Source organism: Thamnophis sirtalis, unplaced genomic scaffold (genome assembly GCF_051295495.1).
Source record: "Thamnophis sirtalis isolate CommonGarterSnake01/CBP01778 unplaced genomic scaffold, rThaSir2_p1.2 scaffold_10, whole genome shotgun sequence".
Taxonomy (NCBI): domain Eukaryota; kingdom Metazoa; phylum Chordata; class Lepidosauria; order Squamata; family Natricidae; genus Thamnophis; species Thamnophis sirtalis.
Genome location: NW_028261390.1, coordinates 53,498,363 through 53,620,141, shown reverse-complemented (window position 1 = coordinate 53,620,141; position 121,779 = coordinate 53,498,363). Strand labels below are relative to the sequence as shown.

General features: G+C 41.5%; 5 protein-coding genes and 1 long non-coding RNA gene across 9 annotated transcripts; 4 read left to right on the top strand and 2 right to left on the bottom strand.

Moving 5' to 3' along the window:
• Nucleotides 1–3,997: 3,997 nt before the first annotated feature.
• QDPR (quinoid dihydropteridine reductase) lies at nucleotides 3,998–20,498 on the bottom strand. Its single transcript, XM_087724624.1, has 7 exons — nucleotides 20,345–20,498; nucleotides 19,885–19,977; nucleotides 17,771–17,867; nucleotides 16,465–16,605; nucleotides 13,749–13,857; nucleotides 13,281–13,364; nucleotides 3,998–8,767 (listed from the first exon to the last, which is right to left on the bottom strand). The coding sequence occupies exons 1-7, from the start codon at nucleotides 20,435–20,437 to the stop codon at nucleotides 8,662–8,664; spliced, it is 723 nt and encodes a 240-aa protein (XP_087580750.1). The 5' UTR covers nucleotides 20,438–20,498; the 3' UTR covers nucleotides 3,998–8,661.
• A 3,429-nt stretch (nucleotides 20,499–23,927) lies between these two features.
• On the top strand, nucleotides 23,928–34,830 carry CLRN2 (clarin 2). 2 transcript variants are annotated; one of them, XM_087724623.1, is made up of 4 exons: nucleotides 23,928–24,196; nucleotides 24,328–24,727; nucleotides 28,090–28,269; nucleotides 34,215–34,830. In XM_087724623.1, the coding sequence occupies exons 2-4, from the start codon at nucleotides 24,475–24,477 to the stop codon at nucleotides 34,478–34,480; spliced, it is 699 nt and encodes a 232-aa protein (XP_087580749.1). In that variant the 5' UTR covers nucleotides 23,928–24,196; nucleotides 24,328–24,474; the 3' UTR covers nucleotides 34,481–34,830. The 2 variants fall into 2 exon arrangements, with proteins under 2 accessions (XP_087580749.1, XP_087580748.1); XM_087724622.1 differs by having other exon boundaries at nucleotides 23,928–24,727.
• LOC148043891 (uncharacterized) lies at nucleotides 29,198–37,524 on the bottom strand. Its single transcript, XR_015697906.1, has 3 exons — nucleotides 37,386–37,524; nucleotides 33,776–34,426; nucleotides 29,198–29,632 (listed from the first exon to the last, which is right to left on the bottom strand). It is a non-coding gene; the product is annotated as an uncharacterized LOC148043891 (long non-coding RNA).
• Nucleotides 37,525–43,746: 6,222 nt separating this feature from the next.
• LAP3 (leucine aminopeptidase 3) lies at nucleotides 43,747–77,357 on the top strand. Of its 2 annotated transcripts, XM_087724621.1 has the most exons (14): nucleotides 43,773–43,899; nucleotides 48,866–48,999; nucleotides 49,389–49,504; nucleotides 50,987–51,041; nucleotides 55,585–55,690; nucleotides 58,912–59,071; nucleotides 62,117–62,281; nucleotides 65,004–65,162; nucleotides 66,447–66,571; nucleotides 69,036–69,124; nucleotides 69,863–69,965; nucleotides 71,268–71,347; nucleotides 72,569–72,678; nucleotides 76,841–77,357. In XM_087724621.1, the coding sequence occupies exons 2-14, from the start codon at nucleotides 48,961–48,963 to the stop codon at nucleotides 77,034–77,036; spliced, it is 1,503 nt and encodes a 500-aa protein (XP_087580747.1). In that variant the 5' UTR covers nucleotides 43,773–43,899; nucleotides 48,866–48,960; the 3' UTR covers nucleotides 77,037–77,357. The 2 variants fall into 2 exon arrangements, with proteins under 2 accessions (XP_087580746.1, XP_087580747.1); XM_087724620.1 differs by lacking the exon at nucleotides 48,866–48,999 and having other exon boundaries at nucleotides 43,747–43,899.
• Nucleotides 77,358–79,615: 2,258 nt separating this feature from the next.
• MED28 (mediator complex subunit 28) lies at nucleotides 79,616–86,692 on the top strand. Its single transcript, XM_014069352.2, has 4 exons — nucleotides 79,616–79,829; nucleotides 80,754–80,820; nucleotides 83,153–83,265; nucleotides 85,349–86,692. Exons 1-4 carry the CDS (start codon nucleotides 79,659–79,661, stop codon nucleotides 85,544–85,546), a joined length of 549 nt encoding a protein of 182 aa, XP_013924827.2. The 5' UTR covers nucleotides 79,616–79,658; the 3' UTR covers nucleotides 85,547–86,692.
• A 3,102-nt stretch (nucleotides 86,693–89,794) lies between these two features.
• NCAPG (non-SMC condensin I complex subunit G) lies at nucleotides 89,795–121,484 on the top strand. Of its 2 annotated transcripts, none has more exons than XM_014069351.2 (22): nucleotides 89,795–90,548; nucleotides 91,119–91,228; nucleotides 92,029–92,235; nucleotides 92,822–93,050; nucleotides 93,808–93,953; nucleotides 95,188–95,272; nucleotides 97,580–97,772; nucleotides 98,754–98,894; nucleotides 99,368–99,508; nucleotides 100,427–100,550; nucleotides 105,840–105,929; nucleotides 107,168–107,347; nucleotides 108,050–108,160; nucleotides 108,746–108,865; nucleotides 110,374–110,583; nucleotides 111,286–111,467; nucleotides 113,004–113,169; nucleotides 113,326–113,487; nucleotides 116,344–116,485; nucleotides 117,751–117,831; nucleotides 119,348–119,420; nucleotides 121,084–121,484. In XM_014069351.2, exons 2-22 carry the CDS (start codon nucleotides 91,121–91,123, stop codon nucleotides 121,181–121,183), a joined length of 2,991 nt encoding a protein of 996 aa, XP_013924826.2. In that variant the 5' UTR covers nucleotides 89,795–90,548; nucleotides 91,119–91,120; the 3' UTR covers nucleotides 121,184–121,484. The 2 variants fall into 2 exon arrangements, with proteins under 2 accessions (XP_013924826.2, XP_013924825.2); XM_014069350.2 differs by having other exon boundaries at nucleotides 89,797–90,548; nucleotides 116,344–116,512.
• Nucleotides 121,485–121,779: the final 295 nt, after the last annotated feature.

Below are 121,779 nucleotides of genomic sequence, written 5' to 3'. Positions count from 1 at the left end.
TGGGAGTCAATAAAGCACTGGTTCCCATGGCTATCTCTAGTTAGACATCAAAGTAATATATCCCACATGGCTATCATAAACATCCCGCCAGAAATGTTGGGACATTCAGTTTTCCGGTGACAGGAAACCCCAGTTGTAAAGTTGTAAAACTCAGTTGTTACAGATGTAGCTAATGATTTAACTCCGAGGCTCCCCTCCTCCCAATTGAATGGCAGTATCACTTTTAGGGATCTGACAGGAACAGAAAAGAGAAGGTGGAAGAGTGAAAGGAGGAGACCCCTGGAAGCTGAGTTTCAGAAGAATTCAATATTCAGAGATTGTGAAATATCAGTAAATTCTAGATCTTGGCGCCATCTGTACACAGTAGCATATACAACAATTGCACACATGAAGGGCTCAGCTCATGTCAATAGGACTAATCAGTAACTGTTGGGGCACAATTGATTGAGTTTAACTGAACAAAACAAGGAAGATCTTGAAAATATATCTCAGGGTGGGGAGAAGTAGAAAATAAAATAAAATCATTATGCTATAATATGAAACTCTCACCTCGATTTACTGTTTAATTTAGAAAGTCTAGGTTGATTGGATTAGCCCATGACTAGGCGATTCTACTATGACCAATCAGACTATTTTAGAATTCATATTACACAGATCCAATCAAGGTTTGCTTTTTTCCTCTCAGCATAAAAGCACATTTTAACATTGCTCTAAGAATCAGAAGAGCAAGGTTAGACTTTTTAAAAATGCATAAGAAAAACCAGTATCAACAGCCTGTTAAATTTTTGTGGTGTTGTCTTCCAGAATCAAATGAAGGGAAAATTACTATTCTGATGGAGACTTCACACATTGATGAAGCCAGGTACTTCTGCATACCTACAGAATACATCTTAAAATCAGGGTAGGATGTGCAGGGAGAGATGTTATTTTTGACAGCGACGCACAAAAACCCAATTTTTCAGAACCAAAAATATTCAAGGTAGCAGAGTATACCTCAACTGCAAAATGTTGCTCTTTCCTTGTTCACTTTGTGGTAAAATAAAGTTTGGTAAAACCTTCTGGAGAACTTGAAAGTCTGTGATTTTGTGACCTGGATATGACTTAAGACCATGATGGCGAACCTGTTGCATGGGGAGCCATTTGTCAGAGCATGCAAGGTGTTGCCCTGTTATCTGGCCAGCATGCCGCTGACCGAAATGGCCTTTTTTTGAGGCCATTTTTCACCTTCCAGAGGGTTCAGGAGCTTCCCTGAAGCCTCTGGAGCCCAAAAAACCAGCCCTACGGGCAAACCAGAAGTTCGGGAACGTACTTCCGGTTTGCTCGTAGGGCTGGTTTTAGCCCTCCGGAGCCTTCAGGGAAGCTTCCTGAAGGCCACTGAACGTTCCAGAGGGCTAAGAGGAAACCGGAAGTCGGTTCCCAAACTTCCAGTTTGCCCTTAGGGCCTGTTTTTCACGCTCCGGGGGCTTCAGGGAAGCTCCTGAAGCCTCCGGAAGGCCTCTGGGGGGGGGGGCGGAGAGGCTGTTTTCGCTCTCCCCAGGCTCCTATAAAGCCTCTGGAGCCTGGGGAAGGCAAAAAAAAGCACACCAAAAATGCGGGGGGGAGCGCTGATCGTGCATGCATGCGTGCTGTGGTCATGCGCATAGCATTATGGGTATGGCGCTCCTGTGTACGACCCCCTTGTGCTCCCTCTACTTTTGGAACATTAGCCATAAAAGGTTCGCCATCCCTGACCTAAGATCTTGATTTAGTATTGATTTCAAAATACAATTGTTATTTAAAATGTGATATTTTACATTCCATAGGAAGAATTTTCTTTAATAACTAGGACAAAGCAAAACCATTTACTATGCATTGCTATGCATGTTTGTATTATACATTATAGTGTTAATATTTTGTGTACTTTCCAGCAACGGTGTTTAATGATTGATCATTGGTAAAAATGAAAAAGTGCTTTGTTCTTGATCCGGAGAAGGAAAAGAAAGAAAAACTAAAACTCTAGTTATGCAAAATAGGTCATAATAAATACAAACAAAGGAGCATTATGGAAGTGCATTGGATGCAGAGAAAAAGCTAAAATAGGGATTAAAATCTGCTTCAAATCAAGCTTGATTTAAGTACATGGATTCATCTGTAAACATTGGTAAAAAATGAAAAAGTGTTCCTTTTCTTCTGGATTGTTTTTCAATCTCTCTAATAGCTCTGAAATTTTGTATATAGTGCCGTTGCCATAACAGCCTATTAGGGTACCCAGAAGAATACTGTTGCAATTTGCAACTTTCTCCTAGAATGGTAGAATGTTGTTAGCATAGGGAGAAGATAACTCTTGAAGCACATTTGATTAAAGACAAGGATTATTTTGAAAAAAATCTCAGTATGGAAAGAAGATCAGTTGAAAAGTCTGTAGAGATTCTCAATCATCCAGATCATGGTTGTCCCAAAGGTGTTTTTTTAGGAGGCAACTGGACTTTCTTGTTTTTTCTTTGAGGATGTTTCACTTCTCATCCAAGAAGCTTCTTCAGTTCTGACAGGATACTAGGGGAGTAGGAATGGATTTCCAGAGGAAAAAATTGCAGACGTCAGGAACCAGAAGCATTACTCAGGTGACCCTGAGGACACAGATAAACCTTCAAGTGCTTCAACAACCCTCTAAAAGGATGCAAATGATCTCCTGTCTGCAAGGAATATAAATCCTTCCATTCCCCCACTATCCTGGCAGAGCGGAAGAAGCTTTTTGGATGAGAAGCGAAATATCCTCAGAGTTGCTTCCTTAATAAAGCACCTTTGGGATGATCAGTTGAAAAGAAAATTAGTATTTAAAAGTATTCTATGAGATCTTTTTTAAATTGACCACTGGGCTTGGAAACTAGTGCTAGTCTCCATTCTTCCTGGAGCCTACACGATTGCCTAATATCCCATTCCTCCTATCTTTATTTTGCAAGCTCCAAGTTTATCCAGAAGATAGCTGGGCCTGGCCTGCTCCCCGCATGAGGGGTTGCCCCCCACCTGCTCGCCAGCGGCGTCCACCTCTTGCTCCACTTCTTCGCCAGCTGGAAGTGCCGCCGCAGCCGAGTCTCCATCCTCTGGAGCGCAAGATTGTACGAGCTGAGCTCCCGGAGTAGCACCAGCGGTCAGACGGGCTGATCTGCAAAGAGAGCAGGCAGGTGGCCAGGTGGGAAGCCAGTGGGCTGCTTCAGAGCCCAAAGCCCTGCAAAGCCGGCACAAGAGGCACACGGGCCAGATGGAAGGCAGCCTTTTCTGCAGCATCCCCTTCCCCTCTTTGGATCACTCTGCAGCAGGGGGGGCTCTGCCTTCCCAAAATGGAGCAGGCGCATGTGCAGCAGTCCCAGGATATCTGCTTGCCCTCCTGCAGCATCGCTGCCGCCACCGCCACCACTTTCAGCCCCAGCAGTGTCTGCATTTCCACCAAGGGTTGCCCACCCACCCACTGGACACCAATCTCAGAAGGCAAGCGGGGATGGGGGACCACCAGGAGGCCACATAAAAGGCAGGGAAGCATGGCAGGGCCGCGGGGAAGGAGGCAGGGGCAGCTAGCTAAGCTGTGACTCTCAGGCTTACCTGGCAGACAGATCAGGGGCGCAGCGTGCTTCAGGCAGGTAAGCTGCAGAGCGGAGACTGGGCAGGACAAGCAGCAACCAGGGGACCGATTCAGGGGTGTGGCCAGCCAGCAGTCACTATTGGTTCTGCAACCCAGGCCAACATATCACTACCGATTTGGCCGAACCGGTCCAAACGCATAGGAACCAACCTCTGCCCATAGTGATTTACAGCACTTTCTAGGCAGTTTACAATGTCAGTGTATTTCACCCAGCAATCTGGGTCCTCATCCTCGGAAGGCTGAGTCAATCTCAAGCCCCATCAGGATCGAACTTCAGACTGTGGACACAATTAGCCTGCAATTATGCATTCTAACAACTGCCCCATTAAGGCTCATAAAAGATCACAAAAGACCAAAAAAAATCACAAAAGGCCACTTAGATTTTCTCCTGTTAAATATATTTATTCCATACACATTGTACATGGAGATAACAATATTTTGACTATTTCACTCTTTTAAGGCTCAATGAGCAGCTAAAAGTAGAAACTACTGAATCTACAAGACACTTTAGGCTTGTCAATGTTGGAGGTTTACAATGCCAAGATACCATATGCTTGGATGGAAGCAAACTTCACTTTAATAACAAAATAAGATTCAGACTTAACACAGATAAAAAATTATAGGCCAATATCATTATTAAATGTAGACTATAAAATATGTGTTTCTAACATGAATTATGTTTGTTGACTGTGGAAGAGATGCGCAAAAGTCTATTTGTAACCAACTGATAAACTTTCTATAGCATGTAAAGAAGGATGTTGTATTTGTTTTAAATTAAAATTTAAAAAATTTAATTAAAAAAAAAATGTGTTTCAATAGTAGCAGAGAGACTAAAAATATTCTTGAATGAATTTATACTCAGACCTGAATGGATTTTTACCTAAAAGACAAATTAAAAATACTGCATTTTTGGAGTATAAGACGCATCTTAGTTTTGGGGGAGGAAAATAACACGAAAAAATGCTGTCATTGCCTACCAGCATCCATGGTTTTCAGCTGACACATGGTAACAAGGTCAGCCAATGAATAGGCATAGCAAGTAAGTCAGCCAATGAGGGCTATTTGGACTCTGAAATTTGCTGTGTGAGCAAGAAGACAGGACGGAGCCTGGCATAGCCAAAAACTGAAAGTGAATCTGCTTGTGTTTTGCTTATATTTACTGCTACCTTGAAAACCTGATTTTGGTAATGTATTGTATATTATTATTATTTTGAATCCTGCTGAATCAGTTACTGTGATTTCTGAATGTGATTGCTGCTGCAAACTCTGATCAGCCAGGTCAGCTTCAGCACTTATTGCAGCCTGATTCAGCACAGCTGATTGGCGAGTGGATTGGACTGCTGGAATACACCCACTGCTACAATAGATGTATAAGACGCACTCAATTTTTCATCCTCTTTTAGGGGGAAAAGGTGAGTCTTATACTCTGAAAAATATGGTAATATGAGAATTATCTTGAATACGTTGGAGTATTAGGAGTACATTCCTAAAATCAAATGGTGTTTATTTTGTTAGATGCACAGAAAACATCTGACAATGTGATTTGGCAATTTTGGTTACTACAATTAAAGTATATGGACTTTGGTGAAAAATGTACTAATATGATTAAGGCAATATATTCTAAACAAACTGTAAAGGTGATGGTTAATGGGGACATGACAGAGAACTTTAATATAAGAAAAGGCAAAGACAAGGATGCCCTTTGTCCCCTTTACTATTTACAGGTAAACTCGAAAAATTAGCCATAATCATCACACTTATGACAAATCACAGCTTGAACTATCTTGCTTTGCATGTAATGAGTCTATCTCATATATTAATTTCACCTTTTAAGTTGCATTACTGAAATAAATGAACTTTTGCATGATGTTCTAATTTTTCGAATTTCACCTGTATATTTAACACTGAAAGTGTGAAACAGAAACATTAGATAAGATCCAGAAATAAAAGGTATGGAAATTACAAAAGAAAAATACAAATTACAGGCATTTGCAGATGCTCTGGTATTTATTCTAGAAAGACTGCAAGAAACTGGACCCAAATTAATAAAAAATAGAAGAATATGGTGAAGTTGCAGGATTGAAAATAAATGAAGAAAAAAACCAAGATATTAGTAAAAATTCTTTAGAGATAAACAAAAAAAAAATTGAGAAGACAGATATTCAAATGGTTAGGAAAGTAAAATACTTAGCAATTTAATTAACAGCAAGATGTGCAACCATTAAAGAAGATACTTATATTAAGCTGTTACAACAAATTAAACTAAATCCGGAGAAATGGAGAAACTTGCAATTATCGATGATAGTAAGAATAGCTACAATAAAACCGAATATCTTGGCGAGGTTATTTTTGTTCCGAACAATTCCGATAAAGTTAGAAAATAAACAATTTGAGGAGCTAAATAAAATCTCAAAATACATTTGGCAAGGGAAAAGAGCAAGATTAAGACTGAAAATGTTACAAGACTCTAAAAACAGGGGGTTTGGGGCTGCCAGATTGGGAGTTATATTACCAGGCCTCTGCACTTACATGGGTGAAAGGCTGTGTTTTAGGCCCAGTACGCTTCAACATCTTCACCAATTATTTGGACGAGGGGATAGATGGAGAACTCATCGAATTTGCAGATGACACCAAGCTAGCATGAATAGCCAATACTCCAGAAGATAGGTTTTAGATACAGAAGGATCTTGACAGACTAGAACATTGAGTACTATCTAAGAAAATGAAATTCAATGATGAAAAAAGTAAGGTTCTATATTTAGGCAAGAAAAACAAAATGCACAAGGACACTATATGTCAGTGATGGCAAACCATTTTGTAAATGCGTGCCAAAATTGTGCATGCGTGATAGCGCACGCCCCACACCTACAATGCAATGGGCTGCGCCTATCTGCACATCCATGCATGACACCACCACCACCCCGGTGCAGGAGGGGGGAGTTTTCACCCACCTCAGGCTTCAGGAAAGCCTCCGGAGCCTGGGGAGGGCGAAAAAAGGGGCCCCATGGTCCAACCAGAAGATCGGAAACAATCCATTTCCAGCTTCTGGAGGGCCTCCAGGGGGCTGGGGGACCCCCGTTTTGTCCTCCCCAGGCTTCAAGAAAGCCTCTGGAGCTTGGGGAAGGCGAAAAACGGGCCCAACTTGAAGTTCGGAAACCAACTTCTGTTGGGCCCGTTTTTTGCCCTCCCCAAGCTCCGGAGGCTTTCCTGAAGCCTGGGGAGGGAAAAAATGGCCTCCCCTGGCACTCCAAAAGGCTGGAATGTGCATGCATGTTAAGAGTTGATTGCTTGCGTGCCAGCAGATATGGCTCTGCGTGCCACCTGTGGCACGCGTGCCATAGGTTCATCATCATGGGTATATGTGGTACCTAGCTCAATAGTAGTAACTGTGAGAGGGAGTCCTAGTGGACAATCATTTAAATATGAGCCAGCAATCTGCTGCAGCTATCAAAAAAGTCAATACAGTTCTAGGCTGCATAAACAGAGGGATAGAATCAAGATCACATGAAGTGTCAATACTATTTTATAATGCCTTGCTAAGGCCACACTTGGAATACTGCATCCTTTTTGGTTGCTACGATGTAAAAAAGATGTTGAGACTCTAGAAAGAGTGCAGAGAAGAGCATCAAAAATAATTAGGGGACTAGAGAATGGTTGCCGGAACTGTGTATGTCTAGTTTGATGAAAAGAAGGGCTAAGGGTGACAATATCTCAGGGGCTTTCAAAAAGAAGATGGAGTCAAGTTATTCTCCAAAACACCTGAGGATAGGACAAAGAAGCAATGCATGGAAACTAGACAAGGAGAGAAGCAATTTAGAACTAAGGAGAAATTTCCTGACAGAATAATTAATGAGTGGAACAACTTGCCTCCAGAAGTTGTAAATGCTCCAACACTGGAAGTTTTTAAGAAGAGATTGGATAACCATTTGTCTGAAATGGTATAGGGTTTCCTGCCTAAGCAGGGGGTTGGACTAGAAGACCTCCAAGGTCCTTCGAACTCTATTATTCTATTCTGTTTTCTATTCTATTTTCTATTCTATTCTATATTCTATTCTATATTCTTCTCCCCTGAATCAAGAATGGTAGGGAACATGTAGACTTAAAAACTCTTAGCTACAACTTAGCAACATCACTAGTGTGGGTTGAAGAATTCATCTCAAGGATTACTCTCTCTCTCTCTCTAGAGAAAAAATAAAGTCAACAGCCTTCTTTATGCACATAATAGCAGGAATATGCCAGATATACCACCCCTGAAAACTGGCACGCTGCACTGACAATTTTTCATTGCTTTTAAGGCAAATGACAGCAACTATAATGTCCATGTTAAATGGACTCTTCTAAATATTCCCTTCTTTCTGCATTTGTAAAGAAACTTCAGAAAATACTTGGGAATGATGAATTCAGTGGCAGCACTCACATTCTCTAGGTTTTATTTAGGGCATTTTTTGTGAACTGGGAAGGTAGAATACATACTCTTGTTTTGTTCTTGGTCTTTGTGGAACCTCTTGACGTAGTCATATTTAGTCAAAGGCAGTGGCAGTATTGCATCTTTGGTCAGAATTAATATATGACAACTAAGCACAACATCTACCTGGGTAACATTCAAAATGGCCATTCACAGAAATACAAGTATTCTACAAGATGACGATTTTCCATTCACAACAGCATCCTCACCTATAAATGAGGGCAGGGATGTCCCAATGCAAGCCTCATTCTTATGTACTTGCACACCAAGATCAGATGCAAATACATAAGCTGTGGGATTTGCCACATGAACCATGTTTTATTATTTGCTTCCTATTTGTTCTGCCTCCCTAGTTTTCACTCTGCAAAATTAACCTACTAATCCATTTTGAAACTCATTTCTTCTATTAAATGCAAGATGCCTTGCACCTTTGGATAATTAAATGTCACTGGGTCACATTTAGCAGATCTGGTTCCAAATAAAGCCAGATAGTGAGCAGAAACAGAAGATGATTAAATACACTAGACAGATTTTATATCTTTATGACTTTAGCCCTATTTGCACAAATGTCATTCTTGGGTCAGAGGTGGGCTGGTGAAAGTTCAGATTTTCCTCCAGTTGTTACTACTTCAATCAAACTTCCAGAGTCTGGCCGGTTTTTACCGATGATCCAGTCATGAAAAATTCTGGCAGAACAGATGGAAACAAGTGCATGAGTTAGTTTCATTGGAAGTTTCACATTCAATGAGAAAGTTTCACACTCAATGAGCATTCACTCAATGCTCATTGAGTTTCCATAGTTATTCCATAATTCCCCTATTAATAAAGTTCTGAGATAACAAGCTGAAAAGCAATTTGAGTCCCCCATTCAGAGGACCTTGTAAAAGATTGCAGTGCAGAAGTTTCTATTTTAATGGGCTTGAGATGCATCTCTTTATTTTCCTGGAAAGACAAATCTACTAAATACAAGGACTTGTTAAGATGTAACATTATTTTTGTCATCTACAAGAACAACTGTTCTTAGCTTCAACAGGGCTGCTACTAAAAGAAGCTAAACCACCTCCTACATACAAGCAGATAAACTATCATTATCCCCAATCTACAATTTAAAAGAGGTACCATGAAGTTGAGATTGGTTTAAGACATCTCAGCTAAGGGAGATCTCTTTTCTGTAGTTCAGTTTATCCTGCTTGCACAAGACAGAAAATATAAATAAATAGATCAGATAAACTGAAGGAACTGGTGCAAGACACTTTTCTTTTCAAGAAAAGAAATTAATCTATGTACAGTATCTGTCTGCCTATCAGCCCATCTGTCCATTTATCCATAAACATTCCATAGTATAAGAGTTTGAGAACATGCTAAAGGTTCATACATAATACGATACCTGGAGGACCGTTAATCAATTATCCATACCCATTTACCAGATCACCACCCATTACCCCACTGCAGCCTCCAAGATACAAGACTTTCCACCTATTCTTACTTAGATTACACCTTTTCCAGAGCTGATGGGTCAATGCAACAATGCACAAAGCTTAGCCAAACACCAGTTATTTTACCATAAAGTTTTTGGGGACCTGGGTGGTCTTTGATGCCACTGGAGACAATGTAAATAAGGTAATACTTGAGGCTGGTGTTTTGCTTCTCATTCTTTTAAATTATTGATATTTAACCAAATATAAAAAACCACATGAGGAAGGGAGCCGAGCAACACCTGAGGCATACTTGAACCACAATAGAACTCCAGTTACGAAAACAATATCACATTTCCTTATATTTATGTGTCTAAAAGAATGCTCTGGCTGGCAGCTTGGGGTTGCATTGGGATTTACTGGTCAGCCCACAGCCTAGAGCACTTTTGAGTCTTCTGAATAGCAATGATGCAGGCATGTTGAACAAAATTTCAAGACGGTGGCCTTGACTACAAAATATAAGCTTTTTTTTATTTATTAAATTTGTATGCTGCCCATCTCTTTACCAAGCATCTCTGGCAATCGATTTCACAGCTTCCCCCTGGAAGAAAGCATGCAGACACATAGAAAAGCTGCATCATCAAGTGCCCCTGAGAAAGGGAGAAAAATAGCTTAGACTTTCCTAGGGGGGGAAAAAGGCAAGTGTTGGTTATAGGAGATTCAGTTCTCAGGGGAACAGAACCAGCCATCTGTAAACCAGACATTCAATCTATGGAGGTATTTGTCTCCCTGGAGCAAAAAATCAAAGATGTGGCCTAGAACCTTACTAAAATAATCAAACTCATAGATTACTAGCCCCTTCTCCTTCACATAGGGAGAAATGACATGACAATGAACCTGAAAATAATATTGTGAAATTATGAGCAGTTAGGCAAGAAAGTTAAGGGGTTAGAGCCGTGGTGGCGCAGTGGTTAGGGTGCAGTACTGCAGGCCACTTTAGCTGACTGTGATCTGCAGCTCAGCAGTTCAAATCTCACCGGCTCAAGGTCGACTCAGCCTTCCATCCTTCCGAGGTGGGTGAAATGAGGACCCAGACTGTGGGGGCAAGTTGCTGACTCAATTTGCTAAAAAATTTGTAAACCGCTTAGAGAGGGCTGAAAGCCCTATGAAGCGGTATATAAGTCTAATAAATAGATAGATAGATAGATAGATAGATAGATAGATAGATAGATAGATAGATAGATAGATAGATAGGAGCACAAGTGGCATTTTTTCATCTCGACTTCCAATAATAGGTCACTATCCAATGAGGGAACAAAGAATTTTAAAAATGAACCATTGGTTTAAGAGTTGATGCAGCCAAGAGAACTTCGAATTCCTAGAGCATGGTCTGCATTACCTATATCACTGTTGGTGAACCTTTTCGGTACTGAATGCTAAAACGGGAGTGCACATGTGGGGGAGCACCAGAAACTGGAAGAGCAGCTCCCTGGCATGCATGAATGCACCGGAACATTAAGCTTCTGGTTTTGGGCATGCGCACTGGTCACCTGGTCTTCCAGTTTCTGGCACACATGTGCACGTAAAGACGAGCATGCATGCCAGGAAGCTGCTCTTCCTGTTTCTGGCACCCCCACATGCATAAAGACCAGGTGGCTGGTGTGCATGTGTGCACCGGACTCCAGAAGAAAAAAGGGCAATGGCTGGCATGCCCAGAGATGGCTCTATGTGCCACTTCCAGCATGCATGTCATAGGTTCACCATCATGGGCCTACATGAAGGGCTTCTGGCAAGGGATGAGCTGCACCTCACAAGAATCAGGAAGAATGTATTTGGAAAACGACTGGCTAAATTTATCAGAAAAGCTTTAAACTAAAATTGAGGGGGGAATGAAACCAATCCTTAGGATCTTTAGGAACTAATCCCTACCATAAGTCCCAAGGCAACTAATAAAACAATGAGGCAAGGAGTAACGGGAAGGAAGAAAATCTCACAAATAAAGTAGGAGATGTAGGAAGCATACCCAGGATCAGACATACAGGATTCAAATACCTGTGCACAAACACTCAAAAGTTTGGGGAACAAACAAGGTGAAGTCTTAGTACAAAAGGACAAGTATGATATACAGTAGTTGTCATTACCAAAACTTGGTGGGATGAAACTCAGCACGGGAATGTACTGATGGAAAAATACAAATTGTTCAAAAGAAACAAACCTAAAAAAGAGGAGGTGGAGTTGCATTATATGTAAAACATGATTACATCTCTATAGAAATGCATAAAATCAATAAGCTTTCCAGAATGAATATGGGTCAATATAAAAAGAAAAAAGAATGCCATTGCCATAGGTGTATAATACACCCACAACATAACCAAGAAGAAGAAATAGGTTGTTTTAGGCCCAGTACTCTGCAATGTCTTCATAAGAGAGTTAAATGAGAAGGGGAACTCATCAAATTTGCAGATGACACTAAACTGGCAGGAATAGCCAACAGCCCAGAAGACTAAAAATCCAGATGGATCTCAACAAACTTGAACACTGGGCCCTATTTAATAAAATGAAATTCAATGTGGTCAAACTATTCTCCAAGGCACCTGAGGGTAGAACAAGAAGCAATAAGTGGAAGCTAATCAAGGAGAGAAGCAACTTAGAATTGAGGAGAAATTTCCTGACAGTTAGAACAATTAATCAGTGGAACAGCTTGCCTCCAGAAGTTGTGAATGCCCAAACATTGGAAGTCTTTAAGAAGATGTTGGATAGCCATTTGTCTGAAATGATATAGGGTTTCCTGCCTAGGCATGGGGTTGGACTAGAAGACCTCCAAAGTCCCTTCCAACTCTGCTATTGTATTGCATTGTATTGCATTGTATTTGTAAGGTAAAGAAAAGTAAGGTTTTATACTTAGGCAAGAAAAATCAAATGTGTATGTACAGTTTAGATTAAACCAAGCTCAATAGCAGTAATTGTGAAATAATCTTGCAGTCCTAGTGGAAGCACTTAAATATGAGCCAGCAATGTGCGGTGGCAGCCAAAAAAAGCCAACGCAATCCTAGATTGCATAAATAGCAGAATAAAATCAGAATGATGTGAAGTATTAGTACCGTTTTATAAAGCCTTAGTAAGACCACATTTAAAATACTCCAGTTTTGGTTACTGTATTATAAAAAAGATGTAGAGACCCTGGAAAGAGTGTAAAAAAGAGGATCAGGGATGATTAGGGAACTGGAACTAAAACATATGAAGAACAGTTATAGGAATATGGGTATGTCTAGTCTAGTGAAAAGAAGAACCAAGAATGACATGATAGCAGTGTTTCAATGTTTGAGGCACTGCCATAAAGAAGAGCACCAAAAATCAAGACAAGAAACAATATAGGGAAACTAATCAAGGAGAGAACCAACCTAGAACTAAGGAGAAATTTCCTGACAGTGAGAACAATAAACAGTGGAATAGTTGTAGGGGCTTCATCACTAAAGGCTTTTAAGAAGAGACTGGACAGCTACTTGTCTGGAATGGTATAAGAGTTCCCTGTTTGAGCAGGGGATTGGATTGCAAGATTTCCAAGATCCCATCCAACTCTGTTTTTCTTCTGCAATCATGGCCACCATAATAACTTCCTACCCACCCACCTGTCACTGTGGACATCCAAGACTCCAAGCGTCAATTTGCAGGACACAGATTTGTGCAGAACACAGATTTTGTTATCCCACAAATCTCTGAACCAAAAATTATGGAACAGATGTTCAAGGCTTCAAACGACTGGAAAACAGTTTTGTTTGCTCACCCTGCAATAAAATCTAGTGGTGTCCAGGAGCTGAAGTCAGCCTCTGGCATGGATTTCCTGTTCATCGGAGTATCCAAGGTAACCCTGGAACAGAGAGAGAGAGAGAGAAACTCATTTGCTCGCTGTCTGGTTCCTCTGATAAATCCTGCCTGCGCTTCTTCTGTGCTTTAACAAAAGCAGCAGGCTCAACCCAGAATAAGAACATATTATTTTTTCAATCCAGTCTCCAGGAAAATGCACTTTCATTCATTACAATCTTCTTGATCGAAGCAGACATGCTACCCAAAATAAAATATTACGTCCAAACTTCATCAAAGGTCCAATAGTCGTGTGTCGTACCCCCCACCCCCGAGATATGGAAATTACAATTTTACAAAGAGTCATAGGGCTAGAAGGAGATCTAACCCTAAAGCCACCCAAGGCAGTAAACCTTGTACCATATAGGTGAGTGATTCCAGAATGACTCACGGGAGGATCGCAACAGCTGCAGCGCCAGCAGGGAGTCCACTGTTTGAACCAGAGAGACTCTGGCAGAGTTGATGGACAGCTCCTTTGGCCATGCCATATGCAATCATTCCTAGAATACAGAATAAAAGAGCTGGAAGGGACCTTGGAGGACCTACCCAAACCTCATGTTGGGGGGGGGGGGGAACCTGTGGTGGCCAAGTGCTAAGGCAGGACTTCCCTGAGACCCCCCTCATCTCTCTCATTATAATCTCCTTCCTCCCTTCCCTTTATCCACCCCACTTCCAGCCCTCACTTTCTAAGTACTTGATAGGCTGGTGGTAAAAATAAAGTTTGACTTCCAGCTGAAGCCTGTTATGAAATGCACCTTACTGAATATAAGGCACTTCCTGGAATCCAACCACATCAGATGGCCCCTGGAAGCCTTCCTGTCATTGCATCAGTGTGGGAATATAAGAGCAAAGTCAAGAAATGACTTGCAAATATGTTAATTTTAACAATCATTTTAATATATTATGGACTGTTTCATGTTGCTGTTTTAGTGGGTTTTTGTAACCCATTAAAAAGTAGTATTTAGCATTAAATACCAATGCTTCAAATTTTGTTTTAAAAATAGTCCTTAACTTACAGCCATATTTGTTGTTAAGTAATCCAGTTGCTAAGTAAGGAATCACTTGACCCATTTTTATAACCTTTTTTTGCTATAGTTGTTAAGCAAGACATCATGTTACTGCAACTTGTGATCTCTCCTGCCAGCTTCCCCATTGTTGGAAGGGAAGGTTGGGAAGGTCACAAATGTGATCACATGACTGCAGGATGCTGTAACTGTCATAGGTTTGCCAAGTGCCCAGTTGCAATCACATGCCTGCTGGGATGCTGCAGCAGTTAGTATGAGGATCGATCAAAAGTCATTTTTTTTCAGTGCCATTGTAACTTCAAATGGTCACTAAGTGAATGGATGTAAGTTGAGGACTATCTGTATTACAAAATGAACCAATGAATTTATTAAACTATTCCATATTTATTAATTTAGATTGGAATTGCCTCCCTCCTACCTATCTACCTACAACAAAACTGGTTTAGGTATTCTGCTACTGAACCTGGATACTTTTTTTCTTAAATGAAAGGAACAATGTAAATTGTAACCCCAAAAGACATCTAAATTCATTTAGTATCAAAAACCTTATTCGATTGTGGATATCCCAATTATGATGTCCTACAATATACTTCAGACACTACTCTGTTAAGGAAATAGGAATCCTTAATCCTCTGCCATCCTCTGCTACCAAATGTGATGTTCCCGTGGTTCGCTCATGAGGCCAATGTTGAGAAAAGACACGGACACGAGCTTTCTCGGGATGAGGCGACCCAGACTGGGGGTCTGGGAGCCCCTTTTATTGAGATAGGACAAAGGCAGGAGGAGCAATCAGCATGTGATTTAAGACAGCCTGTCAAACTACAATTGCTAATCTACTGCTCAGGGAAGTTCTGTCTATATATGGTCAAATCCTGGGCGTCATTGGTAAGGCACATCTAGAGTGAACTATCAGGATGTTATGTTACGAACTATCAGGATGTTATGTTCTTTAGGAGTTTGTTTTTTCCTATGTGGTTCAGCGTGGCTGCGCATGCCCTGTTATGCACTAGGCCATGGGTGACCCACACCTACACAAGGAGTTATATGACAACATCCTCTACCTTTTATTTGAGCTGGAGGTCTGTATACAAAAGCAGATTCCCTGGTATGAATTAGAATCTGCCAATTCAGCAAGATGGTGAAAACTAAAATTTCAATGGTCAAAGTCTGAACTTTTTTAATTTGCTATGTTTAAAATGTTATTAACATTTATTTGATTACAGAACTCACTGTTTTCAATATGGATTCCCATAGCAGGATGGGAATTTTACTTTTTAGCAGAAAGCACAGCATTTCTGTAGACTTTATACAGACACAAAACTAGTAATAGGGCCAGGTCTATTATGTAAGGATTGAGTCAGAGGATTGAAGGTCATTTGTCTTTGAAGCAAGAAGATACAAAGGTTTAATCCAAAGTAAATAAGCAGAATCAGCATTAGTACTTAGGGAATAAAATATAAGCTTGGGTCTTAGTCTTTTTGCAGCTTAAGTAAAGGTAAATGTTCCCCTCACACATATGTGCTAGTCACTCCTGACTCTAGGGGGCGCTGCTCATTTCTGTTTCAAAGCCGAAGAGCCAGTGCCATCTGAAGACGTCTTTGTGGTCATGTGGCCGGCATGACTAAACACCGAAGGCACATGGAATGCTGTTACCTTCCCACCAAATGTGGTTCCTATTTTTCTACTCGCATTTTTTACATGCTTTCGAACTGCTAGGTTGGCAGAAGCTGGGACGAGTAACAGGAACTCACTCCGTTACATGGCGCTAGGGATTCGAACTGTCGAACTGCCAACCTTTCTAATCAACAAGTTCAGCATCTTAGCCACTGAGCAACTGCGTCCCTTTTGCTGCTTATATTCAAGCTAAAGCACTTTTTGTGCAAGCTAAAAAAAGCTTTCATAAACATATGTACAATCTTTTCCCAAATATTTTCTTAATCTATGCACTCAACCCTAACAGAATATTTAAGTTGTCATTGGAGGACAGAATTTATACTACTGAAATTTACAATCTGAACACTAAAGGCTAAGGGAAATGTTGACCAAAACAACATGCACACCCCAGGAACATTTCCATTTTACCTGGAGTTCCAGCTAATGCTGCTTTTGCACCTGTTAGAGTCAATAGCCCCCCTTCCTTCAGGTATTTGGTAGCCAAATGACTAGAGATGGTTGATGTCCAAACACTTTGCTTCCACATCAGGTCACTGTTTTTGTATAAAGCTAAGGGATGGACAGGAAAATATGAAAAACATTAGACATCATGAAACATATACACTTTCTGGAGAGAGCATCACCGACTGTTCCCTCTTAGCCTGATAGTTTAGTTTTATAGTTTAGTTTATAGTTTATTGAACACTTATAGGCCGCCCTTTTCCCTGAGGGGACTCAGGGCGGCTTACAATAATGAGGGAAGGGAGTGCAAGACAAGACATAAAAGAAAACGTGAGTAAAAAAATAATTAACCATAAAAGCACAACATTCACTCAGCATTCGGGCGGGGAGAGAGTAAAGTCCTATCCCCAGGCCTGACGGGATAGCCAGATCTTGAGGGCCGTGCGGAAGGCCTGGACGGTGGTGATAAGGTCTTGTTCTGCAGAAGACACCTAAGAACAGCTCCTTAGCTTAGCTGCCAGGTATGAAATAGGAATTTAATTCCAACCTGCCCAGTCAGATATCTGTGAGTTTAACAATGAGATGGGCATACATTAAAAAAACAACTGGTAGCATTCAGATACCTGTAGCATTTAAAACAAGTCTCAAAACATCTAGATCACTATCCCAGTTCAAAAATAAATTGTCAAATGCAATTATTATTGCACTTATTGTGCTCATTTCTCAACACTTCTTTTTAATCTGGTTTAAATCTAATGAGATATCGATGACTCAATCCTACTTCAAGTTTAGACACTTCCCTATTAACCATCTGGCTTCCAGATACGGACAGGAGTGAAGAACAGAAATACTTTCCGAATGCACTGTACAGAGTAATAAGAGTGGGATAAAAATCAAATAAGTAAAACAAAAATCCCAAAGTCGCTATCTTTGCAATTGTAGACAGCTTCAGGACAGGCTCAACTGCGCAACAAAGTCTTACTGAAATGCATTTAAATTTAGAAATCTGTTATGAGGGCTTCTATTTTTCCTCAACATGTTTTTTTTCCAATGCCAGCCAGTTCAGGACACCACTGGAAGAGAGGAAGCAGATGTTATCCCACAGCTTCTATTGCATCAATTGAATTTCAGGGCTGGAGAAATCAGGAAGACATTAAATGGGGGAGCTATAGCATTGTTTGCTGAGCAGCTCCATCACAGACCAGAAATAGGCCATTCTGAAAGACCACGGGAAAGAGAAAGAAGAGAGCATTGTGTGAATTGCCATCCTTACATTTTGCCTTGGCACTGCCTCCAGCCCATCCACCAGCCACACAGAGGATAGCATCCACTTTCTTTTCACCCAGGACTTTTCCGACGTCTTCTGTCACCTTTCAAAAGGCAGAATTAGAAGAGCTGAGTTACAGAACAAGTACCAGCAACTTTGATTTATAACCAGTCCTTACCGAAGTAGTACACTGACTCTCTAAAACAAGACAGATAAATATTTCTGCATATGGAATTATTAGAAGCCTGGCTGTGTAGGTGGTTAAGCTTCCAGCAAATCTTAACCTGTAATCTGAAGTCATCTGGTTTTGGCACAGATTTTATTAAACTAAAGTAGCTGGGCTGCTGTTTTCTCTCTCTTTCTTCTCTTATTCGGATATAAAGGAGTAGAAAGAGTTCTAGTTGCCTGATTAACAGGGAGAATTTTCCAAACCCTTTCCTTACCCGCAACAGAGCAATCTTCATGCTTTTTTCACCATTTTGCTGTTATTAACAACTTTGGGAATTAGTAAAATTACAGATATGAAAATAACAGAAAACGGCATTCTAAGGAGGGAAACATGGTTTCTTTTCCTGGGGAGGATTGTGGGGAAAGACAGAGGTGTCACTTTGGTATGAAAAAGATGCCTCAAAACTTTTTTGGATGAGCAAGACTGAGCAAGTTACAAAACAGGTTTTGGAAAGCTACTAGGAAAAATAAGACTGACATTTTCGGGAGTGAAATATGACAGAAAGCTGCAGAGCAGATGCTAATGTAACTAATGGAATTGGGAATTTTGCAAAACTTTTCAGGGTCCCTTTTCCTGAATTTTCATCTTGTTAACATGCATGAACCATACTTCCCTACCTCTAAATAGGAGCAAGAATGCAAAGCATAAGGCTTAATATAAGCATGTGTTTTGTAAAGATGGCCTGGCCCTCTTTTTCCATTCTCAGTTTTGGATCTCTCACAAGCAGTGGCTGAGCATGCACCAAAAATATTACTCCCAAGAGGACTTTCAAAAAAGTCAGGACAGTAACTTTGATGGCATCACGGGAAATCCTTTACATTTTAATAGGCACTGAAAATACAGGTAGTCCTCGACTCAGACCACAATCGAACCCAAAATTTCTATTGCTAAGCTTACAGTTAAGTAAGTTTTGCTCCACTTTACAATCTTTCTTGCCACAGTTGTTAAGTTATGATTGCCACAGCTGTTAAGTAACATGATTGTTAAGTGAATCTGGCTTCCCCTTTGACTTTGCTTGTCAGAAAGTCACAAAAGGGATCACATGACCCCAAGACACTGTAACCGTCATAAATATGAACTAATTGCCAAGTGCCATGGGAATGCTGCAATGGTCACACGTACGAGAAACTTCCCCAGTTTTTCATTGCCATTGTAATTGAACAGTCACTAAACAAATGGCCATAACTCGAGAATGACCTGTATATCACATCTAAGGGAGGCCTACGTGACACAAGTTGGACTTTGGCATGTGATATTATGTTTTCCCTTTTCTCCAACATACCAATCAGTGCAAAGTTCGCAGGTTACAAAAGGTCTAACTCCTGTAATGGAGCAAACAGTTGTGAAATGTTTCTGCAGGGTTTCCAACATCAGCACTGTTGTTTTAGCAGCCACACGACTGGCAAAACTTCAATTAGAATAGTGTCCACGAATCAATGCCTTCTAATTCTTATGGATATTCTGGGAGAACAGGGATATTTATGGTAATCAAAAACGAGGAGTCTCGTAATGTCCTTTCAGAAGAATTATTTTTCATTTCAATGCTTTTATATTTGTTCCTCTGAAAAGATGCTACCAGACTCCCCCTGAATTTGGAAAGGTTTAGGACAGGGTTCCCCAACCTTGGCAATTTAAAGATGCACGGATTTCAATTCCCAGACAGAATGAGATTTAGGACAATTAGGAGCAGTGATTGATTGTCTGCTGTCAAGTTTGTGTCTTAACACCTACAAAGATTTTTGTTCCTTATCTGCCAGAGATGGAACACATTTGTTCACCAATCCCGAATTTTTCAAGCTTTAGGTAAGAAACTGAAGTCAACATTTCCGCAGTTTTCCCTGCGCTCTTTTCCAATTACAAAGCGCCTAAAAACTTGTGCTCGTTTTTTTACCTGCTCTGCTTGTTCCACAAACGAATCGCCCATTTGCACAACGACGTTGGTGCTTGCCTCTTGGTTTTCTGCTAAATCAATGCTGAGCACCCACTGCGGGGAGAGGGGGGGGGGAAACACAGAGAGACACCAAGATTTTGTTTTGTTTTGATGTTTTCAAACGGGGCTGCATTTACCCCAAAGCTACGCGGCAACAGGCGAAGAGCTTCGTTGCAACCGCCTCTCCGCGCCCGGCCGCTCTTTTGCTAAGGGCAGCGCGGCTTATTTCCCGACCAGAAGTGTGCAACACCTTTGCGTGTGCGTTCCTTCCTTTGCACAGCGGCCTCCCCCCCCCTCCGACCCCCCCCCTCCTTTGCATGCGAAGGTGCAGGAAAGCCGCCTTCTCCAAGGTTTCCTCCACCGAGCTCCACAGACAGGCTTTTGCCAACCTTTCCGCACCGCACCCCCGCCAGCCCTTTACCCAGTTCTTCGCCCGCAGGTGCCGCACGCAGGCAGAGCCCAGTGCCCCTCCACCGCCGTATACCACCACCCGGGATGCCTCTCCCGCTGCCATGACTGCTGCTCCGACAAGCAGGAACGTCCGTGGTGAAAAGGAAGCGGAAGGCGGGCACCCGAGCTCTCCGCCCCCACTAGGTGGGTTAAGTGGCGGAAAAGGAGGCACGGCCCCGGCTAGGCGATCCTGGGTTTTCTCTCCCGTATAGGGAGGGTGGTTTGTCCAGAGCTGTGCTTGTCAATCTCGGCAACTTTAAACCAGAATCCCCCAACCGACTGCTCCAGAGAATCTGGCAGGAAGCTGTGCACAAATCTTCCAAAGGTGTAGGGTTAATCCTGGCAAGAGGTTGCATCTGAGGGTAGGGCAAGAAGCAATGGATGGAACATAATTAAAGAGAGATCCAGTCTAGGACGAATGAGAACAATTAAACAATGAAAACAATTAAATAGAATAGCTTGCATTACAGAGTTGTGGGTTGGTTGTTTTTTTTTTGAAAAGTTTTTTTTATTTTAATTGAACAAAAACACACAAAAAGAATCATCCTTCATTACATCTTGTAGAAAGTGTGTCGATTGGTTACAGATAACTTTCCTGCCTTTCTTCTACAGTCATTACTTATAGTTCATATTAGATTATACACTTTAAATCAAAAATCTTTGTATATTTTACTATCAATATATATATACTATATCAATATACCACAATTCTCATTTGACTACAATTATTTGAACATGCTTTTACCTCAAATCATTCATACTTGAATCATACAATTCAAGGTGCTGGTTATCACCTTTAAAGCCCTACATGGCCTAGGACCTGGATATCTACGAGACCGTCTTCTGCCGCATACCTCCCTAAGACCGATAAGATCGCACAGGATGGGCCTTCTCCTGGTGTCATCAGCTGGACAATGCCGGCTGGCGACGCCTCGGAGTAGGGCCTTCTCTGTTGCCGCTCCGGCGCTATGGAACGAGCTACCCCCAGAGATCCGGACCCTACCCACTCTCATGACCTTCCATAAAGCTATTAAAACCTGGCTTTTCCGGCAGGCCTGGGGCTATTGACCTCTTGATTGAGGTCCAGCCCCGCTTAGACTGGGTGTATGTTGTGTTTCTTTTAATTTGTTGTGTCTTATTTGTTTTAATCCTTTTTAATATTTCTTATTCCTTATTTCTGTAAGCCACCCGGAGTCCTCCGGGATTGGGCAGCCTATAAATTCAATAAATGGAATGGAAATGGAACTTAAAGACACAACCACATAATGGCATTCATTAGCTATTTCAAAAAAATCTTCCAATAACATTACACCTTTATGACATCTTTTAAGTAAAAGTCAATTAATAAAGTTTCTAAACCTTTCCCCCCTCTTTTCCCCCCAACTCACTGTTTAGAATTTATATCCAAGTTACTTTTGCCAATACCATAGCATGTATATGTTGTTAAACAATGTCCATTGACATTTTCTTGTTGTTATTATAGTTGGCTAAAAATAATTTACTATTTATGTCCCATCTCCTCTCATCACCCCCCCCCAAAAAAAACCTTACACCTTTATAACAAGATCTAAATGAAAATTTGTTAATAAAATTTATAGGTTTTTTTCCCAAGTCACAATTTGCAATTTATATCCAATTTTTTTTACTAGTTTGCCAGTACATGTATATATCATTATCATTTCATTATTGTTATTATAGTTAATTATTTGTTAACAAATAAACATTTAATAACAATCTAAAACAATCTAAGAATTACTAAATTCCTACTTATTGATTACCAGAATCAACTAATTTTTTATTATCAACTTTCATTGTCAACCTGTATCTTTCCAGTCTTCTTTTATCTCCTTTATAAGGTTTTTATAGACTTCTCTCTGCACTTTGTTGCCTGAAGGATCTCTCAGGTAATCTCGTTGCCCACCAGCTGCTACTAAAATTACCTTGTCTTTGGTTGTCAATCTTGCTTCTGAAAAAATTTCTCTTCTTAAGTCCATCATCATTACCATTTCTTTTTCTTCTGTATCCTAGAATCTGAGGTAGAGCTGCAATTCGTCGAATTCCCTTTTCCATATTCCCTTCTTTCCACTTTCACCCACATTTGTTCCATTAATAAATTCATCTATTGTCTTATCTTTATCTTCTATATCTTCATTCTCCCCTTTAATTTTTGGGGCTCCAACCCCATCATCTTTTGCTGTGAGGACGATTAGTCTTTCCAACTTCTCCTCAATTCTCCCATATCCTTCCAATAGATTTTGAATTGGAATTTTAAGGATTGACAGCGATAAGGAGAGAAATCTTGACAGAAGCACCAGTGATAACCAAAGATAAGCTGATGGAAAGAGCAGATGCTGGGTTTCGAGCTTTTATGAGATATGAAAGGAACAACATGTTGCAAAGAGAAGTTTATACAAGATTATTAAGAAATTAACTAGAATATTAATGCTACAAATGGCAAGAGATATGAGACTGCACTATTACTGGAAAGATACAGGTTGATGCAATGAAAATGTATAATAAAAACTAAGCTAAATTTAGTTTACTAGTAGTATGTATAGTATGAAGTGACAATAGCTATAGTTAAATAATTGTTGTGGCCCAGCAGGAGCCGTTGGAGCTGCCACCAGACTCCAACAGCGAGGGGCCCTATGAGTCGGTTCTGGAGATATGGAGGACCTGGACAGGGTTCCAACTCTGAGCAGGGCGCAGAGAGGCTGGTTGGCCACCAGGAGGCACCTGAGCCTTGGACCAGTGGGGAGGAGACAAGGGAGAGTGAACCGGATGCCAGTAGTGAGTTGTTCCTGGATGCACAGCATCCAAGAGCTAATAGGAACAGTTGCACAGTTACAGGAGGTAATTGCACTCATCTGGTGGTCATTAGGCTCCTCTCCAAACTGTAAAAAGACTCCTTGTGCACACGCCCCTCTTTGCAGAAGTCAACGCAGGATTGAATGTCGGAGGATATTACTGTGAGCTTGGCAGGCTGGATTGCTGCCAAGCCTTATCTGTGTTTATTGCTGCCCAATATTGCCGGTTTGCTGCCAAGGACCTGTCTGTCTGTTAATTAAATGCCATAACTCATCTTTGGCTTGGAGTGTACTTTGGTGTGGAACGAGGAGAGTCAGAACAAATAATGATTAATAATGATAACAATACATATAGATTTATTAGTTTGAAAATATGAAATTTTATATAAACAACACATGGAGAATATGAGGGGAGGTTTAAAAGCTTTATCTAGAATATGTTATAAAGATGTATTGCGATTGGACAATTTTAGGATGATTTAATAGAATGTTATCATATAATCCTATTCTAGATTTTGAATATTATATATAAAAGGATGTAAAAACAATTATAGTCAAATTAAGGTTGAGATATACATGAATATATGTGAATTTAAAATATGTGATTTGATATGAAAAGCAGGTGATGACTATGGAAGAGATGCATGGAAATACTGTAACCACTTTCTACAATTTGTAATGGAAGATGTTTTTTTATGTTTGTTTGTCTTTGTTCAAAAATAAATAAAAATTGTTTTTTTTTTAATAAAAAGAAAAGTATGTGTTCCTTCATGCTCCAATCAATTTGTATCTTTTTTTTTCATGGCCTGAAAATTGTGCTCGTGGTGTGCCTATTCATCTGGAAATATTATTTAGTCTTGGAAAGCAGAGTATCATCTGAGCAAGATGGCCAGGATGACATTTAAGAAACAGAAATTCTAAATGACAGCAATTTGATGTCCCAAAATCTAATAAATTCATCTGTCTTTGGCCAGAAGAGACTTACAAGCAGACTGTGAAGCTAAAACACCTTCCAGGTCAGACATTTGTGTCACTTCAATATTTAAAACCAGGGAGAAATTTGAACCTTTCAATGAAACATTAGTCATGTAATAGATCCTGGATTGTCCTTTTAACAACAAGCATCCTCTTCCTGCATAATTACGAGGCTTCTGTTGGCTGTCTCTGGATTATTGCAGATAAAAATAATCTTTCGGAGGTGCTTTAAAGAAAAAGGAAAGAGTATGCTTTTACCATGGATTGGAAAGAGACTTTGTGGGTAGGCCTCACCATATGATTCCCACAACTGTTAGGAATGACCAGCTGCTTTCAAAAGGCTTTATTTGCTCTCAGTGCTGTGTTGAGCTTTGCCTCTTTCATCCTGATCCTCGTCGCCATGGGCAGCCAGAAATGGATGATGGGGAAAATCCTTTGCAAAACTGGTGCTGAGCTGGTCAATGCCACAGACCCCGAGTTAGTCAAATTCACGGGGAAAATTTACTATGGGCTCTTTGGCGGCCACAAAATGCGACAGTGTGGACTTGGAGGTCGCCCTTCCAGATTCAGAAGTAAGTACCTCTTTTGTTTCCATTTTTCCTGCATTTGCAAATAAACATATTCAAGTAAGGTTCTTTGATTATTAGTGATTATTCAGGTCATTTATTTGCCCTACAATTTTGTTTACCGGAAGTTCTGCTTGGACTGGGAGTTGGACTAGAAGACCTCCACAGTCCTTTCCAACTCTGTTATTCTGTATTCTCTTCTTCTGAGGTTTGGATTGAAAAAGGATTTTTATTTATCAATATAATTTGGCCAAAGTGGCAGCCCTGGGAACCAATAAGCTGGAAAATGATGTATTTTATTACAGAGAAGATGGCTAATTCACTTGCTGTGTTGACTAAGCAAAGGGACCACTAGAGGGCAACCAAGAGACACAAAAAACATGTCTGCTATTGTCTAGTTGTTGTCTATATCTTTGTTAATTGTACTTAAAATGATTATTCCCACCAAAGAACAGAACACAGCTAGTCCTTGACATGATGATAATTGGGACCAGAATTTCAATTGTTTGGAAAGACAAAGCAGTTGTTAAGTGAGTCATGTCTAGTTTTAAGATCTTTTTTGCCATGGTTATTAAGTGAATCATTGCAGTTGTTAAAGTAAAATGTGGGCATCAAGCAAATCCAGCTGCCCCCATTGACTTTGCTTGTTGGAAACCAGCTGGGAAAGTGAAAAGACCCATTACTTGACCTCAGGTTGCAAACATTGTAAATACACGCTCATTGCCAAACACCCAAAGTTTGATCACATGACCGTGGGGTTGCTGCATTGGTTACAAGTGTCAGGACCAGTCATAAATCTTTTTTTTTTCAGTGCTGCTGTAATTTTGAAAAATTGCTAAATGAATGGTTGCAAATATCCTTAATGCAACTAGAATTGTTAGTGGGAAAGGCAGTCCTCTCTGTTATGACTAAGGCCAAAATGTCACCACATCTCCGCGAGCTGCACTGGCTACCTATTGGTCTCCAGATACGCTTCAGGGTGCTAGTTATTACTTATAAAGCCCTACATGGTATTGGACCTGGGTACTTGAGAGACCGCCTTCTGACGATTACCTCCCACAGATCCATTCGATCCCACAGATTAGGCCTTCTCCGTATTCCATCTGCCGGCCAATGTCGGCTGGCGACTACTCGGAGGAGGGCCTTCTCTGTGGCTGCCCCGGCCCTTTGGAACGAGCTCCCTGTGGAGATTCGGACCCTCTCCACCCTTCGGGCCTTCCGGACGGCCATGAAGATCTGGCTGTCCCAGCAAGCCTGGGGTTGAGTTCCCCCCCCTACTCGAATTTGCTGTATCAGTTGTGCTTTTAAATTGTTCGTATTGTCCGATTGTTTTTGTCTTACTTTTTGTAATTTCCCCTCCCTTGGCTTTTGTTCAGCCGCCCTGAGTCCCTTCGGGGAATAGGGCAGCCTACAAATTGAATAAACTCCAAACTCCAAACATCTTTTGCATAATTTGATTTAGAGTTGGGTTGCTGCTGCAGCTGCCACAAAAGCTGATGCAGTCCTGGGGTACATCAACATAGGGATAATTTCAAGATCATGTACAGCAGTGGTCTCCAACCTTGGCAGCTTTAAGACCTGTGGACTTCAACTCCCAGAGCTGGCTGAGGAACTCTGGGAGTTGAAGTCCACAAGTCTTAAAGTTGCCAAGGTTGGAGACCACTGATGTACAGTGTTAGTATTGCTTTATACTGTACTAGTGAGGCCACATTTGGAGTACTGCGTCATCATGATAAAAAAAAAGTTTTGGTCACCACAATACAAAAAGATGTTGTGACACTAAAAAGAGTGCAGAGAAGAGCAACAAAGATGATTAGGGGGCTGTAGAATGAATCATATGGTGAATGGTTGCAGGAACTGGGTATGTCTAGTCTAACGAAGAAAAGGCTAAGGGTGACATGATAGCAGTCTTCCAAGTTTTGAGACACTGTCACAAGAGGTGGACAACCTATTCTCCAAAGCATCTGAGGGCAAGTAAAGGATAGAAGCTTATCAAAGAGAGATCAACCTGGAACTAAGGAGAAATTTACCGAGAGAACAATTAATGGAATGACTTGCCTCCAGAAGTTGTGGGTGCTACATCACTGGAGGTTTTCAAGAAGAGACAGGACAACCATTTGTCCAGCACGGTATAGGATCTCCTGCTTGAACAAAGAGTAGAAGACCTAAGGTCCCTTCCAACACTGTTATTTTATGTTCTATGTTCCCTGATACCAAACATGTATTGGTATCAGAGGTGGGTTCCAGTGGTGGGTTTCAAAAAATTTTCGAATCTACTCTGTGGGTGTGGCCTCCTTTGTGGGAGTGGCTTGCCAGCTATGTGACCTGGTGGGAGTGGCTTGCCGGCCATGTGTTTTCTTTCTTTCTTTCTTTCTTTCTTTCTTTCTTTCTTTCTTTCTTTCCTTCTTTCTTTGTTTCTTTCTTTCTTTCTCTCTCTTTCCTTCCTTTTGTCTCTCTGTCCCTTTTTCCTTTTTTTCTTTCATCTCTCTCTCACTTTTTCTTTCTTTTTTTCTTTTTTCTTTCTTCCTTTCTTTCTCTTTCTCTTTCCCTTTCTCTTTCTCTTTCTCTCTCTGTGTGAGTCTGTATGTGTGTGTATGTGTGTGTGTGAGTGGTAGGTTTCAAAATTTTTTGGAACCTCTTCTGTAGGTGTGGCCTGCTTTCCGGGTCCAGTGGTGGAACCTCTTCTAACCGGTTCGGTAGATTTGATGAACCGGTTCTACCGAACTGGTGCAAACTGGCAGGAACGTGGGTTCCTACCGGTTTGCACCAGTTCGGTAGAACCAGTTCGTCAAATCTACCGAATCGGTTAGAAGAGGTTCCACCAGTGGACCCGGAAAGCAGGCCACACCTGGTCCTTGGATATGATTATTCTACACTATCATGCTCATATTTATAAAACTCAGTGCCTCTGTGAAAGGTAAGGATGACTACTGTGTTTGTGGTGCAATCAGAACATTGCGTGTGTTGAAGTTGTTTTAACGCAAACCAAAGATGCCTTTTAAAAAACAAGTTTACATCATATTCTTATGCATGCCAGTGCTGTGTGTGAGGTAATTTAAGGTGGTTCTGACAAGTGTCGTCGGCATCTTCATATCCGGTCACATGGGCGGCAAGCCACTCCCATCCAGTCACATGGGTGGCAAGCCACTCCCACAAAGGAGGCCACACCCACAGAGTAGGTTCGAACAATTTTTGAAACCCACCACTGATTGGTATGCACATGACTTCAAGGCAAAAGTAATACAAATCTGCACTGAATCCTAACGGAAAGTCTGACAATCTCTGCCCCATTTTCTGTGATACTGTTTATTTATGGGATCTGTTTACCTCCTCAATCTTTCTGGAGTTTGCTTTTTCTTCCTTTTCAGTGTTTCCACACCTGGTGAAAAAGGTGAACGCGATGCTCCATGTGACAATTATCCTCTCCTTGTCGGTGGCATTTTCCTTTGCTCTGGTCAGCTGCGGATTCTGCTTCTTGAACCTCCTAAAAGTCCCTTTTCGGGCCATTCAAGGACCTGCAGGAATAGCTTTGTGGAACTTGGTGGCAGGTATAATGAACTTTTCTTTCTTCACATCAGAGGTGGGTTCCTACCAGTTCGCACCTATTCGGTAGAACCGGTTCGTCAAATCTACCGAACCAGTTAGAAGAGGTTCCACCAGTGGACCCGGAAAGCAGGCTACACCTACAGAAGAGGTTCCAAAACACACACACAGACTGACAGAGAGAGAGAGAGAGAGAGAGAAAGAAAGGAAGAAAGAAAGAAAGAAAGAAAAAGAGTGAGAGAGAGATGAAAGAAAAAAAGAAAAAAGGGACAGAGAGACAAAAGGAAGGAGAGAGAGAGAGGGAGGGAGGGAGGGAAAGAGAGAGAGAGAGAGAAAATACATGGCCGGCAAGCCACTCCCACCAGGTCACATGGCTGGCAAGCCACTCCCACAAAGGAGGCCACACCCACAGAGTAGGTTCCAAAAGTTTTTGAAACCCACCACTGCTTCACAGCAACAATCCTGAAATTGTGGGAAGGTGTAATGTTAGAGTCTGAGGTTTCCTTCTACAGTTCACAAATTCTGGCCATCAAGGCTATCCACAAGGTGTGGTCCAAAAAAGGGCAGCCACAACACTGTAATTGGAACATGACTTTTTATATATATATATATATATCAATCACACTGCTGTGCTGCCATCTTGACATTTTCTGATCACACCCTGCAATTACCTCTCCTAACCATGCAGATCTCATTATTTGAGGGTGAATTTCAGCCACCCATTTCCCCCCCATCTCACCCTTGTATATCTGGACATTAGAAACATTGCAAAAAATATTTTTAATTTTTTGTTGTGGTAATTTTCCTAATAAAAATAACTCTGGGGTTTGGTTTGAGGACTTTAATAATGAATGCCTTTGGTGAACAAAGACAAGTCCAATAGAAGCTTCTCTCACTGTGAACCATATATTTACAAGCTGTGCTAACCATGAATTTAAGTGTACATTTTAAAGTGTAAACATGCTTTTACAGATTTAGGGCTTTCATTGTAAATGGCTGGGAGGTTTGGTGATGCAAAAAATGCTACCAAATAAACTGCTGAAAAATAATCACAAAGAATTTGATGTGGTGACACTGGATCCTCAGTAAAACCCACATGATGCAATTCACAAACTAACATCAGTTTCTAAAGTGTAATTTGAGGTGGTGAACTTCAAACTTCAACAGTTATAACGTATTAAAACATTTCATGCTAATAAGTGATAAATGGAATATAATTTGATTACATTTGCCCTTTGAAATTACAGAGTCCGCTAATCAATGGTCTAGGAGGTCTGTAAAAAGATAAAGGCAATCTTGAGTCATGCTGAACTTCTGATGGTTTCATGGTTATCTCTGTTCCTGTTCTTTTCTTGACCACAGCATAATCTTTGGAAAAAAAATAACTAAAGCCACAATATTTTATTAAAGTTTTTTTTAATTTTCCAAATATTTTTCAATTATATATTTTAATTTTAAATGAAACCTAAAATCTGGGAAGCCTTAACCAGCCCCAGCTCCATGCGGCTTTGGGAGGATCAGCCAAGCTTAGCATAATACTTTAGTGCAATCAAAAAGCCCAGCTCCATTCAGCTTTTTTAAGAGTGATATGGAATCGGTTTGTTTTTTTCAGCTGAAATTTCTATATAATTCAATGAGCTTAAATTGGCTTTCAATTTAGGTAAGGGATGAATAGGCAAGTAGAAGCAAAGCATACTGCTGGTCCTCACATTTATGACCATCAGAGCTTCCCCAAAGTCATGTGATCAAAATTCAAGCACTTGCAACTGGCATGTATTTACAGTGGTTGCAATGTCCCGGGATCACAATTGCCCTGTCAAGGGACTTTGACAAGTCAATGAGGGCAGCTGTATTTGCGTAACAACCATAATGACTTCCTTAACAACTATGGAGAAAGGTCTTAAAATCAGGTGTGACTTATTTAATCACTGCATTGCTTAGCAATGGAAGTTTTGATTACAATTGTACATTCCGTGCTTCTCCAAAAATAAGACCTACCCCCAAAATATCCCTAGCATGATTTTTCATGCTGCTTGAAATATAAGCCCTCCCCCCCCAAAAAATAATAATCCTTAGTTCAGAGCCTCAACAACGAGGGGTGGGCACAGCTACCATCATGTCAAGCAAGTGGCGAGAGCACATGTGGGGGCCGATGGTGTCCAGAAGCTGCTGCAGCCTGCACAGTGCAGTCCCTCCAAGCAGCAGGCAGAGGGGGGGAGGCACACGATCTGTCCCACTGTATTTGCTTGCAGAGTGTGTGGCGGATCTGGAGGACAAGTTTGGATTGTGGGGGCTGAGAGTACAGGGGAGGGGCCATGGCAGGGGTGGGTTTCTCACCCCGTTCCAACCGGTTCGGTTGGAACGGGGCCGGTGGTGTCCTCGTGCATGCGCGCGGCCCACGCATGCGTACTAGCGTCTGTGCGATGCTCCAGCTGCTCCTGGAGGATCGCGCAGGCGCTGTATGCGTCCTGCGCATGCGTGGAAGCGCAGAACTCGTCAAGACCGGGTAAGGAGCGCGGGCGGGCGGGTGCGCCCTTCGCCGTTCCCGGAAGTTACTTACTTCCGGGTTCGCCGACCAACCGGTTCGCAGGGACCGCCGCGAACCGGTTGAATAATAGCAGTTAGACTTAGACTTAGACTTACATACCGCTTCATAGGGCTTTCAGCCCTCTCTAAGCGGTTTACAGAGTCAGCATATCGCCCCCAACAACAATCCGGGTCCTCATTTTACCCACCTCGGAAGGATGGAAGGCTGAGTCAACCCTGAGCCGGTGAGATTTGAACCGCCGAACTGCAGAACTGCAGTCAGCTGAAGTAGCCTGCAGTGCTGCATTTAACCACTGCGCCACCTCAGCTTCCTTGAAACCCACCCCTGGGCCACGGCATGGTGTCATCCTCACTCCACCACTTGCCTTGCCTCACAGTGGGGGCACTGGCAGAGGCGCAGGTGAAGGCACATGATCTGGCCTGCCGGACACGCCGCATGGCCACCCACCAATTGTGTCCATCTTTGCCTGCAGCTGCAATGGGGGAGGTGGCCACACAGTGTGTCCGGAGGGCTGTATCGCATTGCTCCTTGATCCCCATGTGCCTTTCCCTCCGCCTGTTGTTGGTGCTGCCACAGTGAGGTGAGGTGGGGCAGGAGAGGTGGCACACTACGGCTCCCGTGCACTCAGCCCCCACTATCCAACCTGGTCCTCCAGCTCCACCACACCACTCTGCAAAGATAGATGAGATGGCAGCTGGGAGTGATGGTGCTTTTCAACCTTCTCCTCAGAAGCAAGGGGAAGGAGAAGGATGGAAAGGGAGAGCAGTCACTAGAGTGTTTCCTCTAGGCCGCTGCTCCCGGCTTGCTTGAGGGAACCCAGCATGGAAGGAAGGGCCTGTTTCTTACAGATTGATCCTGACCCTTCCATTCCCTTTGAACCTGGCCTCTCTCCTCAGAGGGAGATGAAGGGCTAGGCTGGGCTGAAGCAGAAAAGAAAGAGAGGGAGAAAAGCCACACAGCTAAGGACGAGGGGCTCGCACACCTCTCCACAAGACCTCTCAGGAGACATGGCAGTGGTGGGATTCAAATAATTTAACAACCGGTTCTCTGCCCTAATGATCACCTGAGTAGGCGTGGCTCATTGGTCATGTGACTGGGTGGGCATGGCCAATTCAACATCACTCACGTCAATGGACGCTTCACCTTAGCTGTTACAATGGAATAAAGGTTAATGGGAGAGGCAGTTTTTGTAAGCAGGGCAATAAAGATTAGGCTAGAAACAAGACCAGAATGTTTCCTCCCTGCCTTCCTTATAGGATTAGCCCTGTGAAGTGGGGAAAAAAACAAAAGGAGATTTCTTCCAACAACCTGTTCTCCGAACTGCTTAGAAAGTTAACAACCGGTTCTCCCGAATAGGTGCGAACCGGCTGAATCTCACCACTGAGACATGGTGTGCAAATGTAAAAGCCACCCTTTCCAAGTCAGCAGCAGCAACTAAATCAAAAGAAAGCACCCCGAATCCGGGTGCCTTTCCCATTTGTTCCCCCTTTTTCAGGAAGTGTTTCAATATTTAATAGCAGGTAAGTTGGATGTTATTCAGATCATTTCCTGGACAATACAGTAACTGATGTGCATCCTCCCTTTCAAAACACGTCCGGGTGTGATCTGAATAAGACCCAGTTTGACCTGCTACCAGTATTGAAATGCTTCCCAACTCTTTCCCAAAAGGTGCTTGCAGCAGCTGCTGGGCGTAGAGAGGGCAACCCTGTGCCTCTGCCGGTGCCACCCGGCAGTGGGTACATTGAAAATGAAAAGTGGGACTCGCCCATTGCACCTTGCATTGCTGAAGGCGGCCCTAATGTAGAGAAGAGCCACCATCCCTTCAGGAAAGATCCAGGAGGCATTTCAATAGCAGGTCAAGCTGGGTCTAATTCAGATCACATCCCACTATGTTTTGGATATGAGAAGGTGCAGAGAAGAAGGTGCAGCTGTTATTGCCCATTCTGAGCTTTGTACGGTGGTGGCAAGAGACTGCAGGATTTATTTTATCTCCCTTCCAAAACATGCCATCTGAATAAGCTTGACCTGCTATTGAAACACCTCCAGGCTCTTTCCCGAAGGGAAGGTGACTCCTCTACATTTTGCCACCTTCCACAATGCAGGAGGCGCGGGGAGGGTAAGTCCTGCTTTTCGCTTTCAATGCACTTGCCGCTTCCTTGCAGCAACTGGTACAAGAAACTTGCCTGTGCTGCTGGCCCCGCGGGGACTCTTCATCCTCCTGGCAGCGCTGCTCTCGGTTGCCCTGCTAAGGATCAGATCTATGACCTCTGGAGTGCCCCCGCCCACTGCAGCCTGCTAGGTCTCCTTCACCAGCAGCCACCGGTGAAGCCACGCCACCTTGCTAGCCACTGCCTTCAGGTTGCTGAGTGCCAACCTGCAAGTCTACTTGATGCTGCAGGAGCTGGGCTACAGGCTGAGTCTGGCCCTCTTTGAGCCCTGACCCTAGTGGGTGCTGCAGCTCGTAGGCCGGCTGTGCAAGGCAGCGCAGGCAGCACAGCTCCACCCGTGGCAGAGGAGCACTCTGGAGGTCATACTGTAGATCTGGGCTGACTTGCGTCATGCCAGGCAGAAGCAGCCCAGCAGGGCGGCTGAGAACATTGTTTCCAGGAGGGTAAAGAGCACCGCAAGGCCAGCAGCAGCACAGGCAGTTGCTCAGTGGCCAGCAGCCAAGAAGTGTCCCAGCAACAGCAGAGCCAGCAGGCAAGGTGGGCGGAGGCCAGGGCATGCCGAAAGCCTGTGGCTGCAAACAAGCAGACAGTTGGATAGAAAGGGCGGGATCGGCAGTAGCAGTGCTCCCACTCCCATCAGCCCCCATGCTTGCCGCCTCTACATGAAAAAAAGACACTCCCTCCCCCGAATAAGCCCTAATGCCTAGGGCTTTATGTGACTGGGTCTTATTTTTGGAGGAAACACAGTTAATTGTACATTGAGGACTATCTCTAAGGAAAACAGAAACAACTTACAGCTCAATATCTGCAGCTAAGGTTGGTTTGTGCCTCTCCAGTGAGATAAAATCTGTGAGTTTCATGTTTTTTTGGAAGGAAACTTTTGTGCTACAGGAGATATTTGCAAGCCTTTTGGGGGGGGGGGTATTAAAAGCAAAATGAACCTCTGGCCTCAGACATTTATGATCATTGAACCCCACCCCCCCTTGCTCAAAAGGGATAGTTTAATTTTTCCAAAATCCAAGGGAAAAATGGAAAGCTCAACTCTGCTTATGGGATATGGGGGTCCTCCTTCATTTTTCATCAGCATCTTGCTTTCTGTAGCTTTGGCATCTCTTGCAATCTTTGGCTAGTCAACAACTCAAACAAGAACAACTCCAGGGTTATCTTAGAAATGAGTGTCATCTGCTCTGTAGGTCATGTGCACAAATGAATTTTTAAAAATATTTATTTCTAGGCGGATGTACCGTGTTGGCTGTGACCGCTTTTGTGGCAGCTGTCAAACTGCATCGGCTTACAGAAAGAATCGCCAATTTTCGGGAAAACGGCTTCCAGTTTCTCATCCTGGAAGAAGAGTACATGCCTTCTTTCTGGCTTTGTGTAGCAAGTGCAACAATCCATGGGCTGAATTTGGTCATCATTGCCCTCAGCGCAATTCACTTCCCGACTCTGAAAATGAAGACAGAAGAAGCAAATGTTACAGCAGAAGACATCATGTACTAAGTTCTTTCTTTGCCATTTGCCTCTTCTGTATTTCCATGAGCCTTTGATCATCTGCCTACTTTAAAGCCACTGACATCAAGTAAAGTTTCTGGGTCTTAAAGGGGGAAAATTACAAACGATTGATTTCAGCAAATGCTGAGGTCCACTGACTGCTGTGCTCGTACTCTGGAAGAGGATTGTGTCTCCCTTACAGCGTTCAAAATTTTAGGAGCCTTTTCCTGCTGGTTCTAAGGTGTCATCCATAGATCTTTCAAAAGAGAAGTTTACACTACCTTTGCCCCAACCGTGACCCGTCAAAACCGCGGTCCACTAAAGCGCGCCCGATCAAAGCGCGTACGTGACATCATCAGCAGTGCGACAAATAAAATTAAAAATAAATTAAATTAAAATTAAAATAAAATTAAAGCAAGCCAATTCACATAAAGGTAAGGGTTAGGTTTAGGGTTAGGGTTAGGGTTAGGTTAAGGGTTAGGGTTAGGTTTAGGGTTACGTTAAGCGTTAGGGTTAGGGTTAGGGTTAGGTTAAGGGTTAGCGTTAGGTTTAGCGTTAGGTTAAGGGTTAGGTTAAGGGTTAGGTTTAGGGTTAGGTTTAGGGTTAGGTTTGGGGGGTTAGGGTAAGGTTTTCGCGTTAATTTTAAATTTACCGCTCACAGCGTGCCGTTTTCATCGCGCTGTGATGACGTCACGTACGCGCTTTCGTCGAGCGCGCTTTAGTCTACCGCGGATTTGTGGTGGAACCTGCCCCAACATTGTATATTGGAAAATGGATTCCTTTGCTTCATGAAAACTAATTCAGCATATCATTAGCCTTTGTTCAGTACCTCAGAAGCTAAACAAGTCTGTATCACTGTTTCTTTAAAGATGAACGGACTAAAGGAGAACTTTTCCTCCTGCCACATGATTATTTTTGAAGTGAATTAATTCATACTCTCTATTTTACTCTTGGCAAGATACCATAAGCCTTTGCTAAAGATTTAAAAGAACTTTGCCTTTTTTGAGGAGCAACAAAAAATTAGATGAAAACTAATTTCCTATTACAGTTTTTGGCTCTCTCTTGGGTGGCCTACAGTATTTGCTTTTCCAGCCAAGCATCACAAAAACTTTGGTCTAACATGCATTCAGTTCATAGCTGAGATTACAAGAATTGCTGTAGTGTTTTGTTGGAAAACTTGTCAGATGGCATTCCCTATCCTATTGTGCAAGGAAATGGAATCATGGAACTATTGTGAGTTGTCAAGTCATGGGAGTCCATGGGAATTTGTGGATTGAAGGTCCAAATCTTCAAAATGGAAAGTGTGGCATTGTGATCTTGCTTGCCATCTTACAGATTTTGACCATCTCTCAAATGCTGCTGTTGAGTTATTTCAATGATGTCACCCATAAGGCAATAACAGTGACGTGCGGTGAGGTTTATGGCTGGTGAGGCACTGACACAGGGGTTTCAATTTTTTTTAGACTTGTGGACTTCAACTCCCAGAATTCCACAGCCAGGCATGCTCAGTTCCGATTTAAAGCGACAGCATTTTTTCTCCTTTGCGAAATAAGTTTTCCTTCATTCTTTTTCTTCTCCCTCCCCTTCCTTCCTCCCTCTCTTCCTCCCTCTCCCCTCTCTCAAACAGACACAGAGAAGTTGGATCCCTCTCTCACTCACTCTCAAACAAACACAAACACAGAAGTTGGATTGGATATATTTTCCAATGGCTTGAAAGCAGCTCCTCTGCCTTACCCCCCCCCCCCATTCCCCTGCTGCCTTCTGATCCGAGCCTTTGATTGCAGGTGGAGCCACGTTGCCTTTTCAAACTTGTAATCAGTGAAGCTGGGCTTATATACTTTTATCCAGCTGTGTGTGAACGTGGTTCTGCATGCAATCAAACTTTGAATTCCTCCCCCTCCCGCCACACACACCTTTTCCAGCTGTTTCAGAGAGGATTTCAACTCTGCTCTTGCCTGCCATCATGAAAAGAAAAAAAATGTAAAAGGAAAAAGGCATGAGCTCTGAGGTCAGACTGAGCTAGCTGCTCCCAGAGCCTCTAAAAAGCCTCTAAAAAACGCCCTCTACAGGAGGCAGGAGAACCACGTGCCTCATCTACATAAGGAATTTTTCGGCTTTTAACCTTTGCTTAGCTCTGCTCGAGTGATCATAAAGTCAGACTAAATGAGGCACCTTGTTCTCCCGCCTCCTCCTATGGAGGGCACTTTCTTAGAGGCTTTTTTAAACAGTTAAGCACTAAGCAGACTCATCCACTGTGACTCTGGCAGCAACTAGATAAGCCTTTTTCCTTTTACATTTTTTTTTCTTTTCATGATGACAGTGATGGGGCCCTGCCTCCCCTGACTGCACATCCCTGGGCACTAAACATGTCATCCTTCTCTTCAGAATGAAAGGAAAATGGGGCTCATGAGCTGGTGGCACAAATGGGGCTGATGAGCTGGTGGCACACGTCCTCTATGTCTCCTTTTATTTTTATTTATTCATTTATTATTGTATTCAATTTTATTTTGCATCATTAGCTCATTTTTACTATTTTTACTGAGCATTTTGGAATTTAATTCAAACTTCTCAGATAAACGGAATGCCAAAAAGGAAAAAGCATAATACAAAAAAGTCTAGGTTCTCTTTCTGTGCTTATCAAAGCCACCTAAAACTGACAAATATACACCAGATGAGACATGCATAAATAAAACTAGTGACAAAACAAAATTGATTTTTATTTCTCTCCTGAATGATATGTTGTGGAAAGAATAAGATAGGACTATATGTGTCCAAAGGAAAAGCCTCCAACCTCTGCAAAATGCAATGGATGAGGCAGGGAAATACTTTAATTAAGGCACTGCTTTGGATAATTCTGAACTGGGAAATTAGATATTTGTAAGTAACATATTCAGATGGTGCAATTTGTCTGTACCTGCAAGTATCAGAATTGTGCAAGCCATATTTTTCACTATCATGCTCTTTGGAAGTGGTCTTTGAAGCAGCAGGAAAGGAAGAGCATTGATGCTTTTGAACTTCATTTTGGAGAAGACTCCTGAGAATACAATGGATAATCAAGAAAACAAATAAATGGATTATTAAACAAACCAACTCAAGACAAAAAAATGACCAGGCTCAAATCATTCTACTTAGGAGACCTTCTGGGAAAATCTACCATAGTTTCTGGGAAAGGTGGAAGGAAAGAGAATACAACATTCAACAGCAACTATGGATATATCATTGGAAGATCTGAAAGACCAGGTTTCAGACAATCCAACTAGGTTGGAGATTGTCCTGGAAAAGATCTATCTAAGTTGTCCCTAAGAGTGGACACCAATTTGATGGCACATAATCAGATAACAACATTCTCACCAAGGCATTCTGTTGCCCCAAGTGTGAGAATGACAAAGCTGCTGTTACCGTTGATTGTACTGGGAGACTAGTTTTAAGGAATTGAAGAAAATCCAGGAGCCACAAGACTGAGTTTGGCAGATATTCCAGTCCATGAAGATCTGGCCTGCCCTCATCAAATTATAACATCTCAAATCACAAAACAAAGCTGTGCTGTAATGAAAAAAAAGAAGACAATAAAACATTCTGAGAGAGGCTGAGAGGTTGATTGAATCCTCTTTCCAAAACATTTGTAATTCTATCAATCCAGACAGTCATTTGCAATTGTCCTCTGACCTGGAACTGGCTGTGATTAAGGACAACACATCAAAGGAAAGCTGCTCATCTTTCTCAGAACAACATCTGTTAGTTTCTGCAGCTGTAGACTTCTCGGTTCCACCACAAAACCGCGGACAACAAAATCGCGGTCGACGAAAGCGCATACGTGACGTCATCACAGCGCGACGAAAAAGATCGAAAAATGTAAAAATAAAGCAAAAACCTTACCCTAACCCCACCAAACCTAACCCTAACCCTTAACCTAACGAAAAACCTAACGCTAACCCTTAACCTAACGCTAACCCTAACCCTTAACCTAACGCTTACCTTTATGTGAATCAGCTTGCTGTAATTTAATTTTTATTTCAATTTTTCGATCTTTTTCGTCGCGCTGTGATGACGTCACATACGCGATTTCGTCGACCGCACTTTTGTGGAACGCGGTTTCGACGGGTCACGGACTTCTCAAGCCTTCAAGGGGCAACTCTTGATATCTGCTAAAGATTGTGCAGCCAATGAAATGTTGGCATCCCAACCAAAAGAAATCTCTTTGTATATGAACATGACCAGGGATAGCTGGTCTTTTGAGACATTAATGGAACCAGTAATTTATATGTAATTTATTATAAATTTGTTGTTTGGAACTCACTGGAATAAATTGCTGGAAGGAACACCAGATGGTTTGGAGTCGTAAGCAAAATCACCAATTGGGAAGGAGAAACACTTCAAAATGCTACTATAGGGAGGTCCCCCTTCCCAGAATAAAATATTCTTTATTCTTAATATTAAAAAGAGGCAGAATAGAATATTTCCTCTGAAGAAAAGGAGAAAAATCTTAAGAGGCAGAAAGCACCCCCAGTCTTCCTGCTATAGAAAAACAGCCTCAAGCAGAAACCTGAAGAGGCTAGTCATTAGGAATGGATATTTTGTATCCATTCAGAAAGCTGGGCCAGTCCATTCATAAGCAAAGAGCAGCCAGAAACTCCAAATAGACAGTAGGCAAAGAGCCGAAGCTGACAAGATTAGCTCAAACAAAACTCCTAGGATTTGCATTTCCCCTTTTGCTTGTAGAACCAGCTATGACCCTTACATGACCCCATAGGAATCTGGCATTACCTCTAGTATAGTGTTTCTCAACGTTGGCAACTTGAAGATGTCCGGACTTCAACTCCCAGAATTCCCCAGCCAGCATTCGCTGGCTGGGGAATTCTGGGAGTTGAAGTCCGGACATCTTCAAGTTGCCAATGTTGAGAAACACTGCTCTAGTATGAATGAAGAAAACTTTTTTGGGGGTGGGGAAAATAAAGGGTATTAATGAATAGCATCACAAAATTTCTTTAGTGTTGTGACATTTTTACACCATCATCTGTTAATATAAAAAAATTCTTCCTCCCTTCTTGTTTCTGCAATTCTGTCTGCTCCTTGAATCTGAAATCCTGGGATTTGCAAGCAGTTATCACTTAACTTAGCCAAGTTTCTGTGAAGCAGAGGGCTGCCGAGTTGGAAAAGTCTGGTTTAATCCTATTTAAAAGGAGCACTTCATCTTATTTAAAAGTGAGCGAAGATTAGTTAAATGGAGCAAGGGAAGAAGAGTTTTTTTTTTTACCCAATGCTTTCTGAGCCTGTGGAGGATTCCAGCTTGTTTTCCCCTCTTCCTTCTTCTTTTTTTGTTTTTGTCCTGTGGTGCTTCTCCCTCAATCAAAATTTCCTCTGCATTTATAAAGTCAGGAGCAACAGTCCCAGAAATTGTCAAGCATTGTGACTGTCTTTCTTGCCCCTTATGTTGATGAACCTCCTTACAGTGTTTCCTTGGGTCTCAAGATACTCTCCAAAAAAAGCAACAAAACACTCCATGATAGGATGTGCTTTGAAGCTGCCCTTTGACAGTGCTGGAAGGAGATCAAATCTGTGTGCGTGTGTGATGAAAGAAATGTCCTTCTGGGTTCGGCTCCAAGTGGGGAAAAAGACACTGGAGACATGGAGGCTGCTCGGAAAGATGGTTTATTGTTGGACAGGACCACATGGCTTGAGCCCTGAACAGAAAAGGTGATCACATCCTTCAATGTTGGTGGAGAAGAAGAGAAGGAAGGACTGAGATGCTGAGTCCCTGGTTTTATCCCCTCTCTGGCCTTTGATCTTGATCTTGTATTCTGATTGGTTGTCAGACTCCCATGGGGCCATGCAGGGACAACTCTCTAGACTGCGTTTTGAATCCAGGTTTGGTTGAGTTCTCAGATGCCATGTGGTCAGTTGAGTAAAGGGCCAATATTATCATGTTTTAATCCCATCCCCTGGAGATAAAGTGGAGAAGTCTTTATTATGTAAAGTGGACTAGCTTGGCTTTCTTAATGGCCCATTGACAAAGTGGGGATGGGCAGGAAGCTACAGAGAGCTATTCTGTCTTTTAAAACATGTTTCTTTCTTTTCACATCCAGAGAAATATTCTGCCTTTTCAATATTTCCTAGGATATTTCATTTTTCTGGGAGAGGGCTGGATGATAACTTCCTACATGTGTCTGTCTGTCTGTGTCTGTCTGTCGCAGGGTTTAATATTATTTTCATTATTAGAGAGGACAACTAGAGGTTACCTTCTGTCTGACTTCTCAGACAAGCTAAAGTTTCATTGTCAGTGTACGAACAGCCTAATTTGGTTTGTTTGCTGCAGGCAAGTGTTTTGGCAACTTTTAAGATGTGTGGACCTGAGTAGGACATGAGGTTCAACAGGGCACAGCTTTGGAAGCCAAACATGAGAAAAGTGAAAATAAGATCAAAATAGAAGGAGAATTGGAGAAGGAGAATCAAGGCACAGAGTTTTAGAAATTGTCACTCACAGGATAAAACAGGCTCAAAATATGCATTAAAGAACAAGAGACATTCTGAAAGTGAGATGGGTGATCTCTAAATTTGATTAAACAAATAAACAAGCAAGCAATCAGAGTTCAGGAGAAGAAAAGAGAAACTCAGCTTTTTGACGAAAGGGAATTTTTATTTTCCCATTCAAAAGGAAGTACGTGGCTCCATGTCTCTTGAGTAGTGCCATCTGCTACCTACCACACCACAGGTTACAAAAGAGCAGAAGAGCCGAGGTGGCGCAGTGGTTAGAGTGCAGTACTGCAGGCCACTTCAGCTGACTGTTATCTGCAGTTCGGCGGTTCAAATCTCACCGGCTCAAGGTTGACTCAGCCTTCCATCCTTCTGAGGTGGGTGAAATGAGGACCCAGACTGTGGGGGCGATATGCTGACTCTGTAAACCACTTAGAGAGGGCTGAAAGTCCTATGAAGTGGTATATAAGTCTAACTGCTATTGCTATTGCTAGGTAGGAAAGGTTGCAAGTCAAACTTGAGATTGTTAGTGCTTTACCTGAGGGGTGAAGAAATGCCTTTGCTCTTATTAATAGAAGTCAGTCCTGTCCAGGTCAAAGAAGGTCATGACTCTTATCTTGTTCTGCATCAACTAAGCCATTTTAAGTCCAGGCCTGTGTTAGGAGTTACATACTGGAGAGGGACGCAGAAGAAGCCAGAAGAGGCAAACAAGCTGGACTCAAGTCCCAAAAAGCAGGTGAGCCTGTTTGTCTCAAAGAAATTGAGGGGAGATTTGATGTCAAATTTGTAATAACAGCAAGGCTATTGCTTGACAAGAGGAGGGAAGGACTGTAAATGCAAAGAAGCAGAGACTAGTTGGACTTTTGTATGTGGGTCTGCTTTTGACAGGTAATTTTGCAGACAAGGCTCTGCTGTTTTCTTGATGCGTTTTAAAAAAAACAGGGCCCTTGACTGCTGCTTCTTCCTGGGCTGAGCAAAGGAGTTGTCACAGCTCCTTCACTTAATAACCAAGAAAGAAACCACTCAACTCCATTTTGCAGAATTAAGAGTACTTTTACTGATTATAAGTAATGAGAAGCTAAGCAAAGCTGGATCTGAGCAAAAGGGCGCGAAAGCATTAGATATCAATACATGATTCAATCCCCTCCCCTTGGTACCCCAGTCCATAGTCCAATCGTATATCTCCACAGCTGTCAGGTGGGAGACATCTTCAAAAACCATCATCAGGTTGGTATGCCGGACAGTTGGCCTTGGTGGGAAACTCTCCTCCTTCCACATGCGTAAATGAATAGTGAGAACAACTCTCAATTAACAGTCCTCCTGTACAGATTATTTCCCTCACCCAAATACCATGCCCTCCCTCCCCGTTTCAATGGCAGCCGAAAAGCAAGCAGCAAAACAGAGGCTGACAGGGGTCTTGTTTAAAGTTGCCCTGCTGGCTAAGCGCCTAGGATAGGACTAGAACTCGGGGTCTCCTGGTTGGTAGAGCACTTCCCCAACTTGGCTCTGAAGTGGAATTGGTTTTAGAGAAGAAACCCAAATAAATCCCCATTCACACTGTTGCAGAAAATGACAGGCTTTAGACTTCTCAGGATACAGGAAAAGTTTATTTGGCAGCCAGGTTCAGAAAGTTAGCGAAATAGCTAACATTGCAAATTCTGAACAACCTTCATTGCTTGTTCGTATATATTCTCAAAAGCATTGCAACACGGAAATACTTAACACATTTCTTAGTGGTTACCTTGAGGAGAAAACCTTATAAGGAGATGAGGGTCTTACTTCTCCTTTTGTTTCAGGTATGGCTTACGTGTTATTAACGAACTTTATCTGAACCTTGTGGTTTGGACTGTTGACATAGGTTTTGACATAGGGACGTTGGCTTAGAACATCTTGTGGTTAGTGAATGGTGACACTTCCTTTAAGCAACTTCTAACTGTCCCTGATATTCTATGTCTTAATTCTTATATTTTTTAATCCATATTTTATTCTACTTTATCAGGCTTTAGACTTCTCAGGATTTAGGAAAAGTTTATTTGGCAGCCAGGTTCAGAAAGCTAGCCCATGGCTAGCATTGCAAGTTATGAACAACCTTCATCATCAAAGCACGCATTCTTATACATTCTCAAAGGCAGTGTAACACCGGAACACTTAACTCATTTCTTAGTGGTTACCTTGAGGAGAAAGCCTTATAAGGAGATGGGGTCTTACTTCTCCTTTAGTCATAGGTACTGAGTACATGTCTCTACGCGAACTTTAGCTGACCCTTGTGATCTTGTGACACTATTTAACTCTGCCGTTAGGCACTTGCTTCCAGTTCTTTTGCAAGCTGCAACTCTGCCTATGTGGCTTTTTAATATAGAACTAAAAGGGCTCCCGAGAGGCTGTCCAGCCTGACCCAGTAGGTTTCACACTTAATGTTCAAATCTCACTTTACGTCCTACTTTAACAGAATTTGCCTCCAGGGTCGGGATATCCAGTACTCTTTCCATTCCACGAGGGCCGGAATCTTAAATCCAGCAGGCTTGTCTTCCGTGCAAGAGGCGAGGGGGAGGAGCGGCACCCTGGGGACCCCCTCCCTCACAAGGGAGAGAAACGGAAACTTTGCTCGGGGATCTGAGATCTGCCCAGCCGCCTGGGATTATTACTTTGTTCACGCATTGGTCAGCAAGCGTAGACCCTTGAAAGCAGCGCAGAGAAAGCAAGGTTGTTGCATAAAAGATGTCCGCTGCCCTTCCCACGAGGGCTCCCCCCACCCTTCACAGGGAGCCTCGCCTCCCGCCCGGCCCCTCTGGTCTCCCCCCGCCCCGTTCCCGTCGTCCCCCTGGCCTTGGGCGGCGAGCATGCTTCCGCGGCTGCTGTTGGCGAGAGTTCGGTGCCCGCTGATCGCCCGTCCCCCGCGCGCCCTCCTCCTCCTCGCCGCCTCCATGGCTGCCGGCACGCGCGCCGCCGCTCGGCAGGTAGGGCTCGAGCGCGCCTCTCGGGCTCTGGGAATCGGAGCGGAAGGGAGAGGCAGGCAGGCAGGCGTCAAGCCCTCGCCGCGCTCTGCGGAGCCTCCGGGCAGCAGATGCTCCGGGGCGCTGCGTCGCGGGAAGCCTGTCCCCGTCTTTTCCAGGCTCCTCTTGTTCTTCGCAGTTGAGCTGGAGGTTCGGCCGCCCCAGCGCTTGGAGTGCTGGCTGGCCTGCTGCGGAACTAGCGAGGGAAGGTGGTCGGGGTGGTTTGCGTTTGCCGGTGATACTGTCCCAAGATCAAGCCCTCTGTGTGACACTGTCCCCAGGCAGACCCCCTGCTGCATCAATGGCCCGAGTCTGATTTATTTTATTTTATTTTTTTTCGGGGGGAAAAGACGCCTCTAAGTGGAGCTTGGTTGGCCACGATCATGACACGGGTTGGTGTGTTCCGAAAGGGCTCAGAAGCACTTTTCAGGTGCTTAGTAATTTCCTGCTTTCAAGTTTTTTGTGGAAATAGAACAGCACAGTAGGAATGTTTTATTTGTAATATTATATTTTTATCTGTAACGCTGTTCCCATTGGAAGGAAAGGCTTAAAGCCCCCGCGGTTTCAACTTTCAATATTTCTGAACTGGAGTCACTATAACATGAACCGAGAATTCACTGAACTTATTTAAACCTGCCTTGCCTTGTTTTTTATTATTATTAAAAAGTTTTAATAAGTTTTACAATTGTATACCTTTCCCCTTCTCTCCCTCCCCCCCCAATCCCACATCCCCTCCCACCCTTCCCCACCAACCTCCCAGAGCAAATACAGGGTATAAACATTTAACAATCATACACTAAAATAAACTAATTAACTTTAGCATTGTACCTTTGCTTGTACTTTAACTCCCTTTTTGTAAAGCTAACTCTAGATAAATTGTAACATTCCTTGTTCATTCATTCATAAGCTAACTGAAATTTCTTAGTCCCATATTTATTTTGAATGTAATCAATCCATCTTCTCCATTCCAACTTGTATTTCTCATCTGAATGATCCTTGAGATATGCTGATATTTTAGCCATCTCTGCTAAGTTTGTTACTTTTAACGTCCATTCTTGAATAGTAGGCAATTCTTCCTTCTTCCAGTATTGCCCCACCAACAATCTTGCTGCCGTTGTTAAATTCAGAATCAAATTAGTCTCTATAACTGTACAGTCTGTAATTATACCTAACAAGAATAACTGAGGCCTTGTTGATATAACATAGGATAACAGAGTTGGAAGGGCCCTTGGAGGTCATCTAATTCAACTCCCTGCCCGAGCAGGAGACCCATACCATTTCAAACAAGTGGTTGTACTTCAGGGGTGGGTTTCTCGCCCCGTTCCAACCGGTTCGGTTGGAACGGGGCGGGCGGCGTCCTCGTGCACGCGCGTGGTGCATGCATGGGTACTAGCGTCTGTGCGATGCTCCAGCTGCTCCTGGAGGATCGCACAGGCGCTGTATGCGTCTTGCGCATGCGTGGAAGCGCAGAACTCGTCAAAACCGGGTAAGGAATGCGGGCGGGCGGGTGGGCCCTTCGCCGTTCCCGGAAGTTACTTACTTCCGGGTTCGCCGATCAACCAGTTTGCAGGGACTGCCGCGAACCGGTTGAAACCCACCCCTGTTGTACTTCTAAGAAAGCCTCCAGGGATGGAGAGGCCTTCTAAGGAAACCTCCAGGGATGGGGCACCCACAACATCTGAAGGTATTCTACTCACTTAGGAAATTTCTCCTCCTTCCTAGGTGGCTTCTCTCCTTGATTAGTTTCCCTCCATTATTTCTTGTCTTGCCTTCTGAATTTGAAAAATAAATTGACCACCTCCTCTTTGTGGCAACTTCTCAAATAGTGGAATAATGCTATCATGTCTCCCCTAGTCCTTTTCACTAGACATACCCAATTCCTGCAACCGATCTTCATATTTTTTAGCCTTCAGCCCCCTAATCATCCTTGTTGCTTTCTCCACCCTTTCCACAGTCACAACATGTTTTTTATATTGTGGTGGCCAAAATTGGATGCAGTATTCCAAGTGTGGTCTTACTAATGATTTGCAAAGTGGTACTAATATTTTAACATGATCTTGATTCTATCCCTGTATCATTGCAGCCTAGGATTGCATTGGGGTTTTTTTTTTTGGCTGCAGCCACACCCTGCTGGCTGATATTTAAGTAATTAAATACGACTCTGACCTCGCTCAGTTACTGGCATTGAGTCACGTTTCAACACTCCCTTCCCTTTTTTCCTTCCCCCTTCATTCAAATTTCTTCTTTCTTCCCTCTTTCCTTATTTTTCCTTCCTTGAACTTTTTCCATCTTTTTCTTTCCTCTTTCCCTTTCTCCATTCCTGCCCCTTCTTGCATGCTGAAATGCAAAAGGGGAAACATTTCTCCTTTTGTTTTGTTTTTAGTTTTGATAGCCCTCTGCCAGGCAAAACGGGGTGCCCCCCCCCCCCCGCATCCCGTTTTTAGCCTGGACAACCTCCTGTGGCAGTCTGGCAGCTAAAACAGGGTGCGGGTAGGCTGCACACGACATCCCGCGCCCTGTTTTTGGCCTGGGCAGCCTCCTGCAGCACTCTGGCAGCAAAAATGGGGGGCGAGCAGGCCCCCCTCCCCCCAATGTCTTGTTTTCTCTAGCAGAGCCACCGTGGGCTGGATCTTTGTTATTTCCAGGCTGGCCCTATGGGCCAGATCTAAGCACCCCACAAGCCAAATCCAGCCCACGGGCCTTTAGTTTGATATAAATGAACAAAACTCATGGTAGTCATAGAAGGGTAGTCAAATAATGAATAGTATCTGTAAATCCATATGACAGAATTTCTTTAGTGTAGTGGCATTTTTATACCATTGGTTATAAAACTGATTTAATTTAACTAATTAAGTCACTTATTCAAAGAATGAAATAAGATTATTTTTGAATGATCTGTTCTTGGTGAAACCATGTTGGCTTGTAGTTATACCTTTGTTTGCTTCTATGTGTTGGCAGATTTGTTGCTTGATTATCTTTTCCAAGATCTTCCCAGGTATTCATGTCAGACTGATTGGTCTGTAGTTTCCTGGATTTGTTCCCCTCCCCACCTCTTTTCTGAAGATGGGAACCACATCAACTCTTTTCCAGTCCCCTGGTACTCTAAGAACTTTAAAACATATGGTTCAGAGATCATGTCTGCCAGTTCTCTCAGAACTCTGGGATGTAATGCATCAGGACCCAATGATTTGAATTTGAGAGATATTCTCTTAGCTTATTTTTGCTCATTTTAATTTGCATTCCTATTCCATCTTTTACAGTTCTGTTTTTGGTAAGTTGGGTTGTATTATGCAAAGAATGAGTTAAACAGTTCTGTTTTCTCTCTACTGATCCGTTAGTTCCTTGTCATCATCTCCAATTAGTGGACCAATTGTTTCTTTAACTTTTGTCTTGTTTATTTAATGTGTTGAAAGAATTTTTAAAACATTTTTTATATTTGCTGAAAGTCTTACTTTGTTTTGAGTCTTAGCTTTCCTAACTTTACAGGTTCAAGCTATTTGTTGGTATTCTGCCTTAGTTGTGTGTCCCTCTTTGTTCATTTTTTTGAACTTATCCTTTTTTTCTTTCAGTTTGTCTAAGAGCTCTTTGTGCAACCATAGTGGTTTCTTCTTGGATTTCTTGTTTTTCTTTTTCAGTGGTATTGAGCTGGACTGGGCTTTTATAATCATTTTTCAGAATTTCCCAAGCTTCTTGAGTTGGCTTCCCCTTTAAGATTTTCATCCATGGGATCCTTTCCAAGCTTTTTCTGAGTTTCTCAAAATTAGCTCTTTTAAAGTTCTAAGACACTGGTTTGAATATGTTCTGTTACTTGTGTCTATATTGTATTCTGTTGTGTATTGTATCATGTTTTATTGTTTTGTGTTGTATTGTAATACAATACAAGTTTATATTGTATTGTGTCTGTATTATAGTCTGCTGTTTGTATCTGATAATTAGCATGTTTTGAGATCCAGCTCTCATTATCCCCCAAAATGTGGCCAATGACTGGAGGGGATGGGAGTTGTAATGCAGTACAACTGGTGAGGCCTGGTGATTGCTCACATCCAGATGAGTCATCCTTTCCTAGACATGCCCCTGTTCCCAATGGTTGGGATCCAGCTGAGGCCATTCCAGCTTTGCCTGTAACTAGGTTGTATCAGAAATCATGTGGTTCAATTTGCTCGTTTGTGGATGAACTGAGTGACTAAACTATATTGATTTTGCATGTGATAAACCATATATAGATTGATATTGTCTTCAGTGAATGGCAGCAGTTTTTTCAGCCTTAACTGCAGCTTTTGTTTTAGTCCACCTACTCCCAAAACATGGTTTAATTCAGAACAGCCTTGTTCTAAGACTTAAGAGATCAGGTTTCTTAATCTTTAAATTGTAGGGAACTGTGGTTTTCAGCCACTTTTAGGGCAGCAATTTAAAAAAATATTTTGTATAGAGAAAGACAGGAAAAAAAACTGGGCATGTGTGACAAAATAGAAAAAAAGACTAGATAGGTCTACTGTTGCCAGTCTCCCAAAAATTGAGAATAACCCCTCCCTCTTTGCCCCATAAATCCTTTAAACTGCCTGAAGGGACAAGTGTCTTGATTTAGCATCTGGAAGCCTTTAAAGTGAGTAGATCAGCATTTCCTAACCTTGGCAACTTTAAGAGATATGGACTATGCTCTCTGGGAAATTCTGGGAGTTGAAGTCATACATCTTAAAGTTGCTAAGGTTGAGAAACACTGGAGTAGACCATGAGCATTTCATATGGTCTTGGCACAGGTCAGGCACTTTCTGAACCTGCTGAGTCCTGCTTCTAGCTTGTTCCTCAGATTTCCCCCCCCAAGGCAAATTGAGAGAAACAAAATGAAATCTCTTGGGAAGGCAGCACTGAGCACCTTGAGGGCTTGCAGTGGCTCACGCCCTGCTGTTCCTTCTGTTTTCACATTGGACAGAGTTAAGCCTTGGAGGTGGGACCAAGATATCGTCCCTGCTATAAAATCTGCCCCGGTAGTGAGCTGAAAGTGCCAGAAGGACAGTTCTGCAGACAATGCCTCATCAACAAAGCTCTAGTCCTCATGGCGGAAAGGTAAGTGAGTTCAGATCTTGGGGCAAGAGGAAGCCATCAAGGGCTGGGAGTAGGAATTTGCAGCAGTTACATGGTCTAAATAGAGATTTTGCCTATCTCCCAATTTGTGTAGGATCTTTCACTACATAACTTTTTTCTTTTGAAAGGCTGGCCTGTAGTGAGCACGTTTAAAGTTGATAAGGTTAGGTGAAATTAGCCTATTAATTAAAAGTTATTATATCTCAGAGTGACCCTGGTTTCAGTAGAAGAGAATGTTGCTCCATCAAAATAATACAATATAAAAACTATGAGTCTGTCTTGGAAATGTTTTGCCCTCTAATCTTGATCCTGTGGATAGGATCTGCCATTATTTTATGAATGTTACCTAACTAAACCTCTACCTTCTGTAGGGTCTCATTCTTGGAGCCTTTGCCAGTGACCATGATGACCAACCTTCTCAGTTGTCTGATGCAGGAGAGGCTTTTGACAAACAAGTCAATGGGAAGCTGAAGGAGTTACTGGCCCTGTAAGCAACTGGTTGCATTTCCTTCTCTTTATTAAACTGTTGCAAAAAATGACAGGAAAAACGTTTGGCCTTAAGGATGTTTTGCAAGTAGCTGCAGTAGTTGTTGCACATTTGTTCCCCCTTTCTCCTTTCCCACATTCATCTTTTTCCTTTTTGCCATTCAAATGATGTTGTTTCCATCTCTCTCTCTTTGCAAGCAACCCCTCTCCCTTTTTTGGGCTTCCCCAAAAGCCCATTATTTCAGGTGCTCTCAATTTCAAATAAGGAGCAGGTGACTAGAAAAGTGAGGTGGCCAAACCATCATAATCAAAAGGGCCCTGCAACACTTAATATGATTCCCAAAAGATTTGCATACAGGTTCCTGTATGAACCTGAATGTAACATTCATATAAATCAAGTAGTTCTTTTTCCAGGAGAATGTGTGTGCTTTTGTAGCTGTCATAAAGTTCCAGGAAAAGACATGGCTGTTTTAAAACACTGCTGTTTTATATGCATGACCCTACCTTTTGGAAGAGAATCCAAAGTATGCATAGTTTTAATGGTTCACTAACTAGAACATGATGATTAGCAATTTACTAAATGATAGTGATGTCTTGGTCATATTGGATGTTGGTTTTTATAAAGTCAAAGGGCCACATCTGTGTGAGTGAGGATTTTAAAATTAGAACTCAGATAGGCTAAGTTAGAAAGGCATTATTGATGCAAATGCATTGGTGGAGACCAGAAGTGGCATTCAGCAGGTTCTGACCAGTTCTGGAGAACCAATAGCGGAAATTTTGAGTAGTTTGGAGAACCGGTGAATACCACCACTGACTGGCCCCACCATAATCTATTCTCTACCTACCGAGTCCCAGCTGATTAGGGGAAAATGGGGATTTTGCAGTATCCTTCGCCTGGAGTGGGGAGGGAATGGAGATTTTACAGTATCCTTCCCCTGCCACGTCCACCAAGCCACACCACACCACACCCACCAAGCCATGCCCACAGAATGGCAGTAAAAAAAATTGAATCCCACCACTGGTGGAGACAGTGGTAGGACTGGTTAGTTCAAACCTCTTGTAAGCCTGAGAGAACCACTTGATTTAAAGCAGTACTTCTCAATCTTGAAAGCTTTAAGATGTCTGGACTTCAATTCCCAGAATTCCCCAGCCAGTTGGGGAATTCTGGGAGTTGAAGTCCACACATCTTGCCAAGGTTGAGAGACACTGTTCTAAAGGTTTTATCTCATCATCTGCTGTTCTAGAGAGACGAGTTCTCTCTTAGCATAAAACAAAGATCCTGCCATTCATAGGTTGATTTATTTAATATATTTACCTACCACTATAATCAAAACCTAAGTACATGTACAGAAGGTACCCTTAGGTATAAAACCAGGCAGCCGTCTATTCTGGGAAAAGCTAACTTTCTGATCCAGTTGCTGATAGTGAGTGGGCAACATCTGTTTTGTTGTGGACTAATGAACATTTTTGTCTCCTATTCTAGTTCTGGACCACCTCTGAAGAAAGGGAAGACCCGCATCTTTCATGGTTTGCATCAGGTAGGGGGTTAATATTTAATTAACTTAACCTTGTGCCTCTTAATTTTTAAAGGGATTTTTTTTTGCTGGAAGAAGTGTGTGGTGGAGCTTTGAGGATTTCCTGCTGAAGTTTGAGGAAGAGAATTAGCCAGTTACAATATTACACAAATATGACAGTGAACTGAAAATTCCCATAGTACTTTTTTTATTTCTCACTGATAAAAACAGATTTTTCAGAACTTTCTCATTGGCAGAGTTTATAGAACAGCACTGGAATAAAAATGTGTATATCCCATAGTTTTTCCAGTGTGCAGTTTGGCTTCTTCTCACAGCTTGCTCTAACCTCATAAGAAGACAGCAGATCCAGAGTTGAACCAGAGACTGAGAATCAAATGATTATGTTAGTTAATGCAGAGAAGGTCATCTAGATATAGGAGATAAGATGGAAATCCCAAAGGTAATTTTTCAAGAGGCAACTGGACTTTCTTGTTTTCTTTAAGGACATTTCGCTTCTGATCCAAGAAGCTTCTTCAGCTCTAACTGGATAGTGGGGAATGGAAGGATTTATATTCTTTGCACAGAGCTGGTCATTTGCATTCTTTTAAAAAGTTGTTGAGGCCACCTGGAGGTTTATCTGTGTCATCAGGGTCACCTGAGTAGTGTAAATGGATATGGAGCTTTCTTGGAACTGCTGAAAAGACTCTGCCAGTTTCATCAGTTTCAAGAAAGCTCCATACCCATTTGCACTAAATAGTAAATACCTGAATATTCAGGTGACCCAATGGTGGGATTCAAATAATTTAACCGGTTCTCTGCCCTAATGACCAGCTGGGTAGGTGTGGCTGGGCGGTCATGTGACTGGGTGGGTGTGGCCAACTTGACATCACTCACATCGAGGGGCCCTTCGCCTTGCCCAGCCTCTTGTGACTATGGGGATGCTGCAACAGTCGTAAGTGTGAAAAACGATCAAGTCACTTTTCTCAGTGACATTGTAACTTTGAATGGTCACTAAATGAACTGTCATAAGTCAGGAATTGGCCTTACAAAAATACAAAAGGCTTCTTTGCTTGCAAAAAGCTGCCTTAAATACCAATCATTAGATTAGAAATGGGGGAATACACACTGAAGATCAATGACAGTCGCAGCCATCATGAAACCTAAATCATTCTGTCTGAATAACTTCTTTTTCATCAGCAATACCTGCAACCCAAAATTACAAATCAGGCAGGGTGCCAGAGCACCTTGAGGAATTAAAATAGTTAAATGTAATTATAACTATTAGCAGCCAACTCTTGCTCATAAAGTGAAACCCTTTAGCACAGCGGTTCTCAACCTGTGGGTCGCGAGCCCTTTTGGGGTTGAATGACCTTTTCACAGGGGTCACCAAGGAGCCTCCCGTGGAGAGGCTGGCAAGAAGACGGCCCGAAGGGAAGGAGCGGCTTGGGTTCCCCGCGTTGCAGAAGGAGGTGTGTGTGTGTGTGTGTGTGTGTGTGTGGTGGGAAAGTAGGAACCGGAATGGAGGCGAGGAGGGGGAAAAGAGAGATGCGCGCAACACAGAGGATGCTGGGAAAGCAGCTCGCTCCGAGTGATGGCGGTTGATGGGCAGAGCTACGGAAACCAAGAGGTACCATTTCTGAGACGTAAAACAAGGCGAGGAAAATAGAATAAAATAAAGAAACGTGGGATGCGCGTACGCTGAGATTCCCTATTAAGACTGTTACCCATGCTTAGCATGAGTAACAGTGTTAATAGGCTTTGACCCCTCTCCTGCGGCTCCCTGCTAAGCCAATCGCGCAATCTGCTCTCCGCCCCGAGAAGGCACGAGCCTCTCTCCTCCTTTTGCGATTCTGCATCCTTTGCAGGCAACTCAGTGTCGGGAAGAACTCCAACCCTTTTCTTTCTTTTTTTTTTTTTTTAATTTAAAAAAAAGATTTTATTGGTAAAAAGAAAATACAACATTCATAACTTGTAAAAAACAATACAACTACATTTCGAGATATTCCCATACTATCAAATCATTATAAACATCAAAGGTTAGGTATCTCATTCCTTCCCTCCCTCTTCTCTTTCCTCATTTCTTCTTTTCCATACCCTTTTCTTCCCTCCCCCCTTACTTCCTTCTCCCCTGCCTTCCCTCCTTTCTTTTCTCCTTTCCTCCTTTCCTTCCCCCTCCTTTCCCTCCCTCGATCCCCCCCTCCTTCTCACATACCTTCCCTTCTTCCCTTCCTCTTTCCATCCTCCTTCCTTTTCTCTTAATCTCCCTCCTTTCCTCCCTCCTTCCTTCCTTCCTTTCAACTCTCCTTCTCTCTTTCTTTCCCTCCCTCTTTCCCTCTTTACTACCCTCTCCTCTTCCCTCCCTCCTTCCTCCCCAGTTTCTTCTCTTTCTTCTCTCCTTCTTTCTTCCCACCTCCTTTCCCTTCTCTTCTTTCTCTTCCTCCTCTTTATCCTTCCCCCCTTCTTCTGCCTTTCCTGTTCCTCTCCTTTCTCCTCTCCATCCTGACTTCCCTACTGTCCTCCTTCCCTCCCCTCTAACCTTTGTTACATTTACATATTTTCCTCTGCTGAGGACAACCTGGTTCTCTTTTCCTTTCCTTGCTTAAACCCTTTTCTTGTGGTGATCTCTTGCACGCGCGCACACAAGCAAAATACCCCCCTGGGCCAGGATCAAGGCGGAGGGGACGACTCCCCTCCCGCTGTCGCCATTGCGCAATGAGATGAGTGGGTACGCAGCGCAGGGGAGCCACGCTGCACAGGAGACTCCTCAGCGCCAGACTCAGGTCAGTGCGAGCTGCGGTCCCCTTTGTGTTGGCTCAGGAAGGAGGGGAACAGGGAGCAGCAGCAGCAGCTGGTTGGGTCCAGGGAGGGAAGAGCTTCAGTTCTCCTGCACTGCACAGGGCTCTCCTTGCGCAGGGCTCTGGAACTCTTCCCTCTCTGGATCCAGAGACGGCTGCTCCGGCTCTTTCCTGAGTCAACACGAAGGGGACCGACCTGAGTCTGGTGCTGAGGAGTCTCCTGCACAGCGCAGCCAGCTACTCACTTCTCAGTGGCGGCAGCAGAAGGAGTCGCTGTCCCCGGCGCTGTAATCCCGGCCCAGGAGGGTGTTTTGCTTGCATGCACAAGAAAGAGATGAAAGAGAAAAGGGGAGAAAGAGAGAGAGAGAGAGAAATGAAGGAAAGCTGGAAGGAGAGAATGGGAGAGAGGGAAAATAGAGGGAAACAAATTAGAGGGAGAAGGGGGAGAGGGAGAAAGAAATAAAAGAGAGCTGAAGGGAGAGAATGAGAGAAAGGGAAAAGAGACGGAAACAAATCCGGGAAAGAAAGGAAGAGAAAATAAATAAATAAATAAACTAACTTTCTCAGACTTATGACGAAAGCAATGGCAAGCTAGATCTCTTGCCAAGAAAACTGCAGTTTGCCAGAAGGCACAAATTGGAAGTAAGTCTGATTTTTTTTTAAAAATTTATAGAGATGGCAAAAAAATGCATTTGAAAATAAGATTATTTATAATTTTGGATAACGAATTATATTGTCAAACTCGAAAGAAATCAAAATATATATCCTATTGCTGTTAGTACAATCTTGCCAACTTCTATCAAGTTGGAGTTCACTATGAAAAGATTACAGAAAAGCAATTTCCTACAATTAATAACTTTATTTTGGATTTGCTATTGTATTCCATGAGAAAGAAAGAAAAAGAAAGAGGGGAAGAGAAGGAAAGAAAGGAAGAAGAGAAAGGGAGAGGAAAAATAGAGAAAAACAGAAATGAGAGGGAGGGGGAGAGAAGAGAGAGAGACCATATTCCCACAGAAAACACTGAGCCATGAAACCTTGGTAGGCATGTCTGGGAGGGGATATCATGTGACTGGGTGGGAGTGATGTTGAGTTGGCCACACCCACCCAGGTTTTGGGGCGTCCAGTGTAACATTATCGCAATGAAAATAATTTTATGGTTGGGGGTCACCACAACATGAGGAACTGTATTAAAGGGTCGCGGCATTAGGAAGGTTGAGAAGCACTGCTTTAGGAGAACATGATTTAGACTACATGATTTACTTAACACCTTCAATGCTTCACTTAACTATAGGGGGAAAAGTCATGAAATTGGACATGAGTTACTTAACCACCATCTTGCTTAGCAAAGGAAATTCTGGTCCTAGTTGTGGTAAGTTATGGACTACCTGTAATGCCGCTGTCTTAAAATCAGCTCTGGTTTGCTCACAACCAAGTTTCTTAGCCAGCGGGGAACCTGACCTTTTAGAAGGAAATGTCAGTGTGCATTGTGACAGTGTTGGTACAACTTTGGCTCATTCCCTTGGCAGCATTCTGAATGCTGAGTTCCAGAGTACATTGAATGCAGCCATAGGTTCCAGGGCTGTTTCTTTAAAAAAAAAAAAGGATTTTTATTTTTAAATATACATCAATATCAATACATGAACAGTGTGGCCTCTGGGTATAATTCATTTTGATACAACAACAACAATAATAATAATAATATAGTATATAATACATATTATATAATATATCTATTACGAAAGAATTGTTTTTCCTCTTCTGTTTTGTTGCAGGCCTTTCCAAATGTAGTAGTTGTTGGCCTGGGAAAGAAAGCAGTGGGAGTGAACACAGATGAAAACTGGAATGAAGACAAGGAAAACATACGGGCAGCTGTGGCAGGTAACAAAATTAAAACATTACTTTTTGATAATATATAATCTCTAATATTGCTTCCATAATGACTGCAATCTGTATTTTAAAAGAATGTTTCCATTTGTCAAGCATAGTAGCTTAGATGGCTGTTGCTGGTCCCCCTTGCATTAAATTCTGTTGGACTTGGTGAATATTAAGCGTACTGTTGTAAGCAGGATGGATAAAAGTCCATGATTTTTTTAATTTACAAGAGATCAGGCCTCTGCAACCGTAAGATACACGCTGAAAGAAATTTCAATAGGGCAGCTTGAATGGTAACTGATAGAACTGTGACCCGTCAAAACCGCGCTCGACTAAACCGCGCCCGATTAAACCGCGTCGCTGACGTCATCAACAGGGCGACAACAGCCAGCGCGGAGAAAGAAGGGCGCTTTAAATAGTGCTTTGAAAGCAAGCTGATTCAACTTAAGGTAAGGGTTAAGTTTAGGGTTAGGTTTAGGGTTAGGTTTAGGGTTAGGTTAAGGGTTAGGTTTAGGGTTAGGTTAAGGATTAGGTTTAGGGTTAGGTTTAGGGTTAGGTTTAGGATTAGGTTTAGGGGGGTTAGGGTTAGGTTTAGGGGTTAATTTTAGGTTTAGGGTTTACAGTGTGCTTCTGTCTCCGCGCTGTTGTCGCCCTGTTGATGATGTCAGCTACGCGGTTTAGTCGGACGCGGTTTAGTCGAGCGCGGTTTTGTGGTGGAACCGATAGAACTTCCTGTTCCATACAAATGTGATGGGTATGTAAAGCCCTTGTCCTTGGCATCATGAGGGAAGCATGGCAGCAGAATCCAGCCCAAATGCAAAATGTCAAATCTTATATTTTCAACAATCCCACTTTTTGCAGCCTTTAGAATTAAAGCTGGCACAGTAATTGTTTGTGATAGCTTTCCATAAAAGAAAGTGTGATCAAAGGGTATCCAACTTAGAACTAAGGAGAAATTTCGTGACAGTGAGAACAATTAACGACTTCCTCCGGAGGTTGTGGTTGCTCCTTCATTGGAGGTTTTCAAGAAGAGAGCCTTTTGTCTGGAATGGTATATAGCTGTGTGAAAAAGTCCTGCACGCTTTCAGTTTTAAGCTGTATTTACATGTTTAATCAACTTTTCACTCATAGAAATCACACAAAATGAGTACTTTGATGAAAATTTCTGTAGTTGGATTGAGATGCATAATTTTTATTAATATAACCAAAGTCTTTTTAAGGTTTTGAGTGAGTTTATGTGCTAAAACAAACACAACTCGAATTTTCGAGAATGTTAGGATCGAAAGTAGCCAATCATCAGCGAGCTTTGGCTGACAAATCAAAATGCACAGAGGATAAATCTATGAGCCAATCAATGTTGTCATACTCTCTGACTATAAATAGGCATGAAAAGCATCGAGAAATTTAATTTGGCTTTGGCTGCGGGTAAGGATGAAGGCCTTTGCTTTCACCAGTACTGAGCAGCGGCATTGCATCATTGTGCCTCATGAAGAGGGTTACTCCTGTACAGAAATAGCTAAGAGAGTGAAATGCCATCACACCACAGTGAGCAGAGTGGTTGAAAAATACCAAATAACTGGTTCAGTTGGTGACAGGCTCCGCTCTGGAAGACCAAGAAGGTCAACAAAACGGCAAGATTGGGCTCTGCAACACATTTCAATGGCTGACAGGAAGCTCACCTCACCTCAGATTAGAAGAATTCGGAGTGAAACATGTGATGTAAAAGTGTGCACAAGCACAGTGCGTCGCAGACTGCTTGCCAAAGGGCTCAAAGGCTGCAGGGCTCAAAGTAAACCTTTGCTCACAGACGCTCACCACTCTCGTTGATGTGCGTGGGCCAAGAAGTATGCCAAGTGGACCAACGAACAATGGGCCAAGGTCATCTTCAGTGACAAGAGCAATTTCTGTTTGACTGGGAATCAGTGCAATAAATATGTCAAAAGATTTCCAGCTGAAGAATTTAGGCCGTGCTGCCTGAATCTATCTGTGAAGCATCCATTGCACGTGATGATCTGGAGCTGTACCACTGATTCTGGTATTGGTCGGATACAAATCGTGCAGGAAATCATGAATTCCAAGCAGTATGTTGAAGTCCTGGAAAAGACCATGCTTCCTTCAGCTCAGCAACTTTTAGGGAAGGACTTTTACTTCCAGGATGACAAAGCTCCTTGTCATCGAGCCAAGTCCATCCAGCAACGGATGAAGAAGCATGGTGTTCGACTCCTGGATTGGCCAGCTCAGAGCTCAATTGAGAACTTCTGGGCCAAGATTGGTTATGAAATAAGCAAGAAGCATCCGAAGACCAACCAGGAGCTGATTGAATCCGTTACTGCAGCCTGGCACCACATTGTCACCAAAGATCATGTGCAAAAGCTGAAGCGATGCCGCCTGGTGATAAGCAATAAGGGCTGGCCAATTTCATATTAGTAACCATGTTTGGTTAACTAAATGGTCCTTTTCAGGGCCACAAACAATAAGAATGTTAATAAAACACTAGCATCGGCCTTAGTAATTGCAACACTTATGCCACTGGGTATGCATCAGTTAATCTGTTTTCATAATCATTGTAAGTATACATTGTAAGCATGCAAGAAAATTCACAATCCCCATCCAAATAGCACCAAATTGCAAAAACCTTATGCTTTTCACTTAAAAACCATCAGTATTGATTTAAATAAAACAATATTTGCATAGCAGTTAGCATAAAATATAAAATCAATGGCCTATCCAAAAAATGTCATAAACCGTAAAGGACTTTTTCACACAGCTGTAGGATTTCCTGCTTGAGCAGGGGAGTGTACTAAAAAATCTCCCAGGTTGCTTCCAACTCTGTAATTCTGTAATTTTACTGTTACTCAGTGGGATGATAAAGTGGCCTTTGGCAGAATTGCGTGTTTAACATGGCTAAATAAAGGCATATGTTGCAAAAATTGTTTTTTTTTAAATGTATTGTGTACTTTGGCCAGCTGATGTTGCACAGTCATCATTTTCTAACCTGAGAAAGCTGAGTGAGGCACTTTCTCATTCTTGAATTGCTTGTAGGGAGTGGCTTCTAGATAACTCATCTAATTATCCTATTAATCATTCATTTTCACTTCAGAAAGCTTTGATTGCAGAAATGATTATCTTGGCTGATTCCTCCTTATGGCAGGAGGTGTGTTTGCTAGAAAACACCTCCTTTCTTCTGTCTTGGTCCTAATTTTTCCAATGTGTATTTTATTGTTTAGCTGGATGCCGGCAGCTGCAGGAACTAGAACTCCCTTGTGTTGAAGTGGATCCTTGTGGAGATGCTCAGGCTGCAGCTGAAGGGGCTACCCTTGGCATCTTTGAATATGAGGAGCTGAAGCAAAAAAAGAAGCCCGTCCTTAAAATTCAGTTACATGGCAGGTAACCGAGACATCACCTTGGTATGGTGCTTCTGTTGCAGAAATAATTTGTTTGCTATGAAGTGTTGAGAAATAAAAGGCTGTTGAATGAAGTCTTTATTGAAAGTCACCATAAGACCTTGCACTTAAATAAAGAAATCATTTCCATATACAAACATGATTTATACTCCAGCAGTGATCAACCAATGAATCAAGAGCATTGGCAGAGTGATTTGCTTTGTGCAGTCTTGATAAGTTTGCTGCCTCAAGGAGTCAAACTCAAGTAATTTGCCCTAATAAAGGATAGCAGAGAATTGAATAATTGGGGAACAAGGTAGACAAAGTTGCTGGAATATCAACTCATTGGAAGAGAGGAGACAATGGATAGTCCTTCTCTTATTTGCGTGATGGAGGGGACCCAGTTTTAAGTCAGGGAAATGTTATCCATTTTTAAACCAATTTATTAGCAAATTTACAAGTACAACAATAACTAATACAAACAAAAAAATTGAAAGAATAAAAAGGAAAAATAATAGAGAGAAAATAGAAAGAAAAATAGAAAAGAACAAGGAAGAATCCAGCAAGGAAGAAAAGCCACTCCTTTTCCTCAACACTTTTAGCAACTTATTGCATTCTCTGACTCTCTTTGTAAATAAAACAAATGATTTCTTCTTTCTATATCCCATCTCTTATCTATAATCAAATTCTTAAAAGCATCATCATTTCAGTTGTGATGTCAAGAAAAGCCCATTAAGATTTACTAGAAATAGCATATCTGTTTTAACCTTGACCATTTCCTTCCTTTTACTTCTAACAATATTGATCTTTAGTCCCTTCAAATGGTGTCATCTGCAAAGAGTTACCCCTTTATTCCCTCATCTTAGTTGCTTATGAAGATCTTGAAGAGTACCTAATACAGAACTTTGGGCAACCCTACTGCTTACTTCCCTCCATGTAGAAGTAGATCCATTAAGGACTACATGTTGAGTGCAGTTTGTCAGCCAGTAACATATCCATCTGATGGTGATGCAGTCTATTCAAATTTTTCTAGGTTAGCAAGAAGTAAGTTGTGATCAACGTTGTCAAATGCCTTACTGAAGTCCAAGTATACTATGTTCACTGCATTTCTCTGGTCCACTAATTTAGTCACTTTGTCAAAGAATGAAATAAGATTTGTTTGACAAGCCCATGTTGGCTATTGGTTATAACTCTACTTGCTTTTAGTTGTTTGCAGATGTGTTGCTTGATTATCTTTTCTAGGGTCTTCCCAGGTATTGATGTCAGGCTGATTGATCTATAGTTTCCTGGATATGTTTCCCCCCCCCTTTTTTTTGAAGATGAGAACCACATCAGGTCTTTTCAATCTTCTGGTAGTTTGCCAAATCTCCAGCATCTTTGAAAGATGTTTAATGGTTCTAGTATCTCTTCTGCTAGCTCCTTCAGTACTTTAGGATGTACCATATTTTTCACACTATAAGACGCACTCTTACCACACACATAAAAAATGTGGGTGGAAATGTCTGTGTGTCTTATAGAGTGAATGTTGCCAAAGCGCCACACACTCATCAGCTCCCACCCTTTGGCCATTTTCGCCCCACGCGTGTCCCATTTTTGGCTTCCATACCCCCCATTTTTGGCCTCCGCACGTCCCGTTTTTGGCCCATTCCAGTTTTTGGCCTCCATGCCCCCCATTTTTGGCCTCTGCACGTCCCATTTTTGGCCCATTCCAATTGCCGCCACCGATCACCACAAATATGGTATCCATCAAGTCCTGGTAATTTGAACTCATCTAGAGCAGTCAGGTGTTCTTTTACTATTTTCTTGCCTATTTTAATTTGCATTACTAGACTGTCTTTTGCAGTTATGTTATTGGTACATTGAGCTATATTTTCTTTTTGTGTAAATACGGAGAAAGTTCTGCTTTCTCTCTATTACCTGTCACTTTCTTACCATTTTCTAAAATTGGTGAGCCGATTATTTTCCTTGACTTTTTATTACTGTTAATATGCTGAAAGAAACTTTATTATTATTATTTTTGATATTTATTGCAAATTTTATTTAATTCTGAGCCTTAGCTTTCCTGATTTCATCTTTGCCATTTCTTTTTATTTGTTGGTATTCTGTCTTAGTTAGTGTCCTTCTTTCCATTTTCTGTATTTATCCCTTTTGTCTTTTAGTTTGTTAGAGAGATCTTTGTGATCGTTGGATTTCCTGTTTTTCTTTTCCGTTATATTGTGCTGGACTGGACATGTTTGATTTTTCAGAATTTCCCAAGCATCTTAGGTTGTTTTCCACTTTAAGAAATCCTTCCCACATTCTCTCTCGGTTAAAATCAGCTCTTTTAAAGTCTAGGACGCTGGTTTGATTAGTCTCTGTTAGCAGGTGGTCTTCACTTACATTCACAAGTGGTATATAGAAGGGCAGGTTTCATCCGGTGCTGTAAAATATGTTGATCCAAGGTTCCTAACAGCTGAAAAATAATTAACAAGCAATTTCCAAAAGTGATTAGAAAAGGAAACATGTGAACCCAGTGTCTTTAAAGGTGCTGGCTATGGCTTAAGCAAGATGGTTATTTCTTCTCCCAGAGAAATAAAACTACTGGAGGCTATTATCTTGGGAACGCCCCACAAAGACTGTCTGGAGCATTTATGGGCAATTCCAAACCCCTCCTTGTCTGGAGAGGAATTATTAAAGAGCCTGCACCTGTCAGCTCTTCGTTCCACCACTTATCGGCCATTTCTTCTCTGGAAGTCCAGGCCAATATTATTTTGTGTGAGATGCCCAGCTTGAAAAAATCAGCTGTCTTCCTTAGAGCCCCTTGACATTCAAAGCACCTCCTTAGACAGAAATAATCCTGGCAGAAGCTGCAATTCTTTGGATACGATCCTGCTCCCCACCCTGTCCTCTAGGCATCTGTTGTCTTTGAAGACTCTCCAGCCCACTCACATGGTTTCCAGACTACGTTTTTTTGAGCTTGATCTTCTCTTTCATGAATGTAAACCTCTGTTTTGTTTAAGAAAACTCCATAGTAGTATTTTATAGCTAAACATTCTGTGTTTCTACTTAGTGATGGAATTGATGCCTGGCAGAAAGGGATTCACTATGCAGAAGGCCAGAACCTGGCCAGATATCTTATGGAAGGCCCTGCAAACCATATCACACCAACCAAATTTGCTACCATCATTGAGGACAAATTGAAAAGCTTTAGTAGTAACGTGACTGTTCATAAAAGGTAAGTTCAATTTAAGAGGTTGTTAGTTGTTAGCATATTTTGAGAATGATTAAATAGAGGTGGACTTCAGGCACATTCATGTGACCCATGCTAGCTTAGCATTTGAGGTACCAGTGTTGTATGGGGGTAACATTATCTCCAGTGTTATGCTATGCATCAAATAGCTTAGACCAGTGCTTCTTGTCTTTGACAACTTTAAGAAATGTGGACTTCACTATATAGAAATACCCATTTGGCTATCTACAATGGAAGCATATATACACCCAAATTTAATTAACATGGAAAAATTGTTACATACAAAGTGATGTTGAACAAACAGGGGGAGTTAAAGACCAGACTAGAATTGGCATCACAAGGGGTGCACCTAGAGTGGTGGTCTTATCTACAGATAAGGCATGCACAGGATAAGAAAAAGGAAGGCATTGCCAAAGAATGCACAATATTAAATAAGCTCCTGATAGAGACAGAAGACAGATTGATTAAAGTGTTGTATAGGTATCTGCTGGAATACAAACTCGAGAAAGAACATGTTAAGAAAACTATGATTGCTTGGGTGAAAATTTTTGGTTACAATGTGGAACTGGCTAAATGGGAAAGACTTTGGACACTGTCAGGTGCTGCTTCATTTAATAATCAGGAAAGAAACCACTCAACTCCATTTTTGAAATGTGTACTTTTACTAATTACAAACGATAAGTAGCAAAGCAAAGCTGAGTTTGGGTAATTTGGCGCAAAAGCAATAGATATCATGTATAGTTCAATTCCCTCCCCTTGGCACCCCATGCTATAGTCCAATAATAATTCACCCAACTGTTAGGTGGGAGGTATCTTCAAAAAGCACCCATCAAAAAGGGTGGAATGCTGGACAGTTAGCCTTGGCAGGAAACTCCCTTTCTCCACATGCACAAAGAGATGGTCAGGACAGCTTCTAGAACACTCCTCCAGCACATAATGATTCCCCTCCCAAATACCATGCCCCCCCTCCCCGTTTCAATGGCAGCCGAAGCAGCAGCAAAGCAGAGGCTGACAGACACTTAATTGGAAATTAACAATGGCCATGGCTTATAAGGAAAATCTATACAAGATGTTCTATAGATGGCATCTTCCCCTAGCACGGCTCTCCAAAATGTTTAAAAATTTGGCTCCTTTTTCCATATGTGGCACTTTTTTCCATATGTGGTGGACATGCAATGAGGAAAAAGATATTGGAAAATGATGCAATCATGGCTGGAAAAAATGGTGGGAGAACAAATTCTGTTCAAACCAGAAATTTTCCTCCTAGGCATAACACCAGAGAGGTATAAGAAAGATGTGCTCTATCTAATTATACATGTATTAACTGCAGTGCGAATAACCTATGTGCAATATTGGAAAAAAGAAAATATTCCATCAGAGTTAGACATAATTAGGAAAATTTTGGACTTTTCAGAAGCAGATAGGCTCATCCTAGAACTAAAAATTAAAGGGGAGTTGGAATATTATGAAGTTTGGAACAGGTTTTATGACTGATATAAGACAAGGTGACAAGACTGGGGTTTTTTGGGCGGGTTCTACTGGCAGTTCATCCCCTTTTTCGCCAAAACAGCCCTGCCCATCACCAAACTGCTAAAAACAGGGAAAGGGGAGGCCAAACCGTGACCCAGCCAGCTGCTAGAATGGACCGTGGAGTGCCAGGGAGCATTTGTGTAACTCCAATGGCTATTTGCAGAGGAACTGGTCCTAAAGCACCCAAACTGCCAGAGACATAAGACCATACTATTGCTGGAGGGATAAAGGTTGATGCAATGAAAATGTATAATAAAAATTAAGCTAAATTTAGTTTACTGGTAGTATATATAAAATGAAGTGACAATAGCTATAGGTAAATAATGATTAATAATGATAACAATACATATAGATATATTAGTTTGATAATATGAAATTTTATATAAACAACATATGAAGATTATGAGAGGAGGTTTAAAAGCTTTATCTAGAATATGCTATAAAGATGTATTGTGATTGGATGATTTTAGGATGAGTTAATGGAATGTTATTATATAATCCTATTCTAGATTTTGAATATTATATATAAAAGGACATAAAAACAATAATAGTCAAATTAAGGTTGCGATATAATAATCGTGATATACATGAATATAGGTGAATTTAAAATATGCGATTTGATATGAAAAGCAGGTGGTGACTATGGAAGAAATGCATGGAAATACTGTAACCAACTGACACACTTTCTACAATTTGTAATGGAAGATTGTTTTTTTATGTTTGTTTGTCTTTGTTTAAAAACAAATAAAAAATGTTTTTTTTTTTTAAAAGAAGACCTTCGAGAAAGAGCCAAGTTTTAGAGTTCTGATTTGCTTGAGTTCATTAGTCGGAGCTTTGAGAACAGGTCACCATGTGACTGGATCTGTGTTTTTTATATCCATTTTTGTGGTGGTCATTAAGGAACTGCACAGATTAAGTAAATGCTATAGTCATTAAGTGATGAAACTGGAAATAAATGCTGGTTTCCAGCAAAAAATGTGAATCATAGTCTACAGAATAGTTATAAAAGGAAAACCTGGTTAATATTATTTTCTTTTTATGTGTGTGCTTTTTTGTCATCTTAAAATTTGAGGAAAGGGGTATTATTTTGTTGATCAGCTGGCATTCAGGAATGCAATGTGTGTCCTCTTCCAGTAACTGGGAAAGAAATAATGGAAATTGTTCCCTGTCATTACAGAGATAAATCTTGGATACAGGAGCAAGGAATGGGCTCATTTTGGAGTGTGGCAAAAGGCTCGGATGAACCCCCAGTCTTTTTGGAAGTCCATTACCAAGGCAGCAGCAACCCCAAAGAAGCTCCACTGGTATTTGTTGGAAAGGGGATAACTTTTGATAGGTGAGCATCATCTTAGGAGCATTTTTGGAGCAGAATTTAATTTCTCCCTGTTCCCAGAATATGTGCTTTGAAAGTGCAAATGAATGCAATGCAAATTCTGTTGAAAGGGATAGTAGGAAAGATGGTTTTAGCTCATTCATCTTCCCAAGGTCATGTGGTCTGTAGGGGAAGCTTTCCAGTTATGGTCTCATGTCTTAAAGGGAGGAAGCTGTGCAGTTTCAGATATGGATCATGGAAGGACCATTCAGGATTCATGGAACAATTGGGAAGTTATTCCTCCCACCTGTATATAAAGATACAAATGAATAAATCTCCTAAATGAAGACTCCATGGCAGAGATTATTCTCTTTCCAGTCAATAAGAGAAATACAAGGAGACTGAGCTGTATTTTTTTTAATGCTGAGGCTGTGTAAGGATGAAACTCTCATGGCCTGGGAGCAGGATAGGAGAAAATTCCTGAAATTGTGCTGGAAAAATGGGCTTCTGACAATGGATTCATTTTCAGAAAGAGGGTGTATAGTGAGTCTGGACAAAGGGAACTTTACAGGCACCCATTAGGGAATCATGGTGCTAAAGTATTTTTTACCATCAAATGGGTTTTAATGCTTACCTACAATTTCAGCCTGCGGACTTCATTTATTTTTGGAGTATCAGACGCAACTGAGTATAAGACACACCAAGATTTTGAAGAGGCAATTTTTTTAAAAAAGTTTTTGCACTCTATAGACCTCCCAAAAATGGCCCATTTTTCATGAAAACGGGCCTATTGTTTGTCAAAACAAGGACATGCATAGCCTTTAGGAGGCTTATAGAGTACTCCTGTGGGTTGGGGGGAGGCAAAAACGAGCAAAAATACGGTCTGTTTTTTGCTCATTTTTGCCCTCCCCAGCCCTCAGGAGCACTCTGGAAGCCTCCTAAAGGTTACGCACGGCCATTTTTGCAAAGGGGGCAGGGTTTTGGGAGCCCAAAAATGCTGTATTCCATGTATTGGACACACCCAGATTTTCACCCTCTCTTTTGAGGGAAAAAGGTACATCTTATACTCTGAAAAATACAGTAATTCTTCTCCAATATTATTCCAGAAGACCTGAATTGTTGAACCTTCCTGTCAGGTGTATTATAATAATAATGCCATACTTTCCATGCTTTTTCATTTATTATAACAAAAAAAATGTATCTTGGCATCTGAGCAAAGTTTTCTCTTGATACTGAAAGTTTCTGAAAGTGTTGGGTGGGGTGGGCAAAGAGACCAACCTTTGTGGCATCTCTTGTATTTTTTCCCAGCGGTGGCATTTCCATCAAGCCTTCAGCCAATATGGATGCCATGAGAGCAGATATGGGAGGAGCAGCCACCATTTTTTCTGCTATTGTCACAGCTGTAACACTGAGGTTACCCATTAATATAATTGGTAAGTAGATTTTAGAATAAATTCACAAAAGTTATTTGAATTGGAAAAAGATATAAACAGACCTTCAGTAAGCCCATTTTGATTCCTCAAGAGTTAGGGTTAGGGTTAAGTTATCCCATGATTTGCTTCTTGGGCTGGAGATAGAACCTACTAAACCTAAGAACTCAAACAAACCAAATTAGCTGCCGAAATTGAAGGCTGGATTGCCTTGTCCCTCTGGCTTCTTCTCCAAAACAAAATCTGATGATGTTGATTGGTAAGATTCATCAAGAGTCTTCCAGTTCAGACACTCCAGTCGATGTTCCAGTTTGGGGGTTTGCCACTTTATAAGGATTCCCAATTGCTCTACCTGTTCCCTTCTCCCATGGTGTTTTAGATGAGAAGATATCCTTTACCTAATTACCGGTGGACCTGCTTAATAACCACTCATTCAGCAACCATTCAAACTTGTGATGACACTGAACAAGATATTTACTAGTAGTCCTCCTAGTTCCAGCCACTGCAAGGTTTCCGTGATTGTGACTGGGACAGCCTGCTTGTAATTAGGATATTGCAGTATCCTGCATTTGTGTCGAACTTCTTTGCTGGCTTCGTACAAGCAAAGCCAATGGGGAAGATGGCAGGCAGTCACAAATGGTGGCCATGTGATGTCTTCGCTTTGTGACCCATGGTGATTCACTTAACGATGCCTCTGCTAAGAGGTATCATCAGATGACATAGCACTTTATGACTGCATTGTTTAGCAATGGAAATTCCAGACCACCTTGGAATCTTTCATTGAAGATTACCTGTATTTTATTTTATTGTCAAATATTCTTTATTTTAGAAGAATATAAAAAAATAAAGAGCACCAAAATGAACAATAATAACAAGTAAACTAAACAAATCTGACAACCACTTTAAGACTCTAATATAATTTAACAAATTTCACAGTAAAGGGTTAAAATTAACAGTATTGTACTAAAATGTAATTCTAATATTTATGGTTAACTTACAGTCTCTGGTTTACAAAAAATGCCATATAGTACAGTCTATTATAATTAAAAGCAAATCAGAGGTCAGTTGCTCTCAGTTCGGCCCAGTTTGGCTGAACTGGTAGTGGTTTTGGGGCCTGGGTCACAGAACTGGCAGCAACTCAGGTTGGCCACGCCCCCGAACCGGTTCCCTGATCCCTGCTGCCGTTGCCAGCATGTTGTTTGGTAGTGCGCATGCATGCGCAGTTCACTGTAAATTGTTCTGGGCATGCGCGAAGAACAATTTACATTGAACTGCACACATGCGTGTGAAGCGAACCAGTATTGAAAACTGGGAGCAACCAATCTCTGATGCAAACATAAAATTACCCAATGATATCACAGTGTTATGGTAAACTATCATAAAATATATGCTAAAGAAGAACATAACTGCTTCATTTGTTGATTTATTGGAAACACTGCCTTTTGCAGAACCGAAAAGATTACACATTTCCAAAATCAAAATATCTAGAATAATATGACTTTTTCAATTTTTCCCTACCCAGGGTTTTGCCATATATGTCAGACCTGCCCAAATTTGATCCCTTAAAGGCCTGCAACTCCATTTGATTAAAGCAAAGGGCTCTTTTACTAAGGGTGTTGATTGCAGTAATGTCAAGCAAGCTCTGAAAGTACTCACTGGATGCAAAAATACGGTGTAGGTTTGCCCACATCCCATCCCTCCCCCTATGACCAGTCCATTTCCAGCCAACCAAAGCTCGCCAAAATGTTTGGAGAACTCTGAGATGTTGTGGGTAATCCCCATATTTCTCAGGGTACCTGGCCGTGGAATGCTGGCACAAACAGGATCTGGCTGCTTTGGTCCTTGTCACTTGTCATCCCCCCCCCCCCCAATTTCCTATTTCCTATCATGTACACACAAAACTTTATTGCTCTTTCATCTTTCCCCCTTTCATCCTTCTGCCCCCTCCCCTTTTTTTCTTTTGATGGCAGGATTCCTGTGAGTTTCCCCAATCTGAGTGGGGCATATCTGACAATATAATTCAGCATCACTTTAATATCTTAATGTTTATGTACATTAAAATACTATTCTAGAAGTCTATCAGACATTCACAAGACCATATCATATGGATCCATGGACATTCAAACTTTTTACAATCTCTGACGCCATCTTTAGTTGGTTTAATTCCTCTAGAAAAAAAGTGGGTGAGGGAGTAGCCCTTTCCTTCGAAACATTGACAAATACCAAACAGGAAACAGAATGGAGAGAAATTTTCAAGGTTATCTATTTTGTAAGAAATAAACCCTCTCGACTGGCATTTGTACAAATTCGCTTATTGAGTGGTGAGCAAAGGAATTGTGTTGGCATCAGGTAACTCGATACCAATGAAACAATACCACTGCTGAGGAATTTTTGATTCAAGTTTTAAAAACAATATGGTTTAATGTTACACTATGCATAAATTCAGTTGGTATTCTTTATCTCTAAGGTCTGGCCCCGCTTTGTGAAAACATGCCTAGTGGAAGGGCAAATAAACCTGGAGATGTTGTGACGGCCATGAATGGAAAAACAATTCAGGTTTGTTTTAAGATGCTTACTCAACACAGGTTTTAATAAAATAACATGAGGTTGGGTTGGGCCTGAAGTTTCATCTAGTAACATAATTTCTAGCTGAACAAATAAACTGAATAAACAGTTGCTTGCAAAAAACCCACAGAAAGTCCTAGAGGCCAAGCTTGCTAACATTTCTAACCCTTGTTGAAGGTCATCAGATTTGAGGGAATGTTAGCAATCTCATATTTAACAACAATAACATGCCCCTAATGTGGTTCTGTGCTGGCTGGGAAATTCTGGGAGTTGATGTCCACATATCTTAAAGGTGCCTAGTTTGAAAAACATTGGGTTAGGCTATTTGTATTAATCAGTCTTTCAGGATTGCAAAACCATTGCAATAATAAAATAATTGCAGTCTTTAATATTTGCCAGTCTGGATAGGGGATTCCTCCTGATTACCCTGCAAAATGTGGGGCAGGAGATAGCTGTTACAGAGAGGAAATAGTGGAAAGGCCCAAGGATGTCTTAGTGGAAAACAAAAATATTTTCACAAATGTTAGAGTCAGTATCCATTATTTGATAATAATAATTCTATTTATTTCAGATTTAGAGGTATAATGCATTAAATTTTACAATTTTAAACTGTATTATTATTGCACCCCAAATTAGCTATTGATGATATAGGCAAGCTTGTTAACCCATGCTGTAATTACAAATAGAATGTAATTTTATCTTGCTGATTTTCTGATTGCTTCATAAAAGATTGACAATACAGATGCAGAGGGAAGATTGGTGTTGGCTGATGCTCTTCACTATGCACACCGTTTTAATCCAAGGGCAATTTTAGATGCTGCAACATTAACAGGTAGCCCTTTTTAACTTGTTTGAAGCTTCTATATTCCCAGAATATTAGAAATACTGTGAAAAGTGCGGCTTCCTATGCAGAATATTTTAATAATGTGATATCTTGCAGACCCTCAAAATTACATGGAGAGGATTTGTATTGTCTTAAAGCATAATTGATTTTTTTTCTTTTTTACTACTTAGAAGGTCTCTCCCCCCCTCCCCCTCCCCCGCTGGCCCCAGGAAGAATAGGTCACATATTCAAATGCAAAAGTATAAGCTTTGATGTTTAAAGTAATGTTGACCATAGCACTGTTCTGACTACTGGGAGAGGATTATTTTAAATAAAGATTCAACTTTTCATCAAGGTTGTGCATTTAAGCAGCTCACTGTGAGCAACTGAAGCAATTAAAAGCAAAGCAAAACAAAAACAGATACTGATATTGCAGATAATAAAAAAGTTTAAACATCAAAAGTAAATGGAAAACCATCTGAATAAAATTATCTTTGCTTGGCAATAGACAAGAAAAAAGAGTTGGATGGATCAAACAAACTTTTCATAGGACACTTCCAACAAGTGGGGTGGAACTGCTAAACAATATCTCCTGTCTACACCTGATAGTAATGCTGGTGTGCAGGAAAATGGTCCAGCTTCTTAGAACAAAGAAAAATGTATTGAATTAATGCAATTTAATTTAAATTCAACACATTTGTATGTATGTATGCATGCATGCATGTATGTAAGTATCAGCACATTTGCTGTATTTATCAGCACAAATACACCACACACACACCACACACACACACACACACACACACACACACACACACACACACACACACACACACACACACACACACACATATATATATATATATATATATATATATATATGTTTTTTTTATTTGTGCTGATAAATAAATAAAGGGAGACTAGTATAGATCTATTTCAAGCTATTTAGCTCTCATCAGCTAGCCATACCCTTACTGGGATTTGAACCTGGGCTATATTGCATACTAGGCATACTAGGCAGAGATCTTAGCCATTGGGCCACAGGCTCTTATCCGTTATCAGCGAAGCCAGGGTGAAAGGTATCTATTAGATTTTTACAACCCCTGGTAAGCCCCAACCATGTATGTATGTATGTATGTATGTATGTATGTATGTATATATGTATGTATATATACATACATACATACATACATACATTGCAAATAAAAAAAAATATTTTAGAAATGTGAATATAAATTGCTACCTGATGAGCAATTTGCTAGTCAACATGGAAAAATGGCTGGATAATCTGTATTTTATAATACTTTATAGGTGCCATGGATGTAGCATTAGGATCAGCAGCTACTGGAGTTTTTACAAATTCACAGATGGTGTGGAATCACCTATATGAGGTAAGTGATGCTAGTAACAATTGATTTCAAGGTAGGTTTTGATTTAGAGCATGGGTGTCAAGCTCAATCGCGCCACGTGATATATCACGACGTATTGTGACTTTTTTGCCTTTGCAATGCCAGGGTGTGCATGGCCTCTGTGTGACGCATCTGGCCCATGGGCCACCAGTTTGACACCCCTGATTTAGAGGGTTTAAAAGAAAAGATTCAACCCGTTTTTATTGAGAATCCAAGTCATGACTATTGGCTACAAAAGCTAAACACAAAATCTTGGCTTTGGAGTTGATAATACTTTTGTGAACCAGTGAAAATCTCCTCACCTTGTTTTCAACATTCCTAGAGGCTTCTGTCTATACTGCTACCTAATGTAAGCCACCTGGAGACAAACAAATAACACAGCAATGCAACTGAATATATTTGATCCTGCCTCTAATATTCCTCATACAGAAAACAGAAGAGAAATAAGTTTGGATTTATTAATATTAGTTAACTGAAAAATGGAAAACTGTATTTTTGATGTTCCTAATTATTTCAACAATATGTGTTATAAATTTAGTAAAATACTGTCAAACTGGTTTTGCCAATGCAGCACCTCTTTAGACAAGTGATGTTTCAAGAGTCATGCCCATTGATCAGGCATTGATGTCAGACATGATCTGAAAGCAGGCATGAAAAGTGGCTTAGTTTGCAATGAGAACAAATGATTTAGGTGGATAAAACAAAGATTAAAGAATATCAAGATAATATTTCAAAGAGAAGAAATGAGCATTGAAAGGGTGAAAGTGTTCAGTTTAAGCAAATATACAATGATGCCCAAAATCCTCAACTTTATATATAAATTTAATAAATCATTTCATAGATAACACTGGCAGGCCTGAGCATGTAGGGATCTTGATGCAGATAGTTTGGTAATAATATTGTTAGGAAAAAGGCAGGTTGGTTGTGAAAATCATTAGGAAGAAAATTGAAAGTGTCAGTCCCACCCTTCCATGCCAATTCCTGAGATCAGTTCTGTTTTATTATTCTGAAGCAGTATATAAAAAAACAAACCAAAGGGATTTTGGTAGAAGAGTGGCGCTTAGAACCGAATATCTGTATTTCATACTCTCTGCTTCAGCTTAAGTTTAACTATTGGGCTCAACCATTATAAGCAAACTAAAGACAGTAGAGAACTATATGGAAATTTGATATCTGAATAGATTCTTTTCTCTACACTGACAGGCTAGCATTCCGACGGGGGATCGAGTTTGGAGAATGCCTCTCTATGAACATTACACAAAGCAAGTGACAGACTGCCAACTAGCAGATGTAAATAACATTGGAAAATACAGGTAACCTAGCTAAGCTGAAATGAAATGCTGTTGCTATGCTACTATGTTCATATTACTTTTTCCAGTACCTACAGAGAACTTGGGCAAATAGGAGTTAAAGGAAGGACCTACCTGAAAATATTTCAGATCTTGTTTATTTGGGCAAGGATCCAATAGAACAACAATCTATGACCAGGTTCATGAGGGTATGACTAGGCAGAGGAAGCATAATTGGACCTTCCACTTTACTGAGGACAACAGACACTCTCGTTTGCCCAGAGAGAAAATTCTTCACCAATTTGCTTCAGCTTTTTGTTGTAGTGCAGAAATGGATTGTTGTTTTTCTGAATCCAACCAATGGATAATTTTACTGAAAAACAAAATTATAAAGAAATAGTAGTGCAACTATGCTACTCCTTCTGTAACTGTTATTTTTCTAAGTAAGGGTGACTCTACATGAGACCAGGAAAATATTTCAAAGACAAGTAGAGAGACAGTGCACGTACTAGATTACCACTGCACATTTCTGTTGGCTTTTGTTTGTATCAAGTTGAAATCATAGCTTAGAGTCTGATTTCTGGTAATGTGAATCAAGGTTTGGTGTAGTATCAAGTCATGTTTTCGCTTTCATAGCCTCCACCTGGAGAAAAATATACAGACACTGACAAAAGAGCATTCATCAATAGTTTCTAAAAAAAGAGGTATAACCCAGCATTTCTGCGACAGGAAAAAATGTATTGCAGAATTTCCTAGGAAAAAAAAGGTGAATATTGATAATAGGATATTCAATTCTTAGGAAAACAGAAACTATAGTCTGCAGACCAAGCAGTCAATCTATGGAGGTATATGATCTCCCTGGAGCAAAAATCAAAGATGTAACTGAATACCTTAGTAAAATAATCAACCCCACAGATTACTACCACTTTCTTCTCCTTCATGTGGGGACCAATGACACAACAATGAATCTGAAAAACAATAGCAAGAGATTACAAACAGCTAGGGAAGAAAGTTAAAGAATTAGGAGCACAAATGGTGTTTTCATCTATACTTCCAACAAAGGCCAACATCCAATGAGGGAGCAAAGAATTTTAGAAATGAACCATTGGCTTAAAAACTGGTGTCATCAACAGAACTTTGGTTTTCCTAGAGCTGGGATGGCAAACCTATGGCATGCCATTTGTGAGGGCACATGAGGGTTGCCCTGTTAGCAGGCCAGTACGCATGTGCGGCTGGCAAGCTGAGTTCAACCTTTTTAAAAATCATTTTTCGCCCTTCCAAGGCTCCAGAGGCTTTATAGGAGCCTGGGAAGGGCGAAAACAGCCTCCCACCCCCACCCCGAGGCCCTCCTGAGGCTTCAGGAGCTTCCCTGAAGCCTCCAGAGGGCAAAAAACAACCCTACGAGCAAACCAGAAGTGACTTCCGGGTTGCTCGTAGGGCCAATTTTAGTCCTTCGGAGCGTTCAGGAGCCCTCAGGAGGCTTCCCTGAAGGCTCCGGAGGACAAAAAACAACCTATGAACAAACCAGAAGTCACTTCAGTTTGCTTGTAGGGCCATTTTTAGTCCACCGGAGCCTTCAGGGACCTTCAGGAGGCTTCCCTGAAGGCTCCGGAGGACTAAAAATGACTCTATGAGCAAACCGAAAGTCTGGATTGTCGTAGGGTCATTTTTTGCCCTCCGAAGGCTTCAGGGAAGCTCTTGAAGCCTCCGGAGGGCATCTGGGGGGGGGGGCTGTTTTTGCCCTCCTCAGGCTCCTATAAAGTCTCTGGAGGCTGGGGAGGGCGAAAAAAGCATGCAAAAAATGGGGTGTCGTGTCTGTCATGCACGCATACGTGCTGGGGGGGGTGTCGCGCATTGCATTATGTGTGCAGCACGCCTGCCCACGACCCCCCTGCACTCCTCCCGCTTATGGCATGTGAGCCAAAAAAGGTTCGCCATCACTGTCCTAGAGCATGGTCTGCATTACCTAGATCAAGAGCTACTCACAAGACCTCACAAGAACTGGAAACCATATATTCAGAAAACGACTGGCTCATCTTATTCAAAAGGCTTTAAACTAAAATTGAGTGGGCAGTCTTCAAGACCTATAGAACCTAATTCCAATCTTCACGACCTATAAGGAAAAGCCACTAGATAATCAATCACAAAGGGAGGAAGGGAGTAAAGAGAAAAAAAGAAATAAAAAAGAGAAACATAATGAAGTAGAGAGTGATGGAAATTAAAGTAGGAGATATAAGAAACATACCCAAGACCACTAAAGGACCCGAATGCTTACACATTGACGCTCAATGTTTAGGGAACAAACAGGGAGAACTTGAAATATAAGTACATAAAGGCATATATGATATAGTTGCCATTACTGAAACTTGGTGGGATGAAACAGATGACTGGAATGTACTGATAGAAGAGAATATTGTAAGAAAATACCTGTCTGACCTTGATGAATATAAATCACCGGGACCTGACAGATTACATCCCAGAGTTCTGAAGGAGTTGGCAGATGTTATCTCAGAACCATTGTATCATATCTTTAAAAAACCTTGGAGCACTGGGAAACTATCAGAGGATTGGAAAAGAACTGATGTGATTCACACATTCAAAGAAAAAAAAAAGACCAGACCCAGGAAGCTACAAACATATCAGCCTAATACCAATACTGGGAAGATACAGGGGAAAATAATAAAAAACCAGATATGTGAACTTCTAGAAACAAATAAAATTATAACTAGTGGCCAGCACAGGTTTGTTAAAAACAGATCATGTCAAACCAATCTTATTACAAAGTGACTAAATTAGTGCTGTGGACATAGTATATTTAGACTTCAGCAAGGCATTTGGAAAAGTATACCACAACCTACTTCTTGGTAAGCTAGAAAAATGTAGGAAAGCATCACCACCAGATGAATTTGTAACTGGCTGACAAACCAACTAGTCTAATGGTACTATATCCACATGGAGGGAACTAAGAGGTGGGGTACCACAAAGTTCTGTCTAAGGCCCAGTACTCTTCAATATCTTCATAAATTACTTGCATTAGGGAATAGAAGGGGAATTCATCAAATTTGCAGATGACAGTAAGATGGCAGGAATAGCCAACACTTCAGAAGACAAGCTCAGGATCTAAAAGACCTTGACAGACTTGAACAATGGGCCCTATCCAAGAAAATGAAATTCAATGTGGAGAATGGGAGACCACAAAGAGAGGTCAGGAGGAAGAGACAAGGGGATGATGCAAGGGCAGCAGGGCTGCTGGCGGCCCAGTGCTAAGGCAGGACTTCCCTCAGACCCTCCCTCCTTCTCATTATAACTAATTTCCTTCCTTCCTTTCTTTTCTTTTTCTTTCCCTCTTCATTTTCCTTCCTTTCTTCTTCCTTCTCCCTTCTTTTTCCTTCCTTGCTCTCTTCCCATCTTTCCTTCCCTTTTTTTGCTTTTCTTCTTTCCCTTTCTCCTTTCCTGTCATTTCTTGCATGCTCAAATGTAAAAGGGGAAACATTTCTTGATGCCACCTTGCCTTGTGATCAAATGCCACTTTTTGTAGTAGTTTGTTTTGCTAGCACATTGCCAGCGAAAACAGAGCTCTAGCACTCTGCCAGCCTCCACCAGATTGTATATTAGTGTCAGCTTGGGCTGGGCCAGGCACCACGGGCCAGTCCTTTGCTGTTTCCAGGCTGGCCCTGCGGGCCAGATCTAAGCACCCGGCAAGCTGGATCTGGCTTGTGGGCCTTGAGTTTGACACCCGTGAACTAGGGGGACATGATAGCAGTATTCCAATATTTGAGAGGCTGCCATAAAGAGGAAGGGGTCAATTTATTTTCCAAAGTTCCAGAGGGCAGGACAAGAAACAATGAATGGAAACTAATCAAGGAGCGAAGCAACCTGGAATTGAGGAGAAACTTCCTAACAGCAATGACAGTTAACCAATGGAACAACTTGCCTTCAAATGTTGTGGGTGCTTCATCACTGGAAGTTTTTAACAAGAGACTGGACAGTCATTTGTCTGAAATGGTTTAGGATCTCCTGCTTGAACAGGGGCCTGGACTAGAAGACCTCCAAGGTCCATTCCAGCTTTATTCTGATGTTTTCTATGGTTAGGCAATTTTATAGATAGCTTTCCCCCCTACATAAATTATTAAGAACAATATCCAAAAAAATATTACAAATAAAACTTTATCTTTTCTCCCATCAGGTCTGGTGGTGCATGCACAGCTGCTGCATTCCTGAAAGAATTTGTGACTGCTCCTCACTGGGCTCATTTAGATATTGCTGGTGTAATGGAAAACAAAGATGAGGTTCCATATCTGCGAAAAGGCATGGCAGGAAGGCCAACACGTACCCTGGTTGAGTTTATTACTCGATTGGCCTCAGACAAGCAAAGCTTCTAGAAAGCAGCTTTGTGAGGATCACCACTGGCTTTAAAAATGGTTAATTTGAATTGGAATCAGCCAGTGTACAGATAAAATTCCAAAGGGCCATCCATCTTTTTCTTTAATTTCGGGAGGCTACTTTGAAATGATCCAAAGTGATGGACTATAAATTCATTCCATAGAATTCTACTAATCACGTTCACTTTTTATAATCTTCATCCCAGGAGCCTGTCCTGTATTTGGTATCCAAAGAGCAATCAGTCTAAACCAACAGGAGTTATAATATGGATTGAATAATAGATACACAGCTATTACATACAATAAATATATCTTCTGACACTTCTGGCTGTTGAGGTTTTTGTCTTTTGCAGAATATGCCTTCCAAAAGGATTTGTTTCATTGATGGTTGGACAGAATATTAAAAAGAGGCAGAGCCTTATGCCAGGATGAATAAGGTTCTCATTTCTGCATGCCAGCTGGTGAAATTTGAATTTTATAGTGGACGCCCCTAAGGATATTGTTGCAGAAAATAACAAGACTTAGATGTCTCGGGATCAAGGAGAGGTTTATTGGCAGCTAGGTTTAGAAAAGCTAGTCAAAGGCTAGCATGTAACTTCTGAACAACTCTTCTAATGGAAGCACACATTCTTATACTTTGTCAAAAAGCTGCACAACACGGAAATACTTAACCCATTTCTGATTTGTTACCTTGAGGAAAGAAGCCTTATAAACAGATATTGTCTTACTTCTCCTTTTGTCTTAGGCCACAGGTAATGGCTACGTGGCTTTGTAAGAACTTTAGCTGAACTATGTGGTTTGGGGCTTTTGACATTTCCTGTTTTTGTACATGTCTTAAAAGCAGGTCTTTATATCTTCCTTCTGCCACCTCTCACTTTTATATTTTAATTTTATGCTGCTTTATTCCAACCCCCCCCCCCGACTCTATTTTTAGCTACAATTGAGTCTAGCCTATTTCAGAGTTTTTGATCAGCGACGCAAGCATATAATCTTTGACATAACATGATCAAATACAGATGTATGATAGAGAAAAAGGAAAAAGACAAGTAATACATATGGAATAACTCTTAGGGGTTATCCTCTGAAGGCTCTCTCTCCAGTCCCGAGGATGCAAGTTGAACATATGTGCCTGTGTCTGAAATCTCATCCTCATCATAGGGATGTGGGGCAATCCTACTGACAATAAGGTTTTCCATCAAACTAATTCCTTTTCAACCTGTATTTCCTTTACTGACCTCATAACTAGTTGTCTGAGTAGTATTACGCAAAGGATAAAGGCCAGGCCGGCCACACCACATAACAGCAGAAATAACATCTGTTTTGGCTATTTCCCTGATCACACCTGACTTGTTCATGTAGAAACAGCAGTCTTCTCCCAGGAATAGACACAAACCACCTTTCTCAGCTGCCAGGAGGTCTATGGCACGCCGGTTTTGCAAAACCACTGCTGCCAATGAATCTATTCGGTCCTGGACCTCAGCCAAGGTTCCAGCAATTTGACTCAGACTTTGTTGAAATTCCTCTGACAGCTGCCTAAACTGTTGTGGTGAAGTGTGTTATTCCATCCACACGTGTTCCAACTGCTGTCCCCATTCCCAAGATCGCTAACAGTGGGATTAAGAGCGACACCCTTTTCTGAACATGTCCCATTAGAGGTACAGGGAGAGCCTGTTCCCTGCTTACCACACCCATTTTGGGGAGGAGGTGTATCAGGGTACATGTTCCAGTCCAGTTGGAAGGTAAGCATAGATATGCATTTTTCCCACATAAGAAGGAGACTCCATTTTCTCCTACACACACGCCTGTTCATGGAGAAGGCATGGGCTCGGAGGTTCCTTTCATTAGTCCATACCTGTAAAGTATGCCCTTAGGGAGAGGTTGCCTTCCTTCCTTTTAGGTAGTTTGGAAGCACATTGGTTTAAAATAAAGACAGTTCCTTTTTTCAGAAAACTGCCATTTACTTTTCACTTACTTTTGTCCTTTATTTTGGTCATGTAACTTTTATCAATACAAATTGTATCAATCATTTTCATTCAGGTGTAAAATATGGAAATTGAATGTTTTATTTTAGTTATTTTTCTAGATTGCGTTTTTGTAAAGTTTTTCTTGGTTTTGCTCTTGAATTTTCTATTGTTAAAGTTAGAATTTATTTTATCCTTATGAATCTCTTGAAGATTTGCCCTTTTCATATTTGTCCTTTATTTTTTTCCAATAAAATATCGTCACCGCACTTAGAAATCAAGCTCCTGGCAGAAAGGCGGGAAGCGTGGGAGGGACTCATGAAAATCATGGGAGTTCATTTGGGCTAAGGAGACCTCTCCGACACATATATAGACCGTCCACACGTAGTGACCAAGTGGTGGGGAGGGTATTCAACGCCGCTGAAGAGTATGGGGCAACGCCCCAAAAATTTGCTTCTCATTAATGATAATTTTTGCATTTTTTTTGTAAGTATGCATGTATCTATATATTTCCATGGAGGCCCAAACAAAACGCCTTTTCCGCCCTCGAGGCCCCACCCGAGTCTTCGTCTCGCGATGTCATGACGTACCGGTTTTCGTCTCGCGGTTTCCTTTCTTCCTGCGCCTGCGCAATCTCTCCTCCTCCTTCCCCTCATTTACTATGGCCGCGGGACTGAGTGGGATGTTTGGGAACCAGGCCCCGGTGCCTCCCCCGCCACCTCCTCCGGTGGCCCCCGGAGGTCAGGGGCTCGCGGGACTCCTTCCGCCGAACCCCACGGGTCCGCGAAACCCCATCGGTACCCTTGTGGATGATTTGGAGGCTTCTTTTGAGGTAAGTTCTGCAATGCGAGCGGCCTCTCCTACCACAGAGATGACGGAAAGACCGTCGCTTGAAGTGGGGAAATGCAGGATTATTGCCGTCCTCTGGGACGAGGGAGGTTACTATAGAGATGAAGTAGCTCGCCAGAGTGTCCCTTCATCTGGATTTCCGTTTCTGTGTTACATGGCCGCCTGCTTGAAAAGCGACGCCCGTTAATCCCATATTAACAAAATACTTTTTCTGATCAGAATAAGGAAACATTTCATTCTATAACAAGCCAGTGTGGGTTGATAATGGCTGTGATCTCGCTTGTCTTGTGGAATTTTGTGGATTACCTTGGGTCCCATCACTTTCAGCTCACCTCGGGGTGAGGTTGTTATGGGGGGCGGTTGCTATGGGGTTAAAAAGATCCCCCTGGATATTCTGAACTCGTTATCGCAAGAAAGGGAGAAAATAATTTATTTGCTAAATTGAACCATATTTATTTTCCAGAAATGTGTAGAATAAAAATAATGCTTTATAAGATGGTATGTGAAATGTCTATATTTTGTAAGTATTTGCACTTTTGTTAAAAAAGTGTTTTTAAAAATAGTTTGTTAGTTAAAAATTAGTTAGCTTGTAATTCTTGTAAGATAATAGTTTGTCTACATTGCAAATTGTATTGAACAAGACACTGCAAAGAGTTAGTTTTGCAGATCTTCTAATTTTATCTTCAGCTTCGTATATTTATCCCATCCAGACAGATGGGTTCTTTTGTTTGGAACCTACTGAATATTCTATGCCATTTTTAATAGAGCAAAGAATTGGAAATAAATATTGCAGAAGTATATTTTTCAAGAAAGTAAAAATATACTTTAGAATAGCTTTATGGGTGCCAAAATCTAAAGCTCTTAACATTAACTGTTTTTGTAATAAATTGTTTTTGTAATTATCTAGGCTTGCTTTGCGTCCCTTGTAAGCCAAGATTATGTAAATGGTACAGATCAAGAAGAAATTAGAACTGGTAAGTTTGGGTGTCCATCTTCAGTTTAATTTAGAATATTTATACGCAGAATGCTCATATCTTTTTCTCTTTCTCTGTTTTGATCATGCTGGAGTTGAACTTTACCCACCTTTATGAAACTATGCTGATAAATATTGGTGAAGGCTTAACAGCCAATTGTGACCAATTAAACCAGCAATGTGCAGCAGCCACCCAAAAAGTTAATACAATCCTTGGTTGTATAAACAGAGGCATAGAATCAAAATCATGTGAAGTATTAGTACCACTTTATAAACCCTTAGTAAAGCAACATCTGGAATACTGCATCCTGTTTTGGTCACCACATTACAAAAAAGATGTTGAGATTTTGGAAAAAGTGCAAAGAGCACTGACACTAAGATGATTAATGGCCTGCAGCCAAAAACAAATGAACGGTTGCAAGAGCTGTGGTGGCACAGTGGTTAGATTGCAGTATTGCAGACTAATTCTGCTGATTGCCAGCAATTTGGCAGTTTGATTCTCACTGGCTCAAGGTTGACTTGGCCTTCCATCCTTCTGAGGTCATGTATACATCTGAACTAAACTGTTGTTTCTCTGTGTCATATATGTGGGTATATACATAATTTTTATTTATTTATTTTGTCATGTTTATGTAGTGTATATTGGGGTAGTGACTCTTTGAGAGCTGCATGCAATGAAATTTCATTTTAATGTATGCCGCTTAGTGTACTTTCAAAGTTGACAATAAAGTTATTATTCTATTCTGTATTCTACTGTATTTTGTCTTCTATTCTCTCTTTTCTTCTCCTATTCTGTTCTATTCCGTTCTCTCCTATTTTATTCTCTCCTATTCTCAGTGCAAAAAGCGTTTTCAGTGCCTGTCTCCTGCTTCCCCTCATCCTCGCCCAACTCTTTTCTGCCACCACCAGGACACTTTTCACCCAGATGGAGACTGGAAGCTTCATCTGAATGCAAATGGAGTCTTTGAAAACAGAGGGATTTACTCAGTTTTGAAATGGGTGTCTATGGAGATTTTCAGTTATCCCAGTCTTGATTGTCCTAAAGGTGATTTTTCAAGAGGCAACTGGACTTTCTTGTTTTTCTTTGAAGAGCTTTCGCTTCTCATCCTTTGGGACAACTATGACCTGGATGACCGAGAATATCCATAGAAATTTAGCTATTCACTTTGGGATGAACACCTTTAGAATGGTGTAGAGTGTGAACAGATTTCCAGAAAAATTACAGACTACAGGGACCATTTCCACTTCAGTTTCAGATGCAAACAACACAGAATGGTGTAGAGTGTGAACAGATTTCCAGAAAAATTACAGACTACAAGGACCATTTCCACTTCAGTTTCAGATGCAAACAACACAGACTCATCCCCAACAGCCTGTGCTCAACAGTGAAGGGACACAGGGCAGAAAATACCTTGCAGAAAGCACACTTCCACAACACTATCCTTTCAGCAGTTCCAAGAGGCTTCACAACCAATTGCATTATTCAGGTGATGTAAGGCAAAGGACCAGCTGTCTGCAAGGAATATAAATCCTTCTATTTCACATCATCTAGTCAGAGCTGAAGAAGCTTCTTGGATGAGAAGCTAGGTGTCTGCAAAGAAAAACAACAAAAGTTATGTTACCTCTTGAAAAAGCATCTTTAGGCTCTGTTGTAGTTATGGGTAGTAGAACTATATCATCACGAGTGGGTAGAAATGAAATTTTGTAGCTCATGTGAGTTTAAGTGGTAAAATACACATTCTAGGCAGTTTTAGAGAGTGTCATAAACATTGAACATAGGATCACAGAGCATCTAATCCAACCCCTTGCTGAAGGCAGGAGACCTTACACCATCCCAGTCGAACATAAAAGCTCAGGGCTACACAGCATCCCCCCCCCCCCCTTAAGCCCCAATTTAAAACCTGAAATCATAGCCAGATAGTCCTTGCTTAATTATTCTAATTAGGACTAGAATTTCTGTCATAAAATAATGTCATGCAGTAATTAGATGAAACAGTACATGAGCACACTTTACAACTGCTATTCCACTAGTCCCAGTTGCAGTCTTTAAGCCAGAACCTCATTCTGCCTTGTCACTTTCGCTTCCATTTCAACCACCTTTACCCAATTCTCCTCCCCTATCTCTGCTGTTCTGCTCCCCTGCCCTCTCCACCCCTACTGACCTTTGCCATCTTCTGTTGCTGATGAGACAGCTGGTGGCCTTTTGTTTTATATCATTTTACTCATATAGACCCAAGTATTTTACACTTCTCTTAATTAGGTTTGTTAAAGTTATATAGTATTTATCCTGACTTTAATTTTTAATAGTGTTAAACTTGTTGCTCATTTCCTAGGTGTTGATCAATGTATCCAGAAATTTTTAGATGTTGCACGACAAACAGAATGCTTTTTTCTACAGAAAAGGCTACAATTATCTGTCCAGAAACCAGACCAAGTGATTAAGGAGGTAAGGATATGGTTTCGTTAGACTTAAGCATGATATCTGATTCTATGCTAAAGTAGAACACAGTAATTGTAATATAGTAATTGGAATATTGCTATGAGACGTGGGATTAAAAGCATTTATTACATAAATTAGGGATGACTCTCTTCCGATCAGAATATTTTAATGTGCTTGGTGAAGAACTGATTGATGATTGTAGTAAGATGATGGTTTGCTATGTCTAATCCAGGGCTCTGCAACCTTAAACACTCAAAAGAGCCATTTGGACCAGTTTCCCACAGAAAACACCGGGAGCCAACCAAACCTGGGTGGGCATGGCTAACCTGACATCACTCACTCCCACCCAGTCACAAGGCCCCCCTACCCAGGTTATATGGCTCCAGGTGTTTTCGGTGGGAAACAGGAATCTCTCTCTGTCTCTCTCTCTTTCTATCTGTCTCTCTCTCATTCTCGTGTGTGTGTGTTCCTCCTTGAATCATTTCCAAAAATAGGTGAGGGTTGGTAGTGGTTGGGTTTTTTTTGCAGATGTTCTTTCTCAATCTTTGGGTGCTTTTTACCGTATGATCTAAAACAAGAGTCATTTCAGTTTCCCAGATAAATGAAGCTCTTTAGTTTCCCTGCTGTGGCTCGCTATTGGCTGAATCCACCCAACACTGGCTAGCCCCACCCCTCACCCTCCTCTCCCAGTCACTCCTTGCCTGGCCTGTGAAGGTAAGGGGGATGGCAGGGGGATGGAAACTTGCTCCATATTCAGAGCGGAAGCAAAGGACCTCTGTACTTGCCTTATCTTGCGAGCACTTCTTCCAGCCTTTGTTGGTGCTACGTGCACCTTGGTCGCTTGGGGAGGCGTGCAACTTGTTCTCCACCCAAGACACTGGCCTGGCCTGGCTTTGGCCAACGCCGCTACTGTTGCCACCTCCATAGCCTGCCTGCTACTCTCGCAGTGTCTTGAGCAGCATAGTTAAATTTAGCATGCTTCACACTGGGGGAGACGGCATCCCCTCCTCCTCCTGGAGCCCATTACAATGCGGAGCATCATTTGCAGCTGGGCCAGGCGAGTGTCTCAGGGCAGAGAGCAAGTCGCACAGCGACTGAGGTGCATGCAGCACCAACACGTGCCGGAAGAAGTGCCCACGAGATATAGCAAGTAAGGGGTGTTTCGCTCCTGCTTTGGAATATGGAGCGAGTCTCCATCCCTCACTATTGTCCTTACCTTCTCGTGCCAGGCAAAGAATGATGGGAGGGTGAGGGACGGGGGCCAGATAAACAATGAAAACAGAACACAATGAGAATAGTACATCAATATTATAATTAAAAAGATGGATGGGTGGAGAGCAGAGCAAAAGGGGGGAAAGAGAAGAAATGTGTAGTTGGCTATCAATCCAGGACTTACCCAGCCTGGAACTCCTCCCACTTGGTCCCCAGGCCAATGAGCAAAGTCAGGTCTTTAAGCTATTGTGGAAAGATAGGATGTATTTTTATTTTATCTGTTAGAGTTATGATGTTAATTGAGATTTTGAAGAAAACCACTAGTTTTTTTAATGTTTTCCCCTCTGCCCACCCACCTTGTGTTATTTTTTGTGCTAAAATTCAGCTATTGGTGCGTGAGTAGTATTATTTACATCATCTACACAGCAATGGAATTATTTTACTGTACAACAATATAAATTTAAATGTGGGTAAATGTCCATTGAATTCATGATGATCTGGGTAAAATCGTAACAGTTCATAGACACATCCATAAACTTGAAGCTTAAACTTTATTAGGCCAAAGATTAGCGTGGTGATACCCATAACCATAATTCATGTTTTTGATGAAAAATGAAGAAAAAAAATCACTTTATTTTTGTGCAATACATAAGAACTGGTGTGAGACAATTGTAATTAAAAATGAGGTAGAAATTCATCACAAGGAGTTTATTGTTTAAGGAAAGGAAGCAGCTGTTAGTGTAATTCAGATAATTTATTGGAACACATCAGGATACTTGTTTTTCTAAGGTTTTGTAGTTGTTTTTGTTCAAAATGCAAATGTTTTTTCCAAAGAGGGATTCTTAGTTTCTTTCCTGTATGCTTCTGTTTCATGTAGGATGTTTCAGAACTGAGAAATGAATTGCAGCGGAAAGAAACACTAATTCAGAAACACTTGGGAAAACTTCGCCATTGGCAACCAATTTTAGACGATATTAATATCCAGCAGAAGAAACCTACTGAGATGCCTCAGGGACCTCTAGCTTATCTAGAACAAGCTTCAGCCAATATTCCTGCACCCCTCAAGCAAACGTGAAAAGAAGCATCATTGAAATGCCAGATTAAGTTTGCTAGACCTTCATAAATAACATTTTACATTTTGTATTGAAAAATGTGTTGTTTTTGAAAAAATGGACAAGGAATCTAACCTAAATGAAGCTACAGCTGTCATTGTATGGATCAGAAAGTATGATTCTTTTATTCTATCACCTGCAAACTGAACATTGTCTCTACCTGACTGGAGATATCCTAAGGAGCAAGAACATTCCCGTGATGGTGAACCTCTGGCATGCGTGCAAGAGGTGGCATGTGGAGCCATTTCTTAGGGCATGCAAGGCATTGACCTTATAGCGCCAGCACACATGTGCTCGCTGACCAGCTGATTTTAGCCTTTCTTTTTGCTCTGCGGAGGTTTCCCTGAAGCTCTGGAGTGCGAAAAATAACCCAACCCACAAACTGGAAGTTTGGGAACTGACTTCCAGTTTGCACATTGGGGGTGTTTTTTCTCCCTCTGGAGGCTTCAGGAAGATAGTTACACTCCATAGAACCAAGTTATTAGTAACAGCTTTATTGGACTGATCCTCTGTAGGGCTTAATGGAAGAGAGGGAGATAATATTTTATCAATGGGGAGGTTTTGAAAATGAGGCTGAAGATGTGAGCGGAGCAGCTGGAGGTTTAGTTTGCATCTGCGAGGGCAATCGGATGTAACTGCTCGGCATGTTCGCTCGCGCAGGAGCTTTCCACAGGACGCGAACCACCTGAGTGGAAGGTTTCCACCCCTCCCTAACCTGGAGGAGGAAAGCTGAATTTTCCGCTGATTGCCGTGCCGAGTGTGGTGAGCAGTGGCGTTGGTGGGGAGGGGGAGAAAGGTTGAGCTTTGCAATATGCCACGACAACCATGACCTGGGTGACAGAATCTACATAGACGTACTAAGAAACCATTTTACCTGGAATTTGCTGAATACCAGATTAGTTATCAATTAATCATTTAAAAATATTTTTTTTCTTTATGGCAATGTTTACAGTTACTATTGAATCTCATGTTTAGCTGTTTGTTACCTGTGATTCTTTCCTTGTTCTGTAGGATATCACTTAAACATATTGTATAAATATTTAATAACGTCAATGTTGATTATTGTAGAAACAGTTTTGATCAAAAAGAAAAATATTTTGTAAACCATTCTTGATGCTGTGACTCTGGTTTCTGAGTGTCTTTGGGTTTTGATGTTTCATTTTGCAGACTGAAAAAAGTTGAAAGAAATATTTAATGCAGTGATACTTGTCTGTCTCACTATGTCCTAAGATTTTGTTTTGGAAGGAGTGAGACTAGTCTTGAAACATGTTTGCTGCAAACACCTCATTAGTTGAATCAATCAATTGAGGAACTAGGAATCTAAGTGAACATGGGAGTTGGCTTACTTAATACGCCCGTTCTCTGGAAAGGTGTGGGTTATCCTCATATGCCATCCAATAGAACTGAGTCTGCAAAGTTTTAAGTCCTGCCTCTTCCTGCTGCTATACCCAGCTTTTTTGACGAAAATGGACATGCAGACTTATGTGCAACAGTTGGAATGATCTCTCCTATTGTCATTGGACCAGACCACTGACGGGTGGAGCTGGATGCTATCTCCACCTTTCCCGGACAACGGGCATATCAGGTAAGCCAACGCCCATTCTCCTATATTAGTGGAGATAGCATCCATGCATGGGACATACCAAAGCTTGTCCAAATATCACGGGTGGGACACTGTACGGGACGGAACTCCCTGACTAACGCTGACTTGCTGTAAGAACTCATCTCCCAAATGCTACATCTGCTGATGCGTAGCTGTCAATTTTATAATGCCAAATAAACGGTGACAGTGTCCACGTAGCCACTCTGCAAGCCTACTATAAGGGAGCTTGCATCCCCATGCTGCTGAGGTAGCCGCGCTATGCATGGAATGAGCCGTGATTGTGCCTGCAAGGAGTAAGCCTTTGAAATACAGGCTCGGATCCACCAACCTAATAATGAAGATGAGGCCTTGTGGCCCATAGTGTCTGACTGGAATACCAAGAACAATGCTTCTGTGCGCGGAAAGGAGGTTGTTCTGCAGGAATAGATCCGGAGAGCCCTCCGAACGTCCACAGTGTGCCACTTACGCTCAAGCTGGTGTGCCAAATCTGGACAGAAATTTGGTAATATTCTTTTTTTTTTAATTAAGGTTTTTTTTATTTTTTATTTTCATAACATATAATCACATGTATACTATTACATAACCAACATCATATTGCATTATTAAATGTTTACATCAATTCATCTTACCAACAACTCAGTGGTGGGTTTCAAATTTTTTTAGAACCTTCTGTAGGTGTGGCCTGCTTTGTGGGAGTGGCTTGCCGGCCATGTGACTGGGTGGGAGTGGCCAAGACGATGTCACTGAATTCTTTGCCCCAATGAATGATCTACAAAAAGATATAAAAAAGGAAATATATTATTTTGTGCACTTATTACTTAAATATGATTAAAATAAGCTTTTCACGAGGAAGGGCAACAAATCATTGATTTGGAGCTAATTTTATGTTTTTGAAGGCTTGTGTAGCTAGCATTGCATCAATGTTTTTTTCATACGCGCCCTTTCCCTGTCTAAGCACTACAAATGCTTTAATTGTTCGCAATACTAATTTTTCGGCCTTGATGATATCTGTGTTTCTCCCCTGCAGGGCATTTGACAGAAGAGGAATCTTATTTAGAATATCGATCATGAGAGCCAAATCCTTCAAAAAATTTAGATTTTCAAAATGGGAAGCCATGCCAGGGAATCTTTCATTGCCCAGAAAAAACTGATGTAGCGCTGGATAAGCATGCCACACAGGTATGGTTGCCCTTAAACTACAGTCAGCCATCTTGGTCCCAAAACTGCCAATCTTCACAATTTTAATGCCCAATTCTTCAGAGATGTGGAAAAGGTCATTCTGGCTCTTGCAGGATTTCTGGAAAGTGATGTGTATTTTATCAAGGAAGACCTTGAAGTGGTTGAGTTGTTTTATTTCTTTTATTGCATCATCCAGCACAAGTTGGAGGCGGTGGTTCAAGCAGTGCCAGATTACGATGTTTGAAAACTCTTGAGCTATTCTGGTGCTGATGCCAGATTTCGTCCATAATAGTATAGGGTCTCATCTCATGCTTCTGCAGGGGTTGGATTAGGGCCCTTCCAACTCTGTTATTCTTTATAAATCTCTCCACTCAGTCTTACCAAGAGAATGGTGATAAAGAATATTTGGAAATGTACAGCAGGTGGTCTTCTGACAGCAAAATCTCATCTTATTGGCTAATATCAAGGGGAAGATGACTTTGAAAATGCTTCCTCTCCCACTATAACATGCAAGATGAGGCAAGGACTGGCTGGGATGGGAGGGGCAAGGAGAAGCCAGGCCAGGTGCCCCTCCATGTGAGTGACATCGAGTGATTGGGTGGCCATGCCCACCCAATCACATGACCTTACCTACCTAATCACACCCTCCCAGTCACATGACTGCCAAGCCACTCCCACCCAGTCACATGACCGCTGAGCCACTCCCACAAAACAGGCCACACCTACAGATACGTTCTTTAAAAAAAAAGTTAAAAAAAAGTTAGTAAAGCCACAGATGGACGGCGAATGGCCCCTCCCGTAGGGAATAAAGAGGAGCAAAAGGGGAGTGGAGTTTGCAGGAGACAATTAGTTTAATTCATTAGGGTGAAGATCTGTTCCTGACTTCCTGCCAAGTATTGTCTGCTACAGAGTGATTTGGAAGATATTGACTTGGCAGCTCTCCAAGCCTGATAGAAGTGTATAGTTGTAAAATCTCCCGAGAGACTGTTGACCGGGACTTTGCTGGAGAGGAAGTCACTTTAAACTAAATAAATGGGGTATTATCATGCTTTTGGGGAGTCAAGGTCAGAACAGCTGCCTCCCTCCACTGGAAATATAGAGCCCCTTCCCGGCGTCGGAGGTAAGGGGCATCGGCGTTCCCGTGACTTGGGTTGGGAGCAGGGGTGGGTTTCAACCAGCTCGCGGCGGTCCCTGCGAACCAGTTGGTCGGCGAACCCGGAAGTAACTAACTTCCGGGAACGGCGACTGGCCCACCTGCCCGCCCGCGCTCCTTACCCGGTTTTGACGAGTTCTGCGCTTCCATGCATGCGCAGGACGCATACAGCGCCTGCGCGATCCTCCAGGAGCAGCTGGAGCATCGCACAGACGCTAGTACGCATGCGTGTGCCATGCGCGTGCACGAGGGCGCCGCCAGCCCGAACCGGTTGGAACGGGGCGAGAAACCCACCCCTGGTTGGGAGGCCTGCAGGTGGGAGAGCTTCACCCCAACTCTGGCTGGGATGAAGCGGCCTCCCCAGTCCGCCACTGAGAATAAGCCAGCGCAGCCCACCCCCCTCCCCGTAGCCTGCACGCCTCTTATCCCTCGGTGGCATTTCCATGCTGCGCTCTCCTCCTGCCCTCCTGGGGCAGCTTGCCTCCCTGACGGCGGCTCATCTTCCTTTTCTTCATGGCTTCTCCAACATCCCAGTCGGGAGTGGCAGCGCGAGAACCACCGCCGCCCCCTCGCAGCGGCAGGAACAGCAGGCAGGGTAGACAGTTATTGCTGAAGCTTTCCTTGACGAAGGTTTACAAATGAGCGAATTAGAACATTTTAACCAGAGTCACACTTCACGGCAACATAATTGGTTTGGCAAATTCGTTCAGTTCACAACCCAGCCAGCAGATTCCCGTCCAGAGCCGCTGACCTGTGCCATAACAGAGGAAGAATGACTTTTAACAACGCAAAAATAACAACATTTTCAACCATGCATCCCTGCTCCCGTCCTTTCTCAACAACCGCGGGAGCATCCACCACGCGGGGGCACTGTTGCAAAACCCAAGGGCAACGGAGCAGCTATTCCGCCCGGAATCTCCAGCCTCTCGCGAGACTCTCAGCTCCGGTTGAGCGCGCGCAAGATTTGAAGGCAGCGCGAGGAAGAGACCCAGCTGCCGCGAGTGGCGGAAACAGAGATCCGCTGCCGCAGGTAACTTGGGCGGCTTCGCGGCGAGGCGGGATTCAGCCTGCGCTGCGCTCTCTGGGCCTGGGGGGCAGCAGGGGATCCTCTCCAGCCGGGCGTGGGAGCGCAGCAGGGTCCGGAGGGCGGGCATATTCGCGGGCCCGTGGGTTTTGGAAAGAGGCCAGCAGTGTCTCAGCAGCCCACATCCCCAGCTGTCCATTCGGGGGCTCTTAGGCTGCTATATTAGGATCTGGACCATTTTTAGACCCAAAACTACTGCTTTGGATTTGGTTTCACGAAGGTCCTTTAAAGCAGCTTCTGCGATGCTTTTCTGAAGACTGTAGTCTCTATTATTGATTAATTTTACTAGCTGTCAAGATGAACCATTGTTTATTAGATAAATCAGCCATAATGGGCTGAGCAGGAAGGAAAGAATAGGAAGTAATTTCTTCCATATTTGTGTCACCCTTGGTGATTGGGTCTATTCATCTCAAGGAATGCACTGAACAAAGAAAACTTGCCAAAGATGAAACACCACCACAGCTGGGCACTGCAGAAGCACGGAACTAGTTTCCATATTTTTCCTTCTCCTTGCAGATATGAAAGGGGAAAAGTTGATTGATGTTAGGAAGGCTTTTGAGGAAGCTCAAAAAACTCACCAAAATCAGGCCAAATTGGTGGCATCTTTAAAGCATACCTATAATGAGGTAAGTATTGTTTATCATTCCTTATGGGAGTTCCCACATTGGTTTGCAAAAGTCACTATACAATCATTATTTTACTTATAAGACTTCAGATGTGAAAAGCATTGACTTTAAGAAAGCATGGAAAAACAAGGTGGCAAAAATGGGGAAAAAATAAGAAGAGGAGAATAGTAGTAATTGAGAATAAGGAGGTTTAAATCCTATGGGATTTTTCATTTAGCCCATAATAAGTCAGACATATTTGCAATTCTAAAGAAACAGTATGGATATTTGACATTGCAGTAGCTAGAGAGAGATACCCATCAATGAGAAAGAACTAGAAAAAAATGTTGTTCAATCGTGAAATTGTGTATAACTCTTTGCAATTCCATGGACCATAGTACACCAGACCCAGCTACCCTCCACTCTCTCCCAGAGTTGGCTCAAATTCATGTTCATTGCATCAATGACAATATCTAACCATCTCATCTGCAATTAAGATGGAGAGCAAATGTGGAAAAACAAAGTGCTGGAAGGTCTTCTAAAATTGTAGGGGTATTTTGTGCTCCTCCAGTAATTGTAAAACTTCCCAGCTTTCCTCATGCTGATCTATGCTTTCTGGGATTAGCAGAGTTTTGTTCGCATGTAGAAATGTCTATTTAAAAGCCAGTTTAAGGAAAAATACTGTTGAGAAGATTTTTTTGAATGGGATGTATCAATAAGAAGGTCTGCAAATGTCTTGACTGAATTCTTTGGAGTTTGATCTTTTATTTGATGTATCTAGCCTTTTCTCCAAGAACTTAGAGGTTAATTCTTGCTCCTAGTTACAAGACAAGGACGATTTTCATGAAAAGTTTGTTCATTATCTGAAGTATGCTATGGTAATCTACAAACGAGAACCTGCAGTGGAACAAGTGATAAATTTTGTAGCCAAGTTTCTGGCTTCATTGTATCATTCAGAGAAAGATGATGCTGAAGAGGAAGAAATGGAAAATCCCTTTCTAAATTCCCTGTTCACCTTTCTTCTTGAGGTACTATATCTGTAAAGTAATAAGAAATAATTGATACTACATAGATAAAAACTTTCATTAAAATGTGTATCCAACATCATCTGAAACTTTGCAAATAAGCTGTTAATGGCCCAATACATCTATGTGTATTAATATCACATTTGTGTGTGGGTATGGGGGAGCTTGTGTTAAGGAAAGCAGTACAATGCAGTTGATTAGCTTTTCTTAAGCTAGAGTTTCTGAAATTCATTTATGCAGGAGAGTATTTTTTGTTTCAATGTCTCTATTACTCTTAAACCTGTGGCTTCCACAGATTCATTCCACAAATGAAAATTGCTGTCTTTGCACAATAACCTTTGGTAAAATTGCTTCTGCAGAGCATTTCCGAGCTGGGGCAGATTTTCTGTGCTTCAGAAAGGGAAAATAAATTAATATAGGGTCTGAGCATAAATGTTTGATTCTTTCTCACTGTAAACAAAATAGTACAATTTTTACCTCAGCTACTATTGTGCAACCAGAGCAAAAGCTGAAGCACAAATTTTAAAATCTATAATTGTGTAAAACCACAATAACAATGAATGCTTAAAAATCTCTCTTTGTCTTTAAGTCCCACCCTGCTAACAGCAATGCAGTTAGATTTCGTGTGTGCCAACTTATTAATAAACTTTTGGGAAGTCTGCCAGAGAATGCCCAGATCGAAGATGAACTGTTTGATCAGATTAATACTGCTATGCAGCTCAGAGCAAGAGACAAAGTACCAAATGTGAGAATCCAAGCTGTGTTGGCTTTGTCTAGGCTTCAGGATCCCAAGGATGACCAATGTCCAGTTGTTAATGGTACATTTCTTGCCAATTCATGTGGTTTATTAAACTTCTTATTTCTGCTGTTCTTTAAAAAAATGTTGCAATATTTTAATTTTAGTATTTAATAAAGAAGAAACTCATCAAACTCAAGAGTTTTAGATTTTTATTTTATTATATTTTGAAATTATTAATCATAGTTAACTTAGGAGGAAGCCTTGGTGGACTGTGAATTTATTTGTTAGATTTGTGTGCTACCCAGCTTATCTATATTCTATATGAATTAAGTGTTAAAGTAATTTCCTTTTGTTCTCTTCATGTTGAAAGAGATGCCTAGTAGAACAAAATTGCTACAAAAAATCCTATGTTGTGTGAATAAGTTTTAAAGGTTTTTAAAAATCTGGGAGTAAAATGTGTGATAAGCTTCTCTTACCTTTTGTTATTATTTTCCCAGAAAAAGACCTTTTGTTTGTAAAGAGGAGCTTAACTAGTAGCAAATTGGGCTCCAACAGTATTTAGTAATGAGTATTTCATGTGGGAATCATCCAGCTTTACACAACTATCAGGAACTTTTGGATACAAAGAGTTTATTAATAGCAATCCTATGAAGTATGGCACACAGGACTACCACCCTGAGTTGCTTAGATAGCTCTTGCTGAGCTTTAGCTAAATGAGTCTCTAAGCTTGAAATGTTTTGGAGAATTTCTGCATTTCAGCTTCTCTGCACTCTTGTTTTATTTATGTTGATATTCCTACCAATAACAAACCTGTCATAATACTTTTTTCTTCTCAGTTTACAATAGTTTAATTGAGACTGACTCCAACTCAGAAGTAAGGCGTGCTGTGTTGTCCTGCATTAGTCCATCAGTTAAAACTCTGCCCAAAATTATTGGTCGTACCATGGATGTAAAGGATACAGTCAGGAAATTAGCATATCAGGTGAATAAATGTCTGATAATGACACTTGCTATTTATGCTGTGTTAAAATTATACAAACTGTTGGAGAATTTAGCTGGTAGAACAAGTATGGATCACACTCTGTAAGAAAATACTTTAAAATTAACAGAAATGTTTGCGTTTATCTATCAGTATCTGCAGAAAGAGCTGCTCAGGTGAGTTGTGCTGAAGTGCTGAAAATCTCCTTTAGTTTTATCTGGAGATGTTTCTTTGAAATGGCCCCAAATAGATGGGGACCAAACCCATTTTTGTACTGTTTTCTGTGGATTTAAATGCTTTAGTATTATCATTGGCTAGGAAGTTAATTTTATATTGCTGAGAACTTACGAGTTGAAATTGAGTACTGCCTATGTCACATACTATGTTTCAGCCATTGTGATTTTATACGACATTCTGGATTCTAGGTTCATCAGAAACATAATAGCAATAGCAATAGCAGTTCAACTTATATGCCGCTTCATAGGGCTTTCAGCCCTCTCTAAGCGGTTTACAGAGTCAGCATATCGCCCCCACAGTCTGGGTCCTCATTTTACCCACCTCGGAAGGATGGAAGGCTGAGTCAACCCTGAGCCGGTGAGATTTGAACCGCCGAACTGCAGATAACAGTCAGCTGAAGTGGCTGCAGTACAGCACTCTAACCACTGCGCCACCTCGGCTCTTGTTGGAGTGTTCTTTTATTAACTGTTTAATATGATTGCCAACCACTATGCCATTCAAACAGTTATAGGTAGGAACTAGCAGAACACACACATAAAATATATATGCCCAGTCTGTTCAAAAGAACAATCTTATCAGCCAAATCTGCTACAGTGGTACAGCTCACAAATCTTCATTCCTGGACTTGAATTTATTCACTGGTTATTCTCTGGATACCAAGTGAGCATTACCTTTTGAAGATCTTAGAGGTTCACTTTGAGGGCACAAAGTAAGTCACCATAAGAATACATGATTTATTTTTAAATGGCAGAATACAGTAAAGCAGCTATGGTCTTAAGTTGCATTTTAGTCAGTGTATTGGGTTGTCAGTTTTTATTTTTTTTAAAGGCAGTTTGGTAGAATGTCTTATTCTACAGTTGTGTTAGCTTTGTGACTTGTCTGTTTACAGTTTCAGAGGCACATTGCCAATTGTGTTGAGTATGCTTCAGTGTATTTTTCTTTATATGCTATTCATCCATATTATTCAAAGGAAAAATTATGTGAAAATATTTTTTTAAAGGTACTGGCAGAAAAAGTTCATGTCAAAGCTTTGACAATAGCCCAGAGAGTAAAACTTTTGCAGCAAGGACTTAATGATAGATCAGGTAAAATGTTTTCATTTTAATTTAAATGTTTTAAAGCAATTTTCTTTTTTCCAATACACTCTTAATGTGTGTCTAGATACTGATGGAAGACAGGATATCTAATTTAAAGTAATTTGGGATGTCTTAGGATTAATAATACTGTGTTTCCCCGGCACCAACAGCCCTGGCCCACAGGAGCCTACTGCTGATTCACTTCTTCTGTGGCTGCTTGCTGCCGTTCGGGCCTGTTGCTGCCAACCTCCATTTTGCCTTCAAGCCAAGAGACAATGGAACTGAGGACACCTAAATTAATGGGGGCAGGTGATTCTGACGCACAGTGACACAGGCAGAGGCATGGGAGGGTGACAGGTGATCTCAACGAAACACACGGCCTTCTGCCTTGTTGTAGTAACAGCCTGAGCAAGACCCGAGCTCTAGTGTTCCAGCAGCAGCAGGGCCAGCTGGCAGGGCAAGTTAAGGTGGGGGCATGCCCGAGAACTTGGCTCATTGTGACTGCGGGCAAGCAGATGGTGGAACGGAGAGGGTTGACCCAGCAATAGCAGTGCCCTCACTCCCATCAGTCCTCGCACTTGCCGGTTCCTGTGCGTACAAAATATATGGCAGCCCCAAAAATAGGTTCCACCACAAAACCGCGGTAGACTAAAGCGCGCTCGACGAAAGCGCGTACGTGACGTCATCACAGCGCGACGAAAACAGCACGCTGTGAGCGGTAAACTTAAAATTAACGCGTAAATCTAAACCTAACCCCCCCAAACCTAACCCTAAGCCTAACCCTATACCTAACCCTAACCCTAACCCTAACGCTAACCCTTAACCTAACCCTAACCCTAACCCTAACGCTTAACCTAACCCTAAACCTAACCCTTAACCTAACCCTAAACCTAACCCTTACCTTTATGTGAATCGGCTTGCTTTAAAAGCGCTTTTTAAAGCGCCCTTTTTTCTCCGCGGTCGTATTTGTCGCGCTGCTGATGACGTCAGGTACGCGCTTTAATCGGGCGCGCTTTAGTGGACCGCGGTTTTGACGGGTCATGCAAAAATAAGCCCTGGTGCTTATTTTGGAGTCCCCCAAAATATAAGACCGGGTCTTGTTTTCAGGGAAACATGGTGCTGGGCCAGAAACAGAATTATAATAGAAATACATCATTGTATATAGTCATATATACAAATTATACAGAGTCAACATCTCTTCTGTGAGAATCTTCACTCTTCCTTAGACTCAATTTTACTCTTCTCATCTGAGAAGGTGAAGAAATACAATGTAAATTGGGGGTGGGGGGGAATTAATTTTCCCAAGGGGCCACAATGGGAAACATAGACTGTTGTGGAGGGCTGAACCATCGCACTGTGGCTCTGTGCTGAACAGAGACAGCAAAAGGGCTAGATAATACCTATTTCTGGTTTAAATGAATGTAGGAGCTTGTTGATTCTGTTGCGTATAAAAGGGAAGAAAGAGAAACATACTCAGGCTTTAAAAATTCATTAACATCATCAAATGAACCACCATGGTCATTAAGCGAATCACATAGTTAAGTTTATCTGCCTGGGATAATTTTGTTGGAAGCTGCCTGGTAAGGCTGCAAATTGCGATCATGTGACACTTAACTGCTGTAAATTTGAATCAGTTGCCAAGCATCCAAATTGCAATCATATGGGAGTGGTGTGACAGTTGTAACCTCCAGGATGGTTTCTAACTTTTTTTCAACACCAACATAACTCTAGACCAGGGGTATCAAACTGGACTTCTTCGAGGGCTGGCTCAGCATTGTAGTTCTCCTTGGGACAGTGGGGGGTGGGGGGAAATGGGACATCACCCTCCTGCAGTACTCTGCCCCCCGAAAACGAGCCCCATGTGGCCTCTTTTCGGTCTCATTTTCAGCCCTGTTTTCAGCTGGCAGAGTGCTGCAGGAGGTCATGGAGGGTGAAAACAAAGCACGGGGGAGCTGCATGTGGCCCATTTTAGCCGCCACAGGTACCTTGCGCTAGTCCTTTGTTATTTCCAGGCCGCCCCCATGGGGCGGATTTAAGCACCCGATAGGCCAGATGTGGCATGCAGGCCTTGAGTTTGACACCCCTGCTCTAGACTGTTGTTAAACAAATAGTTGATTCTGAGTCCTGCTTTACAAAGTACTTAAACAGAATGTTTTAGGGAGGGAGGGGGAGAGAGATTATTCAGATATACATACAAACACATATACATATACATACATATACATACATATATACATACATATACATAATTACATACATACCTATACATGTGTATGTATGTACATCTGATGTGGAATTCATTTCTGTCTCTAATAGAAAGTGTGAAAGAAGTGGTACAGAAACAGCTTCTCCAAGCTTGGTTACGTCTAGTTGAAGGAAATGTCTTAGAATTGCTCCATCATCTGGATGTGGAGAGTTGCCCTGAAGTGGGTGTTCTAGCTCTTAATGCTATGTTCCTGCTGTCTCCCTGCCAGGACCTGATTAAAAAGTTTTCAGAACTTGATGAAAGGTAGGGATAATACAGATGTGGCTGACTTTTTACTGGGTCAGTAATGTATACGCTCTAGTAGGAACATAAGGTGGTCTTCTGCCTCTAAAATTATATCCCATGATGCTTCATTTGGATTTAGTAGCTCTTTATTTTCAATGCATGCATAATTCCTGCCCATATTCTTCATGAAACTTGTGCACCATGAGTTTTGAGCCTTCCTATGCCAAAGTTTCTGAACCTTAGCAACTGTAATATGTGTAGATTTCAACTCCCAGAATTCCCAGCCAGCAATGCTGATACTTGTCTTTTAAAAAAAGGAAACAAAATTAATTCTCCCAGCATGTTACCAAAATACTATTAGGTCTTCTTGTAGTGGTAGGTTCAGATAGCACTCTAATAGTCAAACGTAACTTAAGGTTTAAAAAATGTTGCATGAATCAACCAATTGTGAAATGTTTATTTTAAAAAAAGGTTAAGCTCATGAAACATGCATATAAAGGAAGTGGACTGGGAAATGAGATATAATTGGAGAACATGTTTCTAGATCTATACACAATGTCATATTTTACTTTTATTTATATAAAATTTAAATATAAAATTTATATAGCAATCAAACATAGACTTATAGGCTCATTTTATTGATTTTTTAAATTTTGCTATATTATAAATTATATAAACCACTAAAGCTTGCTAAATTATGAAGGATATAAAAGAAACACAAAAATAAATAAACAGGCAAATATTAGAGAACAGAAACTTTTTTCTTTTAACTTTTCATCAACGGTATACTCGCAGGACATTATTTCTTAAAGATAAATATCAAAACATACAGTAGTATGTTTCAGAAACTTATTTTAATGTAGATGTTTGGTTTTCATAGATATATTCGCTTGTAGTGATTGCTATCTGAAATTTCCTGGTTTACATAATTAACACAAGAAAAGAATTGGTTTTTTAAAAAATGGAAACTTGATAGCCCTCCATGTGCTTCATTTGAAGGAAAACCATCCCAATAGAAAAACTGACTGCAGAGAGTGCCTTATATTGGAAAGCTCTTTGTGAGCACTTGAAATCCAAAGGAGAAGAAGTCTTAGAAGAAGTCTTGCCAGAGACTGCTATCTATGCGGATTATCTGTTGAGGTACGTTAACACAATTAATTCAAAAATTGCAATGTTAGTTCAATATACCTTCTGCTTTAATCTTACAATTATCATTCTTGGTATTGGTGTTAAGGTTCTCTGATGACATTTTGGAATAAACATTTTGGAATAACTTGATTTTTAGAAGATACGTTAATAATAAAGATATCTGATGGGCAGGAAATGCTGCAGAAATAATAAGGAAATTAAAGCAGATTGGCTGAGTCGTGTAATCAGATTCACAATACTATGCTGTGTAAAGGAGAAATTATTTCAGATGTCTTGTGATTTTGCATCGTCCATCTAAAATTTTCTAAATATTCAGCCATTGACAAAGATCAGGAGAAAATCCAACACCACATTGCTGTCTGTGGGAAGTGGATTGAGCTGTAGTTTGAATACAACAGTCTGGGATTGGCAAGGAGATAAATCTTAATCCTTTTTGACAGAATAATCATTTTCTTATCCTTAAGCTACTTTCAAAGCATTCCAGAACTCAGTCAGGAAGAAAAGGAAGATCTGGCCTGCTTTGAGCAATTGATGACCAAGGAATTTATAGGTCAGCAGTTAATTCTAATGATTGGTTGCATGGATATCACCGAAGAAGGAGGCAGGTAAGACTCTAAAAAACAACAACAACATTGTTTTATGCAATTGTGAGGGATAATTTTTTTTACAAGTTATGTTTTAAAATGTGTATAGAAAGGAACAGGTTGATTTGGAGGGATGTTATCTGATAATATCTATTTGAACAAACCAAGTTAACATATTGACATCAATTCAAGTGGTTTGTAAATTTTCCACTCATAATTGTTTTGAGCCAAAGGGGTATAGTACTTCTTACAATCAGATGATGCAAATGTTTTATAGTTTTAAAAAAAGTTGCATTACTTTTAAAAATGGGGGAGAATCTAGGAGACAGTAGGAATGAGGAGCATCTGGTCTGTGAGATGTCTGTAGGTGGTCTAAAAACAGGTCTTTAGAACCTCAATTGCATACCTCAACCACAGTGAAGAGGGTGATGTTGCTTTCTCCATGTAGAGAAAACATGTCTTAGGTCATCAGCAATACAATCTCCCAATACATGAAAGAATCACCCAGAAAAAATGGATTCAAAAATATAAATGGGGCAGAGTACATCAAGAGAAATAGTTGTGATTTAAGAATAATCAGTTGACCATTTGGTCTGGGCATTTGTAGTCCAGCTGCAGAATATTTTCCCTTTTTCCAGAATTTCAGGGAGTGAGTGTTGGAGTGTGTAGTAGAAGCAGATAGCACTGTAGCCAAATACTGTAATCTTCCTTCTCTGTTTCAGTCTGAGCTTGTCTCATATATTTTACATGGGAAGGGTTTTCCCACATTTTACAATATTCCTAAGCAGAGAAGAAACCACAATTGTAACATTTGGGATTTGAAACTTTGTTCATTGGCAGGAAATAGTGATGTCCATATATCAGAAACACAAGCACCAAACCACCCCCAAATAATGATTCCTTGGATTTTAAATTCAAAAAAAGTATATTTTTTTAAAGGAAGAGAATGCTGAGTGTTCTACAAAAAATTCTTATGATTCCAACCACATCAGCATCCCTTGTATCCCATCTTATGGAAAAGTTGCTCTGCCTTTTGAAGGATGATGACCAAAGAATCCAGATGGTATGTTCTTTTGGTTGCAACATTGAAAGTTTAATCCTTTAGGAGCAATTGTGTTAACCAAAGTACCTGTTTTGACTCATTTCTCCTTTGTAAATTGTTTGCTTTCTTTGGATGTTAAAAAAAACAGTTGAAAAGAAATGTCCCTGACAAGTTTTGAGTGTAAAGTATTCACATATTCAGAAAAATTACAGAATACAGAATAACAGAGTTGGAAGAGGGCTTGGATGTCTTCTAGTCCAACCCCTTGTTCAAGCAGGTGACCCTATATCTTGGCCACGGATTGGCACTGGTCCATGGCTCGCTAGGAATCAGGCTGTGCAAGTAAGCAAAGCCCCATCTGTGCACACGTGGAACCTATTCAGCATATGAAACTTCCACCTCCCCCCCTGATCCACAGAACTGGACCTTAGCACCCAAAAGGTTTGGAGCCACTGTCTTATACCATTCTGGACAAGTGGTTGTATAATTTTTTGAAAACCTCCAGCAATGGAGTACCCATGACTTCCGGAGACAAGCTGTTTCCCTGATTTATTATTCTCACTGTCAGGAAATTTCTCTTTATTTCTAAGTTGGTTTTCTCTTTGATTAGTTTCCATCCATTCCTTCTTGTTCTGCCTTTAGATGCTTTGGAGATTAGGCTGATCCTTTCTTTTCTATGACAACCCCTCAGATATTGAAAGATTGTTATCATGTTACCTCTTTTGAAAAGCTTGGCTAGTTTGCAAGTATGAGTGATCAACTAGATTTTTCTACAAATATTCTCACCATATCATATTTCTTTGTCCCCTCAACAGATGAGAGACATTATTAGTTTTCCTCTCAGTTCTAAATGTTTATATTCCTTATTTGGAAATCAAGCTAGATGGGCTCAAGACCACCATGCTTGTTCTTCCTCATTGAAAGGTCAGAATGGGAGAGAATTTGGGGCACAGAGGTCCAACATGGTCTTAGGATGCTCAGAATAACTTTTACTAAAGCCTTCCAAGGATCAAGGAATGCTTTTTTCCTCAAAAGCATCAGTGAGCAGGCTTGTGCCTTTTTGTGGCCGTGTAAAGATTAGGGGAGATTTTTTTTTAATAATGTGAGTTTCTCCCAAAGGAACCCCAGAAATGAGTATTGTTTGTTCTCCTATGCGCTGCTTGGAGAGTCCAAGCATGGGTTACATTCAGTCTATTTGCTCAAGGACTGAGTTAATTTTTTTAGCCATGCCTCCCCTCCTCATTGAGAGCCAGTTTAAAAACTCAGTCCAGCCCAGTTTGGACACGTTATTGGGGAGCTCCTCAGTGCTTGTGAATAGACTAGGATTCTCCTTCAGTTAGCATAGACTTTCTTAATTTTCGTCTTTAGTTTGATAGTTAGCTGATTTCCTTTCCTTTCCTGTGACTTTAAAATTGCTGGTGAGGGCTTTCAGGGCTTCCTGGCTCCATGTTGTTGACGAAGCTCACTTTTGCCAGGGTGCTTGTCCAGCGGCTGCTGGCAGGCACGGGGGCGGTAGGAGGTTTCCTTCCCCCCCGCTGTCATTGACAACTTGCTGCCCTGCCGGAGTCCTTGGCGGAGGCTCCAGTTTGCACCTGACAGCTCCATCATCACCCAAAAAGCGCGGTGCAGCTGTTGAATACTCAGCTGATGCTTCTCACAATGCTGCCAAGTTTGCTTCCCGGGCCTTAGCCTCCAACGTGACTTCACGTCGTCTGCTGTGACTTTGCTACTGGCAGATGGACATGAAGTCAATGTGGAAGCTGGCTTCTGCCCCCCTTTAAGGGTGGGCAGTTGTTTGGGGGGGGGACCTTAGACAAAGTCTTGATCGAGACTAAGGATAAATGGAAGGTTCTTCCATCTACTTCTAGGAAGGCAGATAGAAAAAGCAATATGTTTTTTCAGAAGCAGTCCTTTCGGGGGACTTACTCCTCAGGTGCGGGTCCCTCCTACCAGAGATCCTATCCCCAGGGTAGTGACTGTGGCCAGAATAGAGCAACCTTCAGGGATAAAGGCAGACAGCAACAGCCCTTTAACGGCAGATCCAGCAACTGCCCCTACCGTTGGACCAAGTGACCACCAATGGGATTCTCCCATAGGCGGCCATCTCCAGCTTTATACTGCCCGATGGGAGTTGATCACCTTGGATGCTTGGGTCCTCAACACGGTCAGGTGGGGACTGACCCTGGAGTTCCTTTCCCTTCCCCTGCGCATCTTTGTTCGCTATCCCATTCCTGTCTCCCTCCCAAAAAGAGATCACATGCAAGCGTTTCAGCATCTCCTACAGATAAACACTATCGAACCGGTCCCCGCAGAACAAAAGAAAACAGACTTCTACTCCATTCTTTTCCTTATCCCGAAGAGCTCCGGGGGGTGGAGGGCTATATTGGACCTAAAAAATTTAAATCGAAATCTAGCCTACAAGTGTTTCAAGATGCAATCCTTGCAGATGATCCTAGGTTGCATCAGACAAGGGGACAGGTTGACTTCAATTGACCTGAAGGAGGTGTACCTGCACATCCCAATCTGCAGGTCCCAAAGAAAGTTCCTCAGATTCCACTATGACGGCAGGCATTACCAGTACAGGGCTCTGCCGTTTCGACTTTCATCTGCACCGAGGACTTTCACAAAGATATTGGCGGTTGCAGCAGCCCATCTGCGCTCTCATCCAATACGTCTTCATTGCTACCTGGATGACATTTTGATCCAATCAGCGTCCACTGACCAAGCGCTTAGGGATGTCCGGGTCTCCATCTCCATCCTGCAACATCACGGGTTCTTGGTGAACCGGGAAAAGAGCCATCTGATGCCGTTGACTGGCATTCTACATCTCGGAGCACTCATAGACTCAGACTGTTGCCGTGTGTTCCTATCACCGGACCGAAGGTGCAATCTCACCACCTGCGCACTGGAGGTGAGAGTGAACCAGTTTGCATCCATCATGTCTCTGTCACAACTAATGGGACTCATGACTTATTGCATAAAAATAGTTCCCTGGACGTGCCTTTACGCACAGGAACTACAATGGTTCCTCCTACCCATCCAGCGAGCAAAAGCCAGCAACTCTCCCACATATGTCAGACTGCCCCCGAAGGTAAAACAGTCCCTTCGGTGGTGGGAGTCACAAGCTGTGACGAAGGGATGTCTCTTCAAAGAGCCAGACCCACTGGTAGTCACAACAGACGCGAGTTTCCAGAGGTGGGGTGCCCACTTCCAGACACAAGTGACACAAGGCAAATGGTCACAGAGAGAGGTGGCCCACAAACTGTGTAGAGTTGTTGCCAGGCTGGCCTTACGTCACTTCCGGAAGGACATTGTGGGTCACCATGTTCTGGTACTCACAGACAATATAGTAATGAAGGCCCACATAAACCGCCAGGGGTGAACCAAGTCCAAGGCCCTCATGGCGGAGGCAGATGCCCTAGTAAGGTGGGCGGAACGACATCTGGCTTCCTTATGAGTGGACCACATCTCGGGAGTGGACAACTGAATGTCTGGTTTGGTCTACCAGTGGTCGATCTGTTCACCAGTCCAACCAACACCCAACTCCCGAGGTTCTTTGCGAGATACTTCACTGTGCAGGCGGAAGGAACCGATGCTCTACGTTGCCACTGGCCCAAGCCCTTCTGTATGCCTTTCCGCCTCTGCCTCTCATCTCCCAGCTCGTACGGAAGATCTGGGGGTGGAGGTTCTACTGGTAGCGCCTCACTGGCCTAGGAGATCCTGGTATGCGTACCTTGACAGTCTCTCCATATGCAGAACATGAAGGATGCCTTAGGAGCTGTTCTCCCTCAGCCAGGGGACCATAGTACATCTGGACCCCAGCTGACTCCAGCTGGCTGTCTGGAACTTGAGGGGGACCTTCTGAGGAAGGGCAACCTTTCTGACAAGGTCATTCGTACCATCCAGGCATCTTGATGTCCGTCCACGACTGAGATTTATGATGCAACCTGGGCCGCCTTCGCTACCTGGTGCTGGGCACATGAGATCGAGGCCGTCACAGCGACTATCCCGCAACTGCTGGACTTCTTGCAGGAGGGGTTGGATAAGGGGTTGTCTCCCAACACCCTTCACCGGCCTTTTTAACTAGACACTTGCCAGTGTCCTTGGGACAGCACCTTCAGATGAAAAGTTTCCTCAAGGGCACCTCAAATCTACATCTGCCCACGGTCCATAGATTCCCTACATGGGATCTTCCACTTGTTCTGCGGGCTCTGACCAAGACTCCATTCAAACCCATACGTTCGATCGGCTTCCAACATCTGACTCTAAAAACAGTTTTCCTCATAGCCATCACGTTGGCTAGGTGGGTGTCGGAGTTGGCAGTCCTTTTGGTCCGGGAGGACCTGTGTATCATCCTCCGGCTAGATCCGGCCTTTTTGCCAAAAATTAACTCAATGTTCCATAGGGCACAAGAGGTGATGCTCCCCAACTTTTGCCCTCACCCTCAGCATCCCAGGGAACGAACCTGGCACAAACTGGATGTTTGAAGGATGGTTCTCAGGCTTTCATCGATCTGAATCGCTCTTCATTTCCTTTCAGCAAAGTCTCACCATCCACCATCGGTTGGTGGTTGAGGGCTTGTATTAAGCTGGCCTACCAGCACCAGGGCTGGGCAGTACCACCTAGACTCACTGCTCACTCTACAAGGAGTGCTGCCACCAGAGCTGCGTAGGCAACGCAGGCTCCTATGAAGGAGATTTTCATGGTGGCCACTTGGTTGTCCCTGACTCTGTTTATTAAACATTATTGCATAGACTCCTAAGCCGCAGCTGAGGCTTCCTTTGGGAGGAGAGTGTTACAAAGGGTCGTGGCAACTCCACACACTCTGATTGATCCTTCTTCCCTCCCTGGGACTTCATGGCTTGGGTATGTCCTATGCTTGGACTTTCCAAGCAGCGCACAGGAGAAAGACCGTTGGCTTATCTGAACTATCATTCTCTGGGCGCTGCGGGAGAGTCCAAGCATGGGACATACCCAAGCTATGAAGTTCTTTCTTCTCTACCAGATCACCTCAGGTTGTGCAGAAAAAAGACACCATTGACAAGTCCAGAAGACACATCGTGGACAAGTCCTTCACAGACTCACGCCTTCATTTTTAAACTGGCTCCCAATGACGAGGGGAGGCGTAGCTAAGAAAATTAACTCAGTTCTTGGACGAATAGACTGAATTTAACCCATGCTTGGACTCTCCCGCAGTGCCCAGAGAACGACTGTTCAGGTAAGCCAATGGTCTTTTAGCTTTATGACAGGAATAAAATAAGTTTGCCAAACCTGTTTCAATTTCACGTTGGTGATTATTTACATTTTCAGGTTGCTGAAATAATTTCAGAGACGCGGGAAACCATTATGACAGTAGACAAGCAGCAAGACGCAAGTGAGATAAGAAAACAAGAGCTTAAGGTATGGAGAGATTGTACCACTTCTTTAGTAATTTTTTAAAAAAAATGAAATAACTATTATTGCATTATTCCTGCAGCTTCTGAAAAATCTGAATTTTATTCCCCAGAAATGCAGATAATTAAATTAATAAGATTAGAGAGGGCAAATTTTCAAATTCTTTTTTATAAAGCTTGATAAAGATGGCAGTTGGTTTTGATTTCCTCTGGTGTATGTAAGTACAAGTTGGAATAGAAGAAAATAAAGTAGAAGGATGGAGAGGGCGTTCAGGAGGCCTCCTTTGTTGAGGACAACTTCTAGCACATTGGGCTCATCTCCCAGCTGCAAAGAGAGCCTTGGCTATTGTGTACATCATGTTAAACTCAGTGTCAGTGTGAGTTCCCTTCACCAAGCCACCTTTGCACTTGCTCTGAAAAGGGCAGTTGATCCAGATCATGGTGACCAAGTTGTAGGGTGGGTCACCTGGCCATGGACACGTTACCTCCATTGAAGCAATATTTGGCTCCCCATCAGCCGAGCCAAATTCAGATTTGGAGAGGCTTTTGCACAGGGAATGGTCTAAAACTATATTAAATAAGATTAGTCTTCTTATTCTTTTCCAAATGGTAAGCTCAACTGTTATATTGTCCACTGAAATTGTTATTCTCAGTGGTTTTTTTTAAATTACTTGAAGACTTATCCTTCATCCAGGCCTTTGCTGAGAAACTGGTGAACAGTTTTTGTACTTTAGTTTCTTTTCCTCCCTTTTTTATATTGTTTTAAAACACCTTTATTGTATACTTTACTGTGGTTTATTTTATTTTATTTTTATTGTATGGTACTTTACATCTCACAAAGTATTTCAAAAGACTATTTTCATTGAGAGAAGCACAAAGTCGTGTGAAATGATGGTATTTTTAATATTCATGTTGCATAGATTTCATACCAGTAGAGGTTGTTAATTCCAGATTCTGATGAGGTAGCAGGATTTATCCCACCTTAGTTGATTTCAGGAACTGAGAAGCATCTAGCTCTTTTGATATGAGCATGGGAGACCAGAAAATTCCAAAATTATGGACTAGATTGGAAAGACAAAAAATACTTTTTGCAAGTAGACAATGACAGAATTCATTGCCACTGTCAAGAAAATGGGGTGCATGCAGGAATCAGCAGTCAGGGTGATTGGGATGTCTACTTTTTGTAGAAGCCATAATATAATACCCAGTATCTCCAGGGCATAATTTCTGTTTTGTTTTTTTAAGCTGGCAGAAATAAAAGTGAAACTCATGGAAGCAAGGGATACTCTGGAGAAGTGCATAGCCACGCAAGACTTCAGCCATGCTTCTGTGTTAAAGGAGAGGATTATAGAGCTAGAAGGTATAAAGAGTGGCTTGTTGAAAGAGGCGGAAGAATCCGAAACTAAAGAGATATCCGTGGAAAAGGTTCTGTATTTTACACTTGCTCTAGTCTTTACAGTTTTTTCACATTTACATGTTAAGAACTGTGTGTGTGATAAAATGACTTTTTTCAAACTGTGTTTGAAATGGCTTTTTAGAAGAGGAATAGAATAGAGAATATTTGTAGTTCGGACTTGAACTGAGGACTGACGATATTACTTCGTTGGGTAATGAAATGCTTGAAGAAAACAATCAAACTCAGAAAACAGCAAGGATTCCACAGGAAGAGAAACCTGAAAATCCTGCTATGACCTCTGATGCTAGTGCCCCCTATTAAAAAAAGAAATGATCCAGAATATTTCTGTATCTACCTATGTAAAAAATATAGTTTTCTACACATGGACTATTTCTCATGTAGAAGGGCTAGGGGAAAAAAATCAAAATCATTGCAAAATAAAACTAGATGTGAAATACGGGAATTGGAGTGATAGTTGCTGGAAGGAGGCTGCTACTTTGGAACAATCTACAACTAGAAAGGATCTTAAGATGGGCCATTGATTGAGCAGATCATCTTCTTCAGTTCGAGTCACTGATAAATATAGGATCAAATTTTGCTTGATTTCCTGTAGAAACAAATTGTTAATTCTGTTGAATGCTGCTCGTTTTGTTCTTGGTTATTAGAAAGCATTGTAGATATTTGGGCGGACCAAAATCCTGAACTAAATTATGATGCTTTTATTTTAAAAGAGTGATCCAGAAACACTTCTGAAGTGTTTGATGATGTGCAACCAACTTCTGAAGCAGATCTCACTTTCCAAAGGGTTAGGACCTACGTTGGATGGAATAATTGAATCCCTGGTATGTGGTAACCTTATGATATGTATCACAATATAGAAGATCTGTGCTGAGCAGGAGCAGGTATATGTGGTCTCAAATACTTTTTTCTATTTCAGGTAGCTATTCTTGTTCTGCATTCTATTGTGCAATGTATATCCACAAAAGACAGCAAAAATGAATTTATTTGAACTGGATAGAATTTCACCTTGCAGGCACCTCAAACAGCTTTTCTACTTCAGCCCTCCATTGGATTGCACATGGAATCAGTTTTAATTTCTGTGCAGTTCCAGGTTTTATATCAGTTAGAGATTCACTATTTTTCCATTTATGAAGTTAGATTGTGTCCTTTTCCTATATAGTTCTTTCAAACAAATCTGAGCAACCCATCTGTCTACTTGACCACCAATGTGAGCGTTTGTTAAAATCAGTTCATGCTTTTTTGTTTGCAAAAACATCCTCAAGGGGAGGTTAGGAGGTTGGCCATCCTGGCTTTTTAAACATCCCTTTTGGTTACCCTGGTCTCTTCAGTTACCAATATATCTTAGCAAGCAAGCAGCTACAAGGTTCTCTTCTGATCAATATGTCTTACTATGTTTGTTCTTCTAGATAATTCCAGGAATTACTAATATCCATCCTGCTGTGCGAAACATGGCGGTGCTGTGCTTGGGCTGTTGTGGCCTGCAGAGCAAGGAGTTTGCAAGTCAGCACCTCACTTTGCTGTTGCAGGTAAGTAGGTTTCATTTCTCATGAAATGTCTGATAGACTTTGGGAACCCTGAGAAAAAAGAGTTCCTGTTGCCACAGGTATTCTTGAGTCCAAAAGAGTAGTAAAATATGTGAAGGGGGCCCAGAGAAACTCCACTTTGCTTTCAATAGGCATACATACCATTTGGCATTTGGTTGACTTTCAAGTTCAGTGTCAGGTCCTGTAAAGATGACGAATTAAGCCAAACATTAGTACCTTGGAAAGATCTTTGTTGCTAGGAGACTCTGGTATACCAGACTCTTTAAAACCTAACACCTATCCAACTTATCGTAATTAAAGGGAAGTTACTTGGAGTCTCTTTCTCACACTTCTTCCCTCTCTGGATTGAGAGGTCTGTCACATGTAGATGGGAGCCACTACGTTGGCATCCTGGAATTTTAAAGAAGGTCCAGTGTTGCTTTATACTGTGCTAAGAGGGCAAGTGGATGAGTAGGCTGCAGAGGAATAGAAAATACTTGCCATTTACAATTAGCCACAAGTTCTATGTAGTGATCTTGATGGAAACTATAACTGGGAAGTAAAACCTCTAACTAAAAAGAAGGCAAACCTGGACCACCAATGCTGTCATTCCATATTGCTGCAAACAGCTGTGGTCTTCATTTCCTATCTTCTCACTTTCACATTCTGTTTAAAATAAATTATATGCAGACTCATACTTTTCCATTGTAATATCAGCATCTATTCAAGGCCTGATGTTCTGAATGTTGGACTTGAAACATTGGAAACATTTCTTTCCATTGTCCTACATCAGGGGTCTCCAAATTTGGCAACTTTAAGACTTATGGACTTTTCTCAGAACTGAATTTTGGGAGCTGAAGTCCCCAAGTCTTAAAAGTTGTCAAGTTTGGAAACACCTGTCCTATATCCATGGTAGAATGGCATTCTTCTGGAGGGTGTAATATAAGGTAGAGTAGTTTCCTAGGGTTGGGGATGTGACTTGGTCCCTCAACCAGTTTGAAGCTGCAGAAGGGGTTGATTGGGAAACAGCTGAAAAAGATGTGAGGTGGGGGGAAGGCTAAGGATGGGAATAGAAGAAGAAAGATAAAACTCCAATTTCTATTCTGAAATAACTTTCCAGATAGCCATACTGCTGCCAACATTTCTTGGCAGTATGACCAAATGCTGACTGCCCAGTTCTGGGCTAGTTTGAGGGTCTGTGGGTGGAGTATTGAAACACATGGAAGCTCCATGTGTATCAGAAATCTCCTGCTTCAGTTTCAATCTTCAATTTTTACATTTCACGAGAAATTGGCTATTTTACTTCTGTCTTGATTGCATGTTTGAAGGAACATGCAGATTTTGAGAAGGCCATTTGTCAACTTCAGATTTGTAGCCCATTTTGAACTGTTTTAAAGAGTCCAAGAAAAGGCAAGGGTCAAAGTGACTTTTTTTAAATTGCTCAACCAATGAAATATAGTTTAAATTATATGAATTCATAGGTTCTGTTTGCTCTTTCTAATCCTATTCAGGTATTGCAAATTGATGAAACGAAGGTAAAATTGAGTGCTTTAAAGGCACTGTTTGACCAGGTAATGATATTTGGAATAGAACCATTCAAAGACAGAAAAGTTCAAACTGGAAATGAAGAAAATGAGAGTGAGAAAACTAAGGAAACAGAAGAAGAAACAGCTACCACTCACAATCTTCTTCAGCTTCTTTCTGGGTTTCTCGATAGTGAGGTATGATTGAAACTAGCAAATATGGATGTAAATTTTAATTTCATGTGTGGAAGAATATAAAGAGAAAACTTGAGCAAAATATTTCCCTGACTGGCACCAGCAACATAAAAAATGCATGAAAAAAACTAAGAATGCTAACAATGTCAGTTATACATCACTCATCTGATGAGAGACATGATGAAATAGTCATGAGAGCCTTTTTAATTGCTTCAGATTAACAACTTCTAGTGACCAATCAGAGGTATAGTGGCACTGAAAAAAGTGACTTATGATTTGTTTTCATACTTAAATTGCAACATCCCCATGGTCACATGATCAGAATTCGAGCAATTGGCAATTGACAATTGACATGTATTTGATAGTTGCAATGTCCCGGGGTCATGTGATTGCCATTTGTGACCTTCCCATCCAGCTTCCAACAACCATAGTCTCGGGGAAGCCAGATTTGCCTAACGGCCACATGATTCATTTAACAACTGCAGTGATTTGCTTAATAACTGTGGCAAAAACGGTTGTAAAATGGAGCAAAACTCACTTAACAATTGTCTTGCTTAGCAATGAAAATTTGGGGCTCAATTGTGGTTGTAAGTTGAGGACTATCTGTAAATGCAGTCTTGCAGAATGAAACTTAGGGTAGATGTTGCAGCTCCAATTTCCTGTGGAATAATTACTGGAATACACTTGTTTAAATCTCTTCTCCAGGTTTCAGAACTTAGAACCGAAGCTGCCGAGGGACTGGTGAAGCTCATATTTTCTGGCCGGCTAATCAGTGCTAAGCTTCTTTCTCGATTGGTTTTGTTGTGGTATAATCCAGTGACAGAAGAGGATATACGTCTCCGACATGCCTTGGGAGTTTTTTTCCCTTTATTTGCATATTCAAATAGGTATAGTCTGTGTATATGGATATGTCTGTAGTTTCTTTTTCTATACAGGTAGTCCTCGACTTGCAACAGTTCATTTAGTGACTGAAGTTCCCACGACACTAAAAAAAGTAACTTATGACCATTTTTCACCCTTATGACCATTGCAGCATTCCCATGGTGATGTGATCAAAATTCAGACACTTGGTAACTGATTAATATTTATGACAGTTGCAGTGTCATGTGATCACCTTTTATTTTTATTATTATTATTATTTAAAGCTTTTATATGCCGCCCAATCCCAAAGGACTCCGGGCGGCTTACAAGAAAATATAAAAAGAACATAACAACAATACAATTTAAAACAACAGTCATCCCTCATAAATTCATTCTAGTCGGGGCCGGACCTCAACAGTGAGGTCAACAGCCCCAGGCCTGCCGGAACAGCCAAGTTTTTACGGCTTTTCTGAAGGTCATCAGAGTGGGTATGGTCCAGATTTCCAGGGGGAGCTGGTTCCAAAGAGTCGGAGCAGCCACCGAGAAGGCTCTCCTCTGAGGGCCCACCAGCCGACATTGTTTGGCCGACGGCACCCGAAAGAGGCCCAATCTATGGGATCTTACTGGTCGCTGGGAGGTATGTCTCAGGAGGCGGTCTCGAAGGTATCCTGGCCCTAAACCATGTAGGGCTTTAAAGGTGATAACCAACACCTTGAATTGAGTCCGGAGACCAATAGGTAGCCAGTGCAGCTCATGGAGGATAGGTGTAACGTGGGTGTACCTTGGCACACCCACTATCACCCGCGCGGCCACATTCTGAACTAACTGCAGTCTCTGAACGCTTTTCAAGGGTAGCCCCATGTAGAGCGCGTTACAATAATCCAGCCTCGAGGTGACATCTTCTGACTAGCAAAGCCAATGGGAAAGCCAGATTCACTTAACAACTGTGTTACTAACTTAACAACTCCAGTGATTCACTTAACTGTGGCAAGAAAAGTTGTAAAATGAGCAAAATTCACTTAACTGTCTGGCTTAGCAACAAAAGTTTTGGGCTCAATTGTGGTTGTAAAATGAGGACTACCTGTATTTTAAATACCTCAAAGTGAACTTAATTAAAAAGAAAAAAAAATGGTGAAGTTTTTAAATTTGTATTAATAACAACTGCTTAACCATGTGATTTGCTATATATTTTCTTAAACATAATCTTTGTTGATTTTTTACTGTGTGTACATCAATCTTATCGTACAGATGCTTCTAAATGTTTTTTACATGAGCAGCTTACTGTGGTTTAGTTTGTAAGGCTGTTAGGTATCTGTATACCATATGCTATAAAAAAGCAGAAGAACAACAGTAAGATTTATATTAATTACTGTTCTTAGAATATTAGACTATCTTTATGCTCTATGCTGTCATTTGCATCTTATGCCACATTCACAAGAGACCTTATTTTTTCATCTGAACATAGAGTTGGTTTCTCTTATGTTAGTTGGAAATTGATGCTGTTGGGTGCATTTGATGCTGTGTTATGTTAAGGCCTCACCTGTTACATTTTAAAAATGCAGAACTAATCAGGAATACTTTGAAGAAGCTTTTCTTCCAACGTTGCAAATATTATTTAATGCTCCAGCTTCATCACCATTGTCAGAGATTGATGTAGCTAATGTTGCTGAACTTCTGGTGGATCTAACAAGGCCCAGTGGGTTGAATCAACGCTTTCAGAACTGCCAGGTAAGGTAAATCGTATGTGAGGAGGCTGTTTTGTTTGATCGAAGATTAGAAAGCCCTCAAAATCTGGGTTAAAGCCGCCTCCTTGCAGTAATACTTTTGTTGAAATTGTGGACAATGTATATTTGGATAATTAGCATATTGTAATGACTTTTTCAGGGTTTGACCGTTCATGATAATTTAGCGCTGAAAATATGCAATGAAATTTTGACGGATCCAAGTGCGCCAGATGTCCGGATATACGCAAAAGCTCTCTGTTCCTTAGAATTCAGTAAGGATTTCACAAATGACCTCATGGATTTATTGGAGGATATTCTTGTGGTAAGCCATAGCCTAATGATACACAAACACAGATTTAGTGGGTTTCTTGTAAAATTTCTGAGACATGTCTTAGGGTATCAGAGTGTGTGAGAAGAAACATTATTTGCCCGTTATTTAATGTTTCCATTCTCCAAAAACCTGAGTTTGCGAAAGCTAAGAATTAAAAATTATCTTTCTTTGGCCATCAGGTTTCCTTATCTTCTAACTTCTTCTGAGGAAAAACCCTGAAGCCAGGGTTAATCAAACATTGTGGTGCCATGATCCTGTAAAATAATAAATAAATTTGTTTGAAGTTCATTTATCAATATGCTAGACGTCACATTAGAAGTCACCAGCCAGAACACCCTGGGAAATTAATGCATCACTGTGAATAAATGATGATAAAAAGGGAATGATGAGGGAAGAAAAAGAGGTCAGATTAATTTAGTCATTTCCTATAGGATGCATCCTCAATGCAGGTTTAGGTAGACATTACCCTTCCCTCTTCCATGATTCTAAATCAGTGATGGTGAACCTTTTAGAGACCAAGTGCCCAAACTGCAACCCAACACTCACTTATTTATCACAAAGTGCCAACATGACAATTTAACCTGAATAATGAGGGTTTACTACCTAAAATCATGATAAACAATGTAGAGTTCAGCTAACTGTACTGACAAACATGATAAATGCACTTTTATGCCCCTTCATTTTTTCTGCTTTTGAAACATTATGTTTAGTGACAATAAAAAAGAAAAACCTTTGTAATATCATTTCACTCTTTCCCCCCCTTCTCTCTCTTTCCCCGTCTTTCTCTTTCTTTCCCTCCCCCCTTTTTTCTTTCCCTGCCCCCTTTCTCCCCCCCTTTCTGTCTTTCTTACCCTCCCTCACTCTCTCTCTCTTTGACTCTGTTTCTCTCTCTCTTTTTCCCTCCCTCTCTTTATATCTCTCTCTCTCTCTCTCTCTCTCTCTCTCTGTGTGTGTGTGTCTTGTCTGTCTATCCATCCATCCATTCATCTATCTATGCTGTCCTGTCCAGCTTCAGGTGTTGTGTGAATCCAACCACCTGGGCTGTGGAAGGGGAGTGGAGCCTTGGCAGACAAAGCCAAACATTAGAGATCCACACAAAATAAGGCAACTCCAACTTGGATCCTGTTGGGGAGACCCCTCTCTCCTCCCCCCCCCCCCCGTGGTGGGGCCCCGGACAGCCTGAGTGCAGCTGTCTCCTTGGATGCAACCAGCAAGCAAACAAACATTGTGCTCTGGCTGGGCCGTCATCGTGGAGCCCCACCTCTGGCCAGTGAGAGCGGAGCAGGCAGGGTGTGCACCTTCCTTGCTGTGGTGCTAGCACTGGCCAAGAGGGGCATGCGAGCTGAACATTTGGAGTTGTACTTGGTGTAGTTTGTAAGTGGGCTTGGCGGGGATGCTTAGCGGGGAGACCCCGGCCCATTTGGTTTCCTTTACTGTGGGGTGGGAATGCAGAAGGCAGAGGAAATCCGTGCCTCTTGGCATTCAGCTCTCAATGACTCCTTTGGGGTGACCTTTTCTGCTTTTGGAACATTAGGTTTAGCAACAATAAAAAAGATAAACTTTTGTAATATCATTTCTCTTTCCCTCCCTCTCTATTTCTCCCCCCCCCACCTCCCATGGGGGTGGAGGGAACCCCTGATCTGATGATGGGTGGTAGGAATGACGTCTGAAGGCCAACGAGCCCAGGAGCAGCACACCCATGCTCAGCTGGCTGGTGGGAAGGCAGGGCATCCCAACACAGCCAACTCTGCAGGAAAAGAAACTGCTTTTTCTTGCTGAGATGACGGCATCATAATGGGCTTCAGGAGGAGGACGGGACCCCCGTTTCCCCCATTGTTGAAGCGTGTGAGTGAAAAAGTTAACTCAATTCCAACTTCGTGAGATCTTTTTCTTTCGTGAGAAGTTGGAATTGATTTGAGTGAAACACGATGGAGAAACACGCTTGGGGCTGGGGCGACTAAGTGTGCCCACAGAGAGGGCTCTGTGTGCCACGTCTGGCATGCATGCCATAGGTTCACCATCACAGTGCTAAATGAAGAAATAGGGGCACTTACTTCAGTGTCAGTTCTCAGTTTCTTTTGGCCTGATTCTAAAGATCTGGGTGTTTTGCAGCAGAGTCCACCTTGACTCTTTTGAGCTCCTCCCCAATCCGTATGGACACCTGTGTAGTCTTGTTAGCCTTCTATGTTGTTATCTTCCTCTTCTCATCCTCTTCCTTATCCTGCTATCTCTTGGGGAATTTGTCAGAATGAGTGGAGGAGAACTTGAGTGAGCCTAAGTGCCAAGCACTTTATTGAAAACTCTTCTCCTGTGCCTATCCTTTAGAGGCAATGTGGAGTGGTCTTTGGACTTAATGGTGTTGAGATCCCTGCAAAACTTTTGGAGGGAGGAGTTGAGAGAGAGAGACAGAAGCCATAGTTGCTGGATTCTTGACTCCCTTTCTATGGGCCGAAGGGGTTGCTGCTGGCCAAGAGCTGCTTCAACCCATCCCATTCAAATTTGCTTGCAGCCCCCCCCTCCCCCCAGTTCCTACTCTCAGTTTGAAAAGTCAGAGAATCACATGAAAAACCTCTAAATCTTTAATGGGGAATCATATTTATTTCTTAACAGCCTCTGACAATATTTCACAGATTCCAAGATCAGTTTTGAGTGATTTCTGTGGTTTTCAAATATTAATAAAATAATCTCATGTTATTTGCAGTAATATACTATTCATAGAGAGAGATTATTTGCCTTTCTATTTTTTAATGAACTTCTTAGCCCAACATTCAATTCCAGCATCAACACATGTCTAGGATCAACAAATGCCCACTTCTAAATAAGCTGTTCTTTACTTCTCTATTACAGAAAGTAAAAGATAAAGTGTCTTTAAAAATGGTTGAAAAAGTGAAGAACAATTTAAACAAAGAAAGCCCTGTTGATGGACATGTTTCAAAAGAAAAAGACACTGCAGAAGTAGCTGAAAACAATTTGGACTGCAATAAATCATGTACGTCCACTGACCAGAATGAGGAAGGTAACAGAGAACATACATACTGTACTTTTTTGAATTCTTTAGAGGATAACCTCTAGATAGGGCGGGAAATGGGGTATGGGAGAGAAGGGTGTGTTATGGTTGTATTCCAAAGATGGAATTACTCAATTACTTAACTGATTACTCAGTTTTTGCATAATACCCTTATGTAAATTCATGGATGACTTTTATGTTGGCATTAATATGTTGCCCTGAATATTAGGACTGGAAGCCCTAGTTCAGGTATGTTTCACTTCTGTCCCTTCTTTAGTGGTTGTCCTGAAGCCTGTCCTCCAGGATTGTTAAACACATAATCACTGTTATGCTTCTTTTAAGTGAGGGGAGGGGGAGAGTCATTTTTACTCAAGAAGTCTGTCAGATCCTTATACTGCCATTCAAGTGGGGAGGGGACCCCGGATTCTTTTACTTATATTGCTCTCATTCTGTTTTCCCATGTATCCTGTAATTCCCTCGTTTATAACTTTTACCCTGTCAGTATTCTGCCCTATGCTTTGATTTACCTTGGGGTATGTACAAGTGGGGAGGGCCATCTGTTTTCTCTCAAGTTTGGAAGCCTCACAGAAGAAACGCATGGGAACGACTCATCTCTTTCTCAGGACAATCATATCTTCACATCTGTGGATTGGCTCATTCAACATCAAACTGAGAGGGGGGGGGTTTCTAACCACTTTATGCTAATGGAATTGTCTGGGAGGAACTCAGACCCTGCTTTGCATTGTCTTGCATTGCATTGTCTTTTTTGAACAGGAGAGAGAGGCAGGCCCTTACAGAGTCATTGACTCATATGTAGCTTGGGAAATAGGTTGTTTAGATGGAGGTGGAACAGATTCTTTCATTCATTCATATATTTGTGTGCCTCTCCGCCAATCCCCCTGGTTCAACACACAGTGATGAACTCAGTGGGGTTGTTCTGAAGTTGCTGACTAGGAATATGGTTGCTATTCTTTTAGTTAACAGAATAATTTGTGCAGACTGCAAATGCTATGTTTTCCTTGATATTAGAAGAGGTATAGTACTCTGAATAACTTCAAATGACTCACTTAGCCTTGATTGGTGCCCTTGTCTCAGAAGCTAGTGGAAGGGAGGAATTTCCTTGTATTTGCATTCCCAAAATCAGGAGCTATGTTCTGCATTATAATTAGCATAAGATGCTCTGATTAGAATAGCAACATGGGCATTAACCTTGTTCAAGTTGTTTGATGATATGTTGTCCTAAATAGGTGATAAAGTAATCACTCCTACTGAAGACACAGAGAACACACCTCTAAAGCCAAGATCTTCAAGAAACAGAGCAACAAAAGGTAATAATCCTCTGAAACAAATACAGTTTTGTTTTGTAAAGCTTTCTCATACTGTATATACTCGAGTATAAGCCTAGTTTTTCAGCCCACTTTTTGGGCTGAAAAAAGCCGCCTCGGCTTATACTCGAGTCAGTGAAAAATTTGCCCGAAATGGAGGAGAAAAGGGGCGGGGCCATGCCGCTGGGTGACACTCGTGAATGGCCCAGTGCCCCTGTGAGTTTCCCCTCCCTCTGTGTCAGTTTGCCGCACAGCGCACACCGCACCATCCCCCCTCCTCACGTTCTAATGTAATGCAGGGCTGTCTTACGATTCCCCTTCCTCCCCCTCCTGCCGCTCTGCAACGATGTCCCACCTCCTCCTTGTTATGGCAAGCAGCCACATAGCGATGTCCCACCTCCTCTGGTACAGTGATCCAATGATAGGAATCACTGTGCCGTGTGTCATAGGAGGCGGGACATCGCTCCCGCGGCTGCACGGGACATCATCATCACAGCGGGACATCAGCATCATGAGGTGAGTGAAGTATTTCATTGAATACACCGCTAGTTTACTGTTTTTCTTTGAAATAAATATTCAAAAACATTATTGGTATCTATTTTTATTTTTGAAATTTACCGGTAGCTGCTGCATTTCCCACCCAGGCTTATACTCGAGTCAATAACTTTTCCAGTTTTTTGTGGTAAAATTAGGTACCTCGGCTTATATTTGGGTCGGCCTATACTCGAGTATATACGGTAAGTGTTTTTCTGGCTAAAGAAAGGCCATATGTGAGTGTATGTATACGCTGAACTAAAAAACATGGACACTCAGTTTTGGGACTATTTTGACTTTACTGAAGTGGCTTTCTCTTCAAGTGCAGTGTCTTGCTTTTTGTTGCAATATGGACTCTCTGACTAAGAGTACCAACTTACAACAATAATTCCGGTCCCAATTGTGTTCATGAATTGAAGACTACCTGAATTTTCAGGAGATACATCCAATAACACTGGGCACTTAGGAGATTCATTGCGGGTAGAGGGAACTGGAATCAGAATTGAACTGGAAGGGACCTTGCAGGTCTTCTAGCTCAACCCCCTGCTCAAGCAGGAGACCCTATACCATTTCAGACAAGTGACTGTCCACTGTCTTCTTAAAAACCTCCAGTGATAAAGCACCTGCAACATCTGAAGGCAAGCTGTTCCACTGGTTAATTGTCCTCACTGTTAGGAAGTGTCTCCTTAATTCCAGGTTGCTTGTCTCCTTCATTAGTTTCCATCCACTGTTTCTTGTCCTGCCCTCTGTTATTCTGTTAATAAAGTAGGTTGTTGCCTATTTTGTCAAATGCCTTGCTGAAGTCTAAATATACTATGTGCACAGTATTTTGCTGGTCTACTAATTTAGTCACTTTGTCCAAGAATGAAATAAGATTGGTTTGGCATGAAAATGCTAAGGTGCAGCTTTCTGTGAAACACCTCTAAAGAAATTATGGGTTCATGGTTTAAAACATTGACATGTATGCGTTGTGTATCCCTTTTAGGTCTGAGAAAAATAGAAGTGCAGACTGAGCAGCAAAGTGGGCGCTCTAGAACTAAAGGATCTGAAAGTGACAGGTAATTTCCTTGAGTTATCTGATAATTCCTGCTGTTAGGATTAGACATATGCTTTCAATTTTCTCCTGTCTTTGTGATTAAAAAGTTATATTGGGTTATTTAGTGTAGATGTCCAGACTGAATCTGAGGGTGGAGGTCAAACACATCCCTACAACCTCAAAAGAGACCTAAGTCTCTTGAAGAAGTCCATTGACCTGGCACTAATTTCTCATGCCCATTAGTAGATTAGATTCTTGTGTATAGTTTACATGGAATAAACACAGTGCTTTCTGGTTTCTTGCACCTGACATTAAGTACTGTCCTGTAGTAAACTGAATGGTCATTTGCACATAAGTATACATACAGTATGTAAATCTATACATTTTTTCTGTAGAGTGATAGCAAAGTTCAATGGGTTAATTTATTGAAGAACATTAGGTAGCATCAAATAGGACTATTTAATTGGATATTGTTTCTTCCCCTCAGTGCCATCTGGATGCAGGACTAAATTTGACTGCCTGTGGCTAATCTGCTCCCTTGGCTGATTAGCCATGATAAAAAGCTCAGGCAGGAGGCTAATGTCCAAAGCAGCTGAAGGAGTGGGGGCAGGAGTGGGAACTGTGTTAATGGGAAGAAGGTGGTGGTGACAACTTCTCATGGAGAGAAAGTAAAATAAAGTGTGCTCAGGTGAAAATTAAGATAAATAGTGAAAAGATCTGCAGATGGGCTCTTTCCACTTATCTATTTTGATATTATCATTTTATTTTATTTTTTTGGAGAAGGGACTAGCTCCCATAAAACCCAATCTGGTAACTATCAAGCACATTCTTTTACGGTTTTAAAGGTTTGTCAAAAAATGTCAATCTATTAATGAGACTAGACAGAAATGTAATTATAAAATGTATGTATAATTTTGAGTAAATTAGGGAAAGGAAAGGTTTGAATGTTGCTTGAACAGTTACACTTTAATCTTAAAACAAATCCTCTACATCCAGGAGGTGATTATCAATATACTTAAACCGCCTTTAGATCTGCATTTACCTTCCATAACTACAGAATTTATGGAGTAAGCTGTATATCTATCAAGTCACATGAGAGCCAAGTTTCTTGCAGAAAGATGACACTGAATGTAACTAATTAGACTTCATGCATCCTCTTCTTGCAGCTCTAGATATGGGGTTCTCCTTGGAGTTACAGAGAGGATTGGCATTAAGTCTACCAGAATAAAGCTACTTTAATTAATTGGAACATGAACAATTTATTGTCAAAATGCAGAGATAACCACTTTGAAGTTTTCATAACTACATTTATATCATCTTGCTGTAAGAAACCTAAGAGAAATCCAATATAAGCTGGTCCTTCATTAGAATTGGATACCAACATAAGTAACTGCTTTTAGACCTGGTCCTTAAGCAATCAATAAGTTGCAAAAAGCATCTACAGCAAATTGTTATTATTTACTGGAAAAACAATGAAAAGCATGTCCACCAAGTCAGAACGTACTGCTATAAACCAATTTAGAACTTGGTTTCCTATATGTGTGTGTGTGTATAGACACACATACATCACACACACACACACAGAAATGAACTCAGGAGCTGGAGAGTGGCTTCTAATTTTTTTAAAAACAACTCCTTGTGTCCTTTTAAAACCATTGATCTCAAATATCTTTTCTTCCTGGCAGAGAGATTCAGCAACCTGTTTCCAAACCAACCCGTCGAATCAAAACAAGAGCTCTTGCAAAAGCGAAGATGGATCTCTCCAAGCTTCTAGACAAAGAATAGGTTAACCAAATCTGATGGTCACTAAAATTTGCTTTATATGCTGAATAATAAAGATAAAATCATTTTAATGTGGTATATATCATACAAAGATGTCTCTATTTTTTTAAAAAAAAAAATAGTGCCCATTAAGTGTGCTTGAGAATTATACTTAATTACAACCAATTTTTATTGCATACATAGTTCAAGCTGTTACTCTAAAAGCTGTTTGGATGGTTAAATCACTTTTGTTTTTCAAAATGTAAACGTATTTTGAAATTTGTCCTTTGTGAAATGTAATAAAACATTGTAGATTGTTCGTAGTATTTATTAAAATGGCAGAGAAATTATTTTTACTTCAACAAAAAAGTGACTTATACAAATTCCCTCCTCCAACCTCTCAATTAAAAGTTTGGAAGCTTTTTAGCCTTAAGAATTTAAAAATGAAAATCATTCTAATACAGAACAGCATCAATAAAACAGCCATATGTATTATGAACTAGCAGAAGTACATTGCAAAGTGCATGCTAACTTTTTGAACTATAAAAGTAAGCATTTTAAATTAGTGTCTTCCCATCAAAGACTAGTATTAGTAATGCAAGGAGGGTTTAGAAGGATGC

Bases quoted from the DNA above. Each gene is read 5' to 3' on its own strand.
- QDPR (XM_087724624.1), bottom strand. From the start codon at position 20,437: ATGGCAGCGGGAGAGGCATCCCGGGTGGTGGTATACGGCGGTGGAGGG. The intron at 19,978-20,344 runs GTAAAGGGCTGG...CTCTCCCCGCAG, and splicing joins ACCTGCGGGCGAAGAACTGG to TGGGTGCTCAGCATTGATTT. The intron at 13,365-13,748 runs GTGAGTCATTCT...TCTCTGTTCCAG, and splicing joins GCAGCTGTTGCGATCCTCCC to GGTTACCTTGGATACTCCGA.
- CLRN2 (XM_087724623.1), top strand. From the start codon at position 24,475: ATGACCAGCTGCTTTCAAAAGGCTTTATTTGCTCTCAGTGCTGTGTTG. The intron at 24,728-28,089 runs GTAAGTACCTCT...CTTCCTTTTCAG, and splicing joins TCGCCCTTCCAGATTCAGAA to TGTTTCCACACCTGGTGAAA. The intron at 28,270-34,214 runs GTATAATGAACT...ATTTATTTCTAG, and splicing joins TTTGTGGAACTTGGTGGCAG to GCGGATGTACCGTGTTGGCT.
- LAP3 (XM_087724620.1), top strand. From the start codon at position 43,783: ATGCTTCCGCGGCTGCTGTTGGCGAGAGTTCGGTGCCCGCTGATCGCC. The intron at 43,900-49,388 runs GTAGGGCTCGAG...TACCTTCTGTAG, and splicing joins CGCGCGCCGCCGCTCGGCAG to GGTCTCATTCTTGGAGCCTT. The intron at 59,072-62,116 runs GTAACCGAGACA...GTTTCTACTTAG, and splicing joins AAAATTCAGTTACATGGCAG to TGATGGAATTGATGCCTGGC.
- MED28 (XM_014069352.2), top strand. From the start codon at position 79,659: ATGGCCGCGGGACTGAGTGGGATGTTTGGGAACCAGGCCCCGGTGCCT. The intron at 79,830-80,753 runs GTAAGTTCTGCA...GTAATTATCTAG, and splicing joins ATTTGGAGGCTTCTTTTGAG to GCTTGCTTTGCGTCCCTTGT. The intron at 80,821-83,152 runs GTAAGTTTGGGT...CTCATTTCCTAG, and splicing joins TCAAGAAGAAATTAGAACTG to GTGTTGATCAATGTATCCAG.
- NCAPG (XM_014069350.2), top strand. From the start codon at position 91,121: ATGAAAGGGGAAAAGTTGATTGATGTTAGGAAGGCTTTTGAGGAAGCT. The intron at 93,051-93,807 runs GTACATTTCTTG...TTTTCTTCTCAG, and splicing joins CCAATGTCCAGTTGTTAATG to TTTACAATAGTTTAATTGAG. The intron at 110,584-111,285 runs GTATGATTGAAA...TCTCTTCTCCAG, and splicing joins CTGGGTTTCTCGATAGTGAG to GTTTCAGAACTTAGAACCGA.